Source organism: Salmo salar, chromosome ssa12, assembly GCF_905237065.1.
Source record: "Salmo salar chromosome ssa12, Ssal_v3.1, whole genome shotgun sequence".
In the NCBI taxonomy this organism is placed as follows: Eukaryota; Metazoa; Chordata; class Actinopteri; order Salmoniformes; family Salmonidae; genus Salmo; species Salmo salar.
Genome location: NC_059453.1, coordinates 7,921,466 through 8,065,644, shown reverse-complemented (window position 1 = coordinate 8,065,644; position 144,179 = coordinate 7,921,466). Strand labels below are relative to the sequence as shown.

General features: G+C 41.6%; 8 protein-coding genes and 1 pseudogene across 11 annotated transcripts in view; all 9 read right to left on the bottom strand.

Moving 5' to 3' along the window:
• LOC106564078 (zinc finger protein 501-like) overlaps positions 1 to 909 on the bottom strand; it is a 5,557-nt gene extending 4,648 nt beyond the window's left edge. Inside the window, exon 1 of the mRNA XM_014130067.2 lies at positions 271 to 909. Within this exon, the coding sequence (XP_013985542.2) occupies positions 271 to 574 (304 nt within the window). The 5' untranslated portion in view covers positions 575 to 909. The remainder of the gene's footprint in view (positions 1 to 270) is intronic.
• A 6,277-nt stretch (positions 910 to 7,186) lies between these two features.
• On the bottom strand, positions 7,187 to 13,519 carry LOC106564080 (gastrula zinc finger protein XlCGF7.1-like). 2 transcript variants are annotated; one of them, XM_014130069.2, is made up of 2 exons: positions 12,975 to 13,519; positions 7,187 to 8,137 (listed from the first exon to the last, which is right to left on the bottom strand). In XM_014130069.2, exons 1-2 carry the CDS (start codon positions 13,264 to 13,266, stop codon positions 7,545 to 7,547), a joined length of 885 nt encoding a protein of 294 aa, XP_013985544.2. In that variant the 5' UTR covers positions 13,267 to 13,519; the 3' UTR covers positions 7,187 to 7,544. The 2 variants fall into 2 exon arrangements, with proteins under 2 accessions (XP_013985544.2, XP_013985545.2); XM_014130070.2 differs by lacking the exon at positions 7,187 to 8,137 and adding an exon at positions 11,462 to 11,575.
• A 3,716-nt stretch (positions 13,520 to 17,235) lies between these two features.
• LOC106564079 (zinc finger protein 501-like) lies at positions 17,236 to 22,306 on the bottom strand. The gene is made up of 2 exons (XM_014130068.2): positions 21,646 to 22,306; positions 17,236 to 18,192 (listed from the first exon to the last, which is right to left on the bottom strand). Exons 1-2 carry the CDS (start codon positions 22,043 to 22,045, stop codon positions 17,417 to 17,419), a joined length of 1,176 nt encoding a protein of 391 aa, XP_013985543.1. The 5' UTR covers positions 22,046 to 22,306; the 3' UTR covers positions 17,236 to 17,416.
• Positions 22,307 to 31,857: 9,551 nt separating this feature from the next.
• Positions 31,858 to 44,073, bottom strand: LOC123725392 (zinc finger protein 239-like). The gene is made up of 2 exons (XM_045690602.1): positions 43,487 to 44,073; positions 31,858 to 32,947 (listed from the first exon to the last, which is right to left on the bottom strand). The coding sequence occupies exons 1-2, from the start codon at positions 43,845 to 43,847 to the stop codon at positions 32,358 to 32,360; spliced, it is 951 nt and encodes a 316-aa protein (XP_045546558.1). The 5' UTR covers positions 43,848 to 44,073; the 3' UTR covers positions 31,858 to 32,357.
• Positions 44,074 to 50,774: 6,701 nt separating this feature from the next.
• Positions 50,775 to 55,366, bottom strand: LOC106564084 (gastrula zinc finger protein XlCGF57.1-like; annotated as a pseudogene).
• Positions 55,367 to 61,828: 6,462 nt separating this feature from the next.
• On the bottom strand, positions 61,829 to 66,391 carry LOC123725390 (zinc finger protein 239-like). Its single transcript, XM_045690598.1, has 3 exons — positions 66,229 to 66,391; positions 65,295 to 65,997; positions 61,829 to 62,958 (listed from the first exon to the last, which is right to left on the bottom strand). Exons 2-3 carry the CDS (start codon positions 65,698 to 65,700, stop codon positions 62,210 to 62,212), a joined length of 1,155 nt encoding a protein of 384 aa, XP_045546554.1. The 5' UTR covers positions 65,701 to 65,997; positions 66,229 to 66,391; the 3' UTR covers positions 61,829 to 62,209.
• Positions 66,392 to 69,518: 3,127 nt separating this feature from the next.
• On the bottom strand, positions 69,519 to 92,364 carry LOC106564042 (zinc finger and SCAN domain-containing protein 12-like). 2 transcript variants are annotated; one of them, XM_014130020.2, is made up of 2 exons: positions 91,478 to 92,364; positions 69,519 to 71,205 (listed from the first exon to the last, which is right to left on the bottom strand). In XM_014130020.2, exons 1-2 carry the CDS (start codon positions 92,112 to 92,114, stop codon positions 70,673 to 70,675), a joined length of 1,170 nt encoding a protein of 389 aa, XP_013985495.2. In that variant the 5' UTR covers positions 92,115 to 92,364; the 3' UTR covers positions 69,519 to 70,672. The 2 variants fall into 2 exon arrangements, with proteins under 2 accessions (XP_013985495.2, XP_013985494.2); XM_014130019.2 differs by lacking the exon at positions 69,519 to 71,205 and adding an exon at positions 83,530 to 84,886.
• Positions 92,365 to 101,660: 9,296 nt separating this feature from the next.
• On the bottom strand, positions 101,661 to 115,588 carry LOC106564049 (zinc finger protein 501). The gene is made up of 2 exons (XM_014130028.2): positions 115,097 to 115,588; positions 101,661 to 102,691 (listed from the first exon to the last, which is right to left on the bottom strand). The coding sequence occupies exons 1-2, from the start codon at positions 115,323 to 115,325 to the stop codon at positions 101,925 to 101,927; spliced, it is 996 nt and encodes a 331-aa protein (XP_013985503.1). The 5' UTR covers positions 115,326 to 115,588; the 3' UTR covers positions 101,661 to 101,924.
• Positions 115,589 to 124,410: 8,822 nt separating this feature from the next.
• Positions 124,411 to 133,267, bottom strand: LOC106564041 (zinc finger protein 14-like). Of its 2 annotated transcripts, none has more exons than XM_045690588.1 (2): positions 132,236 to 133,267; positions 124,411 to 127,430 (listed from the first exon to the last, which is right to left on the bottom strand). In XM_045690588.1, the coding sequence occupies exons 1-2, from the start codon at positions 132,534 to 132,536 to the stop codon at positions 124,930 to 124,932; spliced, it is 2,802 nt and encodes a 933-aa protein (XP_045546544.1). In that variant the 5' UTR covers positions 132,537 to 133,267; the 3' UTR covers positions 124,411 to 124,929. The 2 variants fall into 2 exon arrangements, with proteins under 2 accessions (XP_045546544.1, XP_045546545.1); XM_045690589.1 differs by having other exon boundaries at positions 124,411 to 127,427; positions 132,236 to 133,266.
• Between the last annotated feature and the right edge of the window lie 10,912 nt (positions 133,268 to 144,179).

Sequence of the window (144,179 nt, the reverse complement as noted above, 5' to 3'; positions counted from 1 at the left end):
GTTCAACTGTCATACCCCATCAGAACCCACTATATACAATCAAAACAAGGTTAAAACTATCATTTTAGATGGTCAGTCTTTGCATCCATAGTTCTGTCTATGAATTTGAGAGTGGTTACATTTCATCAGCCCGATCCCTCAGATTGTTATAGAAACAAGGGGTGGGGATCCCACTTTGATATTGTTTCAACTGCAGATTTCCCCTTCAAAACCACTCATTTGGATCAACAACTGCAGCGCTTGTGCCCATGTTTTTAAGATAGTACTCACTGGTGTTAATCAGATCTCCAGTCTGCTCTTCTTCCTCCTCCAACGTGACAGTAATCTCCCCCTCCTCTTCTTTCACTGTGACAGTCATCGCCTCTTCCTCCCCTTTCACTCCGAAAACGTCATCCTCTTCCTTCACAGTAACATCCTCCTCTTTCACTCTGAAAGCTTCTTCTTCTTCTTCTTCTTTCAATGTAACAGCTTCATCTTTTTTAACTGTGACAGCCTCCTCTCCCTCCTCCTCTTTCACGAGAGCTTCTTTCTCTGTCCAGCAGACCTGCTCTTCTTTAGCAAGGGACAAACTCATAGTCGAATATGTTAGCTAGCTAGTTAGCATTAGCGAATAGCCCAGTAACGTTACTAGGCTAAGTTAATAAGTAATCTGACCGACAACGTAAATATGACATTTTATGAAGTATAGTAAATAAGCAGATAGTGTGTTTAAAACACGGCGGTTAATATACACCAACAATTGTCAATGAGCTCCAATGTTTCGGTTTTATGTTGGCTAGCTAGCTGTGAAGATGGCTGAATCAGTAGCAGTGTTGTAGCTGTTGTTGAAGAAGCGTCCCGCACCGTCCATTAGATTATACGTCACGCAAGAGGCACCAGCTGAAAGACCCAATTGCCATCTGCTGACTCACGTGGGTAATGCAATTGAACAAAAATAATATTCTTGCAATTAATTAAACACTTGGCAGGTTTTCATTTACCCAGGATAATTCGAAAAGCAATGTCCCAAAAAGAAAATCATTGCGACTTGTGTAACAGAACCGGCAGGAGAAATCTTCAAAAGATACCATTTTAGTCTCAGTTAAGCAGGGCTGGAATTGTCTTTTGTATAACTTTCTTCATTGCAACAAAAAAGTGATGGATGATGGAAAATGTGCAGTTGGGGCTGTAACACAGGGTTATAAACTGTATGTTTCATCTAGTATAACACCCAGCATTCGGCTCAGAGTTACACCCAGCATTCGGTTACCCAGCATTCGGCTCAGAGTTACACCCAGCATTCGGCTGGTTACCCAGCATCCGGCTCAGAGTTACACCCAGCATTCGGCTCAGAGTTACACCCAGCATTCGGCTCAGAGTTACACCCAGCATTCGGCTCAGAGTTACACCCAGCATTCGGCTCAGAGTTACACCCAGCATTCGGCTCAGAGTTACACCCAGCATTCGGCTCAGAGTTACAGTGCCTTCAGAAAATATTTATACCCCTTGACTTTGTGACGACCCTCCCACTCTGTCTGCCGTATTCTCTCTCTTTGTTCTTGTTTCTTTATTAGGATGCCGGTGGGCGGAGTTGGAAGGGTCGTCAGCTAAATGGGAAACACCTGGGCTCGGGTGTGTCCCAGGATAAAGGCACCTCTTCCACAGTCATTGGGGAGACTCTCTCCACGTTTTCTCCCAAACACAATCCGTTCAAAATCCCGGATGAGCCTCCACTTGTTACGAACCGGCTCAGAGTTCGCAACAAAAGGGAGACAACGTGGAGACAAGGAGTATCAAAATATATATTTATTAAATAAAGTAACTAAGTAATTAACAATGGTGTGTGTAATCAGTAATCAGTAGTGTAAGTGAGTGTTTTGCATACCTGAATGTAATAATGCAGGGTGTTGAAAAGTGCCAAAGCAAATAACCAAAAAGCCACAAAAACTACACAACCAAAATCAACAAAGTGTCTGCGTGGAGAGAGTCTCCCCAATGACTGTGGAAGAGGTGCCTTTATCCTGGGACAACCAGTTAATTGACAGGTGTGACAAGTTTTGATAAAATCAGAAACATCTCTCTTCAATCTAGGCCAAAAAAATGTCTTAATATGCGATTGTAGGTTTTCCTCACACCCATATGTCCAGCAACGTCGTTGTGAGAAGTGGTCAACACCAACTCACGAAGCTTAACTGGTACCACAACCTGGCTAATCGCCTCCCCCAGAAAACAACTACCATGAGACATCCACTTTCTCATCAGGACATCCTCTTGGAGAAAAGATCCATGTGCGACCTAGTTACTGCGTCGGTAAATGAGAATACCACAAAGAAGTCTCTTACTGTTTTCCCTGTTATCCCGTTATCTGTACCCCGCTCCGATCTAATCGATGCGCAACGGACTGACCCCACATTAGAGGAGTTGCGTGACCAAATTGTGCCTGTGGAACAGTTGGGAGATGTCGCACATGGATCTTTTCTCCAAGAGGATGTCCTTATGAGAAAGTGGATGTCTCATGGTAGTTGTTTTCTGGGGGAGGTGATTAGTCAGGTTGTGGTACCAGTTAAGCTTCGTGAGTTGGTGTTGACCACTTCTCACAACGACGTTGCTGGACATATGGGTGTGAGGAAAACCTACAATCGCATATTAAGACATTTCTTTTGGCCTAGATTGAAGAGAGATGTTTCTGATTTTATCAAAACTTGTCACACCTGTCAATTAACTGGTTGTCCCAGGATAAAGGCACCTCTTCCACAGTCATTGGGGAGACTCTCTCCACGCAGACACTTTGTTGATTTTGGTTGTGTAGTTTTTGTGGCTTTTTGGTTATTTGCTTTGGCACCTTTCAACACCCTGCATTATTACATTCAGGTATGCAAAACACTCACTTACACTACTGATTACTGATTACACACACCATTGTTAATTACTTAGTTACTTTATTTAATAAATATATATTTTGATACTCCTTGTCTCCACGTTGTCTCCCTTTTGTTGCGAACTCTGAGCCGGTTCGTAACAACTTATTTCACATTTTGTTGTGTTTAAGCCTGAATTCAACATGGATTAAATAAATACAAATTCTCATTCATCTAAACACAATACCCCATAATGACAAATTGATGTGATATGTTTGCAAATTTATTGAAAATGCAATATAGAAATATCTCATTTACATAAGTATTCACACCACTGATTCAATGCATGCCAGAATCACCTTTGGCAGTGATTACAGCTGTGAGTCTTTCTGGATACATCTCTAAGAGCTTTGCACACCAGGATTGTACAATATTTGCACATTATTATTCCATAAAATTCTTCAAGCTCTGTCAAGTTGCTTGTTGGCTTTGTGTTTTAGGTTATATACTTTGGGTGGTGTATCCATACACCCAGTCACTACAAAGATACCGACGTCCTTCCCAATTCAGTTGCCAGAGAAGCAGGAAACTGCTCAGGAATTTCACCATGAAGCCAATGGTGACTTTAAGACAGTTACAGAGTTTAATGGCTGTGATAGGAGAAAAGTGAGGATGGATCAACAACATTGAAGTTACTCCACAATACTAACCTGACAGAGTGAAAAGAAGGAAGCTTGTACAGAATACAAATATTAATCAAAAAGTTTGCAAAAAGGCACTAAAGTAAAACTGCAAAACATGTGTAAAAAAAAAGTACTTTATGTCCTGAATACAAAGTGTTATGTTTGGGGAAATTAACAAAACACATCCCCGAGTACCATTCTTCATATTGTCAAGCATGGTGGTGGCTGCATCATATTATGGGCATGCTTGTCATCGACAATGAATATGGAGGGTTTTTTTAAATAAAAATAAACAGAAATAAAAATGTTTCTAAAAATATGTGTTCACTTTGTCATTATGATGTGTTGTGTGTAGATGGGTGAAACAAAAATCAATTGAATTCAGGCTGTAGCAAAACAAAATGTGGAACAAGTCAAGGGGTTTGAATACTGTCTGAAGGCACTGTATAATAAGGATGCATTTGATCCAACAACGTCTTGTTGTTGGTTCCCACTCTTTGTAGCTGGAACAATACAGTACATCATACAGTATTCAAGTGTAGAACTTCAGTAGAATGCCCCTTTGACCATTTTAACCTTCTGACCCTTAAACCTAAACTGGCTGGTAAATCATGTGTTCACAGTGGATTTACAAGTTGATGTGACAAAAAATCTTAACTTGAACTTGATTGATCGACTCCCCCAGCCCTCCTGCAGCAATTGACATCATTTGTATATCCTTTATATTTATTTTATTTGGACTTTTATTTAACTAGTCAAGTCAGTTAAGAACAAATTCTTATTTACATTGACGGCCTTCTTTTGGGTTTCTGCACATCAGTGTTGTGGCAGTAAATCAGTCACCAAAGATATGAGATGAAAGGCACCGTTCCTGTTACGTGCAGGACTATGTAAATAAATAGTTCAAATGTAAAAAAATATCATGCTCCATGGTGTCAAATAATCACTATTGATTAAAAGTCATCTATCAAGTAAACCCTATAATTATAATAAAACACTGCACTTCATCCATTTTCTCAACCTGTAGTCTGAACATGTGGGAAACATGGTGGAAGAAGCTAGATCATTTGACATTTAAAGAGGCATTCCAAAGGATTGGAAACTACCTCGTTATTTTATAAACTACCTGTTTTGGACTCAACGTGTCAATGTATGGCTCATAGACCTACATGCATTATAACCCACCTGTAGTCCTCTCCCAGCTGGGAAAGGCACAGAATCCTTACATTTTTACCTGCCATCGTTCATGTCATTTACTGAGTGTGCGGATTGTTTGGCGACATGCGCTTACCATTAGTCAAATGAGACACTCGTGTTTGTTTGAGTCAGACGCTTAGTATTTTGAGAATTACTTTCACCAAACAACCCAGTCTCATAACGTTGGCTGTTCATTAATGTGTAATTATTCCGTGATTAAACTAATCACGGAATAGAAATTAACTAGGAAGTCGGGGCACCACGGGAAAATTTGGTTTAAAGAGTTACAATTTCCCGAATTGAACTCTTTTCAGATATTATCATATCTTATCGATTAGTCACTTATTTATGTATTATTACCTCAGTCATATTCAAAGTTGCGCAAAGCCTTGGATATCTGCATGAACCCTAGCGTAAATTATGAATCAGCGATATTCAAATTGGCATAATTATTTATTTACTAACTAACTAAATAATCACACAGAATTACATAAACACACACAGGATAGGTTGTACATTGGTTACTCACATGATACACTGAATAGTCCCTATGGGACTAAACCGATATGACAGCTTGGTAGACAAAGGAAAGGGGTGAGTACAGATAAAGAGTGGGAAAAACAAAGTGGACCCATGTACATACAGTTAATAACCACGCTCATGGAAATGCTAACCCTTTTGCACATGAACAGCCGCTCATTCGAAAATAAATTGCAATTTACATATTTACAAGTGTATAGCTTTGTTGTCACTCTCTGTGATCGCCGATCCGTCTGCTGGATAGTCAGTCGACAGAAAGTCTCTGGTTTGTCCACCAGAGATCAAAGTATTTTGTAGTTGTAGCTTGTTATAATGGATACGTCAGGCGTATCAATGGTTGTTCGATAGTGAAAAGTTGTCTAGAATGGATCTTTCAGAGTACCATTCGTCGTTCAATCAGTCGCGTTTACCAGACTAAAGTACTCAAACAGCTGCAGACCGAATTACTAGTGTTCAGTTTTGTAGAGATTTTCTTCTTAACCATTTGTAACTTATGGACTGCGTCCCTACGTCCTCTGGTCTGTATTTAAATTGCCAACCATGTCACTACCGTTCCATGCTCTCTGTTCTCAATGGTTGATTACTCAGGTCACAGCTAGAACCACTTCACACACCGGCAGCAACCCGGGATGTTTTGGTCGAATGTAAATTTCGTCCGAAGTGGGTTTTATACTGGAGTAGAGAAGGGGGCGTTCCATGACACCAATGTAAATGTCTGTGCTCACAGGGGGGCGTGGCCACTGCCTGATCATAAGTTACTATGGCAAACAATTCTCATTTAGAACACTAAAACACTAAAATACTTTCAAAAGTATTCTTATGCTTAATCATTTATTTTATACAACATTCAGATGCAAACCCCATAGTTGAGAAGTATTTACAAACAAACATACAGTAATGTGGGCCTCCTGTCTTTCATGAGGTCACCAAATGAAACAAATTCGACACGGTCATTCGATTTCCCACCGACCATTCGAACTGTCCGGATTTACAGAAATATGGTTTCATCATTCAACCTTTTGATGTTAAAGTTTGGCCAAGTCTCTCTCTGTGTCCCGCAGTCACATATTCCAATTCCAATTCTACAGACCCAGAAGCAGAGTATTTAAGACCGTCATAAAACTGTGGAGAGAGAGCGAGCGAGGGGGGGCACGTCATGACACCATGATTTCCTTTGTTTGATCAAAATGATCCAGAAGAATAAGACCCAACGTTGCCATGATAACCCCGATAGCAGGGCATCACTGCCTGGTATGGCAACTGCTCGGCCTCCGACCGCAAGGCACTACATTGATTAGTGCGTATGGCCAATATATCACTGGGGCCAAGCTTCCTGCCACCCAGGACCTCTATACCAGGCGGTGTCAGAGGAAGGCCCAAAAATTGTCAAAGACTCCAGGCACCCTAGTCATAGACTGTTCTCTCTGCTAGCTAACTTAACTACCTAGCCAGCTTATCTAGCTAGCTTAACTACCTAGCCAGCTAGCTAGTTTAATTACCTAGCTAAACTGCCTGTGTTTATGTGAAATCTCTCTTTCCACACTGGGAGCAGATGTAAGGCAACTCCCCAGTGTGTGGTCCATGGTCTTTCAGGTTCCCTAACTAGGTAAATATCTTTCCACACTGGGAGCAGTGGAAAAGCTTCTCTCTTTCAAGGCTTCAGCAGAGTGTGTTAGCGCATGCTTTTTCAGGTATCTTGACTGGGTGAAACTCTTTCCACACTGGGAGCAGTGGAAAAGCTATTTTCCTGTGTGTGTCATCTCATGTGTTTTCAGTCTCCTTAACCTGGTAAAACCCTTTCCACAATGAGAGCATTGGAATGGATTTTCTCCTGTGTGTATTCTTGTGTGCTCTTTCAGATGCGATGACTGAATAAATCTCTTTCCACACTGGGAACATTGGAAAGGCCTCTCTACAGTGTGTGTTCTCTCATGTTTTTTCAGGTCCCCTGGTGAGAAGAATGTATTTTCACACTGGGAGCATTGATATGGTTTCTCTTCGGTGTGCGTTCTTTCATGCACTTTTAGATACCCTGATCGTCCGAAACCTTTCCCACAATGTGAGCATTGATAAGGCTTCTCCTCCCCTGTATGTATTCTCTCATGCGTTTTCAGGCCCCTTAACGTAACAAAACCCTTTCCACACTGGGAGCAGGTGTGAGGCTTTTCTTCTGTGTGTGTCCACTGATGTGTTTTTAAAGTCCATAACTGAGTAAAACTATTTCCACACAGGGAGCAGTGGAAAGGCTTCTCTCCTTTGTGTATTCTCTTATGTTTGATCAGGCCCCCTAACTGAGTAAAACTCTTTCACACAAGGAGCAGTGGAAAGGCTTCTCTCCTGTATGTGTCCTCTCATGAGTTTTCAGGTTCCCTATCCAGGTAAAATTCTTTCCACAATGGGAGCACTGGAAGGGCTTTTCTCCAGAGTTTATTCTTTCATGTTCTTTCTGGCTCCCTAACTGGGCAAAACTCTTTCCACAATGGGAGCAGAGGAAGGGCTTTTCTCCTGTGTGCAATTTCTTATGCATTTTGAGGTGCCATGATTGGGTAAAACTCTTTCCACAATCGGAGCAGTCGTGAGGCTTCTCTCCTGTGTGCCTTCTCTCATGCATGTTCAAGTGCCATAAACGGGTAAAACTCTTTCCACACTGGGAGCAGTGGAAAGGCTTTTCTCCTGTGTGTGTCCTTTCATGTCTTTTCAGGCTATATAACCTGGTAAAACTATGTCCACAATGGGAGCAGTGGAAGGGCTTTTCTCCTGTGTGTGTCCTCTCATGTCTTTTCACGTGCAATAACCGGGTAAAACTATTTCCACACTGGGAGCAGTGGTGTCGTCTTGCTGATGTCTCTGGCTCTGGTTCCTCTGAGTCTGGTCTTTCTCCTGCCAAAGACAAACCCAGAGTGTTTATTTAAATAGAGACCTCAATTAAACCTCCATATAATACAACTGTCTTGCTATGAAGTTTAATCTAAATCAGATCCCACAATAACCTGGGGCCAGTAAAAAAATATGATTTAAAAAAACAAAATGATGTAGAGTTCCAACTCGAATCTTGCCGTCATGGAATGTCATGTTTTTAGGCTGAACAGAGCTCTATAATAGATAAAGGACTACAGTATTTAAATCAATGTCATAGGCTGCATTTGATCCATTGATAATAATGTTTTGTTGGTGGCCCACTCTTTGATGGTAAACATCTTACATTGTGGCTTTAAAGGGATATTGTGAGATTCTGGCAACTAGCATTAGTGCAATGACTGAAAGTCATATCCTGGTTAGAATTGGCTACTGAAAGTACCTCTAACGTCCTTCACATCATCCGCTGAGACATAAAAATTATATCCACGAGTTCATCTGACTCTGGGAAAGTAGATAAAAATGCCTGAATCTCACAGTATCCCTTTAACAATTCCTATACTGGACAAAAATATAAATAGGAAAACTTGTTTTTTATGAAGCTGAACATGACAGAATGGACATTTTTGTAAAATCATATATTTATTTTTATACAAATTATACTTCTCAAAAGGCAACAAATTGGTGGTATGGCCCAGTAGGCAATGTAACCAATCATAGCCCTCCATTTACTTGTATCATTAAACATCTTGCAAATCACCAGCAGAAGGTGAACTTTTTGAATCCATTTTCACATTCATTCTGTTGGTAAAGCTGTTGGTAAAGAATTGAATCATAACTGTAAAAGTAGCAGAGATCCCACTCTAACATTGATATGCCCATAGAGTATATTATGTTCAACAATATATTTTTTTTAAATGTGCTAAGTGTGTTTCTATATTTCAATATTCATAAATAACACTACTCATATTCTAGTAAAGCTTCATATTACAACTTTTTTTCTTTGTATCACCTACAGATGAAACATTATGGAGTCTTAAAGGAGGCCTAGGTAAGGCCAAAATGTCACAAATATTGTAACTTCAAGTAATTATTTCTCAATTATGCTTTAAGATACAAATGTCAAATTTATGTCAACAATCCTTCCTCCAAATGACCCTTCTATGGATTAAATGTGGTGAAAATTACAGAGTAAGAGGCCAGGTCTCAAAAAAGACCACAATCAGAGTAGGAGGCTAGAAATGTAATGTCATGTGTACTAGGTAAAGTATATTATTTAAAACAATATGTCAAACATTTTACAAAATCAAAAAGGGTACTTCTGAGCCTACTAATATGTTGAATAAATGAATGTGAAAAATTAATTGCATTTCTGAATCTAGACATACTCCATATTTTAAGGCTCACTATAAGGAGAATAATGACAACAAGATGTTGTCTGTATCATGTCTGGTTTACAGATCATAGGTCTGACAGTATAATGACAACAAGATGTTGTCTGTATCATGTCTGGTTTACAGATCATAGGTCTGACAGTATAATGACAACAAGATGTTGTCTGTATCATGTCTGGTTTACAGATCATAGGTCTGACAGTATAATGACACCAAGATGTTGTCTGTATCATGTCTGGTTTACAGATCATAGGTCTGACAGTATAATGACACCAAGATGATGTCTGTATCATGTCTGGTTTACAGATCATAGGTCTGACAGTATAATGACACCAAGATGTTGTCTGTATCATGTCTGGTTTACAGATCATAGGTCTGACAGTATAATGACACCAAGATGTTGTCTGTATCATGTCTGGTTTACAGATCATAGGTCTGACAGTATAATGACACCAAGATGTTGTCTGTATCATGTCTGGTTTACAGATCATAGGTCTGACAGTATAATGACACCAAGATGTTGTCTGTATCATGTCTGGTTTACAGATCATAGGTCTGACAGTATAATGACACCAAGATGTTGTCTGTATCATGTCTGGTTTACAGATCATAGGTCTGACAGTATAATGACAACAAGATGTTGTCTGTATCATGTCTGGTTTACAGATCATAGGTCTGACAGTATAATGACACAAAGATGTTGTCTGTATCATGTCTGGTTTACAGATCATAGGTCTGACAGTATAATGACACCAAGATGTTGTCTGTATCATGTCTGGTTTACAGATCATAGGTCTGACAGTATAATGACACAAAGATGTTGTCTGTATCATGTCTGGTTTACAGATCATAGGTCTGACAGTATAATGACACCAAGATGTTGTCTGTATCATGTCTGGTTTACAGATCATAGGTCTGACAGTATAATGACACCAAGATGATGTCTGTATCATGTCTGGTTTACAGATCATAGGTCTGACAGTATAATGACACAAAGATGATGTCTGTATCATGTCTGGTTTACAGATCATAGGTCTGACAGTATAATGACACCAAGATGTTGTCTGTATCATGTCTGGTTTACAGATCATAGGTCTGACAGTATAATGACAACAAGATGTTGTCTGTATCATGTCTGGTTTACAGATCATAGGTCTGACAGTATAATGACACAAAGATGTTGTCTGTATCATGTCTGGTTTACAGATCATAGGTCTGACAGTATAATGACACCAAGATGTTGTCTGTATCATGTCTGGTTTACAGATCATAGGTCTGACAGTATAATGACAACAAGATGTTGTCTGTATCATGTCTGGTTTACAGATCATAGGTCTGACAGTATAATGACACCAAGATGTTGTCTGTATCATGTCTGGTTTACAGATCATAGGTCTGACAGTATAATGACAACAAGATGTTGTCTGTATCATGTCTGGTTTACAGATCATAGGTCTGACAGTATAATGACACCAAGATGTTGTCTGTATCATGTCTGGTTTACAGATCATAGGTCTGACAGTATAATGACAACAAGATGATGTCTGTATCATGTCTGGTTTACAGATCATAGGTCTGACAGTATAATGACACAAAGATGTTGTCTGTATCATGTCTGGTTTACAGATCATAGGTCTGACAGTATAATGATACCAAGATGATGTCTGTATCATGTCTGGTTTACAGATCATAGGTCTGACAGTATAATGACAACAAGATGATGTCTGTATCATGTACGGTTCACAGATTTTGGCTAAATGTATAGAATTGAAAGAAAGTGTGCTTTAAAACTGCTATGTTTTCTTTGCACCCCATGACAACATGCGTAGTTTGAAACCTGCAAAATTCTCTCCACCAAACAAGAGGGGTGTGAACAGTTTGTGTCAAGAACAGTGCTTGTGCCCATAGAAAGACATGGAGTGTGCACGGGATGTTCCCCAATACTGGAAGCCCCCCTGCAGTTCATCAGCCGCACAGACACCCTCTTCAGACCCCACATTAAGGCATTACCGGGAGAGGCACGACCTGGGGACTCGGGGAGAGGGGAGGGGTGTGGGAGAGATGGGTCCTGAAAACCACAAAATTAAAGACAATCAATTTAGGGTGGGAAAAACTCTCCTGCCTGACAAGGAATTTAAAATTCTCAAAAGTCTTTACAGTCTTTCCCTTGAATCCTCTCATTCTCTGGACCTCCTGCTATAAATGCATTAGAGAAGAATCCTTGAATCCTCTCATTCTCTGGACCTCCTGCTATAAATGCATTAGAGAAGAATCCTTGAATCCTCTCATTCTCTGGACCTCCTGCTATAAATGCATTAGAGAAGAATCCTTGAATCCTCTCATTCTCTGGACCTCCTGCTATAAATGCATTAGAGAAGAATTCTTGAATCCTCTCATTCTCTGGACCTCCTGCTATAAATGCATTGGAGGAGAAAGTCCAAGAGGAGGAACCTGTATTTACCAAGTACATTTACATACAGTGAGCTCCAACAGTATTGGGACAGTGACACATGCTGTTGTTGTTTTGTCTTTGTAGTCCAGCACTTCGGATTTGAAACGATACAATGACTATGAGGTTAAAGTGCAGACTGTCTTGTCTAATTTGAGGGTATTTTCATCCATATTGGGTGAAACGTTTAGAAATTACACAACTTTTTGTACAATCTCCCCCTGATTTTAGGGGACCAAAAGTATTGGGACAAGTTCACTTTTATGTGTATTAAAGTAGTAAAAGGTATTTTGTCCCATATTCCGAGCACACAATGATTACATCAAGCGTATGACTCAACAAACTTGTTGGATGCATTTTCTGTTTTGGTAGTGTTCCAGATACTTTTGTGCCAAATATAAATGAATGGTAAATAGTGTATTGTATCATTTTGAAGTCACTTTTATAGAAAATAAGAATAGAATATGTTTCTAAACACTTCTACATTAATGTGGATGCCACCATGATTACGGATAATCCTGAATGAATGGTGAATAATGACGAGTGAGAAAGTTACCGAGGCTAAAAAAATATCAACCAAAAAACACATAGTTCGTTTTCATGAATTTATACGATAAGCTTATATTCTATACTCACACCACCCTCTCTCTGCGTCGTCACCACCACCACCAAACTGTCTGGGACTCATGGGTGCCACGCTACTCTTCCTGTATCTTTCTGATGTGCTCTTTCAATGTAGAGCTCTGGGAGGGCCAGAAAATAGCATATTGCCTCGTTTTTGGCTCTGTAAAGGGAAGAGTTTGACTATCGGTGAAAACAGAGGGTGTAGCTTGCTCTCTACCGTCATATGATTTCAGACATATTCCTCATCATCCTAGGATCTTCCGTCGGAGAGCAATTGACGAGCGAACTCTGAATACAAACGACACTAAAATGGAGGTCACCAGAATGCCTATATAAAACCACACATCGGTTCAACAACTGTATAGTTTGTGCCCGTTTTTAAGACAGTACTCACTGGTTTTAATCGGATCTTCAGTCTCCTCCTCTTTCACTTCAAACGGTTGCTCCTCTTCTTTCACTGTGACAGCCTCCTCTTCCTCTTTCACTGTGACAGCCTCTATCCCCTCTTCCTTTTTCACAACAAACGGTATTTTCTCTTCTTTCACTTTAACATCCTGTTCTTCTTTCAACGTGATAGCCTCCATTTCATATTTTTTCATTCTGAATGCTTCTTCCTCTCCTTTCACTGTAATATCATAATCTTCCTCTTTTACGACAACGTTCAGCCTAAGAGCTTCTTTCTCCATCCAGCAGACCTCTTCAATAGCAGGGGGGGGAATAACTTTGTGAGTTCATGGTCGGGGATGTTAGCTAGCTAGCATTATCGACTACCCTGGTGCTAGGCTCCGAAGCGAATTAAGTTTAAATCAACTAGTACATACGTTAACAGAGCTGTGTTTAAAACACTGGGATTCGTGTAGTTACACAACAACGGTATTCAGAGCTTCAATGTTTCGAATTCATGTTGGCTAGCAAGCTACGGAGGTGGTTGAATCAGTAGCCGTGTTGTTGTTGAAGAAACATCCGGTGCCGTCCACAGGATTATACGTCACGCAAGAAGCGCCACCTAAAAGACTCACATTGCCATCTGTTGACTGGAGTGGGTAACACAGTTTAGAAGAAATATTCACTACCTTATTTATTCTGGCAAACAATGTCTGAATGACATAACAAATAATTCCAAATAAGCAAATATGTTTTCTCTTTTTTTACAGCCAATATATTCCTCTAAATCCTGGATATGAATATGTACATACTGAATATATGCTGAATATATACTGAATATATACTGAATACATCAAATCAAATCAAACTTTATTTGTCACATGCGCCGAATACAACAAGTGTAGACATTACCGCAAAATGCTTATTTACAAGCCCTTAACCAACAGTGCAGTTCAAGAAGATTTAAGAAAATATTTACCAAATAAACTAAAGTAAAAAATTATAAAAAGTAACACAATACAATAACAGTAACGAGGCTATATACCGGGGGTCAATGTGCTGGGGTACAGGTTAGTCGAGGTAATTTGTACATGTAGGTAGGGGTGAAGTGACTATGCATAGATAATAAACAGTGAGTAGCAGCAGTGTACAAAACAAATGGAGGGGGAGGGTGTCAATGTAAATAGTCCAGTGGCCATTTAAGTAATTGTTCAGCAGTCTTATGGCTTTGAGGTTGAAGCTGTTAAGGAGCCTTTTGGTCCTAGACTTGGCGCTCCGGTACCACTTGCCGTGTGGTGGCAGGAAGCTCGGCCCCAGTGATGTACTGGGCCATACGCACTACCCTCTGTATTTTTTTTTTATTTAACTAGGCAAGTCAGTTAAGAACAAATTCTTATTTACAATGACAGCCTACCGGGGAACAGTGGGTTAACTGCCTTGTTCAGGGGCAGAATGACCGATTTTTACCTTGTCATCTCGGGGATTCAATCTCGCAACCTTTCGGTTACTGGGCCAATGCTCTAACCACTAGGCTACCTACCGCCTTACGGTCAGATGCCGAGCAGTTGCCATACCAGGCGGTGATGCAACCAGTCAGGATGATCTCGATGGTGCAGCTGTAGAACTTTTTGAGGATCTGGGGACCCATGACAAATCTTTTCAGTCTCTTGAGGGGGAAGGGTGTTGTCGTGCCCTCTCGCCGGCTGTCTTGGTGTGTTTGGACCATGATAGTTCGTTGGTGATGTGGACACCAAGGAACTTGAAACTCTTGACCCGCTCCACTACAGCCCCGTTGATGTTAATGCAGGCCTGTTTGGCCCACGTTTTCCTGTAGTCCACATCAGCTCCTTTGTCTTGCTCACATTGAGGGAGAGGTTGTTGTCCTGGCACCACACTGCCAGGTCTCTGACCTCCTCCCTATAGGCTGTCTCATCGTTGTCAGTGATCAGGCCTACCACTGTTGTGTCGTCAGCAAACTTAATGATGGTGTTGGAGTTGTGTTTGGCCACTCAGTCATGCGAGAACAGGGCATACAGGAGGGGACTACGTACACACCCCTGAGTGGCCCCAGTGTTGAGGATCAGCGTGGCAGACGTGTTGTTGCCTACCCTTACCACCTGGGGGCAGCCCGTCAGGAAGTCCAGGATACAGTTGCAGAGGGAGGTGTTTAGCCCCAGGGTCCTTAGCTGAGTGATGAGCTTCATGGGCACTATGGTGTTGAACGCTGAGCTGTAGTCAATGAACAGCATTCTCACATAGCTGTTCCTTTTCTGGGATTTTTTATTTCAGCTCATGAAACATGGGACACTTTACATGTTGCATTATATTTTTGTTCAGTGTAGATCTTCCAGCAAGGCAATTACCCCAAGCACACATCAAAATCCACAAATAAATTATTAATTGTCCACAAAAATCAACATTTTTCAATGGCAATCTCAGTCTCTGGACTTGAACCCAATTGAAAACCTGTGGTTTGAATTGAAGAGGGCAGTCCGTAAGCTCAGACTGAAGCATATCAAGGATCTGGAAAGATTCTGTATGGAAGAATGGTCTTAGAACCAATGTGAACTCTAATGTCATAAAACCTTTCAGACAAAATGCTCTGTACTGTTATCCTTGCAAGTGGAGGGTGCTGGATTATTGAAAACAAGGGCTACCAATAATTGCTTTATTACTTGTTAAACAACTTGTAGTGCGTGTCATCAGAAGGGGCCACCGTCGCAATGTAAACAACAGCCAAATGCAAACAATGGAGCAAATAGCCTGATTAACTGTAGAGGAATGACACAGGAAGATAAACAAAGAAATAACATGCACACACAAACACAAATGGCTAAAGTTTGAAACATATAATTTAATCACAGGTTGTTTATATGGAAACTGACATAATCTATATTCAAACTGACGTGACATTTCTGTAAAAAAAATAAATACAACAATAAAAACACTGTACAATTCGATTTCAGGTGACATGAACCAAAACACATTCCCAATCAAATACAAAGTGTATATAAAAGTCTACACCTCCTTCTACTTTCCCCACAGTTTGTTGTCAGGGCCTCAGAGTTTCATGCATTTAAATAAGGACTCTGAGATAGGTCTCTACCAACTTTAAACGTGTAGATTTGGCAATATAGTTCCTTGGGCTAGTGTTGATGGACAGCAATCTTCAAGTCATGCCACACATTGTTGATTGTATTTAGGTCGGTGCTCTGACTGGGCCACTCAAGGACCTTAACCTTTTTATTCCTGAGCCACTACACTGTATCTTTGACTGTGTGCTTCGTCTAGTTGTCATGCTGAAAGGTGAACATCACATTTTCAGCTTTCTTGCCGAGGTCAGCAGGTTTTGCTCAATTACTTTTCTGTACATTTCTGCTCCCTTCTATCCCCATAACATGATGCTGCCAACACCATGCTTCACAGTAGGGATGGTGTTCTTTCAGTGATGGGTCGTGTTGTGTTTGCGCCAAATGTAACATGTTGCAATTAGGACAAAAAGTTTAATTTGGCAACAGTTCATTTTTTAGATATAATAGTATAATAGATAAAAGTAACAAGTAATTAAAGAGAATTCCAGGCTATAAGGCAACAAAAGGTAAATCATTTGAAAGGCGTTGCAGACTCTCTATAGGTACTATACGTATAAGACAATGGACTCTGTGTTTTCTGTTGGACTCACAGGGCTACATTTATTCTATATGCTATTTTCTCCATTGTTTATATTTGTGTTGGTGGCTCACTCTGACATTTATATCTTACAGAGTGTGACTTTAAGGGATTAATATGTTCACATTTAACAGTGTGACTTTAAGGGAAAACTATGTTCACATCTAACAGAGAGTGACTTTAAGGGAGTTCTATGTTCAGAGATTATGGCTTTAAAAGGGCAATCTGCAGTTGCTACAGCCATTGTTGGACTGATACATTAATGATGTACCTATTGATTCTTGAAGAATATAACTGATTTGTAAAGCTGGCATCCTATGGACTTATACATTAATATGTCTCTATTGATTCTTGACGAATATAACTGAGTTGTAAAGGTGGCATACAATGACGGCGCCACGTTGAAAGTCACGGGGGGGGAGACTCCATATGCCCCTTTAAAGCCACACTCTATCAGATACAAATGTCTTAGTGAGCCACCAAAGCAAATATCAACAATGTAGAAAATAGCATATAGCACTTGATTATGTGTAGTGCTGGAGGAATAACACACACAGATATAAACAGAATAGAGATATACACAGAAAGAAAACACAGCCAGAGCTTGAAAATGATAATTTAATCACAGAGCATCTACATTCAAACATACAAACTCTACTTTCAAGCTGACATACTCCATATTCAGTTCATGTGTTTATTAATTAAATAAACAATGTAAAAATGTATTTTGGAACGAGCTTTATACAATTTGGTTTCATGTGGCATAAACAAAAGCACAATTTCTCAGTCAAAAATATGAGACAAGTGTGGGAGCAGTATGTGTGTTCTCTCATGAACTTTAAGTCCATTTGATGTGTTATATTCCTTTCCACACTGTGAGCAGTGGTAAGGCTTCTCCCCTGTGTGTGTTACCTCATGATCTTTCAGGTGCCTTAACTGGGTAAATATCTTTCCACACTGGGAGCATTCATAACGTTTCTCTCCGCTGTGGATTCTTTCATGCTTTTTCAGTTGCTGAAACAAGGTAAATTTAACTCCACAGTGGGAGCAGTGAAAATTCTTCTCCCGTGTATGTCTTTTCTCATGCCTTTTCAGGTACTGTAAATTCCCAAAACTCTTTTCACAATGTGAACAGCGGAAAATCTTTTCTACGGAATGTGTTTGCTCATGGTTTTTCAGGGACCCTGATGTGGAAAAACTCTTTCCACACTGGGAGCAGGGGTAAGGCTTCTCTCCTGTGTGTGTCCTCTCATGTGATTTCAGGTCCCATAGCCGGGGGAAACTCTTTTCACAGTGGGAGCATTGGTAGGGCTTCTCTCCTGTATGTTTTCTTACATGATCTTTCAGGGTCCCTAAAGAGGTAAATCTATTTCCACATTGAGAGCAGTGGTAAGGCTTCTCTCCTGTGTGCATTCTTTCGTGTGATTTCAGGCTTCCTAACCTAGAAAACCTCTTTCCACACTGGGAGCAGTGGTGTCGTCTTGCTGGTTTAGACGTCTCTGGGTCTGGTTCCCCTGAAGGACTCTTCCCGCTGTCAGAATGAAAGTCTACACTCTCTCCTGCCAAAGACAGACAGTATTTAGTAAACAGAGAGACCTGGGCCCATATTCACAAAGCGGATCTTTCCATACAATCTCATTCATTGTTATATAAAAGTGAATAGTGACGCTAGTTCAGCACGCTTTGTGGATACGAGCACTGAATGAAACCTCTACATTATCAAACTGTCTTCTCTGAGGTTGAATCCAGACTAGATCCTTCAATAACCTGAGGTCATTTAAAAAAAACATTTAATCCAGAATAATCAAATGAGGAATATGATCCTGCATGGTGTTAATTCTGTCCACTGAAAAGGCAAGATTTCAACCAAATGTCATGAAATCAGATATGAGTTGGTAGTAATTAAAGGATATATGATGCAGTATCATAGAGATTTCAATTAGATCAGTCTGTCTTACCTTATAGCTAAAATATGAAGGAGCTAACAACACCATTGAGATTTTAAAAACAAATGACACAGAACTTCAAACCTGTTTGTAAGACTTCAAATATGATCAAAATCAAACCTTTTGTCTTGATCAATGACCAAGATATGTCTGTCTCATGGTAGGGTGGAGTATGACTGGCAGAAAGGGTCAACTTTGATCTGATTCTAGACATATCACTCACATCATCCTATGACCTTCATTGAATAGGTATTGACGAGTGAACTCCAAATATCAAACCAATATCTAATGCAGGGGTCTCCAGCAGGTCTTAGCTCGCCAAACAATTCCGAAAGTAAATGCAATTTTTCATGTGTTCCACCGCAAACAGTCATAAACAAATCTCACAAGTACCTACAAAGCATTACATGGGTTTGCTCCTACCCATCTTTCCGATTTGGTCTTGCCGTACATACCTACACGTACGCTACAGTCACAAGACGCAGGCCTCCTTAATGTCCCTAGAATTTCTAAGCAAACAGCTGGAGGCAGGGTTTCTCCAATAGAGCTCCATTTTTATGGAATGATCTGCCAACCCATGTGAGAGATGCAGACTCGGTCTCAACTTTTAAGTCTTTATTGAAGACTCATCTCTTCAGTAGGTCCTATGATTGAGTGTAGTCTGGCCCAGGAGTGTGAAGGTGAACGGAAAGGCACTGGAGCAATGAACCACCCTTGCTGTCTCTGCCTGGCCGGTTCCCCTCTCTCCACTGGGATTCTCTGCCTCTAACCCTATTACAGGGGCTGAGTCACTGGCTTGCTTTGTGTTCTTCCATGCCGTCCCTAGGAGGGGTGCGTCACTTGAGTCACTGACGTGGTCTTCCTGTCTGGGTTGTGCCGTGGCGGAGATCTTTGTGGCCTATACTCGGCCTTGTCTCAGGATGGTAAGTTGGTGGTTGAAGATATCCCTCTAGTGGTGTGGGGGCTGTGCTTTGGCAAAGTGGGTGGGGTTATATCCTGCCTGTTTGGCCCTGTCCGGGGGTATCGTTGGACAGGGCCACAGTGTCTCCCGACCCCTCCTGTCTCAGCCTCCAGTATTTATGCTGCAGTAGTTTATGTGTCGGGGGCTAGGGTCAGTCTGTTATATCTGGAGTATTTCTCCTGTCTTATCCGGTGTCCTGTGTGAATTTAAGTATGCTCTCTCTAATTCTCTCTTTCTCTCAGAGGACCTGAACCCTAGGACCGTGCCTCAGGACTACCTGGCCTGATGACTTCTTGCTGTCCCCAGTCCACCTGGCCGTGCTGCTGCTCCAGTTTCAACTGTTCTGCCTGCGGCTATGGAACCCTGACCTGTTCACCGGACGTGCTACCTGTCCCAGACCTGCTGTTTTCAACACTCTAGAGACAGCAGGAGCGGTAGAGATCTTCTGAATGAAAAGCCAACTGAGGTGCTGACCTGTTGCACCCTCTACAACTACTGTGATTATTATTATTATTATTTGACCCTGCTGGTCATCTATGAACATTTGAACATCTTGGCCATGTTCTATTATAATCTCCACCTGGTACAGCCAGAAGAGGACTGGGCACCCCTCATAGCCTGGTTCCTCTCTAGGTTTCTTCCTAGGTTCTGGCCTTTCTAGGGAGTTTTTCCTAGCCACCGTGCTTCTACACCTGCATTGCTTGCTGTTTGGGGTTTTAGGCTGGGTTTCTGTACAGCACTTTGTGACATCAGCTGATGTAAGAAGGGCTTTATAAATAAATTTGATTTGATTGATTGAAGTATCAGACACCGCAAGCTCCCAGATACTATCTAAACAACACAACATTGACATTATCCCCACCCCTGGTTAGACGCTATTGGCTTTAAAAGCCAAACCTTACACAATATCTGCCAATTAATTTACAGCAATATTGCCCCTGTCTGTCTGTGTGGTGTGCGTGTTTGTCAATCACTCTGTCTGAAGCCAGTTGATGTCATAACCGTCTTGTGGGTTGATGAAAACTTTCCCCAAAATCTTGTCAATTAAATGTTAACTGCAAAGTAGGCTTACCTGGCAGAGGTATATCACGAGGAAGTCTATCATTTGTATCCATTATTTGTTATTTGCCTAACGTTGTCATGAAATGAGCAGCAGCAGTACAGAACCACCGCTAGACCGGCTCAATAGATGGTACATTCCTCACTCACTCGACAGGCAATTAAAGGGCCAGATGAACAATTAAAGGGGATGTCAGTTTTCTTCCAGACCTAAAAAAAGTATTCTAACGTGATTTAACCATTGACATATTCTCAGAACATCCAGTTTCGTTGTTTCTCTATAAAACAATTGTAATTTTGAATGAAAAAGCGAAATCTAAAACTAGAAAAGTAAAACAGAGAAAACATAATTTGTGAAAGTAAAAAACAAAATCACAGATTTTATAGGGCCCCCCTTAGAGTTGTTTATTAACCATTATTTTACCAGGTATATTGACAGAAAACATAGTGCACTACAATCTCTTGTACACTAAGGACCTGGGGGAAGAGTTGGCAACATAGTGTACAAGAGAAAGTAGTGTACTTAAAAGTAGTGACCACACACCGCTCCTGGACAGGAGAATGGAAGTTTCCCCGGTGTTTTTGACCACACACCGCTCCTGGACAGGAGAATGGAAGTTTCCCCGGTGTTTTTGACCACACACCGCTCCTGGACAGGAGAATGGAAGTTTCCCCGGTGTTTTTGACCACACACCGCTCCTGGACAGGAGAATGGAAGTTTCCCCGGTGTTTTTGACCACACACCGCTCCTGGACAGGAGAATGGAAGTTTCCCTGGTGTTTTTGAACACACACCGCTCCTGGACAGGAGAATGGAAGTTTCCCCGGTGTTTTTGACCACACACCGCTCCTGGACAGGAGAATGGAAGTTTCCCCAGTGTTTTTGACCACACACCGCTCCTGGACAGGAGAATGGAAGTTTCCCCGGTGTTTTTGACCACACACCGCTCCTGGACAGGAGAATGGAAGTTTCCCCAGTGTTTTTACCCACGTGAGAAGAAGAATGTGCCTAATTGAAAGCTAGAAAAAAATTAAGACTGTACTCACTGGTGTTCATCAGATCTCCAGTCTCGTCTTCTTCCTCCTCCTCCTCCAATGTGACAGTAATCTCCCCCTCTTCCTTCATTTCAAAAAGTTGCTCCTCTTCTTTCAATGTGACAGTCACCTCCTCCTCCTCTTTCACTACAAACACGGCACCCTCCTCTTTCACTCTTAAAGCTTCTTCCTCTTCTTTCACTGTAACATACTCTTCTTTCAATGTTGAAGCTTCCTCTTCCTTCACTGTAACATCCTGTTCTTCATTTACTGTGATAGCTTCCTCCAATTCCTCTTCTTTTACAGTAAATTCTTCTTCTTCTTTCACGTAACTGTTCAGCCCTGGAGTTTCTTTCTCCGTCGAACAGACCTCATTTTCTTTAGCAGAGGAAGAGTAGCTTAGTGAGCTCATGGTCAGGGACGTGAGCTAGCTAGCTATTTAGCATTAGCCTAGCGCTGGACTAACTTAACAAGCCAGATAGCTGACAACGTAAACATGAACTTAAATGGATTAACTAGTACATACATATACAGTGTGTTTAAAACACTGTGATTAATATACACAAAATTAGTCTAAAGCGCTTCAATGTGTCATGTTTGCTAGCGAGTTAACGAGATGGTTGTTGAAGAAACCTCCCGTCCCGTCCACTAGATTTTACGTCACTCGAGAAACATCACCTGAAAGACTCACATCGCCATCTGCTGACTGGAGTTGGAAACGCAGTTTAACAAACAAAAATTATTCTGGCAAACAACGTCAAAACAAATAATTGTAAAAAAAATAACCAGACGTGTTCTCTCTTAGTTCTTACAGATAATAATTTGCTCTAGGCAGACGTGGAATCTGAATCGTATGGTGGCTAGTGGAGCGCGGGTCAGCTGATTGTTCACCCGCAATTGATAATGACTCATACGCAACCGCCCGACTCCATGTGAAAAAGTGTTAAATCTGAGGCACGTACACGACTCTAACCCGCTAATATGAGGAAATACACCGTAGACTACAGTCAGATAAAAAAAAAATTGACAGGGAGTGCATGATTTTTTGTTGTTGTCTGATTGAGATGTTTCTGCTTCTAATTCTCGACATTTTCGTAAGCTATTTGTTAGGCTAGTCAACTTGTCCATAATTAGATACATCAATTAAAATACAATCACATACACATATTTAGCAGATGTTATTGCGGGTGTAGCGAAATGCTTGTGTTCCTAGCTCCAACAGTATATTTGTATCTAACAATTCACACATCTAAAAGTAAAATAATAGAATTAAGAAATATATAAATATTAGGAAGAGCAATGTCAGAGTGGCATTGACTAAATACAGTAGAACAGAATACAGTACATACATATGAGATTAGTATTTTTTTTTTGTATTTTTTTTTTACCTTTATTTAACCAGGTAGGCTAGTTGAGAACAAGTTCTCATTTACAACTGCGACCTGGAGTAAAGCAGCATGTAAACATTATTAGAAGTGACTCGTGTTCCATTATTGAAGTGGCCAGTGATTAAATGTCTATGTATATAGGGAAACAGCCTCTAAGGGTTTGAGGAGCCAGGTGGTAGCTGTTTAACAGTCTGATGGCCTTGAGATAGAAGCTGTTTCAGTCTCTCGGTCCAGCTTTGATGCACTTGTGCTGACCTCGCCTTCTGGATGTTAGCAGGGTGAACAGGCAGTGGCTCGGGTGATTGATGTCCTTGATGATATTTGTGTCCTTCCTGTGACATCGGGTGCTGTAGGTGTCCTGGATGGCAGGTAGTATGACGCCCGGTGATGCGTTGGGCAGACTGTACCACCCTCTGGAGAGCCCTGCAGTTGCGGGTGGTGCCATTGCCATACCAGGTGGTGATGCAGCCCGACAGGATGCTCTCAATTGTGTCTCTGTAATAGTGTCTGAGGGTCTTAGTGCCCAAGCCACATTATTTCAGCCTCCTGAGGTTGAAAAGGTGCTGTTGCGCATTCTTCACCACACTGTCTGTCAGGGTGGACCATTTCAGATTGTCAGCGATGTGTACGCAGAGGAACTGGAAGCTTTCCACCTTCTCCACTGCTGTCCCGTCAATGTGGATAGGGGGCTGCTCCCTCTGCTGTTTCCTGAAGTCCACGATCAGCTCCTTCATTTTGTTGACGTTGAGGGAGAGGTTATTTTCCTGACACCACACTCCGAGGGCCCTCACCTCCTCCCTGTAGGGCGGTCTCATCACTGTTGGTAATCAGGCCTACTGCTGTTGTGTCGCCTGCAAACTTGATGATTGAGTTGGAGGCGTGCATGGCCACGCAGTCATGGGTGAACAGGGAGTACAGGAGGGGGCTGAGCATGCACCCTTGTGAGTCCCCTGTGTTGAGGATCAGCAAAGTGGAGGTGTTGTTTCCTACCTTCACCACCTGGGGGCGGCCTGTCAGGAAGTCCAAAACCTAGTAGCACAGGGCGGGGTTCAGACCCAGGGCCTGTCAGGAAGTCCAGAACCTAGTTGCACAGGGCGGGTTCAGACCCAGGGCCTTGAGCTTAATTATGAGCTTGGAGGGTACTATGGTGTAGAATGCTGAGCTATAGTCAATGAACAGCATTCTGATGTAGGTATTCCTCTTGTCCAGATCAGTGGTGGTTCTAGACCATTTCAACTGGGGGGGGGGGGGGCAAGCTGGGGCCAGTTACATTAGACGTTATTGTTGTCATATCGTTTCTGCATGTGGTACGATACTGTTGTGTTCCGCCTAAAGCCGTCCCTCTAGAAAATGTGTGGGTTAATTTGGTGTTCCGCGTTGCCACTGTCTAATAATGGATGTAAAAAAAGAACGATAGCAAAAATTTGTTATGTAAAAATGATTTCATACTCCACAATTAGGGGGGCCACAAGGGGGTCCAAAATTGTTGTCACAGGGGCACTCTAACTGCTCATTCGCATTCTCTCAAGATGCCGAAAGAAATAAATCATATTTCTCCACTCCTATTCCCAAATTCTGCCTACATTTGGTGTATCATTTTACTGCACGACATGCTTGATTCTGCAGGAGGTAATATTAAGGCTGTGTGAGAGGTTATAGATCTACAGTCTATAATTTAACACATCTGAACAGAAGGCTACAGTTCCCTTGATGTGCCGTAGCTCTTTTTGAAGTCCCCATCTTGTGACTGTCGAATTTGAATATTACCTCACAATCACCACACTGCTATCATCCTCTTTTATCACTTCACCCAGCCTGGTCTCATAGACTAAACGTAACATAATAAATGTAAATCCGAGACTATCAAATTTGGTCTTATAACACGAATGTCTAGAAACCCAAAGGTTGCGAGTTCGAATATCATCAGGGACCACTTTAGAATTTTAGCTAAATAGCAACTTTTCAACAACTTACTACTTTTTTTAGCTACTTTGGAATTACTTAGCATGTTAGCTAACCCTTCCCCTCAACCTAACCTTAACCTTACTCCTAAACTTATTAATACAAATGCCATATGGCTTCAGTTTATCGTAGGAGTTAATGTGCCACAAAAAATAATTAAAAAAAAAATGTATTAAAAGAAATCGGACCTGGGTTCCTATAAAGACATTTTTGAAGATGATTCCTACGTCTCTGTTGCACTAAACGTGTGACTGTATTTTGGGTCACCGTATATCCCACTTTGATGCATTGAAGATGCATTAGATTGTATCCATTAAGCTTCACATGTTGGCCCAGTTGATCAAGAAGGAATAGCGTTATGTCCAGGAGGCCCGATAATTCTCTGCAAGGTATGTCTGAGATTCCCATAGATTGGAAAGCTGCCGCGGTCATCCCCCTCTTCAAAGGGGGAGACACTCTAGACCCAAACTGCTACAGACCTATATCTATTCTACCCTGCCTTTCCAAGGTCTTTGAAAGCCAAGTTAACAAACAGATTACCGACCATTTCGAATCTCACCGTACCTTCTCCGCTATGCAATCTGGTTTCAGAGCTGGTCATGGGTGCACGTCAGCCACGCTCAAGGTCCTAAACGATATCATAACCGCCATCGATAAGAGACATTACTGTGCAGCCGTATTCATGGACCTGGCTAAGGCTTTCGACTCTGTCAATCACAACATTCTTATTGGCAGACTCAACAGCCTTGGTTTCTCAAATGATTGCCTCGCCTGGTTCACCAACTACTTCTCAGATAGAGTTCAGTATGTCAAATCAGAGGGCCTGTTGTCCGGACCTCTGGCAGTCTCTATGGGGGTGCCACAGGTTTCAATTCTCGGGCCGACTCTCTTCTCTGTATACATCAATGATGTCGCTCTCGCTGCTGGTGATTCTTTGATCCACCTCTACGCAGACGACACCATTCTGTATACCTCTGGCCCTTCATTGGACACTGTGTTAACTAACCTCCAGATGAGCTTCAATGTCTTCCGTGGCCTCCAACTGCTCTTAAATGCAAGTAAAACTAAATGCATGCTCTTCAACCGATTGCTGCCCGCACCTGCCCGCCCGTCTAACATCACTACTCTGGACGGTTCTGACTTAGAATATGTGGACAACTACAAATACCTAGGTGTCTGGTTAGGCTGTAAACTCTCCTTCCAGACTCACATCAAACATCTCCAATCCAAAATTAAATCTAGAATCGGCTTCCTATTTCGCAACAAAGCATCCTTCACTTATGCTGCCAAACATACCCTCGTAAAACTGACCATCCTACTGATCCTCGACTTCGGCGATGTCTTTTACAAAATAGCCTCCAACACTCTACTCAACAAATTGGATGCAGTCTATCACAGTGCCATCCGTTTTGTCACCAAAGCCCCATATACTACCCACCACTGCGACCTGTATAATCTTGTTGGCTGGCCCTCGCTCCATACTCGTCGCCAAACCCACTGGCTCCAGGTCATCTACAAGTCTCTGCTAGGTAAAGCCTCGCCTTATCTCAGCTCACTGGTCACCATAGCAGCACCCACCCATAGCACGCGCTCCAGCAGGTATATCTCACTTGTCAACCACAAAGCCAATTCCTCCTTTGGCCGCCTCTCCTTCCAGTTCTCTGCTGCCAATGACTGGAACGAACTGCAAAAATCTCTGAAGCTGGAGACTCTTACCTCCCTCACTAGCTTTAAGCACCAGCTGTCAGAGCAGCTCACAGATCACTGCACCTGTACATAGCTCATCTGTAAATAGCCCATCCAATCTACCTCACCCCCATACTGTATTTATTTATTTATCTTGCTCCTTTGCACCCCAGTATCTCAACTTGCACATTCATCTTCTGCACATCGTACCATTCCAGTGTTTAATTGCTATATTGTAATTACTTTTCCACCATGGCCTATTTATTGCCTTACCTCTCTTATCCTACCTCATTTGCACATGCTTTATATAGATTTGTTCTACTGTATTATTGATTGTATGTTTGTTTACTCCATGTGTAACTGTGTGTTGTTGTATGTGTCGAACTGCTTTGCTTTATCTTGGCCAGGGCGCAGTTGCAAATGAGAACTTGTTCTCAACTAGCCTACCTGGTTATATAAAGGTGAAATAAATAAAAAATAATAAAATAAAACTGTCAACTAATGACAACACCATCCATATTGCTCAATGAAACTAATATCTCCCAGTGCCTCAAACCGATGAGAAAATAAAAGTTGATCAACTCAAACAAACCCGGCCATAATGTCAACCTGTGCATGAGAGGAAGCCAAGCTTGCCATGTAGCCTATGTTAACATTTCAGCGAAATGAAGGCATAGGCTATTTTTCATAATAACTTGCAACCAGATTATTTCGTAATAACGACAGCTTTCTCGTATTAACAATATTTTTTTCTTCTAATAATGTTATCATTCTCGTAATAGCGAGATAATGTATTATTTCGTTATAACGATTTACCGAATTATTTCAGAACAACGTGATCTTCTCTCATAATAATGATACAAATCTGAGTGGCAGCAATACGCCAGTATAAAAAAAGTTTTAATTCTCCATTTTAGAAAACAACCCCTTTCTAAAATGTCCCGTTCAGAAGAATAAACAGTCATTAAACATTTCCAAACCGCGTTACCCAACCTAGTCAGCAGATGGCAATGTGACGCTTCTTGCGTGACGTGTAATCTAGGGGTCTGGACGCTTCAACAACACGGCTACTGATTCAGCCACCTCTGTAGTTTTGGGGGAATTGTGAGGAACACGAAAGTGTGATGACGTGAGGGCATAAGAATGGCGCTAATATCTTCGTCTCCTGTGTACACACCTTCGTCTCATGAGTACATACCTTGGTCTCCTGAATACAAACCAAGTAAACTTAAAAGTCTACATGCTCTCTTGAGAACATTAATGATCACGAAATGGAGTCAGTAGGAGGGAGATTTTTGGAAAGAGTGGATTCCTGCTTTTTGGCCCCCCATACACTGTGTCAAGCTGGGCAAAGGACAAACTAGGAATGGTTACATCTGTGAAAGTTTCAAGAAGTGGAATTGTTTAGATTTTTCCCACTTCCTCTGCCCAGAGGAAGTGGGCGCTTCGTGTCACGCCACTTGGGTCTCAACCTGTGTTGTGCTTTGCTCTCCGGAGCAGGACGCCGCTCAAAGGGGTGATCATTGGAGTAGCGTTGAGTGTAGAGGTGGCCAGGAGTAGGAACGGTTAGTGAAATGCAGTGGGATAACATGCTGACCAAACCGGCTTTTCCCACCAGATGCGTTCAGTGCATTCCGAAAGTATTCAGAACCCTTGACCTTTTCCACATTTTGTTACGTTACAGCCTTATTCTAAAATGTATTCAATTGTATTTTCCCCCTCAATCTACACACAATACCCCATATTGACAAAGCAAAAACAGGTTTATATACATTTTTGCAAATGTATAAAGAAAACTGCCCTGAAATATCACATTTACATAAGTATTCAGACCTTTTACTCAATACTTTGTTTGAGGCACCTTTGGGAGCAATTACAGCCTAGAGTTTTATTGGGTATGACGCTACAAGCTTGGCACACCTGTATTTGTGGAGTTTCTCCCATTCTTCTCTGCAGACCCTCTCAAGCTCTGTCAGGTTGGATGGGGAGCATCCCTGCACAGCTATTTTCAGGTCTCTCCAGAGATGTTCGATCGGGTTCAAGTCTGGGCTCTGGCTGGGCCACTCAAGGACATTCAGAGACTTGTCCCGAAGCCAATCCTGCATTGTCTTGGCTGTGTGCTTAGGGTCGTTGTCCTAAGCAGTCTGAGGTTTTCATCAAGAAGCTTTCTGTACTTTGCTCCGTCCATCTTTCCCTCGATCCTGACTAGTCTCCTTGTCACTGAAAAACCTCCCCACCGCATGATGCTGCCACCCATGCTTTACCGTAGGGATGGTTCCAGGTTTCCTCCAGACGTGACGCTTGGCATTCAGGCCAAAGAGTTCAATCTTGGTTTCATCAAATCAAATGTTATTGCAAGATACAAATGGTTAGCAGATGTTATTACGAGTGCAGCAAAATGCTTGTGCTTCTAGTTCCGACGGTGCAGCAATATCTAACAAGTAATTTAACAATTCCAGAACAACTACCCAATACACACAAATCTAAGTAAAGGGATGGAATAAGAATATATCCATATAAATATATGGATGAGCAATGACCGAGCGGCATAGGCAAGATGCAATAGATGGTATAAAATAAAGTTCAAGTCAGAAGTTTACATACTTAGGTTGGAGTCATTAAAACTCGTTTTTCAACCACTCCACAAATTTCTTGTTCACAAACCATAGTTTTGGCTAGTCGGTTGACATATTCTTTGTGCATGACACAAGTAATTTTGCCAACAATTGTTTACAGATTATTTTACTTATAATTCACTGTATTACAATTATAGTGGGTCAGAAGTTTACATACACTAAGTTGACTGTGCCTTTAAACAGCTTGGAAAATTCCAGAAAATTATGGCTTTAGAAGCTTCTGATTGACTCAAATTATGTTAATTAGTCTATTGGAGGTGTACCTGTGGATGTATTTCAAGGCCTACCTTCAAACTCAGTACCTCTTTGCTTGACATCATGGAAAAATCTAAATAAATCAGCCAAGACCTCAGAAAAAAAATTGTAGACCTCCACAAGTCTGGTTCATTCTTGGGAACAATTTCCAAATGCCTGAAGGTACCACGTTCATTTGCACAAACAATAGTACGCAAGTATAAACACCATGGGACCACACAGCCGTCATATTGCTCAGGAAGGAGAGTCGTTCTGTCTCCTAGAGATGAACGTACTTTGGTGTGAAAAGTGCAAATCAATCACAGAACAACAGCAAAGGACCTTGTGAAGATGTCCTCTGGTCTGATGAAACAAAAATAGAACAATTTGGCCATAATGATCATCATTATACTTGGAGGAAAAGGGGGAGGCTTGCAAGCCGAAGAACACCATCCCAACCGTGAAGCACGGGGGTGGCAGCATCATGTTGTGGGGGTGCTTTGCTGCAGGAGGGACTGGTGCACTTCACAAAATAGATGGCATCATGAGGAAAGAAAATTGTGTGGATATATTGAAGCAACATCTCAAGACATCAGTCAGGAAGTTAAAGCTTGGTCGCAAATGGGTCTTCCATATGGACAATGACCCCAAGCATACTTCCAAAGTTGTGGCAAAATGGCTTAAGGACAACAAAGTCAAGGTATTGGAGTGGCCATCTCAAAGCCCTGACCCCAGTCCTATAGAAAATTTGTGGGCAGAACTCATAAAGCGTGTGCGAGCAAGGAGGCCTACAAACCTGACTCAATTACACCATCTCTGTCAGGAGGAATGGGCCAAAATTCACCCAACTTATTGTGGGAAGTTTGTGGAAAGCTACCCGAAACATTTCACCCAAGTTAACCAATTTAAAGGCAATGCTACCAAATACTAATTGAGTGTATGTAAACTTCTGACCCACTGGGAATGTGATGAAAGAAATAAAAGCTGAAATAAATCATTCTCTCTACTATTATTCTGACATTTCACATTCTAACAATAAAGTGGTGATCCTAACTGACCTAAGACAGGGATTTTCTACGAGGATTAAATGTCAGGAATTGTGAAAAACGGAGTTTAAATGTATTTGGTTAAGGTGTATGTAAAGTTCCAACTTCAATTGTACATATGGGATGAGTAATGCAAGATATGTAAACATTAAAGTGGACAATGATTTAGTCTGTATGTAGGCTGCAGCCTCTTATTGTTTTAACTTTATTTTATTTCACCTTTATTTAACCAGGTGAGAACAAGTTCTCATTTACAACTGGGATATAGCAAAGCAGTACGGCAAAAACAACACAGAGTTACACCTGGGATAAACAAACGTACAGTCAATAACACAATAGAAAAATCTATATACAGTGTGTGCAAATGTAGTAAGATTAGGGAGGTAAGGCAAAAAAATAGGCCAATTCTCCCGATTGCTCAGTTTGTCCGGGCGGCCAGCTCTAGGATGTCTTGGTGGTTCCAAATTTATTCCATTTAAGAATGATGGAGGCCACTGGGTTCCTGGGGACCTTCAATGCTTTAGAAATTTTTTGGTACCTTTCCCCAGATCTGTGCCTCGACACAATCCTGTCTCGGAGCTCTACGGACAATTCCTTCGACCTCATGGCTTGGTTTCTGCTCTGACATGCACTGACAACTGTGGGACCTTATATAGACAGGTGTGTGCCTTTACAAATCATGTCCAATCAATTGAATTTGCCACAGGTGGACTCCAATCAAGTTGTAGAAACATCTCAAGGATGATCAATGGAAACAGGACGCACCTGAGCTCAATTTCGAGTCTCATGGCAAAGGGTCTGAATACTTATGTAAATAAGGTATTTCTGTTTTTTATTTGTAATACATTTGCAAACCTGTCTAATAACTTGTTTTTGCTTTGTCATTATGGGGTATTGTGATGTCATTATGAGGTATAATGTGTAGATTGATGAGGAAAACATTTATTTAATCCATTTTAGAATAAGGCTAACGTAACAAAATGTGGAAAAAGTCAAGGGGTCTGAAAACTTTCCGAACGCACTGTATAAACAAAAGTTGTAATGCATTTGGCCAGAACTGTATATCATTCATTTAAAGTTTGAAAATGGATGTAGCAATCACAGATTGCCCCTTTAAAGCCACACTCTGATGTGAACATATTAATCCCTTAAAGTCACACTCTGTAAGATACAAATGTCAGAGTGAGCCACCAACGCAAATATAAACAATGGAGAAAATACCACATAGCACACGATTATGACGCAGATACGACGCAGATACAAAAACACACAGAGTTTGAAAACTATAATTTAATCAGTATCTACATTCAAACTAACATACTCCATCTTCAGTTCAGGTGTTTAAATAAAAAAACAAAATGTATTTGTGCTTTATATCATTTGATTTCAAGTGCCATAAACAAAAGCACAATTTCTCAGTCAAAAATATGAGACAAGTGTGGGAGCAGTATGTGTGTTCTCTCATGAACTTTAAGTCCATGTGATGTTTTATATTCCTTTCCATTTCACTGGGAGCAGTGAAAAGTCTTCTCTTGTGTATGTCTTTTCTCATCCCTTTTCAGGTACTCTAAATTCGTAAAACTCCTTTTGCAATGTGAACAGTGGAAAGGCTTTTCTACGGAATGTGTTTGCTCATGGTTTTTCAGGGACCCTGATGTGGTTAAACTCTTTCCACACTGGGAGCAGTGTTAGGGCATCTCTCCTGTATGTTTTCATACATAATCTTTCAGGGTCCTTGAAGTGGTAAATCTCTTTTCACATTGAGATCAATGTTAAGGCTTTTCTGCTGTGTGTATTTTCTCATGCTTTTTCCATTGCCCTGACCAGCGAAAACCCTTTCCACACTGGGAGCATTGGTAGGGCTTCTCTCCTGTGTGTATTCTCTTATGAGTTTGCAGATGCCCTAACTGAGAAAATCTCGTTCCACACAGAGAGCATTGATAGGGCTTCTCTCCTGTGTGTGTCCTCTCATGTGATTTCATATTTCTGTATGCAGAAAATCTTTTTCCACACTGGGAGCACTGGTAGGGCTTCTCTCCTGTGTGTATTCTATTATGAGTTTGCAGATGCCCTAACTGAGAAAATCTTGTTCCACACTGGGAGCATTGATAGGGCTTCTCTCCTGTGTGTGTCCTCTCATGTGATTTCATATCCCTGGATGCAGAAAATCTTTTTCCACACTGGGAGCACTGGTAGGGCTTCTCTCCTGTGTGTATTCTTTCATGTGATTTCAGGCTTCCTAACCTAGAAAAACTCTTTCCACACTGGGAGCAGTGGTGTCTTCTTGCTGGTTTGGACGTCTCTGGGTCTTGTTCCCCTGAAGGACTCTTCCCGCTGTCAGTGTGAGAGTCTAGACTCTCTCCTGCCAAAGACAGACAGTATTTAGTAAACAGAGAGACCTGGGCCCATATTCACAAAGCGGATCTTTCCATACAATCTCATTCATTGTTATATAAAAGTGAATAGTGACGCTAGTTCAGCACGCTTTGTGGATACGAGCACTGAATGAAACCTCTACATTATCAAACTGTCTTCTCTGAGGTTGAATCCAGACTAGATCCTTCAATAACCTGAGTTCATTTAAAAAAAAACCATTTAATCCAGAATAATCAAATGAGCAATATGATCCTGCATGGTGTTAATTCTGTCCACTGAAAAGGCAAGATTTCAACCAAATGTCATGAAATCAGATATGAGTTGGTTGTAATTAAAGGATATATGATGCGGTGTCATAGAGATTTCAATCAGATCAGTCTGTCTTACCTTATAGCTAAAATATGAAGGACCTAATAACACCATAGAGATTTCAAGCTTCAATCCTGTTTGTAAGATATCAAATAATGAAATTAGCAGCAGCAGTACAGAAACATCACTAGACCTGCACATTCCTCACTCGCATACAGGAAGTTAAAGGGCCAGATTCACAATTTAAGGGGAATTACACTCAAAAATAAATATGTTCCTTTTCTTCCAGACCCCCCCCCAAAAAAAAGTATTCTAATGTGATTTAACTATTGACAGACTCAGAACATACAATTACGTTGTTTCTCTATTAACAATTGTAATTTAGAGATACAAAAATAATAATAAAATAACCAGAAAAATAAAACAGAAAACATTATTTAGGAAAATAGAAAACAAAAACCATTGTTATATAATTATTATTTTACCAGGTATAGTGACAGAAAACAGTGTACAAGATAAAGTTGTGCACTAAGGACTTGGGGAAGAGTTGACAACATAGTGTACTACTTTCTCTTGTACATTAAGAACCTGGGGAAGAGTTGACAACATAGTGTACTACTTTCTCTTGTACACTAAGAACCTGGGGAAGAGTTGACAACATAGTGTACTACTTTCTCTTGTACATTAAGAACCTGGGGAAGAGTTGACAACATAGTGCACTACTTTCTCTTGTACATTAAGAACCTGGGGAAGAGTTGAGAACATAGTGTACTACTTTCTCTTGTACACTAAGAACCTGGGGAAGAGTTGACAACATAGTGTACTACTTTCTCTTGTACATTAAGAACCTGGGGAAGAGTTGACAACATAGTGTACTACTTTCCCTTGTACATTAAGAACCTGGGGAAGAGTTGACAACATAGTGTACTACTTTCCCTTGTACATTAAGAACCTGGGGAAGAGTTGACAACATAGTGTACTACTTTCTCTTGTACATTAAGAAGATGTTTTTTCTACTTGCACGAACGCCAACCCTGATGTCCTTGCCGTGTCTGAATCCTGGCTTAGGAAGGCCACCAAAAATTGGTGAGATTTCCATCCCCAACTACAACATTGTCCGTCAAGATAGAACTGCCAAAGGGGGAGGAGTTGCAATCTACTGCAAAGATAGCCTGCGAAGTTCTGTCACACTTTCCAGGTGTATGCCCAAACAGTTCGAGCTTCTAATTAAAAGAATGTCTCTCTCCAGAAATAAGTCTCACTGTTGCCGCCTGTTATAGACCCCCCTCAGCACCCAGCTGTGCCCTGGACACCATATGTGAATTGATTGCCCCCCATCCAATAGTCCCCGCAATATGCAACTTTTCAGGGAAGTCAGGAACCAATACACAGTCAGTTAGGAAAGCAAAGGCTAGCTTTTTCAAACAGAAATTTTAATCCTGTAGCTCTAACGCCAAAAAGTTCTGGGACAGTGTAAAGTTCATGGAGAAGAAGAGCACCTCCTCACAGCTGCCCACTGCACTAAGGCTAGGAAACACTGTCACCACCGATAAATCCACGATAATCGAGAATTTCAAGAAGCATTTCTCTACGGCTGGCCATGATTTCCTCCTGGCTACCCCAACCCCGGGCAACAGCTCCGCACCCCCCACAGCGACTTGCCCAAGCCTCCCCAGTTTCTCCTTCACCCAAATCCAGATAGCTGATGTTCTGAAAGAGCTGCAAAACCTGGACCCGTACAAATCAGCTGGGTTAGACAATCTGGACCCTCTCTTTCTAAAATTATCCGCCCCCATTGTTGCAACCCCTATTACCAGTCTGTTCAACCTCTCTTTTGAATTGTCTGAGATTCTAAAAGATTGGAAAGCTGTCGCGGTCATACCCCTCTTCAAAGGGGGTAACACTCTAGACCCAAAGTGTACAGCACTTTGAGATATCAGCTGATGTAAGAAGGGTTATATAAATAAATGATTTGATTTGAAACTGTTACAGACCTATATCTATCTTAGCCTGCCTATCTAAAGTCTTCGAAAGCTAAGTTAACAAGCAGATCACTGACCATTTAGAATCCCACCGTACCTTCGCCGCTGTGTAATCCAGTTTCCGAGCTGGTCATGGGTGCACCTCAGCCACGCTCAAGGTATTAAACGATATCATAACTGCCATCGATAAAAGACCTTACTGTGCAGCCATCTTCATCGACCTGGCCAAGGCTTTTGACTCTGTTAATCGCCGTATTGTTATCGGCAGACTCAACAGCCTTGGTTTCTCAAATGACTGCCTCACCAACTACTTCTCAGATAGAGTTCAGTGTGTCAAATCGGAGGGCCTGTTGTCCGGACCTCTGGCAGTCTCTAAGGGGGTACCACAGGGTTCAATTCTCGGGCCGACTCTTTTCTCTGTATATATCAATGATGTCGCTCTTGCTGCGGGTGATTCCTTGATCCACCTCTACGCAGACGACACCATTCTGTATACATTTGGCCCTTCTTTGGACACTGTGTTAACAAACCTCCAAAGAAGCTTCAATGCCATACAACACTCCTTCCGTGGCCTCCAACTGCTCTTAAACGCTAGTAAAACTAAATGTATGCTCTTCAACCGATCGCTGCCCGCACCCGCCTGCCCGACTAGCATCACTACTCTGGACGGTTCTTAGAATATGTGGACAACTACAAATACCTAGGTGTCTGGCTAGACTGTAAACTCTCCTTCCAAACTCTTATTAAGCATCTCCAGTCCGAAATTAAATATAGAATCAACTTCCTATTTCGGAACAAAGCCTTCTTCACTCATGCTGCCAAACATACCCTCGTAAAATGGACTATCCTACCGATCCTTGACTTCGGCGATGTCATTTACAAAATAGCCTCCAACACTCTACTCAGCAAACTGGATGCAGTCTATCACAGTGCCATCCGTTTTGTCACCAAAGCCCCATATACCACCCACCACTGCGACCTGTAAGCTCTCGTCGGCTGGCCCCCGCTACATATTCGTCACCAGACCCACTGGCTCCAGGTCATCTATAAGTCTATGCTAGGTAAAGCTCCGCCTTATCTCAGCTCACTGGTCACCATAACAACACCCACCCATAGAACATGCTCCAGCAGGTATATCTCACTGGTCATCCCCAAAGCCAACACCTTCTTTGGCCGCCTTTCCTTCCAGTTCTCTGCTGCCAATGACTGGAACTAATTGCAAAAATCGCTGAAGTTTAAGACTTATATCTCCCTCACTAACTTTAAGCATCAGCTATCTGAGCAGCTTACCGCTGTCGCTGAAGCTGTACACAGCCCATCTGTAAATAGCCCATCCAACTACCTACCTCATCCCCATATTGTTTTATTTACTTTTTTTTGCTCTTTTGCACACCAGTATTTCTACTTGCACATCATCATCTGCACATTTATCAGTCCGGTGTTAATTTGCTAAATTGTAATTACTTCGCTACTATTGGCCTATTTATTGCCTTACCTCCTTACTCCATTTGCACACACTGTATATAGATTTTTCTATTGTGTTATTGACTGTACTTTTGTTTATCCCACGTGTAACTAACTCTGTTGTTTTTTTGTCGCACTGCTTTGCTTTATCTTGGCCAGGTCGCAGTTGTAAATGAGAACTTGTTCTCAACTGGCCTACCTGGTTAAATAAAGGTAAAAAATATATATACATACATACATACATACATATACACATATATATATATATATATATATATATATATATTTTTTTTTTTTAAACGCACATATAAAATCAGAAACATGGACAGCCACATATTTAGCTTACGTTGATTGGACTAAATTGTTTTTGGTATCTTTTAGTTGTCACTGTAGTAGACTAACCATAAGTGATTTGATGATGTTAAAATGTTGAAGTTGAAATCGTGCTGGAATAGTGGAGGCAGCTCTTGTTTTCTTTGCGACTTGCATTAACTCTTTGTGGTTCTAAATCAATAGTTGTTTGACCATGCTGTAGGTCACGTAACTGTTTGTTACATGCAATAAGCTTTGTGGACTTCACAGGACAGAGGTTGCTCTCCGGGTTTTGTGGTGAAACAAAGGTGTGGTTGAATTTTATTCTGCAACTGTGTCTTCTTATTGTCTCTGCCTTTAAGCCTATATATCACAGTCCCGAGGCATATGAACTAACAGGATATAGAGCAAACAATTATCACAAAATAGGTTGTTTTTTATATGATGAAGGATCTATTGACACTCTAGAAAACCTAAACATTGATGACTGCTTCTGGGCAGTCACTTCTACCAATCTATACATGGAGTCTGCTAAAGGTACCAATCTATACATGGAGTCTGCTAAAGGTACCAATCTATACATGGAGTCTGCTAAAGGTACCAATCTATACATGGAGTCTGCTAAAGGTACCAATCTATACATGGAGTCTGCTAAAGGTACCAATCTATACATGGAGTCTGCTAAAGGTACCAATCTATACATGGAGTCTGCTAAAGGTACCAATCTATACATGGAGTCTGCTAAAGGTACCAATCTATACATGGAGTCTGCTAAAGGTACCAATCTATACATGGAGTCTGCTAAAGGTAACAATCTATACATGGAGTCTGCTAAAGGTACCAATCTATACATGGAGTCTGCTAAAGGTACCAATCTATACATGGAGTCTGCTAAAGGTAACAATCTATACATGGAGTCTGCTAAAGGTACCAATCTATACATGGAGTCTGCTAAAGGTACCAATCTATACATGGAGTCTGCTAAAGGTACCAATCTATACATGGAGTCTGCTAAAGGTAACAATCTATACATGGAGTCTGCTAAAGGTACCAATCTATACATGGAGTCTGCTAAAGGTACCAATCTATACATGGAGTCTGCTAAAGGTACCAATCTATACATGGAGTCTGCTAAAGGTACCAATCTATACATGGAGTCTGCTAAAGGTAACAATCTATACATGGAGTCTGCTAAAGGTACCAATCTATACATGGAGTCTGCTAAAGGTACCAATCTACACATGGAGTCTGCTAAAGGTACCAATCTATACATGGAGTCTGCTAAAGGTAACAATCTATACATGGAGTCTGCTAAAGGTACCAATCTACACATGGAGTCTGCTAAAGGTACCAATCTATACATGGAGTCTGCTAAAGGTACCAATCTATACATGGAGTCTGCTAAAGGTAACAATCTATACATGGAGTCTGCTAAAGGTAACAATCTATACATGGAGTCTGCTAAAGGTACCAATCTATACATGGAGTCTGCTAAAGGTAACAATCTATACATGGAGTCTGCTAAAGGTACCAATCTACACATGGAGTCTGCTAAAGGTAACAATCTACACATGGAGTCTGCTAAAGGTAACAATCTATACATGGAGTCTGCTAAAGGTACCAATCTATACATGGAGCCTGCTAAAGGTACCAATCTATACATGGAGTCTGCTAAAGGTACCAATCTATACATGGAGTCTGCTAAAGGTACCAATCTATACATGGAGCCTGCTAAAGGTACCAATCTATACATGGAGTCTGCTAAAGGTACCAATCTATACATGGAGCCTGCTAAAGGTACCAATCTATACATGGAGTCTGCTAAAGGTACCAATCTATACATGGAGTCTGCTAAAGGTAACAATCTATACATGGAGTCTGCTAAAGGTAACAATCTATACATGGAGTCTGCTAAAGGTACCAATCTATACATGGAGTCTGCTAAAGGTAACAATCTACACATGGAGTCTGCTAAAGGTAACAATCTATACATGGAGCCTGCTAAAGGTACCAATCTATACATGGAGTCTGCTAAAGGTACCAATCTATACATGGAGTCTGCTAAAGGTACCAATCTATACATGGAGTCTGCTAAAGGTACCAATCTATACATGGAGTCTGCTAAAGGTACCAATCTATACATGGAGTCTGCTAAAGGTACCAATCTATACATGGAGCCTGCTAAAGGTACCAATCTATACATGGAGTCTGCTAAAGGTACCAATCTATACATGGAGTCTGCTAAAGGTACCAATCTATACATGGAGTCTGCTAAAGGTACCAATCTATACATGGAGTCTGCTAAAGGTACCAATCTACACATGGAGTCTGCTAAAGGTACCAATCTACACATGGAGTCTGCTAAAGGTACCAATCTATACATGGAGTCTGCTAAAGGTACCAATCTATACATGGAGTCTGCTAAAGGTACCAATCTATACATGGAGTCTGCTAAAGGTACCAATCTATACATGGAGCCTGCTAAAGGTACCAATCTATACATGGAGTCTGCTAAAGGTACCAATCTATACATGGAGTCTGCTAAAGGTACCAATCTATACATGGAGTCTGCTAAAGGTACCAATCTATACATGGAGTCTGCTAAAGGTACCAATCTATACATGGAGTCTGCTAAAGGTACCAATCTATACATGGAGTCTGCTAAAGGTACCAATCTATACATGGAGTCTGCTAAAGGTACCAATCTATACATGGAGTCTGCTAAAGGTACCAATCTATACATGGAGTCTGCTAAAAGTACCAATCTATACATGGAGTCTGCTAAAGGTACCAATCTATACATGGAGTCTGCTAAAGGTACCAATCTATACATGGAGTCTGCTAAAGGTAACAATCTATACATGGAGTCTGCTAAAGGTACCAATCTATACATGGAGTCTGCTAAAGGTACCAATCTATACATGGAGTCTGCTAAAGGTACCAATCTATACATGGAGTCTGCTAAAGGTACCAATCTATACATGGAGTCTGCTAAAGGTACCAATCTATACATGGAGTCTGCTAAAGGTACCAATCTATACATGGAGTCTGCTAAAGGTACCAATCTATACATGGAGTCTGCTAAAGGTACCAATCTATACATGGAGTCTGCTAAAGGTACCAATCTATACATGGAGTCTGCTAAAGGTAACAATCTATACATGGAGTCTGCTAAAGGTACCAATCTATACATGGAGTCTGCTAAAGGTAACAATCTATACATGGAGTCTGCTAAAGGTACCAATCTATACATGGAGTCTGCTAAAGGTAACAATCTATACATGGAGTCTGCTAAAGGTAACAATCTATACATGGAGCCTGCTAAAGGTACCAATCTATACATGGAGTCTGCTAAAAGTACCAATCTATACATGGAGTCTGCTAAAGGTACCAATCTATACATGGAGCCTGCTAAAGGTAACAATCTATACATGGAGCCTGCTAAAGGTACCAATCTATACATGGAGTCTGCTAAAGGTACCAATCTATACATGGAGTCTGCTAAAGGTAACAATCTATACATGGAGCCTGCTAAAGGTACCAATCTATACATGGAGTCTGCTAAAGGTAACAATCTATACATGGAGTCTGCTAAAGGTAACAATCTATACATGGAGCCTGCTAAAGGTACCAATCTATACATGGAGTCTGCTAAAAGTACCAATCTATACATGGAGCCTGCTAAAGGTACCAATCTATACATGGAGCCTGCTAAAGGTAACAATCTATACATGGAGCCTGCTAAAGGTACCAATCTATACATGGAGTCTGCTAAAGGTACCAATCTATACATGGAGCCTGCTAAAGGTAACAATTAGGGAAGCACGATATATCGGTAAGCATATCGGAATCGGCCGGTATTAGCTAAAAATGCCAAAATCGGCATCGGCCCGATGTCTAGTTTAAAGGCGATGTGCAAAACCGATGTCTTAGCTGACGTGCCATACCTATATAACGTAGGTACATGACGTAATGACAGCATGAAAAATACAGCGTTACATGTACAACACAGCATTCCTAACCTCACCTACAATGTCTGATGTGTGGATCTATTTCAGTTTCAAAGGAAGATAACAAAAAGGCCATATGAAACATTTGTGCTGCTATTATTTCCTGAGGGGAGTTATTGCCTGAGGGGAGTGAAATTGTTCAATACCACAAACCTAATTACTCATTTGAAAGTGCATCACCCCCAGACGTTCAGCAACTACTGAGAACAAAAGCAGAAAAAAAACTAAGTGCACACTTCCAACAACTAAACAAGTTCAAGTCGAGCAGTCATTCGAAAGAGTAAGAACATTTCAGTGAGACAACTCAAAGACGAAATCCATTAACGCCAAGATAAAGGAATTCATTGCCCTTGACAATCAACCGTTCTCTGTCGTGGGTGATGTTGGCTTTCGCCGACTGGTCGAGCACCGGTACACACTACCAAGTAGGAGCTATTTTTCAGATGTTGCCCTACCGGAGCTAATAGCTTCAATTAGCTTCACGACTTCCATTTGGACCAGCGATGTCAGCCCCATGAGCATGCTGAGTCTGACAGCACAGTGGATCGACGAGGATTTCGTACTGAGGAAAGCCGTATTGCTCAAGAATGTGCTGGTTCTCATACCGCTGCTGCCATTTCAATGGCATTTGAGAACATGTTTGAAACTAACACACTCCTAGCTCCATTCGAACAACTGACTCGAGAAACAAGCTCATCAACTGTGTGTGCAGATACCCTCTCATGGCCTGCTCAACAAAACCCCACGGTCTGTGTCGGCAGTTAACTTGGAAAAGTACTCTACTAGAAGCTGTGAACAAGCGATTCGGTGGAATTCTCTCTAAGCCTCTTTACTGTGTCGCCACCATGCTCGATGCTAGGTACAAGGACTGCTACTTCGATGCAGACAAGAAACAGGGTTTACGAGAAATGTTACATACACAGCTGGAAAAGATGGAAATGGACACAGTGACGGTGCGCACCGAGGAAGAGAAGCAGAGCGGAGATCGTTGTGGGCTATATTGTTGTCTTAGGACGGTAAGTTGGTGGTTGGAGACATCCCTCTAGTGGTGTGGGGGCTGTGCTTTGGCAAAGTGGGTGGGGTTATATCCTGCCTGTTTGGCCCTGTCCGGGGGTATCATCGGATGGGGCCACAGTGTCTTCTGATCCCTCCTGTCTCAGCCTCCAGTATCTATGCTGCAGTAGTTTATGTGTTGGTCTAGGGTCAGTCTGTTACATCTGGAGTATTTCTCTTGTCTTATCCGGTGGCCTGTGTGAATTTAAATATGCTCTCTCTCTTTCTCTCTTTCTGTCTTTCTCTCGGAGGACCTGAGCCCTAGGACCATGCCTCAGGACTACCTGGCATGATGGCTCCTTGCTGTCCCCAGTCCACCTGGCCGTGCTGCTACTCCAGTTTCAACTGTTCTGCCTGCGGCTATGGAACCCTGACCTGTTCACCGGACGTGCTTGTTGCACCCTCGACAACTACTATGATTATTATTATTTGACCATGCTGGTCATTCATGAACATTTTAACATCTTGACCATGTTCTGTTATAATATCCACCCTGCACAGCCAGAAGAGGACTGGCCACCCCTCATAGCCTGGTTCCTCTCTAGGTTTCTTCCTAGGTTTTTGGCCTTTCTAAGGAGTTTTTCCTAGGGAGTTTTTCCTAGGGAGTTTTTCCTAGCCACCGTGCTTCTTTTACATGCATTGCTTGCTGTTTGGGGTTTTAGGCTGGGTTTCTGTACAGCACTTTGAGATATCAGCTGATGTACGAAGGGCTATATAAATACATTTGATTTGAAGAGAAGCCACGGACAAACAGAGCTGAAACTTCACTGCTTGACATGTATGATGAAATCCTGGTTGAGAATTAAATGACTGAACAACGAAACAGCACAGCAAGTCAGTGAAATAATTAGTTTTTGATTGTTTTACTGGTAAAGTGGACATACGTAAATGCCAACAAAATAACGTTTTGGTCAGTGTGTGTGTGTTTCAACTATTTAACTGTATTAGAATGCTGAAAAGGCAGATACAATTTTAAATATCGATTATCGGTATCAGTTTTTTTGGCAAGGAAAATATTGGATATCGGTATCGACCAAAAATGACATATCGGTGCATCCCTAGTTGTAATATGGATTCCTCCCCCCGGCTTCCCCAGTGGTTTTACCCACACACCGCTCCTGAACAGAAGGGCAGCTTCCCCAGTGGTTTTACCCACGTGAGAAGAACAATGTGCCTAATTGAAAGCTTGAAACAAAAAAATGAGTAGCTTGGGACATGTTTCATTTTTAAAAAGTAGTTCTCACGCTAGAAAAGATTGGAGACCCCTGATCTAACGTTAAAACACATTTACGGTGGTAAATTATTCAAGTGTAGAACATCAGTAGAATGCCCATTTAAAACCCCACATTGGTTCAACAGCAGAGGTTGTGCCCCTGTTTTTAAGACAGTACTCACTGGTGGTAATCTGATCTACATTCTCCTCCTCCTCCAATGTGACAGTAATCTCCCCCTCTTCCTTCATTTCAAAAAGTTGCTCCTCTTCTTTCACTGTGACAGTCACCTCCTCCTCCTCTTTCACTACAAACACGGCACCCTCCTCTTTCTGTTCATCCCCCTCTTTCACCCCGAAAGCTTCTTCCTCTTCTTTCACTGTAACATCCTGTTCTTCATTTACTGTGATAGCTTCCTCCACGTCCTCTTCTTTTACAGTAAATTCTTCTTCTTCTTTCACGTAACTGTTCAGCCCTGGAGCTTCTTTCTCCGTCCAGCAGACGTCATTTTCTTTAGCAGGTGGAGAGTAGTTTAGTGAGCTCATTGTCAGGGATGTGAGCTAGCTAGCTATTTAGCATTAGCTAATAGCCTAGTGCTGGGCTAACTTAACAAGCTAGATAGCTGCCAACGTAAATATGAAATTAAATGGATTAACTAGTAAAAAAATATACAGTGTGTTTAAAACACGGAGGTTCATATACAAATGGTATAAAGAGCTTCAATGTTTCGGTTGTATGTTTGCTAGTAAGCTACCGAGGCTGTTGAAGAAACCCTACCTGTTGTTGAAGAATAATCCCGTCCACTAGATTATACGTCACGCAAGAAGCATTACCTTAAAGACTCACATCGCCATCTGTTGACTGGAGTGGGAAACGCAGATTGCCCAAGAAGACTAAATAAACCCTTGCTCACCAGAATAATGTCATACATCGACAATGCGTCAATCTAGTCATCAGTTTGGTCGGTTTTAAGGAAACAGAAAGCTGTGAAAACGACCCAACATGTTTCTGATGAGATTGAAGATCTTCTAGATACACATTTTATGTGCTTGAAATACTATCAGCTTTTATGATGCCGATAAAGATAGCACCTCTACAGGTGGTATCTAACTGCTCATTCGCATTCTCTCAAGATGCTGAAAGAAAGAAATCATATTTCTCCACTCCTGTTCCCGAGTAAGAATTTAGCCTACATTTGGTGTATCATTTTACTGCACAACATGCTTAATAAAAAACAAAAATGTTTACTACATGATTCCATGTGTTATTTCATAGTTTTGATGTCTTCACTAATATTCTACAATGTAGAAAATAGTACAAATAAAGAAAAACCCTGGAATGAGTAAGTGTGTCCAAACTTTTGACTGTTACTGTATATATTTGTTATATGTAATTTTAGGGGTCTTAAAATTCAAAATCAAATAGCTAAATGATTCATTGTGTGGCGGAAGAAGCTTTCAGGGTGAAGGAGCGGAAAAATCACAGACGATACATGTGGTAGTTGTAGCAGCAGAGAAATATTTGGTGTGAGAGATTTTAGTGCTATAGGAATATTTTAGATCTATATAGGAAGTTTAAGAGAAAGTGTTCCACCATCCCAGGCCAAAGTAGTGACATGGAGTGGTGGGTTTTCGGGGATAGTGTATAGGTCAGTGGAGGCTGCTGAGAGGAGGACAGCTCATAATAATAGTTGGAATGGAGGGAAGGGAATGGCATCAAACACATGGAAACCATATGTTTGATGTATTTGATACCATTCCACTGATTCTGCTCCAGCTATTACCACGAGCCTGTCCTCCCCAATTAAGGTGCCACCAGCCTCTTGTGGAACAAGATGGTGGTGCAATTTAAGTTGTCCCTTTGGGGGGGGGGTGATCAAAATATGCAATCTGCACTCCGACCGGCAAAAGGCAGCAATAGACAATACAGCGTCTAGTCTGCCGGAAAGCCACACAAAATAAGAAGAAGCGACCTCAGTAGCTTGCTAGCCAACATAAGACCTAAACATTGGAGCATTTTGTGTGTATTAACATCAGTGTTTTAAACAGTGTGGAAAGAGTTTTACCCAGTTAGGGACCCTGAGAACATACTGCTCCTACATGGTGTAACAATAAGCAGCTGGGTCTATACTGCTCCTACATGGTGTAACAGTAAGCAGCTGGGTCTATACTGCTCCTACATGGTGTAACAATAAGCAGCTGGGTCTATACTGCTCCTACATGGTGTAACAGTAAGCAGCTGGGTCTATACTGCTCCTACATGGTGTAACAATAAGCAGCTGGGTCTATACTGCTCCTACATGGTGTAACAATAAGCAGCTGGGTCTAGACTGCTCCTACATGGTGTAACAATAACTAGCTGGGTCTATTCTGCTCCTACATGGTGTAACAACAAGCAGCTGGGTCTATACTGCTCCTACAGTGAGGGAAAAAAGTATTTGATCCCCTGCTGATTTTGTATGTTTGCCCACTGACAAAGAAATGATCAGTCTATAATTTTAATGGTAGGTTTATTTGAACAGTGAGAGACAGAATAACAACAAAAGAATCCAGAAAAATGCATTTAAAAAATGTTATAAATTGATTTGCATTTGAATGAGGGAAATAAGTATTTGACCCCCTCTCAATCAGAAAGATTTCTGGCTCCCAGGTGTCTTTTATACAGGTAACGAGCTGAGATTAGGAGCACACTCTTAAAGGGAGTGCTCCTAATCTCAGTTTGTTACCTGTATAAAAGACACCTGTCCACAGAAGCAATCAATCAATCAGATTCCAAACTCTCCACCATGGCAAAGACCAAAGAGCTCTCCAAGGATGTCAGGGACAATATGGTAGACCTACACAAGGCTGGAATGGGCTACAAGACCATTGCCAAGCAGCTTGGTGAGAAGGTGACAACAGTTGGTGTGATTATTCGCAAATGGAAGAAACACAAAAGAACTGTCAATCTTCCTCGGCCTGGGGCTCCATGCAAGATCTCACCTCGTGGAGTTGCAATGATCATGACAACAGTGAGGAATCAGCCCAGAACTACACGGGAGGATCTTGCCAATGATCTCAAGGCAGCTGGGACCATAGTCACCAAGAAAACAATTGTTAACACACTACGCCGTGAAGGACTGAAATCCTGCAGTGCCCGCAAGGTCCCCCTGCTCAAGAAAGCACATATACATGCCCATCTGAAGTTTGCCAATGAACATCTGAATGATTCAGAGGACAACTGGGTGAAAGTGTTGTGTCAGATGAGACCAAAATGGAGCTCTTTGGCATCAACTCAACTCGCCGTGTTTGGAGGAGGAGAATGCTGCCTATGACCCCAAGAACACCATCCCCACCGTCAAACATGGAGGTGGAAACATTATGGTTTGGGGGTGTTTTTCTGCTAAGGGGACAGAACAACTTCACCGCATCAAAGGGACGATGGACGGGGCCATGTACCATCAAATCTTGGGTGAGAACCTCCTTCCCTCAGCCAGGGCATTGAAAATGGGTCGTGGATGGGTATTCCAGCATGACAATGACCCAAAACACACGGCCAAGGCAACAAAGGAGTGGCTCAAGAAGAAGCACATTAAGGTCCTGGAGTGGCCTCTCCAGACCTTAATCCCATAGAAACTCTGTGGAGGGAGCTGAAGGTTCGAGTTGCCAAACGTCAGCCTCGAAACCTTAATGACTTGGAGAAGATCTGCAAAGAGGAGTGGGACAAAATCCCTCCTGAGATGTATGCAAACCTGGTGGCCAACTACAAGAAATGTCTGACCTCTGTGATTGCCAACAAGGGTTTTGCCACCAAGTACTAAGTCATGTTTTGCAGAGGGGTCAAATACTTATTTCCCTCATTAAAATGCAAATCAATTTATAACATTTTTGACATGCGTTTTTCTGGATTTTTTGTTGTTATTCTGTCTCTCACTGGTCAAATAAACCTACCATTAAAATTATAGACTGATAATTTCTTTGTCAGTGGGCAAACGTACAAAATCAGCAGGGGATCAAATCCTTTTTCCCTTCACTGTACATGGTGTAACAATAAGCAGCTGGGTCTATTCTGCTTCTACATGGTGTAACAATAAGCAGCTGGGTCTATACTGCTCCTACATGGTGTAACAAGAAGCAGCTGGGTCTATACTGCTCCTACATGGTGTAACAAGAAGCAGCTGGGTCTATACTGCTCCTACATGGTGTAACAATAAGCAGCTGGGTCTATACTGCTCCTACATGGTGTAAGAATAAGCAGCTGGGTCTATACTGCTCCTACATGGTGTAACAATAAGCAGCTGGGTCTATACTGCTCCTACATGGTGTAACAATAAGCAGCTGGGTCTATACTGCTCCTACATGGTGTAACAATAAGCAGCTGGGTCTATACTGCTCCTACATGGTGTAACAATAAGCAGCTGGGTCTATACTGCTCCTACATGGTGTAACAATAAGCAGCTGGGTCTATACTGCTCCTACATGGTGTAACAATAACCAGCTGGGTCTATACTGCTCCTACATGGTGTAACAATAAGCAGCTGGGTCTATACTGCTCCTACATGGTGTAACAATAAGCAGCTGGGTCTATACTGCTCCTACATGGTGTAACAATAAGCAGCTGGGTCTAGACTGCTCCTACATGGTGTAACAATAAGCAGCTGGGTCTAGACTGCTCCTACATGGTGTAACAATAAGCAGCTGGGTCTATACTGCTCCTACATGGTGTAACAATAAGTAGCTGGGTCTATACTGCTCCTACATGGTGTAACAATAAGCAGCTGGGTCTATACTGCTCCTACAAAAACAATAAATAGATGTAGATGTATAATGAACGTTCAGTAGTGACTAACACAGTTAAACAAATATTCATTTACACTTTTACTCAGATATAAATGTTGCAAAGTCATTACATTTTCACCTTGATGTCTGCTACACAAATTAACTCAATGAAATGCAACTAAATTCAAGAGTTTTCATGGTTAAAATCAAGAAATGCACAAGGGTAGAATCAAGAAATGCATTTTATTCATCTGGAAAAAAGTATTTACATTTTGAAATACCAATATCCAAATCCTACAATGAACATCTAAGGGTTAATACATGAACACAATCAATCAAACCTCATAATTAAAATAATGTCTTGAGAAGAAAAAACAACAAATTGTAGGCATATTTTTCAGTAAGCTTTCATACATACAAATTGAGTTAATACGTCATAAAGCAAAAACACAAATTCTTAGTAAAAAATATCAAATATACAGTTGAAGTTGGAAGTTTACATACACCTTAGCCAAATACATTTAAACTCAGTTTTTCACAATTCCTGACATTTAATCCTAGTAAAACTTCCCTGTCTTAGGTCAGTTAGGATCACCACTTTATTTTAAGAATGTGAAATGCCAGAATAATAGTAGAGAGAATGATTTATTTCAGCTTTAATTTATTTCACCACATTCCCAGTGGGTCAGAAGTTTACATACACTCAATTAGTATTTGGTAGCATTGCCTTTAAATTGTTTAACTTGGGTCAAATGTTTCGAGTAGCCTTCCACAAGCTTCCCACAATAAGTTGGGTGAATTTTGGCCCATTCCTCCTAACAGAGCTGGTGTAACTGGGTCAGGTTTGTAGGCTTCCTTGATCGCACACGCTTTTTCAGTTCTGCCCACAATTTTCTATAGGATTGAGGTCAGGGCTTTGTGAAGGCCTCTCCAATACCTTGACTTTGTTGTCCTTAACCTCTCTGGGCTAGGTGGGACGAAATTGCCACAACTTTGGAAGTATGCTTAGGGTCATTGTCCATTTGGAAAACCCATTTGCAACCAAGCTTTAACTTCCTGACTGATGTCTTGAGATGTTGCTTCAATATATCCACATAATTTTCTTTCCTCATGATGCCATCTACTTTGTGAAGTGCACCAGTTCTCCCTGCAGCAAAGCACCCCCACAACATGATGCTGCCACCCCCGTGCTTCAGGGTTGGGATGGTGTTCTTTGGCTTGCAAGCCTCCCCCTTTTTCCTCCAAACATAACGTTGGTCATTAGGGCCAAACAGTTCTATTTTTGTTTCATCAGACCAGAGGACATTTCTCCAAAAAGTACGATCTTTGTCCCCATGTGCAATTGCAAACCGTAGTCTGACTTTTTTATGGCGGTTTTGGAGCAGTGGCTTCTTCCTTGCTGAGCGACCTTTCAGGTTATTTCGATATAGGACTCGTTTTCCTGTGGATATAGATACTTTTGTACCTGTTTCCTCCAGCATCTTCACAAGGTCCTTTGCTGTTGTTCTGGGATTGATTTGCATTTTTCGCAACAAAGTACATTCATCTCTAGGAGACAGAACGTGTCTCCTTCCTGAGCGGTATAACGGCTGCATGGTCCCATGGTGTTTATACTTGCGTACTATTGTTTGTGCAGATGAACGTGGTACCTTCAGGCATTTGGAAATTGCTCCCAAGGATGAACCAGACTTGTGGAGGTCTACAATTTTTTTTCTGAGATTTTCTCATGATGTCAAGCTTAGAGGCACTGAGTTTGAAGGTAGACCTTGAAATACATCCACAGGTACACCTCCAATTGACTCAAATGATGTCAACTAGCCTATCAGAAGCTTCTAAAGCCATGACATCATTTTCTGAAATTTTCCAAGCTGTTTAAAGGCACAGTCAACTTAGTGTATGTAAACTTCTGACTCACTGGAATTGTGATACAGTGAATTATAAGTGAAATAATCTATCTGTAAACAATTGTTGGAAAAATTACTTTTGTCATGCACAAAGTAGATGTCCTAACCGACTTTCCAAATCTATAGTTTGTTAAGAAATTTGTGGAGTGGTTGAAAAATGAGTTTTAATGACTACAACCTAAGTGTATGTAAACTTCTGACTTCAACTGTATACAGTACCAGTCAAAAGTGTGGACACACCTACTCATTCAAACCCTACTCAAGGGTTTTTCTTTATTTTTACTATTTTCTACATTGTAGAATAATAGTGAAGACATCAAAACTATGAAATAACACATATGGAATCATGTAGTCACCAAAAAAGTGTTAAACAAATCAAAATATATTTTATATTTGAGATTCTTCAAAGTAGCCACGCTTTGCCTTGATGACAGCTTTGCACACTCTTGGCATTCTCTCAACCAGCTTTTTCCCTCATCAATCTACACACACAAAAAAATATGACATTTACATAAGTATTCAGACCCTTTACTCAGTACTTTGTTGAAGTACATTTGGCAGCGATTACAGCCTCAAGTCTTCTTGTGTGTGACGCTACAAGTTTGGCACTCCTGTATTTGGGGAGTTTCTCCTATTCTTCACAGCAGATCCTCTCAAGCTCTGCCAGTAAAAATAAAGAAAATCCTTGAATGAGTAGGTGTGTCCAAACTTTTGACTGGTACTGTATGTCAAAACACAGCCTCTCTATTCTCTCATGTGATTGCAGGTCCTCTGACTGGGAAAATGTCTTTCCACAATGAGAACATTGGAAAGGCTTCTATCCTGTGTGTGTTCCTTCATGCCTTTTCAGGTTCACTAACTGGGTAAAACTCTTTCCACATTGGGAGCATTGGAAAGGCTTCTCTCCTGTGTGTGTCATCTCATGCTTTTTCAGTGTCCCTAAATAGGTAAAACTCTTCCCACACAGGGAGCAGTGGAAAGGCTTCTCTCCTGTGTGTATTCTCTCATGCATTTTCAAGTTCCCTAAGCAGGCAAAACTTTTTCCACACTGGGAGCATTGGAAAGGCTTATCTCCTGTGTGTGTCCGCTCATGTGATTTCAGGTCCCCTTGCTGGGTAAAGCTCTTTCCACAGTCTAAGCAGTGGTAAGGCTTCTCCCCTGTGTGTGTTCTCAAATGCCTATTCAGGTTCCCTAACCGGGTAAAACTCTTTCCACACTGAGAACATTGGAAAGCCCTTTCTGCTAAGTGTGTTTTCTCATGTGATTTCAGGTCCCGTGATGAGAAAAATGTATTTCCACACTGGGAGCATTGATATGGCTTCTCTCCAGTGTGTGTTCTTTCATGCCTTTTCAGGTTCACTAACTGGGTAAAACGCTTACCGCACAAGGAGCAGTGGAAAGGCTTCTCTCCGGTGTGTGTTCCTTCATGCCTTTTCAGGTTCACTAACTGGGTAAAACTCTTTCCACATTGGGAGCATTGGAAAGGCTTCTCTCCTGTGTGTGTCAACTCATGCTTTTTTAGTGTCACTAAATAGGTAAAACTGTTCCCACACAGGGAGCAGTGGAAAGGCTTCTCTCCTGTGTGTATTCTCTCATGCATTTTCAAGTTCCCTAACCAGGTAAAACTCTTTCCACACAGGGAGCAGTGGAAAGGCTTCTCCCCTGTGTGTGTTCTCAAATGCATATTCAGATTCCCTGACCGGGTAAATCTCTTTCCACACTGAGAGCATTGGAAAGGCCTTTCTCCTAAGTGTGTTCTCTCATGTGATTTAAGGACCCCTGATGAGTAAAAGAAAAAATCGCACTGGGAGCATTGATATGGCATCTCTCCAGTGTGTGTTCTTGCATGCACTTTTAGATGGCCTGAGTGTCTAAAACCCTTTCCACACTGGGAGCAGTAGAAAAGGTTCTCTCCTGTGTGTGTTTTCTTATGTTCTATCAGGTGCCCTAACCTGATAAATCTCTTTCCACACTGGGAGCAGTGGTGTGGTCTTACTGGTTTGGATGTCTTTGTGGCTGCTTCTTCTGAAGGACTCTTCCCACTGTGAGAGTCTGGTCTCTCTTCTGTCAAAGACAAACATAGTATTTGGTTAAAAAGAGAGCTGAATGAAACCTCCACATGATACAATTCAACTAGCCAGCTAACTAGCCAGCTAAAACTCACTTTGCTAACTATCTAGTAAGCTAGCAATGACCCGTGCTGGTTTGTTTCCAGGGAAAAAGAATTAGAACATGTTGCTATGGTGAATCCATTGACACGTGTCACTAACCATAGTTTAGTGATTTAACCTTACATGAACTAATCCAGGTTTAAAATTAAGTGGTGCAACACATCTCTGATTAATTATAAATCTAGATTTACAAACTTTAGATTAGGTTGCTCTGGATAATAGTATCTCCTAAAATGTAAAAATGTATATGAGGAAACTTTGTACAGTTGGCTAGAAATAGTGGCGAGTAGACCTATGGTACTTTTTTCTCCAACACACGTAGGCCTACCTAGCGAAATTAGCTAACATTAGCCCCTTTTCAGCATTGTTTTTAAAAACACTCCTGAGTCAATTTCCACAGCCCAGCGGAAAACGAATTAGCATTAAAAAAAAATCCACATAAAAATCTGTTTAAACTATATACTGTATCTTAATAGTGTTTAATCGCAATGGCTGCTGACAAAACATGAAAGGCTAAATAGATTTATTGACCACGTCAAATTGGCTACCTAAGCTAATAACAGATCATGTCAATATGGATAGCTAGCTAGCTAATAACAGATTATGTCATTATGGCTAGTTAACAAGCTAATAACAGCTTACGTCAATATGGCTAGTTAACTAGCTAACTTTCAGGGGATAAACTAGATGGCTATATTTGCTTGCCATCTATAGTGGTGATGACAGTTGGTCCGACTGACAACTTTACCAGGAGGACTTGCCGATGTCAAACTCTTTCCAAAAGCCTAATCTCTGATGAAGCAAGCTAAATGTCACGTTGTTTGCTTAGCTAATGGATCTGGCTACCCTCACATATCTGAAAATACATGATCCATTGATGTTTACTGATCATGAAAAGCATGCCGTTACTGCTGTTTAACTCTGATAGAGATACATGTGGAATAATCAGAAATGTGTAGTTCTGACTAGGCGCTTAAGAGGTGATGATATTAAAACCAAATAGTTATAACATTTATTTACCAATCCCCTGAATACGGCACGTAGTTGTCAAGGGTTTTAGTGGAGCTGAGGTCTCCTTACCTCCCAGCAGCCAAATTGAACACTCGGCACCATATTGTGACGTTTTATTGATAACGACCTATTAAATTACTAGAGAGGCTATTTCATAAACCCTCAAAGTTCCATATTTCTATTGACTCAGTCTGTCTTACCTTATAGGCCTAACTCAATATTAAGGACCTAACAACACCATAGATGTTTTAAAAACAAATAATATAGAGCTTCAAATCATGTTTGTTTTAAAAATAATAATAATGTTTTCATGGGATGTTGAGTTTTGAGACTGAACAAAGCACTACAAAAATAGATATTCAGAGATGTTTTGGCTTAAATGTGAAAAATATATCCTAAATAGGAGAATTAGATCCATTGTTAATGTTTGTGAATTGCCCCTAGCTCTGGATCATGACTCAGTTCCAATAGATTGCAGATAAGAGTAATTTGATCATGACTCAGTTCCATTACATTACACATAAGAGCCATTTGATCATGACTCAGTTCCATTACATTACACATAAGAGCCATTTGATCATGACTCAGTTCCATTACATTACACATAAGAGTAATTGAGTTTTGTTAAGAGCCCTGATGCTCACACTAACACACATTGGTTTTGGTAGAAATAAGGACCATATCTTTCATATCAGCAAGAAATAATAAATTAAAAACAACTAAAAGGTTCAATAGAAACACACCTTTATAGGGTTTGTGTTCCCACACGGCCATATCATACCATGTTACAGCAGCGTGTTTACAGAAAACAGACGGAAGACAGCGTGGACTACATGCTCTAGTTAGCTATATGCATCTCCGAACACCAGTGTGTAAACGGGAAGACTGAAGCCACAAACGTAACCGGTTAAAACAGTAAGTGTGTATTTCACATTTGTGAAATTATTTTTGATGTGATGATATGAAAGTCGAGAGACTTGTGTTTCTAGAACCGTACCGCAATTGAGAATCGATTCACGTTTCAATTGAGTATTTGGTTCTTTTTGGCTTCCAGAGCCAATTTGCCTGGATAACAGAACATGTCCTTGGACTGTAAGGAGTAACAGACTGCTTTAGTTCATTATAGGGCTAGGTTGCCCCCAGTCTTTCTAGCTTTAACAATGCCTACAGAATAAAATTATTAAAGTGTATAACTTCAGTAGAATACCCCTCTAAAACCACACAGCTGCAGAATTTGTGCCCCTGTTTTTAAGACAGTACTCACTGGTGTTCATCAGATCTCCAGTCTCCTCCTTCTCTTCCACTCTCAAAGCTTCCTCCTCCTCCTCTTTCACTAAAACATCCTCTTCCACCCTGAAAGCTCCGTCCTCTTCTTTCACTATAACATCATCTTCTTCATTCAATGTGGTATCTTTCTCCTCTTCTTCATTCAATGTGATAGCTTTCTCCTCTTCTTCATTCAATGTGGTAGCTTTCTCCTCTTCTTCATTCAATGTGATAGCTTTCTCCTCTTCTTCATTCAATGTGATAGCTTTCTCCTCTTCTTCATTCAATGTGATAGCTTTCTCCTCCTCTTCTTTCAATGTGATAGCTTTCTCCTCCTCTTCTTTCACTGAAACAGCCTCTTCCTCTTTCACCCTGAAAGCTTCTTCCTCTTCTTTCACTGTAACATCATCTTCCTCTTTCAATGTCATAGCTTTCTCCTCCTCTTCTTCTTTCATTCCAAAAGCTTCTTTATCTTCTTTTTTGACAGTCATCTCCTCCTCCTCCTTCACTGTGATATCCTCCTCTTCCTCTTTCACGACAATGTTCAGTCCCAGAGCTTCTTTCTCGGGCCAGCAGACCTCTTCTTTAGCAGGGGGGAAGTAGCTTATTGAGCTCATGGTCTGGGATGTTAGCTAGCTAATAAGCATTAGGGAAAGGGAACGGGGGATACCTAGTCAGTTGTACAACTGAATGACTTCAACTGAAATGTGTCTTCTGCGCCCGGGGAACAGTGGGTTAACTGTCTTGCTCAGGGGCAGAACTGCGATTAGCCTATAGTGCTCGGCTATCTTAACCAGAGCTGACTAACAACGTCAATATGAAATGAATCAGCTTTATACGCAGACAGTGTGTTTAAAACGCTGAGGTTAATACCTATATAATGGTCCAAAGAGCTCCAATGTTTTGGTTTTATGTTTGCTGGTAAGCTACGGAGGTTGTTGAATCAGTAGCCATGTTGTTGTTTTTTGAAAAGTAAGCGCCCGGTCCACTAGGTTATACGTCACGCAAGAAGCATCACTTGAAATACACCCATCGCCCTCTGCTGACTGGAGTGAGTAACGCAGTTTAAGAAAATATTCACTACATTGTTTATTCCGGCAAATAATGTCATAAGAAGTCATTTCAAAACAACCAGATGACATGTGTTCTCTTACTTCTTACAGATATGCTTTCCACTAGACATATTTAGACCTGAGGGGTACAACAAAGCAGAATCAATGAGTTAGCCAGCAGTAATTGTAAATAAGAATTTGTTCTGAATTGGTAATACTTTCCTCTATGCAGATTTAGACCTGAAAGGGATTCAACAAAGCAAGATCAATGAGATAATTAGCTAACTTGCCTAATTATTATGGGGATATGTTTTAATATATTTTTCAAAATAAACTTGAAATTTCCATGGTCTCTAACTGAATAACCAAAACAACCAAAAACGCATATCTAAGTTTAGTATTGTTTTTTTTTTTTATAAATCAGAAATTCAATAGTAACTTCTGGTTCTTTATTAAAGTCAGCTGGATAACTTATTGATCCTGCTTAGTAGCATACTCATTTGAATATGGAATTGGACAATATTGATCTGTCTTTTTTTCACCTCTACATGAAACCATGTGTGTATTAGGTAGTTGTTGTGGAAACCATGTGTGTATTAGGTAGTTGTTGTGGAAACCATGTGTGTATTAGGTAGTTGTTGTGGAAACCATGTGTGTATTAGGTAGTTGTTGTGGAACTGTTAGATTACTTGTTTGATATTGCTGCCGCTGTCGGAACTAGAAGCACAAGCATTTCCTCTACACTCGCATTAACATCTGCTAACCATGTGTATGTGACCAATAACATTTAATTTGATGTTGTCCCTTTAAAGCCACACTCTGTGGTCCTCTGTAGCTCAGCTGATAGAGCATGGCACTTCCAACGCCAGGACAGTGGGTCCCATTCCCAATATGTCAAATGTATTCACACATGACCGGAAGTCACTTTAGATAAAAGAGTCTTTATTATATTATTATATTATGAGATCCAAATGGAAACAATAGAGGAAGAGGCATCAGATGCAGAACGCTCTTGATTATCTGTTGTGCTGGAGGAACAAACCATTAACACACACTCTTGATTATCTGTAGTGCTGGAGGAACAAACCATTAATACACGCACACACACACACACACACACACACACACACACACACACACACACACACACACACACACACACACACACACACACACACACACACACACAGAGAGAAAATTTACAAAGCCAGAGTTTGAAAATTATCATTTAATCACAGAGCGTATATATTGAAAGTGACATACTCCATATTCAAACTGACGTCCTCCATATTCAAACTGACGTACTTCATATTCAAACTGACGTACTCCATATTCAAACTGAGGTCCTCCATATTCAAACTGACGTCCTCCATATTCAAACTGACGTCCTCCATATTCAAACTGACGTCCTCCATATTCAAACTGACGTCCTCCATATTCAAACTGACCTACTCCATATTCAAACTGACGTACTCCATATTCAAACTGACATCCATATTAAATTCATATTTTAAGTTACAAATGTATCTTTGAGTACACCTTGTACAATTTCATTTCAAACAAAAATACATTCTCAGTCAAAAATAGACAAGTGTTGGAGCACTGTGTGTGTGTTAATTCAAGTTTACAGTGCATTCCAAAAGTATTCACACCCATTGACTTTTTCCACGTTTTGTTGTGTTACAGCCTGAATTGAAAATGAATTAAATGTAGATTTTGTGTCATTGAACTACACACAATAACCCAGAATGTCAAAGTGGAATTATGTTTTTTTAAATGTTTACGAATTAATAAATTATGAAGAGCAGAAATGTCTTGAGTCCATAAGTATTCAAACCCTTTGTTATGGCAAGCCTAAATAAGTTCAGGAGTAACTAGTTAGATAATAAGTTGCATGGACTCCGTGTACAATAATAGTGTTTAACATGATTTTTGAATGGCTACCTCATCTCTGTACCCCACACATACAATTATCTGTAAGGTCCCTCAGTCGAGCATCGAATTTCAAACACAGATTCAACCACAAAGACCAGGGAGGTTTTCCAATGCCTCGCATAGAAGGGCACCTACTGGTAGTTGGGTAAATATTAAAAAGCAGACATTGAATATACCTTTGAGCCTTGTGAAGTTGTTAATTATATTTTGTAGAGTGTATTAATACACCCAGTCACCACAAAGATACAGACGTCCTTCCTAACTCAACTGCCAGAGAGAAAGAAAACCACTCAGGGATTTCACCATGAGGCCAATGGTGACTTTAAAACAGTTAGAGTTTAATGGCTGTGATAGGAGAAAACAGAGGATGGATCAACAACATTGTAGTTACTCACAATACTAACCTAAATGACAGAGTGAAAAGAAGGAAGCTTGTACAGAATACAAATATTCCAAAACATGCATCCTGTTTGCAATAAGGCACTAAAGTAATACTGCAACAAAAAAAAGGAAAATAAATTAACATTTTGTCCTGAATAAGAAGCATTATGTTTGTGGCAAATCCAATACAACACATCACTGAGTACCACTCTCCATATTTTCAAGTATTGTGGTGGCTGTATCATGTTATGGGTATGCTTGTTATCGGCAAGGACTAGGGAGTTTTTTAGGATACAAAAGAAAAGAAATAGAGCTAAGCACAGGCAAAATCCCAGAGGAAAACCTGGTTCAGTCTGCTTTCCAGCAGACACTGGGAGCCAAATCCACCTTTCAGCAGGATAATAACAGCCAAATATACACTGGAGTTACTTACCAAGACAACATTGAATGTTCCTGAGTGGCCTAGTTACAGTTTAAACTTAAATCGGCCTGAAAATCTATGGCAAGACTTGACAGAGCTTGAATAATAAATAAAAAAATAATGGGCAAATAATGTACAATCCAGGTTTGCAAAGCTCTTAGATACTTACCCAGAAAAACTGAAAGCTGTAATCACTGCCAAAGGTGATTCTAACATTTATTGATTAAGGGGGTTGAATACTTATCTAATCAAGAAATGTATTTTATTGAAAAAACAACAATTAAACAATTAAATCACTTTTTATGCCACTTTGTAACACAACAAAATGTGGAAAAAGTCAAGGGGTGTGAATACTTTGAGGACACTGTATGTGATATGCAAAATCTCTTTCCACACTCTTCCCTAGTGATATTTCAGGTTCCCTGACTGGGTAAATATATTTTGGGAGAAAGATATTTTTCTCTGCTGTGTGGATTCTTTCAAGGCTTCTCTCCTGTGTGTGTCATCTCATGTGTTTTCAGGCTCCATAACTCCATAATTATTTCCTGGGAACATTGGAAAGTCTTCTCTCCTGTGTTTATTCTCTTATGTGATTTCAGGCCCCCCTTAATGGTTAAACTCTTTTCACACTGGGAGTAGTGGTTTCGTCTAGCTGGTTTGGATGTCTCTGGCTGGGGTTTCACTGAGTCTGATCTTTCTCCTGCCAAAGACAAACAGTGTTTGTTTAGACAGAAAGACCTGAATGAAAACTCTACATGATCCCTCCCGTAAACATTTGCATTTGATGTGTTTTCTGAGTGAGGGGAATGCTGTAAATCAAGAGGCATGCTGTAAAGCAAAGCCCTAACACTGTAAGACCATATTTTATATATTAGCTGGTCATGTTGGCAATAGAATAAGTTGTCAATAGTGGCCTACCTGATTACGATTTCATAATGGAATTTTTGTTGGGATTGCGTAAACAACAGATATTGTGTGTTTCTGGGGACGTAGGGCTGTGTTCCAAACAGAAAACTACAAGTGTACTCCCTTCAGTTCCTCAACAGCACAACTAGGAGAGCTCCAAAAAGCACTTCATAGTTGAAGGCTCTTTCCTTGAGTCATAAAAGTGCAATAGAATGACTTAGGAACTGTGCACAGAGAGGTGTGTGGCCACTTGGAGGCACCAGGTAGACCTCTCACTCAAACCCTTGCAGTCTATTTTTTTTAACATTGCACCTACCCCAAAATGTTCATGAATATTCTTATGTTACTGACGGGTATCCACAGTATTTTCAGATGTTGTTATTGACAAATGCTGCAAAAACTACAGTAAATGTAAAAGGCACACGAAATCACCAGTGTTGATTCCTCACCACTGTAATGTTTGGATTCAGTCTTGTGTCAGGTGAAGCGTTGAGTCCTCACCACTGTAATGTTTGGATTCAGTCTTATGTCAGGTGAAGGGTTGAGTCCTCACCACTGTAATGTTTGGATTCAGTCTTGTGTCAGGTGAAGCGTTGAGTCCTCACCACTGTAATGTTTGGATTCAGTCTTGTGTCAGGTGAAGCGTTGAGTCCTCACCACTGTAATGTTTGGATTCAGTCTTGTGTCAGGTGAAGGGTTGAGTCCTCACCACTGTAATGTTTGGATTCAGTCTTGTGTCAGGTGAAGGGTTGAGTCCTCACCACTGTAATGTTTGGATTCAGTCTTGTGTCAGGTGAAGGGTTGAGTCCTCACCACTGTAATGTTTGGATTCAGTCTTGTGTCAGGTAAAGGGTTGAGTCCTCACCACTGTAATGTTTGGATTCAGTCTTGTGTCAGGTGAAGCGTTGAGTCCTCACCACTGTAATGTTTGGATTCAGTCTTGTGTCAGGTGAAGGGTTGAGTCCTCACCACTGTAATGTTTGGATTCAGTCTTGTGTCAGGTGAAGGGTTGAGTCCTCACCACTGTAATGTTTGGATTCAGTCTTATGTCAGGTGAAGGGTTGAGTCCTCACCACTGTAATGTTTGGATTCAGTCTTATGTCAGGTGAAGGGTTGAGTCCTCACCACTGTAATGTTTGGATTCAGTCTTGTGTCAGGTGAAGGGTTGAGTCCTCACCACTGTAATGTTTGGATTCAGTCTTGTGTCAGGTGAAGCGTTGAGTCCTCACCACTGTAATGTTTGGATTCAGTCTTGTGTCAGGTGAAGCGTCGAGTCCTCACCTTTGGTCTGATAATTTCCCCATGTTCTCCAAATTGTTGTCTTTTAATTGCTACCATGGGCATATGCTTATTATATTTCTTCTGTTAGAAACATTTCCATCTGGCCCAATCTACACAGGACAATTTCCACCAGTCTAAAGGGTTGAACCAACTTTGTATTTTTCCCCAGAACAATCACATGATGTCATTTCATCTTGTTTATAAAAAAAAAAAAAAAAAAACATTATGTAAAAGTACGATGTCAAAAATGCCTATCTTCTCCCTTGGATTGAACTGTAGCCTAGTTGCATAACGTAGAGTACTAACCTGTGGTCCACGGTGGTACTGCAGGTGATCAGCTAATGTTATTTTAATTTGATTTTTTTACCAGTTGGGAGTGTACAAAACATTAAGGATCCCCCCCCCCCCCCCCTTCAGAACAGACTCAATTCGTCGGGGCATGAACTTTACAAGGTGTCAAAAGCATTCCACAGGGGTGCTGGCACATGTTGACTCCAATGCTTCCCACAGTTGTGTCAAGTTGGGTGGATGTCCTTTGGTTGGTGGACCATTCTTGATACACATGAGAAACTGTTGAACGTGGAAAAACCAAGCAGCGTTGCAGTTCTTGACACAAACCGGTGCGCTTGGCACCTACTACCATACCCTGTTCATAGGCCCTTAAATCTTTTGCCTTGCCCATTAACCCTTTCAATGGCACACATTCACAATCCATGTCTCAATTGTCTCAAGGCTTAAAAATCCTTCTTTAACCTGTCTCCTCCCCTTCATCTACCCCGATTTAAGTGGATTTAACAAGTGACATCAATAAGGGATCATAGCTTTCACCTGGATTCACCTGGTCAGTCTATGTCATGGAAAGGGCAGGTGTCCTTAATGTTTTGTCCACTCAGTGTACGTCTGCCCAAAGTGTGATACATCAGGCAGATGTAGTATTGAGGGCGTTTGCACATAGGCAAGATGGCTTACATATGTATTTAGAATGCCTACATTCTACATTCTACAGTTCTACATCATTTACAAGTTGGCCAGGCATCAACAATTATTTTCTATTTTTAACTTTTACCCCTTTGGTCGCAAATGTTGTGATATCCAGTTGGTAGTTACAGTCTTGTCTCATCGCTGCAACTCCCGTACGGACGGGAGCGAGGCGAAGGTCGAGAGCCATGCGTCCTCCGAAACACGACCCTGCCAAACCGCACTGCTTCGTGACACACTGCTCGCTTTAACCCGGAAGCCAGCCGCACCAACGTGTCGGAGGAAACACTATCCCGCTGCCGACCGAAGTCAGCGTGCACTGCGCCCGGCCCGCCACAAGGAGTCGCTAGAGCACGATGGGACAAGGAAATCCCAGCCGGAAATCTCCATCTCCTCTTCCCCCTCCATCTATCTCCATCTCCTATATCCCCTCTACCCCTCCATCTCCTCTACCCCCTCCATCTATCTCCTCTATCTCGTGTTGTAGTATACCCCTCTGTAGGGCTCCAGGAATGACACACAAAGAGAGTGAGTTTAAAATGGGCAATTTAATCACAGAGCATCTACATTCTTTCTGACATACTCCATATTCAGGTCATGTGTTGAAATAAAAACACACATTTATTTTTGAGTCTGCTTTTTAGAATTTGATTTCATATCTCTTTCCACACTGAGAGCATTGATAATGTTTCTCTCAAGTGTGGACTTACATGCTCTTTCAGTTGCTTTAACCAGGTAAGTTTAAATCCACAGCGAGAGCAGTGGTAAAGCTTCTCTCCAGAGTGTATTTTTCAGGCTCCCTAACCAGATAAAACTCTTGCAACACTGGGAGCGGTGATGAAGCTCATTCTGTGTGTGTCCTCTCATGTCTTTTCATGTCCCCTAACCGGGTATAACTCTTTACACACTGAGAGCATTGGAAATGCTTCTCTCCTGAGTGTGTCCTCTTGTGTGATTTTAGGCACCATGATGAGGAAAATCTCATTTCACATTGGGAGCAGTGGTAAGGTTTCTCCCCTGTATGTATTCTCTCATGCCTTTTCATGCTCCCAAATTCTCTAAAACTCTTTTCACACTGGGAACATTGGAAAGGTTTTTCACCTTTGTGTGTCCTCTCATGCCTTTTTAAGTTCGCTAGCTGGGTAAATATCTTTTCACAGTATGAGCAGTGGTAGGGCTTCTCCCCTGTGTGTGTTCTCAAATGCCTTTTCAGGTTCCCTAACTGGATAAAACTTTTTCCACACTGGGAACATTGGTAGGGCCTCTCGGCAGAGTGTGTTCTTTTATGCTTTAGCAAGTCCCCTGATGAGAAAAAAGTATTTTCACAGTGGGAACAGTGGTAAGGTTTCTCTCTTGTGTGTGATCTCTCATGTATTTTCAGGCTCCCTAATTGGGTAAAACTCTTTCCACACTGGGAACATTGGAAAGGCTTTTCTCCTGTGTGTATTCGTTCATGTTCTTTTAGGTAACATAACCACTTAAAACTCTTTACACAGTGGGAACACTGGTGTGGTCTCACTGGTTTGGGCGTCTCTAGGTCTTGTTCCCCTGAAGGACTCTTCCTGCTGTCAGAGTGACAGTGTGGTCTCTCTCCTGCCAAGGACAAACAGTGTATTTAGGTAAATAGTAAACAGGGACCTGAATAAAACCTGCACATGATAAAACTGTCTTCCTCTGAGGTTTAATCCAGACTAGATCCCTCAATAACCTGAGGTCAGTATTTTAGGTTGTTTATTCCAAATCCAAATGATAATTTGTTGTTTTGATTCTGTCCTCTTCATCATTTCAAAAGAAACTGAAAGTCAAGATCTCAACCAAATGTCACGAAATCAGACAATAGTTGTAATAATAAAGGACATAAAATGTGGAGAGATTTCAAATCAGAACAGTCTAACATTTTAGTAATTTAGCTCTTATCCAGAGAGACTCACAGGAGCCAATAGGGTGACTTGTCTCCCTATACCTTATAGCTGAAATATTAAGGACCTAATAAAGGACTACGTGTCTCCCTATACCTTATAGCTGAAATATTAAGGACCTAATAAAGGACTGTGTCTCCCTATACCTTATAGCTGAAATATTAAGGACCTAATAAAGGACTACGTGTCTCCCTATACCTTATAGCTGAAATATTAAGGACCTAATAAAGGACTACGTGTCTCCCTATACCTTATAGCTGAAATATTAAGGACCTAATAAAGGACTACGTGTCTCCCTATACCTTATAGCTGAAATATTAAGGACCTAATAAAGGACTACGTGTCTCCCTTATAGCTGAAATATTAATGACCTAATAAAGGACTACGTGTCTCCCTTATAGCTGAAATATTAATGACCTAATAAAGGACTACGTGTCTCCCTATACCTTATAGCTGAAATATTAAGGACCTAATAAAGGACTACGTGTCTCCCTTATAGCTGAAATATTAAGGACCTAATAAAGGACTACGTGTCTCCCTATACCTTATAGCTGAAATATTAAGGACCTAATAAAGGACTACGTGTCTCCCTATACTTTATAGTATAACTAATGGGGATCCCTAATAACCCCCAGGAAGAGTAACTGCTGCCTTGGAAGGAACTAATGGATATCCATAATAAACCCCAGGAAGAGTAGCTGCTGCCTTGGCAGGAACTAATGGGGATCCCTAATAACCCCCAGGAAGAGTAGCTGCTGCCTTGGAAGGAACTAATGGGTATCCATAATAAACCCCAGGAAGAGTAGCTGCTGCCTTGGAAGGAACTAATGGGGATCCCTAATAACCCCCAGGAAGAGTAGCCGCTGCCTTGGCAGGAACTAATGGGGATCCATAATAAACCCCAGGAAGAGTAGCTGCTGCCTTGGCAGGAACTAATGGGGATCCCTAATAACCCCCAGGAAGAGTAACTGCTGCCTTGGAAGGAACTAATGGGTATCCATAATAAACCCCAGGAAGAGTAGCTGCTGCCTTGGCAGGAACTAATGGGGATCCATAATAAACCCCAGGAAGAGTAGCTGCTGCCTTGGCAGGAACTAATGGGGATCCATAATAAACCCCAGGAAGAGTAGCCGCTGCCTTGGCAGGAACTAATGGGGATCCATAATAAACCCCAGGAAGAGTAGCTGCTGCCTTGGCAGGAACTAATGGGGATCCATAATAAACCCCAGGAAGAGTAGCTGCTGCCTTGGCAGGAACTAATGGGGATCCATAATAACCCCCAGGAAGAGTAACTGCTGCCTTGGAAGGAACTAATGGGGATCCATAATAAACCCCAGGAAGAGTAGCTGCTGCCTTGGCAGGAACTAATGGGGATCCATAATGAACCCCAGGAAGAGTAGCTGCTGCCTTGGCAGGAACTAATGGGGATCCATAATAAACCCCAGGAAGAGTAGCTGCTGCCTTGGCAGGAACTAATGGGGATCCATAATAAACCCCAGGAAGAGTAGCCGCTGCCTTGGCAGGAACTAATGGGGATCCATAATAAACCCCAGGAAGAGTAGCCGCTGCCTGGGCAGCAGTTAATGGGGATCCCCAATTAAATACAAATACATAACAGCACTTACAGTTGACCAGGGAAGCTCTAGCAGGGCAGACATTTTTCGAACTGACTTGTTGGAAAGGTGCCATCCTATGACGGTGCCATGTTGAAAGTCACTGAGCTCTTCAATAAGGCCATTCTACTCCCAATGTTTGTCTATGAAGATTGCATGGCGGTTTGCTCGATTTTATTCACCTGTCAGCAACAGGTGTGGCTGAAATAGCTGAATCCACTAATTTGAAGGGGTGTCCACATACTTTTGTATACATAGTATATTATTAAACATACTTTAGAAACATGGGTATTTTGTAGACACACTTCCTCTCTGCTTACCTCATGTCAAAATAAAAGTCCCCCACAAGTTATTCCTTTTTTGTGCACACCTGCAGGACAAAATAAGCTATACTTACTGGTGTTAATCAGATCTTGATCCGTCTCCACCTCCTCTTTCACTCCCAAAACGTCTTCCTCCTCCAGTTTTATTGAGATCGCCTCCTCTTCCTCTTTCACTCTAGAAGGTTCTTCCTCTTCTTTCACTATAACATCCTCCTCCTCTTCCTTTTTTATTCTGAAATCTTCTACCTCCCCCTCTTCCACTGTGAGAGCCTCTATCTCCTCTTCCACTCCAAATGTTTTTTTATTTTCTTTGACTGTAACATGATCTTCCTCCTTTATCGTTCTGAAAGCTTCTTCCTCTCCTTTTACTGTAATATCCTCCTCTTCCTCTTTCACGACAATGTTCAGCCCCAGAGCTTCTTTCTCCGCCCAGCACACATTATCTTCTTTAGCAGGGGAGGAGTAGTTTAGTGAGCTCATGGTTGGGGTTGTCAGCTAGCTAGCTAGTTTGCATTAGCGACTAGCTTAGTGCTAGGCTGAGTAACAATTTCAACAAATTGAACAAGCAAATTACTTTTAAGTTAACTAGTATATACGTTAACAGGATTGTGTTTAAAAAGAACTTCAATGTTTCGGTTTTATGTTGGCTAGCAAGCTGCCGAAGGGGTTGAATCGGTAGCTTTGTTGTTGTTGTTGTTGTTGAAGATGTGTCCCGTCCACTAGATTATACGTCACCCAAGAAGCGCCACCTGAAAGACTCACATCGCCTGCTGCTGACTGTTGTGGGTAACGGAGTTTAGAAACAAACGCAAACAATGTCATAAAAATGTACAGACAATATTTTCCTATACACAGACTTAGACCTGAATATGAATATGTACATTATGAACTAGAATAGTAATTGATACAAAAAAAAACGTAGTTAAGCCAATGTTGACAATATAATGTCAATTTGCTTCCATGAGAGTGCAGCACTAATTACATAGGTCCATTAGCTTAAACACTTACTGTTGTGAAGGGTTATGGCACCCCTACATACATGACTCTAATTGTCTCCAATTACCAAAGGCCACACTCCTTCCCTCCACACCTGTTCCCACTCCCTTAATCACATCTCCTCTACATTTATCACTCCTGTTTCCCCATATAAGCGTTCTGATTCTTCCAGAGCACTAGTAATCCGTCATGCTTGGTGTTGCCATAGTAATCTGTCATGCTTGGTGTTGCCATAGTAATCTGTCATGCTTGGTGTTGCCATAGTAATCCGTCATGCTTGGTGTTGCCATAGTAATGGTTAATGCTTGGTGTTGCCATAGTATTGGGTCATGCTTGATTATGCCATAGTAATGTGTCATACCCCATAATGATGAAGGAAAAACAGGTTTTTAGACATATTTTAAAACAACATAAATACCTTATTTACATAAGTATTCAGACCCTTTGCTATGAGACTCACAATTGAGCTCAGGTGCATCCTGTTTCCACTGATCATCCTTGAGATGTTTCTACAACTTGATTGGATTCCACCTGTGGAAAATTGAATTGATTGGACATGATTTGGAAAGACACCCCCGTCTATATACGGTCCGTAATTGACAGTTCAGCAAAAACCAAGCCATGAGGTCGAGGGGATTGTCCGTAGGATTGTGTCGAAGCACAGATGTGGGGAAGGGTACCAAAACATTTCTGCAGCATTGAAGGTCCTTAAGAACACAGTGGCCTCCATCACTTTTAAATGGAAGAAGTTTGGAACCACCAAGACTTCCTAGTGCTGGCCGCCCGGACAAACTGAGCAATCAAGGGAGAATAGCCTTGGTCTGGGAGGTGACCAAGAACCCCATGGTCACTCTGACAGAGCTCCAGAGTTCTTCTGTGAAGATGGGAGAACCTTCCAGAAGGACAACCATCTCTGCAGCACTCCACCAATCAGGCCTTTATGGTAGAGTGGCCAGACAGAAGCCACTCCTCAGTAAAAGGCACATGAAAGCCCGCTTAGAGTTTGCCAAAAGGCACCTAAAGGACTCTCAGACCATGAAAAACAAGATTCTCTGGTCTGATAAAACCAAGATTGAAGACTTTGGCATGAATACCAAGTGTCACGTCTGGAGGAAACCTGGCACCATCCCTACGATGAAGCATGGTGGTGGCAGCATCATGCTGTGGGGATGTTTTTCAACGGCAAGAACTGGGAGACTAGTCAGGATCGAGGGAAAGATGAACAGAGCAAAGTACAGAGAGATCCTTAATGAAAACCTGCTCCAGAGTGCTCAGGACCTCAGACTGGGGCGAAGGTTCACCTTCCAACAGGACAACAACCCTAAGCACACAGCCAAGACAACACAGGAGTGGGTTCAGGACAAGTCTTTGAATGTCCTTGAGTGACCCAGCCAGAGTCCAGACTTCAACCCAATCTAACATCTCTGGAGAGACCTAAAAATAGCTGGAAAGCGACACTCACCACCCAACCTGACAGAGCTTGAGAGGATCTGCAAAGAATAATGGGAGAAACTCCCCAAATACAGGTGTGCCAAGATTGTAGCGTCATACCCAAGAAGACTCAAGACTGTAATCTATGTCAAAGGTGCTTCAACCAAGTACTGAGTAAAGGGTCTGAATACTTATGTAAATGTGATATTTCATTTTTTTATTTCTAAAAACCTGTTTTTGCTTTGTCGTTATGGGGTATAGTGTGTAGAAACAAGACATGTTTGTCCTCTACAAATAGAAGACAAATTGTGAAAGCTACTTTTATGTCTGTTATAGATTATGGGGATATTCTCCATATGCATGCTACGGCATCCACACTTAAACTGCTGGATGCTACTTATCATTGCGCACTTAGGTTTATTACAGGTGCTAGCTACAGAACTCACCACTGTGTTTTATATCAAAATGTGGGTTGGACGTCTCCCGGGTGGCGCAGTGGTCTAAGGCCATCAGGTGCCATCAGAGATTCTGGGTTCGAGCCCAGGCTCTGTCACAGCCGGCTGCGACCGGGAGGTCCATGGGGCGACGCACAATTGGCCCAGCGTCGTCCAGGTTAGGGAGGGTTTGGCCGGCAGGGATATCCTTGTCTCATCGCGCACTAGCGACTCCTGTGGCGGGCCGGGCGCAGTGCACGCTGACCAGGTCGCTAGGTGTACAGTGTTTCCTCCGACACATTTGTACGGCTGGCTTCTGGGTTGGATGTGCATTGTGTCAAGAAGCAGTGCGGCTCGGTTGGGTTGTGTTTCGGAGGACGCATGGCTCTCGACCTTCGCCTCTCCCAAGTCCGTGCGGGAGTTGCAGCGATGGGACAGACTAACTATCACAAAATTGGGGAGAAAAAAGGGGTTAATTTTTTTTTTGATATATAAATGTGGGTTGGACTTCGCTGTCCATGAGACGAGAACAACATGTTCTCGTGATTGTCTATAAAGCACTTCTGAATAAACGTATTTATCTCTCATCAACATTAGAATTATAATTCATAAAACCAGGTCTCAAGCATGGATTACACTTGAGGCCCCTGTGATCTCCACAGAGTTGGGTATGGCTGCCTTTTCCTGTTACGCTCCTTGCTTATGGAATAGCTTGCAGACTAAACTTAAACTTGAGTCTCTTGTCCCCCTTGCCCATTTTAAACATTTATTGGAGAATTTTTATTTTGTATTGCTTGTAACTGCTTCGGGTAATGCAAGTTCTTGTGCTATTAGGGGAATAACCTATGTGTAAATGTAACAATCTGCAGCTGTATTTTTTGTGTGTTATCTGTGATGTTTTTGTTTGTCTTGTGTAATTTCTTAATCATTGTACCTAAACTGAATGTGTAAACATGTATACGCAGGGCCCAGCTGTGATTACAGGGTGAAATAAGACCTGACATGTTAAGCTGTTTTTACATGAACAACTATTTTAAATACATCCAAATAATTCAAATATTTATTTGAAAGTACTGTACTTCAAATACTTAAAACAATATGTATTTGAAGTAATTGTAAATACATGCCAATACTTTCCAAGTGGTATTTTCAAATGCATTCCAATTTTCAATTACTTGTTTTTTCAAATAATGGTAATCTTAACACTTGTTTTGAAATGTATTGAAAAGTAATAGAAATACCTGAACTAGTATATGAACCAAAGGTCTGTTTGATATGATCATGTCTAAAGATAAAAAAAATAAAAACAAATGTAGTCCTATTTTTGAGTATGATTTCATATGTACAATTAGATTTTAAAGGGGCATAAACAGACATTCTCAGTCAAAACCAGGGTTGGGGTCAATTCCATTTCAATTCAGAAAGTAATTCCAATTGCAAAAATTATATACTTTATTGTCCATTTACATGGAAATGCATTTTGTGAAGTCAAACACGATACACTGTAATACATGCTGTATGAATAACACTGGAAAATCAGTACATCTGTCCTATGTTCCACTGTTCAGAGGCCTATATCTGTCCTATGTCCTACTGTTCAGCAGCCTCTACCTGTCCTATGTCCTACTGTTCAGCCTTCATCTGTCCTATGTCCTACTGTTCAGCAGCCTCTACCTGTCCTATGTCCTACTGTTCAGCAGCCTCTACCTGTCCTATGTCCTACTGTTCAGCCTTCATCTGTCCTATGTCCTACTGTTCAGCAGCCTCTACCTGTCCTATGTCCTACTGTTCAGCCTTCATATGTCCTATGTCCTACTGTTCAGCAGCCTCTACCTGTCCTATGTCCTACTGTTCAGCCTTCATCTGTCCTATGTCCTACTGTTCAGCAGCCTCTACCTGTCCTATGTCCTACTGTTCAGCCTTCATCTGTCCTACTGTTCAGCAGCCTCTACCTGTCCTATGTCCTACTGTTCAGCCTTCATCTGTCCTATGTCCTACTGTTCAGCAGCCTCTACCTGTCCTATGTCCTACTGTTCAGCCTTCATCTGTCCTATGTCCTACTGTTCAGCAGCCTGTATCGGTCCTATATCCTACTGTTCAGCCTCCATCTGTCCTATGTCCTACTGTTCAGCAGCCTCTACCTGTCCTATGTCCTACTGTTCAGCCTTCATCTGTCCTATGTCCTACTGTTCAGCAGCCTGTATCGGTCCTATATCCTACTGTTCAGCAGCCTCTACCTGTCCTATGTCCTACTGTTCAGCCTACATATGTCCTGCCGGAATGACGCTTTCCCTGCTCATTAAAATCTCTATGTATTCTCTCTCATGCTCTTTCAGGCCACTTAACTGAACAAAACCCTTTCCACACTGGGTGCAGATGTGAGGCTACTCTCCTGTGTGTGTCCTTAGATGTTTTTTTTAGGTGCACTAACTGAACAAAACCCTTTCCACACTGGGAGCAGAGGTGAGGCTTCTCTCCTTTGTGTGTCCTCTCATGCATTTTCAGGTTCCATAAATGGGTAAAACTTTTTCCACACAGGGAGCAGTGGAAAGGCTTCTCTCCTATGTGTCACCTCATGAGTTTTAAGTTCCCTAACCGGGTAAAACTTTTTCCACACTGAAAGCACTGAAAAGGCTGTGTTTCATCTCATGTGCTTTCAGGCTCCCTACCCAAGTAAAACCCTTTCCACACTGAGAGCATTGGAACGTTTTTTCTCCTGTGTGTATTCTCTGATGATCTTTCAGATGTGATGACTGAATAAATCTCTTTCCACACTGGGAGCTTTCAAATTGCCTCTCTAGAGAGTGTGTTCTCTCATGTGATTTCAGGTTCCCTGAAGAGAAAAATGTATTATCACACTGGGAGCAGTGATACGGCTTCTCTCCAGTGTGTTTTCTTTTATGCACTTTTAAATACCCAGAGTGTCCAAAACCCTTTCCACACTGGGAGCAGTGATAAGGCTTCTCCCCAGTGTGTGTTCTCTTATGTTCTTTCAGATGCCCTATGCGGATAAATCTCTTTCCACACTGGGAGCATTGGTGTGGTCCTGCTGGTTTGGACGTCTCTGGGTCTGGTTCCTCTGAAGGACTCTTCCTGCTGTCAGAGTGAGAGTCTGGTCTCTCTCCTGTCAAAGACAAACAGAGTATTTGGTTAAACAGAGAGACCTGAATAAAATCTTCACATGATAAAACTGTCTATGAAGTTTAATCCAGACTACAGTAGGTCCCTCATTATAAAAAGGTTAGTTTGGATCCTGGATGCTGATTGGTTGATAGCTCTTAGTTATTCACAATAATCCACTAGTAATACCTGTTAACAGTTCCATTTGAATTAAACCTACACATCCACTGTCCCACAGCCCAGCCAGGCAATTTATAAACTAATCTCCACTGAAAAAAAAACATATGGACATTTTAAACCCATGCTTCCAGCCTAACATTTGGTTTGCAATGGAGCAGATTTATATCAACTTCGCTATCTCAGACCTCCGCAACAATGTTGCAATTTTATAAATAATATAATAATAACCATTTTACAAATGCAACAAGGCCCTCAGCCCTGTGGATCACTATGAATAACACACTCTTAACGGCTGTTTCCTGGCGCTCCTCTCCACGTCACGCTTAACCCCTCACCCACGTCACGCGTAAGCCCTCACCCACGTCACGCGTAACCCCTCACCCACGTCACCCCTCACCCACGTCACGCGTAACCCCTCACCCACATAACCCCTCACCCATGTCACCCTCACCCACGTCACGCGTAACCCCTCACCCACGTCACGCGTAACCCCTCACCCACGTCACGCGTAACCCCTCACCCACGTAACGCGTAACCCCTCACCCACGTAACGCGTAACCTCTCAACCACGTCATGCGTAACCCCTTACCCATGTCATACTTAACTCCTTACACAAATCATGCTTAACCCTTTACACTCATGGGAATTGGCCTATATGGACAGGGCTAAACTGACAGGTTTCTTACAAAAGAAATATGGAATGCATAACCATGATAGCAATTAAAAAGGAACAGTTTGGAGATATGGGGAAAATTATTAGACTAAGGGTGAGGACAGCAATTCTCCTGAGAAGACTGACTGAATATTTCATGTGCATTTTACATTTACTGTACTTTTCGCTGCATTTGTTGATAACAAAATCTGAATTTGGGGTAGGTACAAGATAAAACAAAAATGACAGCGTTTGAGTGAGAGGTCTAACTGGTGTCTCCAAGTGGACACACACCTCTCTAAACTGGGCACAGTTCCTAAGTCATTTCAATGCACTTTTATCACTCAAAGAAGTCTTCCGCTATAAGGTGCTTTTTTGAGTTTTTCTAGTTGTGCCATTCAGGAACTAAAGCAAGCACACTTGTAATTGTTTTGTTTGGAACACAGCCCTGCATCCTGCCTTTACACAATTAAATAGAGGGTAAATGCTACAGAGGGTAGTGCCTACGGCCCAGCACATCACTGGGGCCGAGCTCCCTGCCATCCAGGACCTCTATACCAGGCGGTGTCAGAGGAAGGCCCTAAAAATTGTCAAAGACTCCAGCCACCCAAATCATAGACTGTTCTTTCTGTTACTGCACCCAAGCGGTACCGATGCACCATGTCTGGAACCAACAGGACCCTGAACAACTTCTACCCCCAAGCCATAAGACTGCTAAGTAGTTAAGTAGCTAACCAATAGCTACCTGGACTATCTGCATTGACTCTTTTGACTCATCACGCTGCTGTTACTGTTTATTATCTATCCTGTTGCCTAGTCACTTTATCCTTACCTACATGTACATATCTACCTCAATTACCTCGTACCCCTACACATGGACTCGGTACTCGTACCCCATGTATATAACTAAGTTATTACCTCGTACCCCTGCACATGGACTCGGTACTCGTACCCCATGTATATAACTAAGTTATTACCTCGTACCCCGTGTATATAACTAAGTTATTACCTCGTACCCCTGCACATGGACTCGGTACTCGTACCCCATGTATATAACTAAGTTATTACCTCGTACCCCTGCACATGGACTCGGTACTCGTACCCCATGTATATAACTAAGTTATTACCTCGTACCCCTGCACATGGACTCGGTACTCGTACCCCATGTATATAACTAAGTTATTACCTCGTACCCCTGCACATGGACTCGGTACTCGTACCCCATGTATATAACTAAGTTATTACCTCGTACCCCGTGTATATAACTAAGTTATTACCTCATACCCCTGCACATGGACTTGGTACTGGTACCCTTGTTCTATTGCCAACATGACAAGCTAAATGACTAAAATACGATCTTACAGTGTTCGGCTTTCACAAGGCAATTCAGAGAAGCAGATGGTAATGTTGGTGGGCATAGAATGGAGTCATGAGTGCATTCAGATGTGTTGTCTGCGGGAGATTTTCTTGAACATTCTGTAGAATTTCATTCATTCCTATGGAGGACTGCTCCTACTGGCGAGTGCCAATATGGCCGACCGGTAATGTTCATTCATTCTGTTCAGGACAACCCAGGGTATTAACACCATGTCGTCTTGTAACTGTACAATACACAAGTTTTATGATATGGACATTTTGAAGTGCGCATTTTGGACTCACGGGTGTTTTGGTTTACATTGTGTGGCATCAAAGCGGCATTTATTATAATCCTCAACGTCTCATCTTTCAAAATACATAGAGTACTCATAATGTACAGCATTTCCCTCACTCAAGACAACAAAACATTAGCAAAAGTTGTCCAATCAGCTGGAGGGATGGGGGCAACTTCTTGTCGCGCAGTGCTCCAGTTCAGAACGGCTGTCATTCTAAACCCATTCACAGAGCTGTGAAGCGGAGAGCCTGAGCTCCGACGTACGTCATGTATAGCATGTTACTGTACAGCCGCCGTCTTCCAATTTAGGAGATTATCAGTGTCCAAATCTGATTTTTTTTTTAATTGGTACACGGGTGCGAGTGTAAAGGGCTATGGACAGCCCTTAGTTGTGAGGTATTGACGATAATACAGGGGTTTGAGTGCCTGACTGCTTAAATTCAATCACCCGTGGCCAATAGAACAATAGAACATTTAAGCCTGATCAAAATGATCCTTCCCTGTCTTGATTCTCTCCTGTTCATTATTTGAAAAGAAACCGAAAGGCAAGATTTCAACCAAATGTCACAAAATAAGACAGGACTTTACAACAAAACTAAAACTAAAAAAAACTAATAACACCATTGAGATTTTCAAATCATGTTTTTTTTTGAAATCGTAATTTTCTTCTCATGAGATGTTGAGTATTGAGATCGAACAAAGCACTAGAGAAAGAGATATTCAGAGATGTCTGTTATTACGTGCATGTTAAACAACTTCAGCCTCCTCCTTGGGACTTTCCATTCCCTATCTTCGGTCTCTGCGTCTTCCTCGACTGCCTCAGCCTTGGCTGATCTGGCAGTGCATTTCCTCTCTGCAGTTTTTATATTCCAGGCCTTTTCTCTAATCTTGGCTTTCTCCTTCTCCTTGTAGAGACGCTGTTTTTCATTGTTTAACTTTTATTGGTGGCCCCCAGTCTTTGTAGCTTTAACAATTTCTACAGTACAAAATAAATTATTCAAGTGTAGAACTTCAGTAGAATGCCCCTCTAAAACCACACATTAGTTCAACAACTGCAGAATTTGTGCCCTAGTTTTTAAGACAATACTCACTGGTGTTAATCAGATCTCCAGTCTCCCCCTCTTCTTTCACCCCAAAAACGTCCTCTTCTTCCTTCGCTAAAACATCCTCTTCCTCTTCCACCCTGAAAGCTTCTTCCTCTTCTTTCACTGTAACATCATCTTCTTTCAATGTGATATCTTTCTCCTCCTCTTCTTCTTTTAATGTGATATCTTTCTCCTGTTCTTCTTTCATTCCGAAAGCTTTTTTATCGTCTTCTTTGACTGTGACAGTCATCTTCTCCTCTTCCACGACAATATTCAGTCCCAGAGATTATTTTTCCGTCCAGCAGACCTCTTTAGTAGGCGAGTCGTTTATTATTGAGCTCATGGTTGTGGATGTTTGCTAGCTAGCTAGCTCTTTTCGTCAAAGACGTTCATGAATTTATCACTGCCGAAGTGAAAGCCATCCTCTCTTGAGGAATGCTGCTTTTTAGTTAGCTTTGCAACAGTATAAACAATACATTTGGGATTGTTATTTTTCTCTTCAATTAAGTGGGAAAAATAGAACGATCGAGCAGCAGTGAGGGCTCTTCGATACTGTACGGTACTGTCTTTCCAAGGTAATCGGAATACTTTCAGTTTGGTGTAGCGCCACTTCCGTTCCAATTTTCTGGAAGCTTGCTTCAGAGCTCGGGTATTTTCTGAATACCAGGGAGCTAGTTTCTTATGAAAAATGTTTTTTTGTTTTTAAGGGTGCGAATGCATCTAGAGTATTACGCAAGGTTAAATTTAGTTAACCGACTGTTGAACTCTGACGTCCTTGGGTAGTTGGAGGGAGTCTGGAAGGGGATCTAGGAATCTTTGGGTTGTCCGAGAATGAATAGCACGGCTTTTGATGATCCTTGGTTGGGGTCTGAGCAGATTATTTGTTGCGATTGAAAACGTAATAAAATGGTGGTCCGATAGTCCAGGATTATGAGGAAAAACATTAAGATAATCAATATATACTGCTCAAAAAAATAAAGGGAACACTTAAACAACACAGTGTAACTCCAAGTCAATCACACTTCTGTGAAATCAAACTGTCCACTTAGGAAGCAACACTGATTGACAATACATTTTGCATGCTGTTGTGCAAATGGAATAGACAACAGGTGGAAATTATAGGCAATAAGCAAGACACCCCCAATAAAGGAGTGGTTCAGCAGGTGGTGACCACGGACCACTTCTCAGTTCCTATGCTTCCTGGCTGATGTTTTGGTCACTTTTGAATGCTGGCGGTGCTTTCACTCTAGTGGTAGCATGAGACGGAGTCTACAACCCACACAAGTGGCTCAGGTAGTGCAGCTCATCCAGGATGGCACATCAATGCGAGCTGTGGCAAGAAGGTTTGCTGTGTCTGTCAGCGTAGTGTCCAGAGCATGGAGGCGCTACCAGGAGACAGGCCAGTACATCAGGAGACGTGTAGGAGGCCATAGGAGGGCAACAACCCAGCAGCAGGACCGCTACCTCCGCCTTTGTGCAAGGAGGAGCAGGAGGAGCACTGCCAGAGCCCTGCAAAATGACCTCCAGCAGGCCACAAATGTGCATGTGTCTGCTCAAATGGTCAGAAACAGACTCCATGAGGGTGGTATGAGGGCCCGACGTCCACAGGTGGGGGTTGTGCTTACAGCCCAACACCGTGCAGGACGTTTGGCATTTGCCAGAGAACACCAAGATTGGCAAATTCGCCACTGGCGCCCTGTGCTCTTCACAGATGAAAGCAGGTTCACACTGAGCACGTGACAGACGTGACAGAGTCTGGAGACGCCGTGGAGAACGTTCTGCTGCCTGCAACATCCTCCAGCATGACCGGTTCGGCGGTGGGTCAGTCATGGTGTGGGGTGGCATTTCTTTGGGGGGCCGCACAGCCCTCCATGTGCTCGCCAGAGGTAGCCTGACTGCCATTAGGTACCGAGATGAGATCCTCAGACCCCTTGTGAAACCATATGCTGGTGCGGTTGGCCCCGGGTTCCTCCTAATGCAAGACAATGCTAGACCTCATGTGGCTGGAGTGTGTCAGCAGTTCCTGCAAGAGGAAGGCATTGATGCTATGGACTGGCCCGCCCGTTCCCTAGACCTGAATCCAATTGAGCACATCTGGGACATCATGTCTCGCTCCATCCACCAATGCCACGTTGCACCACAGACTGTCCAGGAGTTGGCGGATGCTTTAGTCCAGGTCTGGGAGGAGATCTCTCAGGAGACCATCCGCCACCTCATCAGGAGCATGCCCAGGCGTTGTAGGGAGGTCATACAGGCACGTGGAGGCCACACACACTACTGAGCCTCATTTTGACTTGTTTTAAGGACATTACATCAAAGTTGGATCAGCCTGTAGTGGTTTTCCACTTTAATTTTGAGTGTGACTCCAAATCCAGACCTCCATGGGTTGATAAATTGGATTTCCATTGATTATTTTTGTGTGATTTTGTTGTCAGCACATTCAACTATGTAAAGAAAAAAGTATTTAATAAGATTATTTCTTTCATTCAGATCTAGGATGTGTTGTTTAAGTGTTCCCTTTATTTTTTGAGCAGTGTATATTATTCCACGGGACAAAACTAGGTCCAGAGTATGACTGTGGCAGTGAGTAGGTCCGGAGACATGTTGGACAAAACCCACTGAGTCGATGATGGCTCCGAAAGCCTTTTGGAGTGGGAACTCCAAAACATTAGTACTCTCAAAACAAATGCGTTATGGAAAATTTTTTTATAATTGTTTAAAAATATATATTTGTATATTTTGCTCACATAATATAATTTAAAAGTATCAATTCAGGTGTCTGTACTTGAATAAATGTGTCAAAAACGAATGTAGACATTAATGAATGCAATTCTATAGCTTCCAAAATATTATTTTTTTACAACTGAGGCGTACCAAGATGGCTGCGCAGTGTCTGCAATACAGCGCCCCCTGTCAGTAATCCAGGGTTTCTACACATCATTGATCATAAGTAATTTCAAAATAACAACATATATATATCCTGTTGAGGGTAGGGGGCAGTATTTGCACGGCCGGATAAAAAACGTACCCGATTTAACTGGTTATTACTACTGCCCAGAAACTAGAATATGCATATAATTATTGGCTTTGGATAGAAAACACCCTAAACTTTCTAAAACTGTTTGAATGGTGTCTGTGAGTATAACAGAACTCGTATGGCAGGCAAAAACCTGAGAAGATTCTGTACAGGAAGTGCCCTCTCTGACCATTCCTTGGGCTTCTTGACTCTTTTTATTGAAAACTTAGGATCTTTGCTGTAACGTGACACTTCCTACGGCTCCCACAGGCTCTCAGAACCCGGGAAAAAGCTGAATGATGTCGAGGCAGCCCCTGGCTGAAAAACATTAGCGCCTTTGGTAAGTGGTCTATCAGAGGACAATGAGACTGAGGCGCGTGCACGAGGCGACCCCATGTTTTTATTTTCTCTCTCTTTGTACTAAAACACGGTTTCCCGGTCGGAATATTATCGCTTTTTTACGAGAAAAATGGCATAAAAATGTATTTTAAACAGCGGTTGACATGCTTCTAAGTACGGTAATGGAATATTTAGAATTTTTTTGTCACGAAACGCGTCGGGCGCGTCACCCTTCTTTACCCTTTCGGATAGTGTCTTGTACGCACGAACAAAACGCCGCTATTTGGATATAACTAGGATTATTTTGAACCAAACCAACATTTGTTATTGAAGTAGAAGTCCTGGGAGTGCATTCTGACGAAGAACAGCAAAGGTAATAACATTTTTCTTATAGTAAATCTGACTTTGGTGAGGGCTAAACTTGGTGGGTGTCTAAATAGCTAGCCCTGTGATGCCGGGCTATCTACTCAGAATATTGCAAAATGTGCTTTCACCGAAAAGCTATTTTAAAATCGGACATAGCGAGTGCATAAAGGAGTTCTGTATCTATAATTCTTAAAATAATTGTTATGTTTTTTGTGAACGTTTATCGTGAGTAATTTAGTAAATTCACCGGAAGTTTGCTAGTTCTGAACGTCACATGCTAATGTAAAAAGCTGGTTTTTGATATAAATATGAACTTGATTTGAACAAAACATGTATAACATAATGTCCTAGGATTGTCATCTGATGAAGATCATGAAAGGTTAGTGCTGCATTTAGCTGTGGTTTGGGTTTATGTGACATTATATGCTAGCTTGAAAAATGGGTGTCTGATTATTTCTGGCTGGGTACTCTGCTGACATAATCTAATGTTTTGCTTTCGTTGTAAAGCCTATATATATACAAAAGTAGGTAGACACCCCTTCAAATATATGGATTCGGCTATTTCAGCCACACCCCTTGCTGACAGGTGTATACAATCGAGCACACAGCCATGCAATCTCCATAGACAAACATTGACAGTAGAATTGCCTTACTGAAGAGCTCAGTGACTTTCAACAAGATACCGTCATAGGATGCCACCTTTTCCAACAAGTCAGTTCGTCAAATTTCTGCCCTGCTGGCCCGATCAACTGTAGGTGCTGTTATTGTGAGGTGGAAACGCCTAGGAGCAACAATGGCTCAGCCACAAAGTGGTAGGCCACACAAGCTCACAGAACGGGACTTCCGAGTGCTGAAGTGCGTAGCCCATAAAAATTGTCTGTCCTCGATTGCAACACTCTCTACTGAGTTCCAACCTGCCTCTGGGAGCAACATCAGCACAAGAACTGTTCGCCGGAAGCTTCATGAAATGGGTTTCCATGGCCGAGCAGCCGCACACAAGCCTAAGATCACCATTCGCAATGCCAAGCGTCGGCTGGAGTGGTGTAAAGCTCGCCGCCATTGGACTCTGGAGCAGTGGAAATATGTTCTCTGGAGTGTTGAATCACGCTTCACCATCTGGCAGTCCGACGAACAAATCTGTGTTTGTGGACGCCAGGGGAACGTTATCTGACCCAGTGCATAGTGCCAACTGTAAAGTTTGGTGGCGGAGGAATAATGGTCTGGGGCTGTTTTTCATGGTTCGGGAATAGGCCCCTTAGTTCCAGTGAAGGGAAATCTTAATGCTATAGCATACAAAGACATTCTTGACGATTCTGTGCTTCCAACTTCGTGGCAACAGTTTGGGAAAGGCCCTTTCCGGTTTCAGCATGACAAGCAGTCAGAATGATGACAGCAGACGCTTGCACTTTCTCTGGCATACAGGATATAGCCTAGCTTTTAAGAGGACGATTTGCAGGCAGAAACAAATAAATGGGTAATCGATATTTTATTGAAAACGTGAAGGCACAATGTGTGCTCACCATGGGTAGCCTGTGCACACATTTTCCTTTTCAATTCAGTTTTTTTTAACTGCACCGACTCCAGTTGTTTGTTTCTCCTCCACTTATTTCCATTAGCAATGTTTATTTACAGACACTGTAGTAAACTATTGTCTAATCATATTTAAGTTCATTCCCTTGGAAAGATAACTGCCATGTGATTTTTTTCGCAGCCTACAGATGACCGGGCCTACACAATCACCCCGACCTCAACCCAATTGAGATGGTTTGGGATGAGTTGGACCACAGATTGAAGGAAAAGCAGCCTACAAGTGCTCAGCATATGTGGGAACTCCTTCAAGACTGTTGGAAAAGCATTCCAGGTGAAGCTGGTTGAGAGAATGCCAAGAGTGTGCAAAGCTGTCATCAAGGCAAAGGGTGGCTACTTTGAAGAATCTCAAATATAAAATATATTAGGATTTGTTTAAAACTTTTTTGGTTACTACATGATTCCATACGTGTTATTTCATAGTTTTGCCCTGAAGCAAGGATATGCATATTCTTGGTACCATTTGAAAGGAAACACTTTGAAGTTTGTGGAAATGTGAATAGAATGTAGGAGAATATAACACAATAGATCTGGTATAAGAAAATACAAAAGGGAAAAAAAAGAAATCTACCACCATCTTTGAAATGCAAAAGAAAGGTCCCAGTTCTAGCCATCACTCTGGTTGTAATTCCGATGGTGTCCACAAGATGGCATCAGTGTATGTGCAACGTTTGAGATGGATAACTTGAAGTATGAGCGAACTACATGACATTTAGTGTGAAGTCACCCAGGTACATTTGGGCAAATCGTAACGGAGACATTTGCATTCATATTATATTTTTCTGCAAGAACATCGTCAAATCTGTATACTTGGACTTTGATTGAGCTTTTCTAGTATTAGTAGCCATATTATAACTTCAACATTTGCAAAACAACCAGTTTTCATAACTCTATATTCTTATCATTTTTGTCCAAAAGGAAAAGGCATGCTGTCGCACAAGGTTAATCATTGGCTATCTAGCTAGCTTTGTTTGACCCCGATTGGTGCTTATTTGATAAAGATACAGTCGATCAAATTAAGACTGGCCGCGTCATCGGCGTGCCATGAAGGCATCGCTCTCTGACCAAATATGGTGTTCTATAGGATATACTACACCACTAATGATATAGTTAAGTCTGGTTATGTTCTAGGATCTCTGAGGAATACATACGAACGTGATTTGACTGGTTGAAACAACGTTTAGGGTTAGATTTTCACAGAATTTCTATCTTTGCAAATTGAACGAGTGGAAATACAAAATCGATCGTGCATGCTATATGGACATTTTTAGGATATGAAAAAGGATTTTACCTAACAAAACAACACTTCATGTTATCTCTGGGACCCTTTGGATGTTAAATCAGAGCAAGATTTCAGAATGTAAGTACACATTTCACCTTCAGAGGTGAATTGATCAAAACTATCGCAGTGAAAAAAGTGTTTTGTTGTTAGGAGCTCTCCTCAAACAATAGCATGGCATTTTTTTGCAGTAATAGCTACTGCAAATTGGACAGTGCAGTTATATTAACAAGAATTTAAGCTTTCAGCCGACATAAGACACTTATATGTACCGACATTTGTCATTTCTCTCAAATCTGCGATCGTGACACAAGGCGCTGCATGATTTACAACTGTCCCGTTAACGGGACAGCTATCCGTAAGAAGTTTTAATAACAACTTATTATTTATAGTGACGGCCTACCAAAAGGCAAAAAGCCTTCTGCGGGGATGGGGGCTGGGATTAAAAACAAATTAAATAAAAATATAGGACAAAACACATCACGACAAGAGAGACACCACAAAACTACATAAAGAGAGACCTAAGACAACAACATAGCAAGGCAGCAGCACATGACAACACAGCATGGTAGCAACACCACATGACAGCATGGTAGCGGCACAAAACATGGTACAAACATTATTGGGCACAGACAACAGCACAAAGGGCAAGAAGGTAGAGACAACAATAGATCACACGAAGCAGCCACAACTGTCAGTAAGAGTGTCCATGATTGAGTCCTTGAATGAAGAGATGGCGATAAAACTGTCCAGTTTGAGTGTTTGTTGCAGCTTGTTCCAGTCGCTAGCTGCATCGAACTGAAAAGAGGTCAACACAGAAATGTGTATGCTTTGGGGACCTTCAACAGAATGTGACTGGCAGAACGGGTGTTGTATGTGGAGGATGAGGGCTGCAGTAGGTTTGTCAGATAGGGGGGAGGGGGGAGTGAGGCCTAAGAGGGTTTTTATAAATAAGCATCAACCAGTGGGTCTTGCGCCAGGTATACAGAGATGACCAGTTTACAGAGGAGAATAGAGTGCAGTGATGTGTCCTATAAGGAGCATGGTGGCAAATCTGATGGCCGAATGGTAAAAAACATCTAGCTGCTTGAGAGCGCCCTTACCTGCCAATCTATAAATTATGTCTCTGTAATCTAGCATGGGTAGGATGGTCATCTGAATCAGGCTTAGTTTGGCAGCTGGGGTGAAAGAGGAGCGATTACAATAGAGGAAACCAAGTCGAGATTTAACCTTAGCCTGCAGCTTTGATATGTGCTGAAAGGAGGACAGTGTACCGTCTAGTCATACTCCCAAGTACTTGTATGAGGTGACTACGTCAAGCTCTAAACCCTCAGAGGTAGTAATAACACCGGAGGGGAGAGGGGCATTCTTCTTACCAAACCACATGACCTTTGTTTTGGAGGTGTTCAGAACAAGGTTAAGGGCAGAGAAAGCTTGTTGGACACTAAGATAGCTTTGTTGTAGAGTGTTTAACACAAAATCCGGGGAGGGGCCAGCTGAGTATAAGACTGTATCATCTGCATATAAATGGATGACAGAGCTTCCTACTGCCTGAGCTTTGTTGTTGATGTAAATTGAGAAGAGTGTGGGGCCTAGGATCGAGCCTTGGGGTACTCCCTTGGTGACAGGCAGTGGCAGAGACAGCAAATGTTCTGACTTTATACACTGCACGCTTTGAGAGAGGTAGTTAGCAAACCAGGCCAAAGAGCCCTCAGAGACACCAATACTCCTTACCTGGCCCACAAGAATGGAATGGTCTACTGTATCAAAAGCTTTGGCCAAGTCAACAGAAATAGCAGCACAACATTGCTTAGAATCAAGGGCAATGGTGACATCATTTATAACCTTTAAAGTTGCAGTAACACATCCATAACCTGAGCGGAAAACAGATTGCATGTAGATGTATATAATGAACAGACTAGGTCTATACTGCTCCTACATGGTATATCAATACATCATGTAGATGTATATAATGAACAGACTAGGTCTATACTGCTCCTACATGGTATATCAATACATCATGTAGATGTATATAATGAACAGACTAGGTCTATACTGCTCCTACATGGTGTAACAATACATCATGTAGATGTATATAATGAACAGACTAGGTCTATACTGCTCCTACATGGTATAACAATACATCATGTAGATGTATATAATTATCTATTGGTGTTCCACATTTTATTTTTTTCAAACACAATATTTTGCATTAATCAAATCCTTTTTACAATCAGCACCTGAGTTTTCTCTGACATGGTGGAATAATACTAATGGGAATATTTATGAGGTAGTGAATGTTTTACATGTCAACAACTTAATGTTATCAGAACAACGTCATCACATTTTCATACACCTTTAGCTTGATGAATGGTACAAGAATGTATGCAATGAAACAACTAAATTCAAGAGATTAAGGTTAAAACAAAGAAATGCAACTTCCAATAATCTACTTAATTATTTAGATTTTGAAATATCCAAATCATAAAATGAACATCTAAGGATTGATACTATCCAATCAATCAAAGCTCCTAATCAAAACAAAATGTTAAAATCAGATTTTATATATGATCATGGTCTCAATAAAAAATGAAAAGTAGACCTATTCTTTTTTTGAAAGCTTTCATACATACAATTTGGTTTTGTGTGGCATAAACAAGAACACATTCTCAATCAAAAACATAAGTCAGAACACAGCCTCTCTATTCTCTCATGTGATTGCAGGTCCTCTGACTGGGAAAATGTCTTTCCACATTGAGAGCAGTGGTATGTCTTCTCCTCCTGTGTATGTATTATTTTGTGCTTATTCAGATGCCTTAACCGGGTAAAACTCTTTTCACACTGGGAGCAGTGATAGGTGTTATCCTCTCCTGTGTGTGTCCTCTCATGCTGGTTTAGGTTTCCTAACTGGGTAAAACTCTTTCCACACAAGGAGCACTGGTAGGGCTTTTCACGCGTGTGTATCCACTCATGCTTTTTCAGGCTCCCCCACCGGGTAAAACTCTTTTCACAATGGGAACAGTGGTAAGGCTTCTCTCCTGTGTGTGCCCTCTCATGCGTTCTTAGGTGCCCTAACCGGGTAAAACTCTTTCCACAGTGGGAACAGTGATAAAGCTTCTCTCCTATGTGTGCCCTCTCATGCGTTCTCAGGTGCCATAAACTGATAAATATTTTTCTACACTGGGAGCAGTGGTAGGGCTTCTCTCCTGAGTGTGTTTTGGGGTGTTTTTTCAGGCTCCCTGAATGGGTAAAACTCTTTCCACATTGGGAACAGTGATGAGGCTTCACTCCAGAGTGTATTCTCTCATGTCGTTTCAGGCTGTCTATCTGGCAAAACCTCTTCCCAAAGTCTGAGCAGTGGTAAGGCTTTTCTCCTGTGTGTGTTCTCCCATGCTCTTTTAGTGTCCATAACCGCTTAAAACTCTTTCCACAATGGGAGGTGTGGTGTCGTCCCGCTGGTTTGGGCAACTCTGGGTCTGGTTCCCCTGAAGGACTCTTCCCGCTGTCAGAGTGAGAGTCTGGCCTCTCTCCTGCCAAATACAAACAGAGTATTTGTTTAAACAGCCCTAACTGAAATCGCCACATGATTAAACTGAGGTTTAATCCAGACTAGATCCCTCATAAAAATTGTACATTTGGATCTTGAATGCTGAATGGTTGATAGCTGTTAATCACGATGATCCACAGGTAATGCCTGTTGAACAGTTCCATTCTACACATCCACTGTCCCATCAGCCCAGCCAGGCAATTCATAAACTAATCTCCACTCTGAAAAAATATTTTGACATTATTACCCCTTAGCTTCCAGTATTCTAACATTTGGTTTGTATAAACTAGGGACGTGACAAATGTTTTTAGCTGATAGGACTGGAATCCGGTGAGGTCATCTGATGCAACAGCCAAGAGCGTGCAAAGCTGTCATCAAGGCAAAGCGTGTCTACTTTGAAGAACCTAAAATATAAAATATATTTTGATTTGTTTAACACTTTTTTGGTTACAATATTATTCTATAATAATACCCCCTCCTGTACTACCTGTTCACCCATGACTGCGCGGCCACGCACGTCTCCAACTCAAATCATCATGTTTGCTGACGACACAACAGTGGTAGACCTGATTACCAGCAACAATGAGACAGCCTAAAGGGAGGAGGTGAGGGCCCTGGCGGAGTGGTGCCAGGAATATAACCTCTACCTCAACGTCAACAAAACTAAGGAGCTGATCGTTGACTTCAGGAGACAGCAGAGAGAACATGCCCCCATCCATATCGACGGGCCATAGTCGAGGGTGAAAAGTTAAGTTCCTTTGCTTGCACATCACCGACAACCTAAAATGGTTCATTCACAAAGACAGTGTGGTGAAGGCGAAAAAGCACCTCTTCAACCTCAGGAGGCTAAAGACCCTAAAACCCTGACAAACTTCTACAGATGCACCATCGAGAGCATCCTGTTGGGCTGTATCACAGCCTGGTACGGCAATTGCACCGTTTGCAACTGCAGTGCTCTCCAGAGGGTGGTGCGGGCATTTTTGGACACCGATCATGGCCGATTACATTGCACTCCACGAGGAGACTGCGTGGCAGGCTGACTACCTGTTATGCGAGTGCAGCAAGGAGCCAAGGTAAGGTGCTAGCTAGTATTAAACTTATTTTATAAAAAACAATCAATCTTAACATAATCACTAGTTAACTACACATGGTTGATGATATTACTAGTTTATCTAGCTTGTCCTGCGTTGCATATAATCGATGCGGTGCCTGTTAATTTATCATTGAATCATAGCCTACTTTGCCAAACGGGTGATTTAACAAGCGCATTCGCGAAAAAAGCACTGTTGTTGCACCACTGTGTACCTAACCATAAACATCAACGCCTTTCTTAAAATCAATACACAAGTATATATTTTTAAACCTGCATATTTAGTTAATATTGCCTGCTAACATGAATTTCTTTTAACTAGGGAAATTGTGTCACTTCTCTTGCGTTCTGTGCAACAGAGTCAGGGTATATGCAGCAGTTTGGACCGCCTGGCTCGTTGCGAACTGTGAAGACTATTTCTTCCTAACAAAGACAGCCGACTTCGCCAAACGGGGGATGATTTAACAAAAGCGCATTTGCGAAAAAAGCACAATCGTTGCACGACTGTACCTAACCATAAACATCAATGCCTTTCTTAAAATCAATACACAGAAGAATATATTTTTAAACCTGCATATTTAGTTAAAAGAAATTCATGTTAGCAGGCAATATTAAACTAGGGAAATTGTGTCACTTCTCTTGCGTTCATTGCACACAGAGTCGGGTATATGCAACAGTTTGGGCCGCCTGGCTCGTTGCGAACTAATCTGCCAGAATTTGACGTAATTATGACATAACATTGAAGGTTGTGCAATGTAACAGCAATATTTAGACTTATGGATGCCACCCGTTAGATAAAATACGGAACGGTTCCGTATTTCACTGAAAGAATAAATGTTTTATTTTCGAAATGATCATTTCCGGATTTGACCATATTAATGAGCTATGGCTCGTATTTCTGTGTGTTATTATGTTAATTAAGTCTATGATTTGATATTTGATAGAGCAGTCTGACTGAGCTGTGGTAGGCAGCAGCAGGCTCGTAAACATTCATTCAAACAGCCCTTTCGTGCGTTTGCCAGCAGCTCTTCGCAATGCTTCAAGCATTGTACTGTTTATGACTTCAAGCTAGATAGCGGGGTGCGCGCTAATAGCGTTTCAAACGTCACTCGCTCTGAGACTTGGAGTAGTTGTTCCCCTTGCTCTGCAGGGGCCGCGGCTTTTGTGGAGCGATGGGTAATGATGCTTCGAGGGTGGCTGTTGTCGATGTGTTCCTGGTTCGAGCCCAGGTAGGGGCGAGGAGAGGGACGGAAGCTATACTGTTACACTGGCAATACTAAAGTGCCTATAAGAAAATCCAATAGTCAAAGGTATATGAAATACAAATCGTATAGAGAAATAGTCCTATAATTCCTATAATAACTACAACCTAAAACTTCTTACCTGGGAATATTGAAGACTCATGTTAAAAGGAACCACCAGCTTTCATAAGTTCTCATGTTCTGAGCAAGGAACTTAAACGTTAGCTTTTTTACTTGGCACATATTGCACTTTTACTTTCTTCTCCAACACTTTGTTTTTGCATTATTTAAACCAAATTGAACATGTTTCATTATTTATTTGAGGCTAAATTGATTTTATTGATGTATTATATATTAAGTTAAAATAAGTGTTCATTCAGTATTGTTGTAATTGTCATTATTACAAAAAATGAATAAAATAAATTGTTCAATTTAAAAGAAAGATTTTTTTTTATTATAAAAAAAAAAAAAATAAAAAAAAAAAAAAAAAAAATCGGCCGATTAATCGATATCGGATTTTTTGGGTCCTCCAATAATCGGCATCGGCTTTGAAAAATCATAATCGGTCAACCTCTATTCTCTATAAGCATGCTGAAAGTTAATTTGTTTACAGAGAAATAGCATTGTATTTGGTCAAACACCATTTTTCCCCCAACAGTTGGCTAAGAGCTGGCAGCAAGCTTATAGGTCTGCTGTTAGAACCAGTAAAGGCCGCTTTACCACTCTCGGGGAGTGGAATTACTTCGGCTTCCCTCCAGGCCTGAGGACAAAGACTTTCCTCAAGGCTCAGATTAAAAATATGACAGATAGGAGTGGCTATAGAGTCAGCTACTGTCCTCAGTAGCAGTCCATTTAAGTTGTCAATGCCAGGAGGTTTGTCATTATTGAATGATAACAATTTTTCCACCTCCCCCACTAACTTTACAAAATTCAAACTTGGACTGCTTTTCTTTCATTATTTGTTTTTTATGCATGAATATAATTGCTCACTGTTTGTCGTGGGAATTTCCTGCCTAAGTTTGCCCACTCTGTCAATGAAATAATCATTAAAATAATTGGCAACATCAAATGGTTTTGTGATGAATTTGTCTTTCTGCCCATAATTTCATTTAAAGTAATCAAAAGTTTTTTTCCATCATTCTTTATATCATTGATCTTGGCCTCATAACGTTTATTATGTTTGTTGAGTTTAGTCATAATTTCTCAATTTGCAGTAAGTAAACTAGTCAGATGTACAGACTTATTAGCCACTCCTTTTGCCCCATCTCTTTCAACCATACAGTTTTTCAATTCCTCATCAATCCATATACATCTACATGATGTATTGTTACACCATGTAGAAGAAGTATAGACCTAGTCTGTTCAATATACATCTACATAATGTGTTGTTGCACCATGTAGGAGCAGTATAGACCTAGTCTGTTCATTATATACATCTACATGATGATGTATTGTTACACCATGTAGGAGCAGTATAGACCTAGTCTGTTCATTATATACATCTACATGATGTATTGTTACACCATGTAGGAGCAGTATAGACCTAGTCTGTTCATTATATACATCTACATGATGTATTGTTACACCATGTAGGAGCAGTATAGACCTAGTCTGTTCATTATATACATCTACATGATGTATTGTTACACCATGCAGGAGCAGTATAGACCTAGTCTGTTCATTATATACATCTACATGATGTATTGTTACACCATGTAGGAGCAGTATAGACCTAGTCTGTTCATTATATACATCTACATGATGTATTGTTACACCATGTAGGAGCAGTATAGACCTAGTCTGTTCATTATATACATCTACATGATGTATTGTTACACCATGTAGGAGCAGTATAGACCTAGTCTGTTCATTATATACATCTACATGATGTATTGTTACACCATGTAGGAGCAGTATAGACCTAGTCTGTTCATTATATACATCTACATGATGTATTGTTACACCATGTAGGAGCAGTATAGACCTAGTCTGTTCATTATATACATCTACATGATGTATTGTTACACCATGTAGGAGCAGTATAGACCTAGTCTGTTCATTATATACATCTACATGATGTATTGTTACACCATGTAGGAGCAGTATAGACCTAGTCTGTTCATTATATACATCTACATGATGTATTGATACACCATGCAGGAGCAGTATAGACCTAGTCTGTTCATTATATACATCTACATGATGTATTGTTACACCATGTAGGAGCAGTATAGACCTAGTCTGTTCATTATATATATCTACATGATGTATTGTTACACCATGTAGGAGCAGTATAGACCTAGTCTGTTCATTATATACATCTACATGATGTATTGTTACACCATGTAGGAGCAGTATAGACCTAGTCTGTTCATTATATACATCTACATGATGTATTGATACACCATGTAGGAGCAGTATAGACCAAGTCTGTTCATTATATATATCTACATGATGTATTGATACACCATGTAGGAGCAGTATAGACCTAGTCTGTTCATTATATATATCTACATGATGTATTGATACACCATGTAGGAGCAGTATAGACCTAGCTGTTCATTATATATATCTACATGATGTATTGTTACACCATGTAGGAGCACTTTAGACCTAGCTGCTCATTTTGGTATCTGTTTGACTGTTGACATTTCCATTCTATGCATCCACAGCCCAGGCAGGCAATTCATAAACTAATCTCCACTGGAAAAAAGTATCTTGACATTTTTACCCCATGCTTTTAGTCCAACATTTGGTTTGCAACATTTGTATAAACTATCTGCCTCTCCAACAATGTTGCAATTTAGAAATGCGATCTACACCCTGCCTTAGAGAATAAACATCACCGGATGAGAGCAACCTTTTCTGAGCCACTCGAAATCAATCATCATCATCACTATTATGGATACATTTAAAGAAATTTTAATAGAAAAAAAGTTCAACGAAATGGCATCTGGTTTGCTGTCATTCCAGCTTCAGAGTTTGATGTGATTGTGTTAACTAGCTAGCAATGGAGATGCACGTTAGCCAGCCTGCATAGCAACCATTTCTGTTTCGAACAACCAGTGTGCTTGGCTAGAAACTATGCCAATAGAAGGGACAACCAGTGCTTTTGTCTCTAAACCTCAGAAAATATAACTAAATACTGGCTTATTTCCGGACTACAGTGCATTCGGGAAAGTATTCAGACCCCTTCCCTTTTTCCACATTTTGTTACGTTACAGCCTTATTCTAAAATTGATTAAATTATTTATTTTCCTCATCAATCTACACACAATACCCCATAATGACAAAGTGAAAACAGGTTTAAGGCTGTAACATAATAAAATGTGGCAAAAGTCAAAGGGTCTGATTTACATTAGTCGACATTGACAGGAGCGCTCCAAACAAGACAATTAATAAATTGACCAAACTCATAAATATAATGAAATAATCCAAAACTTGCAAACGTGTCCACACCGACAATCGGTACACGACTGTAAATAATATTTTAAATGTATTAAACAGAAATTACCATAAACAAACATTGTAGATGAGAAATTATTGGTAATTGTAGGCTACTACTGGTGATTTGTGTAATGGGGAATTGATAGACACTAACAATCAAAGGGCAAAACAATTCAAATTAGTTAAATTCAGAATTGACCAAAGTTAGCTCGCTAACTATCTCGCTACGTAGTTTCCCATCAAATAGGGTACGACAGTTGAAATGTATTGGGCTTTAATACATTATAGTCTCCAAGAATCCATGGATATGCCTTTATTAGCCCAAACGTAGACCCCTTTTTATTAATTATTAGCCCAAACGTATACCACGGGAGGTGGTAGCATTTAACAATTTGATTTAATTATTTCCTGGGCACTGCTCGTTGATGTAAGGGACGACCTTTTAAAGAAACACTGCATACTGACTATGAATATTCATTCTGACATGGAACACGTGCTGCTACACGGATACAGATTTGGTCGCTATGGAATCCAACGCATTTGCTATGGAACGCCAGAGACCCAATCTTATTAATACATGAAATAATGAATAAAGGGGTCTAAGTTCGAGCAAGGCATATATATCATTACTTTAAAAATCCCCAAATGTATGGAACAATCACAGATTGCTCCTTTAACAATTCCTACAGTACTGAACAACATATTCAAGTGTAGAACTTCAGTAGAATGCCCCTTTAAAACCACACATTAGTTCAACAACTGCATAGTTTGTGCCCCTGTTTAAGACGGTACTCACTGGTGTTAATCGGATCTTCAGGCTCCTCCTCATCATCTCCGTCTTCTTTTACTCCCAAAACGTCTTTCTCTTTTGAGATATCCTCCTCTTCCACTCCAAAAGGTTCTTCCATTATAACATCCTCATTTTCATTTAATGTGATAGCCTCCTCTTCCTCTTTTACTCCAAAAGGTTCTTTCTCTTCTTTCACTGTAACATCCTCTTCTTTTTTCAATGTGATAGCTTCCTCTTCCTCCTTTTTAATTCTGAAAGCGTCTACCACCTCCTCTTCCATTATGACAGCCTCTACCCCCTCTTCCTTTTTCACCCCAAAAGGCTCGTTCACTTCTTGGACTGTAAAATCCTCTTCTTCCTCTTTTATTCTGAAAGCTTCTACCTCCTCTTCCACTGTGACAGCCTCTATCCCCTCTTCCTCTTTCACTCCAAAAGGTTCTTTCTCTTCTTTCACTGTAACATAATTTTCTTCTTTCAATGTGATAGCCTCCTCTTCTTCCGTTTTCACTCTGAAAGCTTCTTCCTCTTCTTTCACTGTAATATCCTCCTCTTCTTTTACGACAATGTTCAGACCCAGAGCTTCTTTCTCCATCCAGCAGAGCTTCTGTTCTGTAGCAGGGGGGGAATAACTTAGTGAACTCATGGTCGGGGATGTTTGTTAGCTAGCTAGTTAGTTAGCATTTGCGACTAGCCTGGTGCTGGTATACCTTTTTTGACAAATTGGTAAATTTTTACAAGCAAATTACTTTTACGTTAATACGTACACATAATTGTCTTTAAAACACGGATTAATATACACAAGAATGGTCTAAAGAGCTTCAATGTTTCGCTTTTATGTTGACTAGCAAGCTACCGAAATGGTGGAATAAGTGGCCTTGTTGGTCGTTGAAGAAGCGTCCAGTCCCGTCCACTAGATTATACGTCACGCAAGAAGTACCACATGAAACTCACATCGCCATCTGTTGACTGGAGTCCGTAACGCAGTTTCGACAAATATTCATGACATTGTTTATTCTAGCAAACAATTTAAAAATAAGTAATTTAAAAACAACCAGTTTGAAAAAGGATCTTGTCAAACATTTAAAAAAACAGTTTGTGTAGAGGGGGGTCATCTTAAAAGTAGAGAGCCTGTACCAATCCCAAAATCATCCCCTAAAACCTATGCCCTTGTGGACATCTGAGGGGGATTTGATTCGTATAAGATTGGCCCAGGCGCTCCACTTCTAAATTGACCCACTTTATGACCAAATGTTTTTTTTAATGGACCCTTGAAGCTGACCCTTTGTTTTAATCTGAGATTAATTGCTGCTCTGGAATGTCTCCCGTTGTCATATTTCAATAACACTGTTTTCTGAGTGTCATATTTCAAGAACACAGTAAAACATTTGCGATTGAAAGTCTGTCTCTATTATCATTCAGTAGGTCCTATAGCATTATATGGTCACTCCCAGTAAGGTCAATTTTGAGTGATTGATATCCCAGGCTTATATGCGCTGTGCTCAGGAGCCTGGGGACAAGGTGTCTGTGTATTGACCATGTTGAGTGGTTAATGTGTGGTCTATCTATGGTCAGAGGGAGCTGGGGTGCAGACGGTGAGAGGAGGTGGAGAGGACGGTCGGAGTGGAGAGAGTGAGGACGGTGGGAGTGGAGGTGGTGGAGGTGTTTGGGGTGGAGAGGACTGTGGGAGTGGAGGTGTTTGAGGTGGAGAGGACTGTGGGAGTGGAGAGAGTGAGGACAGTGGGAGTGGAGGTGGTGGAGAGGACTGTGGGCGTGTTTGGGGTGGAAAGGACAGTGGTGGAGGTATTTGGGGTGGAGAGGACGGTGGGAGTGGAGGTGTTTGTGGTGGAGAGGACTGTGGACTCAGCGGAGGACATCCCAGCCACTTGGCAGTGTTGGCACTGCTACTTCCTACCTGACAGGTAAGATGACATCACTGCTAATTATACAATCAATCAATCAATCAAACTAAATTACATGGTTATTATATATGGCCCTTTTTTATTTTATTTGTATTTTTTTTACATCAGTCGTTGTCACAAAGTGCTTTTACAGTAACCCGGCCAACACCAGAGAATCCCAGGACATACAGGGCACCACTGCTGCTGCCATCTCGTTTTCCCTGTGTGATGTCATATCCTGTTCCTGTTTAGGCACCTAGCCTGCCGAGTGCCGGTGGGCTCTTCCGTCAACATGAGGCTCCTGCTGCTCCCGCCCCTAATACACCCACACACAATTAGGAACGCTCCCCTATTTCCATGTTTGTGTGTATGAGTGTTGTGTGCCAGAGAAGAGGAGTCTGGTATGGGGGGGGGGGACATATTAGTGTTTCCCTACACCCTACCATTACCCCCTACTGTCACCTTAACCCCCTTACTGTTAAACCACAAAAGCGACATTGCTTTTGTTGAATAAACCTGGGTCAATGGAAACCGGCATACTGTCTTGCTGGAAGATCCACTTGTGGCTAAGTTTGACCAGGTATACTAATAGAAAACAAAATATCTTATACAATAAGGACCCAGGGAAGAGTTGCAGGGTAGAGGAGGACAGAAGAATGTGCCTATTTGAAAGATAGATTTTAAAAAAATCTAACTCATGACGTAATGCTAGAAAAGGTTGAAGACACCTGTTCTAGGGCAGAATGGTTGGAGACCCCTGCTCTAAGGCAGAAAGGTTGGAGACCCCTGCTCCAGGGCAGAAAGGTTGGAGACCCCTGCTCCAGGGCAGAAAGGTTGGAGACCCCTGCTCCAGGGCAGAAAGGTTGGAGACCCCTGCTCTAGGGCAGAATGGTTGGAGACCCCTGCTCTAGGGCAGAATGGTTGGAGACCCCTGCTCTAGGGCAGAATGGTTGGAGACCCCTGCTCTAGGGCAGAAAGGTTGGAGACCCCTGCTCTAGGGCAGAATGGTTGGAGACCCCTGCTCTAGGGCAGAATGGTTGGAGACCCCTGCTCTAGGGCAGAATGGTTGGAGACCCCTGCTCTAGGGCAGAATGGTTGGAGACCCCTGCTCTAGGGCAGAATGGTTGGAGACCCCTGCTCTAAGGCAGAATGGTTGGAGACCCCTGCTCTAGGGCAGAATGGTTGGAGACCCCTGCTCTAGGGCAGAATGGTTGGAGACCCCTGCTCCAGGGCAGAATGGTTGGAGACCCCTGCTCCAGGGCAGAATGGTTGGAGACCCCTGAAGAATGGGTCTCGGGTCTCTGGTTGGCTTTTAGTGTATTGATGTGTATAGTTGTTGTAAACACAGGGCTGATCTATAAAAAGAGATCTTGGTCTGTAAATGCTAAAGAAATAAAAATGTGTATAGTTGTTGTATCCACAGGGCTAATCTTAGAGACCTTGTCTGTAAATGCTAAAGAAATAAAAAAGTATTGATGTGTATAGTTTTTGTAACTACAGGGCCATCTATAAAATATACCTTGGTCTCAGCATGACTAAAGTTTAAATAAAAATAAAAAATACAACAACAAATCAGTGTCCTCAGTCCTGGTACCTTCAGTCTGGCGTCAGACCAGATATAAGAACATTCCAGAACATTCAGTATCAAGTCAAGTGACCATTAGCCCATACACAATTAAAGTGTCACACTTAAGATCAGTGGAAATAATGTGTATTACAGACAGGGATGCATAGAAATAAGCTAAGCATTGTGTTAATTACTTTAACTTTATATAAACTGCATTCATCTTAAATGTCCCCAATACAGCTTGTTTTTGTTTTCTGTTGCAAAACATTTCACTATGGTGTGCACTAATGAATATGACCCTGAATTGAATCTCCCCATGATAAAATTGTCTTCCTGTGAGGTTGAATCCAAATCAGATCCCTCGATCTGAGGTCAAGTTTATTACTATGACAAAGACAAACTGTGCGACTGTCACGCCCTGATCCGTTTCACCAGTCTTTGTGATTGTCTCCACCCCCCTCCAGGTGTTGCCCATCTTCCCCATTATCCCGTGTATTTATACCTGTGTTCTCTGTTTGTCTGTTACCAGTTCTTTTTGTTTCTTCAAGCCTACCAGCGGTTTTCCCTCTGCTCCTGTCACTATTGTTCCTGTTTTCACCTTTCTGCCCGCCCTGACCCTGCCGGCACCTTTGCCCCACTACTCTGGATTATCGACCCCTGCCTGCCTTGACCTGTCATTTGCCTGCCCTTGTTGCTGAAATAAACATTGTTACTTTGACAGTCTGCATTTGGGTCTTACCTTAAACGTGATAGCGACAGCTAAAAGGGGTAGCTTAGTGAGCTCATGATGGAATGTGAGCTAGCTAGCTAGCATTTGCGTCTGCTCATTTATACAGCCAGCTAGCTAACAAACAACGTAAATGTGAAATTAAATGGGGTAACTAGTATATACACGATGGAAGTGTGTTAAACACAGTGGCTAATATATACGGAAAGCGTTCTAAAGAGGTACAATGTTTTGGTCATGTTGACTAGCTGTTCTTGTTGAAGTATTGAAATTCCCACAAAATAATGTTAACGTTCTCGGAACTATTTGAGAACATTCCCAATGTCAAACCATTCAGAGAACGTGACCAAACATTTAATTAAATATAATCATGTTTGAACTTTTAGGAAACGTTCTGTTACAGTAATGAAATACCAAGAAAATTATTTCGTCAAGTTCCTTAAATACGCAGAGAATATTCCAAAGCCAATCAACTATACTGCACCATTCCCAGAACGTTGTGGAAAGTTTGAATGCAAAATAACCTTAAGATGGCCACGCTCTTAGAAACATATTGTTCTCAGAACTTTGTTTTATCTTGGAAATGTCCATTGTTATCCACACAGATTCCAGGATGGTAAGAGGTAACAGAAAGCATTGTAATCCAGGTGAGGTGTAACAGCTTCCAATCAATCAAATGTATTTATAAGCCCTTTTTACATCAGCCGATATTACAAAGTGCTGTACAGAAACCCAGCCTAAAACCCCAAACAGCAAGCAATGCAGATGTAGATGTAGAAGCACGGTATCCAAGTGATAAAGTTGGCAAAAAGGGCAAATCCCAAAGTAAAAAAAAAAGCATAAAAATAGCAGTTTGTCAAAGTAAAATCTGTCTGACTCTAGCTAATGTTACCTGACCATCGCTCCAGCTAGCTAGCCTTCACCAGGCTAGTTAAGGGCCATGGGCCACCAACAAGTGACATTAGTTAGACAGGGATCTTATATTAAAAGCCACCAAGCATTGAGCTAAAGCTAGCAAGAAAAAAGAAAAAAAGAAACATAACTTCTGTCAGTTGAAAGATAATGCTGGGCTTACCTGTGATGTTGTACAAAACGATTTATGTCAATAATTCATTTTGTGGAAATCCATGTCAATGGTCTTTCATACATGAAGGGAACTCACGTGCGCCAGCTGTGTGGTTAGTGAGAAAGTGCATATTGCAAATGTACGCTCCCTTACTAGACGTCCGACTACGTCCGATAAATCCGCGGACGGCGTCGGGCCGCTCACAGGGGCCGGATCTTCCAGGAAGTCATCGAACGGAGTCTCTCGGACCTTCCGTTTCCGTTTAATAAAATGTTCACATTTTGGTCATTTCTTTGCAGTTCCGGATTATTCCACGGGAGGGCGAATGGAATCACATTGCAAACGTAACGTATATCACCGATCACGACGCAGCTTTTTCTCCTAAACGGAAAAGAATTCGAAGACGAAACTCGGTCAGCGTGGGTTTGGCATAATGGGCAGTTGGCCCCGAACAGGATGGAGTCGAGGCCTCGACGCTTTTCGAGTTAAGGCTATTTTTCTGGGATTGAAAGTCAAACAGGAAAATAGAGTGCTGATTTGACCACTTCACATCAAACTACATGAGCCTACGGTGTCAGGAGAAAAATAACCATGCATTTACCAATGTTCATTTCAGAGAAATTGTACAATGGCACATTGGTGATATTCAACAATAGGAGTTTTTTTTCTCAAAAAAGTTACAGATCCAGTTGCAGCGTGTTCAGATGAGTCCGTTAAGGCGGGTTTCGGAGCTCTGTGAGATTTCTGTGATTTTCTGAAACAACACACACTTGTTCAACCCTCTGTAAATAAGTCAGTTCTTAACAGAAAGACCTAAAACTCAATATTCTATAAGAGCCCAACGTTCAGCTTCCTGTGTCAACCAGAAGTGCCTTAAAATGGTGTTATAGGGGCTGTTTTGAAGGGTTAAAAAGGTCAGATCTTTCCACAACTTCATATGTGTGACTAGGCAACCCTCGTGAACTGTAAATGAGTCATTTATCGCATCAGATGTCAAAGAAAAGCTCTCTCACACACACACACAGCAAGGACGGAGTGACACAGTGCGGTGCTTAAAGACACAAAGAGCCTGCAATGGCATTACCATTATCTCTAGGCTGTGCCGAGTTCAATGAGAAGCCCCGCTTGACCGTAGCTCGCTCGGTCTGAGCGCAGCGACCATGAGAATACTAGGCCCACAATGATGCCTGCACCAATATGTCAAGTGCTTTTGGGTGACAGTGAGAGAACCGTTAGGGTTAGAAGCACAATTCAACCTCAGGAGCGTTCCTGAGGTCCTCCCAATCTGTGCAAGCCTAACCCTGTGGCATTAACCCTTCACAGTGAAAAGAAGGTGTTTAGATCAAAAAGTGTGCAATGACTTCTCTCCCCATAGGAATACATTGACTATTCTCCTAAATTCAACCTGAAGCCTATGTGGGTTATGAATGCCTTATGAACCTGTCTTCTATAACAATCCATCAGGCTACTGTGAGGTCTACCTGTGTCGATTCTAAGGTTCCTGTGACAACCGGAAGTTGTTAAAATCACCCTAGAGCTATTGTCATATAAGCAACCTGCCGATAGTGAAAATCACACAACTCAACCATGTGTCATTCAGTCAATTCTTAAGGTAGAGACTTCATATTCAGGATTCTGTTTATGTCTACCCCAAAGACAATGTGTGTTGAGTAAGAGCTTCCTGTGACAACCGGAAGTGGTTAAAAACAGCCTAGAGCTATTGTCATATGGCCAACCTGCAGATAGTGAAAATCACGCAACTCAACCATGTGTCATTCAGTCAATTCTTAAGGTAGAGGCTTCATATTCAGGATTCTGTTTATGTCTACCCCAAAGACAACGTGTGTCTATTCTTTTGCAAAAAACCCCCACACACACAGCTTGGCCATAGGGACATAGTGTGGGGCTTAGAGGCTTATACCGCTTTCAATAGTTACTTTCGTTCAAACGATTCAAGAACCGTCAGACCTAGAGCTCCGAAATTTTAGAAACCTGTTCTAGAGCTCAAGTCGATAGTGCACGGTGAATTGTGTGGCTCTAGAAGGTTCTCAGACCGAGAAACCGCCTCGTGCATTTGCAATATGTTCAATTCATTTTGAATATCACGGACATGGCGACATGTCGCAAGACTAGGTGCATTGAAACCGCCTCGGCCCATAGAGACGGACCCCAATGTCTCTGTCCGATAGCTCATTCAGGGACCCCGTAGTAATGCCCTGAAAAAGTGGATTTTCAGCACCAATTAAGCCCATTGTTCGGGCACCGAATGACCTATCGAGCCGAAACTTGGGATTCGGGGTCGCCTCACATAGGCCTACACATATTGTCAGAGCTGGACCCGCAGCTATAACGTAACTATGTGTTTTATGTTTTTTTATGGTTAAAATTGAAAGCACTGTGAATTATGGGCCTTCCCTGACATGTGATAGTTGGCTTCTATACGAGTTGGAAAAAGTGGATTTGGTGTCAGATGGTATCAGTTTGGTGTCAGAATGACATCTAATTAACTGATGGACGCTGACTGCTGGGTGATGAGCAATGGAGAGGAACCACAGTCACTGCCCGGCCATCCCGAGTTCATCGGGCCAGTCAATTATGCATTTCTGCAGTATTTTTGAGCATGCCTAAATTCGTGATGCTAAATGCCCATTGAATCATATTGCAAACGTAACGCGCAATATTGCAAACGTAACGTGCATTTGCAATATGATTCAACAGCAAAAAATATCAAAGTTGACATGATGAAATCAACACAATGAGCGATAGAGAGGAACCACAGTCACTGCACGGCCATCCCCAGTTCATTGGGACAGTCAATTATGCAATTCTGCAGTGTTTTTGAGCATGCCAAATTCGTGATGTTAAGGCCCATTGAAACATATTGCAAATGCGCATCCGTGCACATGGTGACCCGAAATGGGTTACCAGGATTCATTTTTTAGAATGGTTTTAAATGCCTTTAGGGAGGTGCAAGGGGTCCACGGAGCACCCCCCCATCAGTGCCCATCCAGTATGGGGCGCCCCTAGTCATTTTTGACATTTTCAAAAAAATCCCTAAAATACGACAGTCCCACTTCTCATGTCACCATCAAGCCATGGAGAGGAACCACAGTCACTGCACGGCCATCCCCAGTTCATCAGGACAGTCAGTTATGCATTTCTGCAGTGTTTTTGAGCATGCCAAATTCGTGATGTAAAGGCCCATTGAAACATATTGCAAACGTAACGCGCAATATTGCAAATGTAACGCACATTTGCAATATGATTCAACAGCCAAAAATATCACCAAAGTTGACATGATGAAATCAACACAACGAGCAATGGAGAGGAACCACAGTCACTGCACGGCCATCCCGAGATCATCGGGCCAGTCAATTATGCATTCTGAGCATGTCAAATTCGTTAAAAATGTTAAAAGCAACAGAGTCCCACTTCTCCCTCATCATACATGACAAGTAGACCATCTGCGTTGATTCATGGCTTAACATAGGGCTATATATCATTTGGGCAGTATAAATGCCATTTGGACCATGGTTCACTGACTTTTGGGTTTGGAAACCGACTTCCTATGATCGTACATGGCAAACGGACAAACATTCTGATTTGGCACATTCAATACTTTCATACACGTATAATTGACAAAAAAAAGAATTGGACATTTCATTTGCACATTTCTAATGGCATTTTGCAAGAAAAAGAAAAAAATGTCACTTTTGACTTCCTATGAAATCGTATTCCAAATGCACAAAACATATGCCTAGCCAGAAACCCTATGAATATATGCACAAAACATATGCCTTATGCACAAGCAAATGTCACTTTTGACATCCTATGAAATCATATTCCAAATGCACAAAACATATGCCTTATGCACAAGCAAAAACAACCCAAAAAATTGTCAATAAAATATGTCAAAAGTATGTCCATACAGCTCTTATACATGTGTAATTGACATAAAAATCGAAGAAAAAAATAATCGAAAAACGGTCCAGAAACCACTTTTTTAAGGGGTGATAAGTTTTCAAAAAAAAAAATCATTTTATCAAAATCTGACCCTTGGGTGTTGACTTGGGTATCATTTGCTGTATGAAAATCCACGTTGGAGTGCGCACGCCATCTAAAGGAATTTTGGGGTGTTACAATTGGACCGCTTTCGGTGGTATTTACAATCGTGTGTATGATTCGTGCTATGCCAATATGTTCCCATGTTATTTTGTCCAAATCAGGGTTTTCCCTTACATAGATAAACTGACTTGCAAAGTAATTTGACTAAGTTTCTGATAAGGGCTGGGTTTAGTTCATTTGTAACCATCTACAAACATACTCCACGTGTGAGCTTATTACTTCCTGTTTATAACCTGTTGCTACAGTGGATTACTTCTGTCTGCAATGCTGGATGGGCTGATGGTGAAACGGGGAGAAAGAATATATATATATATATATATTTGATCTGAGTTCGGTAGCGATTAGCAAAGCCACTCTGACTGCCACACAAGTGCTGCGAACTTGCTTTCATGTTGGGGGTTGTTGTTGGACGGCCCACGTGTCCCAGAGCCTGTGGGCTGTGCCAGAGACTGGGGGGGAATGTGAGGTGTGCTCACTCAATTCATTCATATTTTTTTTTAAAGGAGCTAAACATCTCAATTCATCCATATTTATAAAAGGAGACATATGTTGCTGTTCAGAAGTTGGAACTAGAGGTACATTTCCACTGTAGAACTGCAATGACAAACATTTTGTGACAATTGTCTTCGTTTGTGGCACTAATTGTTTTCTTGGTCTGTTATCTTTACAGGACCATACTATTCCCTTAAAGCCTGTACATATTGAATGCAAATGTAAACAATAGAGCAACCGCGTCACTGGTAAATGGCACTTGACAGTGCTCGAGTAATGGCACACACAGATGAACACAACACACAGAGCCGGAGTTGAAAAATTACCATGTAATCGCACAGAGCATACACATTCAAACTGACATATTGGTAGTCTACAATCAAACCAATGTATTTCATATTCAATGTCTTGAGATTTAAAAATACAAACTACACTTTCATCAAATGGGATAAAAAGTATATAAAACGGTTCATTCTGAACATCAGTGAACTACATCACTAGACACAGGTTTCTTCATTATTCATAAAAAAAAACAAAAAAACATTTACCAGGCAAGTTAATTAAGAAAAAAATCTTATTTACAATGACTTCTCTCCTGTGTGTAAAGGCTTCTCTACTGTGTGTGTTCTGTTATGTGATTTCAGGTAATCTAACCGGGTAAAACTCTTTCCGCACAGGGAGCAGTGGTAAGGCTTCTCTCCAGTGTGTATTCTCTTATGTTTTTTCAGACAACTTGATTGAGAAAATCTCTTTCCACAAACAGAGCATTGATAAGGCTTCTCCCCTGTGTGTGTTCTTGTGTGGGATTTCAGGTGGGTTGACTGGGTAAAACTCTTTCCGCACAGGGAGCAGAGGAAAAGCTTCTCTCCAGGTTTTTCTCCTGTATGTATTTTTTCATGCTCTTTCAGGTACTTTGCTAAGGAAAATCTCTTTCCACACTGAGAGCAATGGTAGGGCTTTTCTTCTGTGTGCGTCCTCTCATGCTGTTTTAGGATCCCTAACTTGGTAAACCGCTTTTCACACTGAGAGCAGTGGAAAGGTTTTTCTCCCGTGTGTACTATTTTATGTTCTTTCAGGTGTGCTAACCGGGTAAAAGCCTTTTCACACTGAGAGCATTGGTAAGGCTTCTCGCCTGTGTGTATTATTTGATGTTGTTTTAGATTCTGTAACCAGGTAAAACACTGTCCACACTGGGAGCATTTGTGAGGCTTCTCTCCTGTATGTATCCTCTCATGTTTCTTTAGGTCCCCTAACTGGTTAAAGCTCTTTCCACAGTAGGAACAGTGATTTCGTCTTGCTGGTTCGGACGTCTCTGGCTCTGGTTCCTCTGAGTCTGGTCTCTCTCCTGCCAAAGACAGAGTGTTTATTTAAAGTGGAACTGACAGCATTTTAACTAATTTGCAGATATGAAACAAACAGACAATCATAAATCAGTCAAAATTATAAAATTCCCAGTTTATGCTACAAAACCAACTTTAAGAGGTTTTTAAAAATAGATTATATATATATGACTCAACATTCTATGACGTACACTAAGGCATTGTTGGCAGAACAGATGGATACAGTTCAATGCATGAATAATATAATTCACCAATACATTTCTTAGTAGTCCCAAAAATATTGCTCTCAGGTTGTAAATCACAGCTGGCCTGGTACATTGTTTGCTGCCTCCATTCGGGATGCACTGTTTCAGTTTCAATGACTCAATATTTTGGACGAAAACAGACGCATGTAACTAAGGCTGGGAATGTCAATACAATCAGACTAGCAAGGGCAATGATCACAAGTCAGTCATAATGTGGCTAATAGGCTAGCGTTTCTATTTAGTTAGCAAGCTAAAAACATGGAGCTAGCTAATAGGAGGATGTCATTGGTGGAGTGGGTGAGTGACTGACTTTTCCCCCTCATTTAGTTTTTGTGGCTACACAGCTAGAGATGCAGGAGTCATTTGGTTAGCTAGCAAGAACTCTCGTCTGAGTGTACCAGAGCGCAGAATAACTGATGAATTTACAAACGCGAAACACCTGTTGAAATAAATAAATAAATAAATATATATATTAACCTTTATTTAACTAGGCAAGTCAGTTAAGAACAAATTCTTATTTACAATTATGGCCTACATCGGCCAAACCCGGACGATGCTGGGCCAATTGTGCGCCGCCCTATGAGACTCCCAATCTTGCCGATGTCAGTAAACATTGTTAAAAGTTACACTGGGGTTGATATCCTTGCCCTGTTTTTTACTGCAGTTATTCGCCCCCTTGATTGCTGAATCATTAACCTGACAATGATTTCTGGTACTATCCCCAAGGTTTGGAAGGCGGTCCATGTACTCCCCCTAACCTGATGATGATGATATCTGGTACTATCCCCAAGCTTTGGAAGGTGGGCCATGTACTCCCCTTAACCTGACGAAGATATCTGATACTATCCCCAAGGTTTGGAAGGTGGGCCATGTACTCCCCTTAACCTGACGAAGATACAGTGCCTTGTGAAAGTATTCGGCCCCCTTGAACTTTGACCTTTTGCCACATTTCAGGCTTCAAACATAAAGATATAAAACTGTAATTTTTTGTGAAGAATCAACAACAAGTGGGACACAATTATGAAGTGGAAGGAAGAATTGGCCGTGCAAAATTATTCAGCCCCTTTACTTTCAGTGCAGCAAACTCTCTCCAGAAGTTCAGTGAGGATCTCTGAATGATCCAATGCTGACCTAAATGACTAATGATGATAAATAGAATCCACCTGTGTGTAATCAAGTCTCCGTATAAATGCACCTGCTCTGTGATAGTCTCAGAGGTCCGTTTAAAGCGCAGAGAGCATCATGAAGAACAAGGAACACACCAGGCAGGTCCGAGATACTGTTGTGGAGAAGTTTAAAGCTGGATTTGGATACAAAAATATTTCCCAAGCTTTAAACATCCGAAGGAGCACTGTGCAAGCGATAATATTGAAATGGAAGCAGTATCAGACCACTGCAAATCTACGAAGACCCGGCCGTCCCTCTAAACTTTCAGCTCATACAAGGAGAAGACTGATCAGAGATGCAGCCAAGAGGCCCATGATCACTCTGGATGAACTGCAGAGATCTACAGCTGAGGTGGGAGACTCTGTCCATAGGACAACAATCAGTCGTATACTGCACAAATCTGGCCTTTATGGAAGAGTGGCAAGAAGAAAGCTATTTCTTAAAGATGTCGTTTAAAGTTTGCCACTAGCCACCTGGGAGACACACCAAACATGTGGAAGAAGGTGCTCTGGTCAGATGAAACCAAAATCGAACTTTTTGGCAACAATGCAAAACGTTATGTTTGGCGTAAAAGCAACACAGCGCATCACCCTGAACACACCATCCCCACTGTCAAACATGGTGGTGGCAGCATCATGGTTTGGGCCTGCTTTTCTTCAGCAGGGGCAGGGAAGATGGTTAAAATTGATGGGAAGATGGATGGAGCCAAATACAGGACCATTCTGGAAGAAAACCTGATGGAGTCTGCAAAAGACCTGAGACTGGGACGGAGATTTGTCTTCCAACAAGACAATGATCCAAAACATAAAGCAAAATCTACAATGGAATGGTTCACAAATAAACATATCCAGGTGTTAGAATGGCCAAGTCAAAGTCCAGACCTGAATCCAATCGAGAATCTGTGGAAAGAACTGAAAACTGCTGTTCACAAACGCTCTCCATCCAACCTCACTGAGCTCGAGCTGTTTTGCAAGGAGGAATGGGCAAAAATGTCAGTCTCTCGATGTGCAAAACTGATAGAGACATACCCCAAGCGACTTACAGCTGTAATCGCAGCAAAAGGTGGCGCTACAAAGTATTAACTTAAGGGGGCTGAATAATTTTGCACGGCCAATTTTTCAGTTTCTTATTTGTTAAAAAAGTTTGAAATATCCAATAAATTTCATTCCACTTCATGATTGTGTCCCACTTGTTGTTGATTCTTCACAAAAAATTACAGTTTTATATCTTTATGTTTGAAGCCTGAAATGTGGCAAAAGGTCAAAAAGTTCAAGGGGGCCGAATACGTTTCGCAAGGCACTGTATCTGATACTATCCCCAAGATTCTTTGCACATGACAAAAGCCTATGGAATTTTTTTTGGCTTCTAAATTCTGTTTGTGTGCCAAAAGTGAAGAGCAAATGTTTCTTAGTGAAGAAGAAAAACCCATTGAGAACCACATCTATTATTTATACTACATTATATTAAAGTTAAAATGACAGAGGTTTGTTTCTTGTGTTCTATCAATTATTATCTGGAATAGCCTGCCATAGAAACTGAGGGGAGATGAAACTTCTAAAACTTAAAAAAAGATCTTCAAAACATTTTTAGATTTGCTTTTCCTCAAGGTGCTTTTCAGTTGATGTGATTCTTAGTTTTTTTAATGTTTATCTTGTGTAGTACATTTTTCAGCTTTTATCATTCATACTTTTTTTTCTCCTGTAAAGCACATTGCGTTGCATTCCATGTCTGAAATGTGCTGTACAAATAAAGCTTGATTTGATCAAAACCCTTTCCATGTTTTACCCACAGAAATAGAATGAATAGAACAGACATGGCCATTCAAGTCAATGATGTCATAATGAGTAAACTGGCAGCCATTGCAAGTGTATCATTGCAGGTAGTAAAAGCAGGAAGTTTTCCCTTCAATCTGTGCTGTGATTTGTTGAGTTAAATTGTGTGATTTGTTGAGCCTTCCACTCTCCCCACGTAAAGCCAGGGCAGGCCTGCTCCCCTCCCCCGGCTAAAGCGTCACAATACCAGGCAGCTGTTGTTAGTGTACCCATAAGTTGACCAGTGAAATTGCCAGGTTTGGAGGTTCCGAGTCCCTTCTACTCATTCTCGTTTGATGGTTTGACCTGTGTCTCTGACTGCCTGGCTGTGACTGAGATTACCGTAGTTAATATTTTGTCATTTTTACCCCCTTTTTCGTGATTACGATCTTGTCTCATTGCTGCAACTCCCAAACAGTCTCGTCCTCCCAAAACATGAGGGACTGTGGGACTGGAATAGAACGCCAGGCTGTAGTGACACCGCAACACCGCGATGCAGTGCCTTAGACCGCTGCGCCACTCGGGAGGCCCCCAACACTGTCATTTTTTAACACAGCAGTCACCCTATTTCCTGTAGTCTCAAAATGACAAAAAAAAAATTTCTTAATGTAATAAAGTTATTTTTATAATTCAAATGGAACACACTTTGTTAACATTAAAATAAGTTGACTAGGTATACCTGGGTGCACACATAGGGCTGTTGCGGTGACCAAATTACTGCCATACCGGTGTACAGCAATGCCGTCTGGGGTACGCGCACCCCCAGGGGTACAGCAATGCCGTCTGGGTATCAAGAAAGCCCAAATGTGCCGCAACAGCCCTAGTCAACTTATTTTAATGACAATATGTTGTTAACAAAGTGTGTTCCATTTGAATTATAAAAATAACAGTCCATTTAGTAAGGCGTCCATAGAGACACATATCAGCTCTACTGGTAGTACTGCTACTACCAGCAGTACTACACCTGCTACTACCAGCAGTACTACACCTGCTACTACCAGCAGTACTACACCTGCTACTACCAGCAGTACTACACCTGCTACTACCAGCAGTACTACACCTGCACCTGTCGACGACACAAGTTGTTCTGCTTCCACGAGCACATCCAATAATTCAGTAATTCTACATGTGTTGTTAGCCCAGCTAGCATGGACACTGACAGTTGTGAATCTGATGCAGCCGAAGAGCTACTGCCCCCTTACCCGGGAAAGCACGGAACAACAGACAGGGACGTTGGACCATCGAAGAGGCGCAAATATAATAACTACATTGATTTGGAATTTCACTTATATTGGGAGTAGTGCGTTTTCCTGGGTACTATCTTCACTCTTGCACAGACTTTTAGAAACAAAACAAGACAATTAGAAAAATAAGCCACAGGAGTCTTTTGAGCGAGAATTAAGACGACTTTCGAGTAGTAAGACTTTGGATGGATGAGTCAGACATGGCGGGCCTGGCACAGCTACTGATATATGTCCGTTAGGTTTATGGGGGGTCAATTAAGGAAGATATCCTCTTCTGAAAACCACTGGAAACCAGGACAACAGGAGAGGATATTTTTAAAGTAATGGACTTCGGTGGTCAAGATGTGTTGGTATCTGTACTGATTGCGCAAAAGCCATGACTGGGAGACATAGTGGAGTGGTAATGCGCGCGCAAGCAGTTGCTGCCGACGCCACTTGGGTACACTGCAGCATCCAACAAGAGGCTCTTGCTTACAAAGGAATGTCTGACAGCTTGAAAGACGTTTTGGACACTAGAGTGAAAATGGTTAACTTTGATAATAAGGATCCGCCCCCTATTTTCAATTTTCGCCTAAAATGACATACCCAAATCTAACGTCCTGTAGCTCAGGCATTGAAGCAAGGATATATATATTCTTGATACCATTTGAAAGGAAACACTTAAGTGTGTGGAAATGTGAAATGAATGTAGGAGAATATAACACATTAGATTTTGTAAAAGAAGATACAAAGAAAAAAAATACCGTTTTTTGTACCATCATCTTTGAAATGCAAGAGAAAGGCCATAATGTATTATTCTAGCCCAGGCCACAAGATAGCAACAGTGTATGTGCAAAGTTTTAGACTGATCCAATGAACCATCGCATTTCTGTAAAAAATAAATGTATCAAGAAAGCCCAAATGTGCCTAATTGGTTTATTAATAACTTTAAGTTCATAACAGTGCACTCTCCTCAAACAATAGCATGGTATTACTTCACAATTGGACAGATCAGTTAGCTTACATTTTTGTGAATCTTTCTGCCAATATCAGATGTGTGTGTGTCCTGGGAAATGTTCTTGTTACTTACAACCTCATGCTAAATCGCATTAGCCTACGTTAGCTCAAACGTCTCGTGGGGGACACACCAATCCTGAAGAAGTAAAAGCAAGGCCCCTGAACTCTCGTGTATTTTCTGCGCTATGCAATGATATGGCAGCGACCATGTAACGCTTTTACAACATACAGAAGTACGCTGTTATCAAGGGGCAAAGTATCGACACGTTTGAGGGATGAGCTTAAAGTTCTGTACTGATCATAAATTTTCCCTTGTCTGACCGCTTGCATGTTGACGAGTTTCTCACACGACTGGTTTATCTGGGTGATGTTCTGAATAATCTGAATCTAGGATTACAGAGACTCTCCGCAACTATATTCAATGTGCTGGACAAAATTTGAGGCTATAATTCAGAAGTTGGAGCTCTTCTCTGTCTGCATTAACAAGGACAACACACAGGTCTTTCCATCATTGTATGATTTTTGTGTGTGCAAATGAACTCAAGCTTACGGACAAATGTCAAATGTGCTATAGCGAAGCACCTGAGTGAGTTCGGTGCGCAATTACGCAGGTACTTTCCCGAAACGGATGACACAAACAACTGGATTCATTATCCCGTTCATGCCCTGCCTCCAGTCCACTTACCGATATCTGAACAAGACAGCCTCATCGAAATTGCAACAAGCGGTTCTGTGAAAATTTTACTTAAATCAGAAGCCACTGCCAGATTTTTGGATTGGGCTGCGCTCAGAGTATCCTGCCTTGGAAATCGAGCTGTTAAAGACACTGATGCCCTTTGCAACCACGTACCTATGTGAGAGTGGATTCTCAGCCCTCACTAGCATGAAAACTAAATACAGGCACAAACTGTGCGTGGAAAATTCTTGGACCTGTAACCAAAAGGTTGCAAGATCGAATCCCCGAACAGACAAGGTAAAAATCTGTCGTTCTGCCCCTGCCCCCTCATGTAGCCTAGCCGATAGGCCTATATCTTTTAATAAGGTTTGTATCACAACTAAAGTGGCCAAATAACACATTAATCCGCTTTACAAAGGGTGTAGAGCGTAACTGGCATTAATAAGCAGCGCCATTATTAAAAAGAGTTTTTATAATAAAAGCATTACATGCATGCATTTGCGGTCACTTTTGATAATGGTGTTTTCCGCTAATGGAACATGTGTGCTTATAGCCTACTACCATGTGCGCATTGCTGCGCTTATAATGTGAAGAAATAGCCTAATAGTTCATCAACATTTTAAGCTAAAAGTTCTGATCTGTTTTGCGTCACCCACGTCGCATACATTTTTTTGTTGTTGATGCTAGTGCTTGTATTAATTTGGGATCTATCGCATCCCTGTCCCAGGCTGCAGAGAATAGGTCAACTTTTATACTATGGGGGATAGTAGATAAATACATCCCTCACTGAGGGGGCGTGTGTTTGGGCATGTTTTGCACTGGGTGAAAATTGACTGCAATCGTTTTGGAACCCCAAAGTGAGGTCGGCTCAAAACAAAGTGACATAGAGCATGTGGAGCAATGAGTGGGATTTGTTTTTTTCTCTCCACATGCCTTCCCAAAGAAAACTAGTTAGAAAAGAAGTTGTATGTTTCTGGATGATGTACCATGCTGCCTTGTTGACAGATTACTGTTCTATTTGAGAAGGTCGTTCCTCCCTGCTTTCGACCTGATGACATGACTGGCCTTTACAGCACTTTGTGACATCAGCTGATTGATTGATGACATGACTGGCCTTTGATTATGCTGAGCCACGGTGCACCAGACAAACACGATCCATTGCTTTAAGCCACACCCGCACCCTGGCACACCCACCAAACAGAGCAAACATACCTCAAAGTCTGTTCAAGAACGTTTTGGTAAACTTGTCATTCAGCACAAACCGTTCCCCAACGTAACAAACGTTAAAGCGAACTGAACGCACCCCTTGTCTATTCAATGTGGGAGGTGTAACTATTTTGGAGCTGACAAATCCAAAAGTAGCTCCCAATGTCATAGAGTAGTACAGTATAATACCCATAAAACCTAGCGGTCAAACAAGGAAATGGTTCCACTTGTTTTTCCATCATTCATTTTTCCCATAAGGGATTTTAGAAACACTAAGGCTTACCCTGGAGTGATGTTTTGACAAGATGGCTTTTATCAATACATTCGCCTGTATTTACCCCCTAAAAATGTTATGCTAATTAGCTGCTAATGTGGCTATCACAAATAACTACAAATTAGGGATGCACGATATATCGGTGAACATATCGGAATCAGACGATATTATCTAAAAATGCCAACATCAGCCCGATGTCTAGTTTAACGCCGATGTGCAAAACCAATGTCAAAGCTGACGTCCATACCGATATAACGTAGGCACATGATGTAATGACGACACATAAAATGTTGAGCTATACGTGCAACACAGCATTCCTAACCTAGCCCACAATGTCTGCTGTGTGGATCGAGCAGTCAACAAGTCGAGCAGTCATTTGAAAGAGTAACAAAATTCCAGCGAGACAACTCAAAGGCGAAATCCATTAAAGCCAAGATAATGGAATTCATTGCCCTCGACAAGCAACTGTTCTCTGTCGTGGGTGATGTTGGCTTTCGCCAACTGGTCGAGCACTGGTACACACTACCAAGTGCGCTATTTTTCAGATGTTGCCCTACCGGAGTTACACAGTAATAGCATCACTGCTATTAGCTTCATGACATACATACCATGGAACGCCGTTTGGGTCTTTGCGTGTCAAAAAGGATACAGTAGCACTGTCAAAGCTGTACATAAAAATCTGCATACAAGCAAACACCGGCCACAAACGATGTGTTTACAATACCGAGTTGGTAATAAAGCATCATTGTTTGACCGCAACTTCTGGGGTAGCCAGCTTTAGCTTTGTACCTAGCTTGCACCAATACAACCAGCCTGAAAACAATGACCAGTAGAAACTGCAGTCATTTTCATTATTCTTAGCAATGATTTAGGAATCCTTGTGAGTAAGTATTAGCTAGATAGCCACTTGTTGTTCGACTACTGAAACTGAACTTCAGTTCATGAAAATAAATAGCTAGCCAGCTACTTAAAACCTCTTACTGACCCCTTCAGGATAGGGGGCAGTATTTTCATATTCGGATGAAATACGTGCCCATTTAAACTGCCTCGTACTCAAACTCAGAAGCTAGGATATGCATATTATTATTAGATTTGGATAGAAAACACTCTGAAGTTTCTAAAACTGTTTGAATGATGTCTGTGAGTATAACAGAACTCATATGGCAGGCAAAAACCTGACAAAAATCCTACCAGGAAGTGGAAATCTGATGCGTGGACTCTTTACAAGTCATTGCCTATCGAACACACAGTGACATGGTAATCATTGTGCACTTCCTAAGGCTTCCACTAGATGTCAACAGTCTTTAGAAAGTTGTTTGAGGCGTCTACGATGAACAGAGACCGAATGAGAAGGCTGGGAAGTTGTAGACCCAGGGAAGGACATCAGTTCATTGGCGCGCATTCATGTGAGGAGGTAGCTCTGTTCCAAAACGTTTTTCAAGACACTGAAACCGTCCGGTTAGAATATTACTGAATTTTTCGCATTCTAAAGGCCCTAAAGATTGATGCTTTACAACGTTTGACGTTTCAACGAACGTAAATAGATTTTTTAAAACTTTTCGTTCCGCTTCCTACATTTGGAGTAGCTGAACTGAACGCGCGAACAACAAGGAGCTATTTGGACATAAATTATGGAGTTTATCGAACAGAACAACATTTATTGTCGACCTGGGATTCCTGGAAGTGCCTTCTGATGAAGATCATCAAAGGTAAGTGAATATTTCTAATGCTATTTAATATTTTAGATGACTCCAAAATGGCAGCTCTGTATTGCCTAGTGTATTTTTCTGAGCGCAGTACTCAGATTATTGCAAAGTGTGCTTTCCCAGTAAAGTTATTTTGAAATCTGTCAAGGTGGTTGCATAAAGGAGATGTTCATCTATAATTCTTTGAATGACAGTTTAATATTTTAGCAACGTTTATGACGAGTATTTTTGTAAATTGTAGTGCTGATTCACCGGCAGTATTGGAGGCAAAATATTTTCTGAACGTCACGTGCCAATGTAAAATGCTGTTTTTATATATAAATATGAACTTTATCGAACAAAAAATGCATGCATTGTGTAACATGATGTCCTAGGAGTGTCATCTGATGAAGATCGTCAAAGGTTAGTGCCTCATTTAGCTGTGTTTTGGGTTTTTGTGATGCATGTAGTAGCTTTGAAAATGGCTGTGTGGTTATTTGTGTCGATGTACTCTCCTAACATAATGTAATGTTTTGCTTTCGCTGTAAAGCCTTTTTGAAATCGGAGAACGTGGTTCGATTCAGGAGAAGTGTATCTATAAAATGGTGTAACATAGTCCTATGTTTGAGAAATTGAAATGATTAGATTTGTGGTTTTGAATGTGGCGCTCTGATTTTTCACAAACTCGGTGTCAGTAAGAACTTTTAACCCTGTTGCCCAAAGCTAAAGTTATAAGCAGACAGCTAGCTTCATCTGGCTAGTGAGGCTCGACCAGACTGGGTTATGTGTTGTGAAGCTAGCCACAATAAGGATTAGGCACAACAGTGGAATTTGCGGTTAGCCTTCAAAATAAAAGTATGTCATTGACAGTGATGCAAATGACTATAAAATATTTGAATTAGGCCAAACTTTTATTTTGAAGGGTAACTGCATAGTCCACTATAGTGTCTAATCCTTATTGTGGCTAGCTTCACATAGATGGGTGCGACCACCATTAATCAAATAAGAACTGTCTTATAGATTAGGGTTATTTTAGATGACACCTTGCTATGTAGTTAGCTAGCTAACTATAGCTACTGAAACAGATTGTCGTTTTGCTATGTTTTTGGGGAAGAACATTGTTTGCCTCCATGAGCTAGTTAGCTTTTTTAAATGACCAGCACTATAGGTGCACGAGACACCTTCACCAGCATCATAGCATATGTATCGATGAATCGTTGTGACATATGAAATTCGAGTGATCATGTAATCAATGTGTAATAACTACGTAAAAAATGAATGAACGCGTTAAATTATTATGTGACGTGCAGTCATATTCAGGTGCTGATTGGTCAACAAGCTTAATTGACACGTCAAATCGTGTTAAATAGTATATTTCTTGACACCGAAGACCCAAACGGCGTTCCATAGAAATCCTGGTGGAGAATGAAACGACTGAACAAATGAACAACCAAACAGCACAGTAAGTGAAAGAAATAGGTTTTGATTATGCTTTACTGGTAATGGGGACATACGTAAAATTCCAACAAAATAACTTCTTGGTCAGTGTGGTGTGTGTGTGTAACCTTTATTTAACTAGGCAAGTCAGTTAAGAACAAATACTTATTTACAATGATGGCCTACCCCGGACGACGGTGGGCCAATTATGTGCTGCCCTATGGGCAAAAAAATGTTGTATCGGTGCATCACTACTACACGTCCCGCTGATCAGGACGCGACTGCCAAATCTAGGCAAAAGTAAAAATCTCTGGATTAACTAGCTAATGTTAGCTAAATTTAGTCATGAATACTTTGCCTAAATGTCTTTAAATTGACAATTCTGTGACACAATAGATGTTTGCAAAGGTGTCAACTAGAGACGACCCTTACAAAAAAAAGATTGCATTTTTGAAACTGTAGTGAAAGTGCAGTTATACTGCGCTGTAACTGCAGTTACACTGCAAAATTACTGCAGTAAAAAAACATGTTTTTGATGCAGTAGAACCGAGAAACTGAAAAACAGCTTCTATCTCAAGGCCATCAGACTGTTAAACAGCCATCACTAGCACAGATGCGCTGCTGCCTACATACAGACTTGAAATCATTGGCCACTGTAATAAATGGATCACTAGTCACTTTAATAATTCCACATCCAATGTTTACATATCTGGCATTACTCATCTCATATGTATATACTGTATTCTATACTGTCTATTGCATCTTAGCCAATGCGCTCTGACATCGCTCATCCATATATTAATATATTCTTGGTCCATTCGTTTACTTAGATTTGTGTGTATTAGGTATTTGTTGTGGAATTGTTATTTATCGCTGCACTGTCAGAACTAGAAGCACAGGCATGTCGCTACACTTGCAATAACATCTGCTAACCATGTGCATGTGACCAATACATTTTTTTCGTAAGTGGACGTGCAGGATATTTCAGGGATTTGTAGTCTTGCATAACGTCGATAAGCATTTCCGAATTTGAGAGTAAATAAAGCTGAATATATTGATAAGTCACCTTGTCCGAGATAACTTTAAACTGTCATCAAAACGTCACGCCAGGGTAAATCTACACAATACACAGCCCTTATTTTAAGCATTTCTAAAATTCCCCATGGGAAAAATGTATGGCGGAAAAACGAATGGAAGCATTCCCTGTTTGATCGCTAGGTTTTATGGGTAATATGACACCTCCACTGTGGGGCCCTATACTTATCGTGGACATCGCCATTGTATGCACTGAGTCTCGTTAGTAGAAATGCCATACAGCCATGTTAGAAGTTTGAAAACGGAAATGTGTGTTGTAATTTACACGTCAGTTAGGATGATAGCTTGTTTTAAAAAAGTCGTAAACAAACACTGTATAGTTTTAGAACCTGCTTAAACTATTATTCTTATCATTTGGATGGTCAGTCCTTGTATTCATAGCTATTTTATGGAATTTGACAGTTATTACATATCGGTGTCTCCAGCACCCAACCTTTAGCTGTTCACCATAACGAGTGCCATGGCGGCCATTTTGTTGTTGTTTGAATCACGGATTTCCACTTCGAAAATCCACATCAGTTCAACAAATTGGCAGAGTTTGTGCTCCTGTTTTTAAGATAGTAACATTACTCACGGCTGTTAATCAGATCTCCAGTCTCATACTCTTCTTCCTCGTCCTCCTCTTTCATTGTGACAGTAATCTCTTCCTCATCTTTCACTCTGGAAGTTTCTTCATCGCCTTTCACTGTGACATCCTTCTCTTCCTCTTCTTCTTTCACGACAATATTAAGCCACAGACCCTGTTTCTCAGTCCAGCAGACATCCTCTTCTTTTGCATGGGGAGAGTAGTTTAGTGAGCTCATGGTCCGGAATGTTATTAAGATAGCCAACTTAGATAGTTAGCATAAGCGACTAGCCTAATGCTAATTTAACCAGTTACCTACAATATGAAGCGGGGGATGGGTAACTAGTAGACACGACAGACGTGTGATTAATGTACACCGAAAACGTCTAAATAGCTCCAATGTTTCAGCTATGTTGGTTAGCAAGCTATCTAAGCGACTGATTAGCTGTCGTTGTAGAAGCGGTGTCCCGTCCACTAGATTATACGTCACACTGTGCAGCTTCGCCTGTAAAACTCATATCGCCATCTGCTGACTGGAGTAGATAATGCAGTTAACGGAAATATTTATTTTATTTTCAGAAAATACGTTTATTTTTCATTTATTTCATTTGCGTTTACACAGGCAACCCAATTCTGCATCCCCCCCCCCACACTAATTGGTCTTTTGATCTTTTCAAATCAGATACTTTTCAGATCAAAATACCAATGAGTGAAAAAAAGTCTGAACGCAGCCAATTTCTCCTACATGGTGTAACAATACATTATGTAGATGTATAGTACAGGTCAAAAGTTTGGACATACCTACTCATTCAAGGGTCTTTCTTTATTTTTACTGTTTTCTACATTTTAGAATAATAGTGAAGACATCAAAATTATGAAATAACACATATGGAATCATGTAGTAAGCAAAAAAGTCTATATCAAAATATATTTGAGATTCTTCAAAGTAGCCACCCTTTGCCTTAATGACAGTTTTGCACACTCTTGGCATTCTCTAAACCAGCTTCATGGGGAATGCTTTTCCAAGAGCCTTGAAGGATTTCCCACATATGCTGAGCACTTGATGGCTGCTTTTCCTTCACTCTGCGGTCCAACTCATCCCAAACCATCTCAATTGGGTTGAGGTCGGGTAATTGTGGAGGCCAGGTCATCTGATGCCGCATTCCAACACTCTCCTTCTTGGTCAAATAGCCCTTACACAGCATGGAGGTGTGTTTTGGGTCATTGTCCTGTTGAAAAACAAATGATAATCCCACTAAGCTCAAACCAGATGGGATGGCATATCACTGCAGAATGCTGAGGTAGCAATGCTGGTTAACTGTGCCTTAAATTCGAAATAAATCACTGACAATGTCACCTGCAAAGCACGCCCACACCATCACACCTCCTCCATGCTTCACAGTGGGAACCACACATGTGGAGATCATCCGTTCACCTACTATGCGTCTCATAAAGACACGGCTGTTGGAACCAAAAATCTCAAATTTGGACTCATCAGACCAAAGGACAGATTTCCACTGGTCTAATGTCAATTGCTCGTGTTTCTTCGCCCAAGCAAGTCTCTTCATCTTATTGGTGTCCTTTAGTCATGTTTTTTTTGCAGCAATTCGACCATGAAGGCCTGATTCATACAGTCTCCTCTGAACAGTTGATGTTAAGATGTGTCTGTTCCTTGAACTCTGTGAAGCATTTATTTGGGCTACAACAGAGGTAACTCTGGGTCCTTTCCTGTGGCGGTCCTCATGAAAGCCAGTTTCATCATAGAGCTTGATGGTTTTTGCGACTGCACTTGAAAAAAAGTTGCCTGACCTTCATGTCATAAAGTAATGATGGACTTTCGTTTCTCTTTGCTAATTTGAGCTGTTCTTGCCATTATATTATGGACTTGGTCTTTTACCAAATAGGGCTATCTTCTGTGTACCACCCCTACCTTGTCACAACACAACTGATTGTCTCAAATGCATTAAGAAGGAAAGAAATTCCACAAATTAACTTTTAACAAGGCACACCTGTTAATAATTGAAAGGCATTCCAGGAGACTACGTCATGAAGCTGGTTGAGAGAATGCCAAGAGTGTGCAAAGCTGTAATCAAGGCAAAGGGTGGCTACTAAGAATCTCAAATCTAAAATATATTTTGATTTGTTTAACACTTTTTTGGTTACTACATGTTTTGTATGTGTTATTTTATAGTTTTGATATCTTCACTATTATTCTACAATGTAGAAAATAGTAAAAAATATAGAAAAAACCTTGAATGAGTAGGTGGGTTCAAACTTTTGACTGGTACTGTATATAATGAACACACTAGGTCTTTACTGCTCCTACATGGTGTAACAATACATCATGTAGATGTATATAATGAACAGACTAGGTCTATACTGCTCCTAGATGGTGTAACAATACATCAGGTAGATGTATATAATGAACAGACTAGGTCTATACTGCTCCTACATGGTGTAACAATACATCATGTAGATGTCTATAATGAACAGACTAGGTCTATACTGCTCCTACATGGTGTAACAATACATCATGTAGATGTCTATAATGAACAGACTAGGTCTATACTGCTCCTACATGGTGTAACAATACATCATGTAGATGTATATATAAAGTAACGTCCACTAGTGGCATTCCACATACTATTCAGACAAAAATGTATTGGATTAATCCAATCTTTTTTACAAATCCGCACAGGTTTTCTCTGACATGGTGGAATGATACTGATGGAAACATTCATGAGGTAGTAAATGTTTTTAATGTCAACAACGTATCAATGTTATCCTCAGAACAACGCCATCACATTTTCATACACGTCTGGCTTGATGACTAGTACACAAATTAACCCAATTAAACAACTACATTCGAGAGGTTTTCAAGGTTAAAATGAACATGTTTAAATATCTTGTATTCAATCAATCAAATCCATAATCAAAATAAATTACACAATTTAAAAGAGGGCTGAACATACTGATTTTGAGACTAACCTGGATAAATAACACTAGGAAAGGTTTATCATTGAGACTAACTAAGGTATTAGAAATTCATCAAAACACAATCATGTTGAAGTAAAGATCCAACAGGGCCTAAAATTTACTTTTTGGGGTCCACCAGCGACTGTGGCAGGTAGATAGAAAAATATATATACAAACCACTCAGATTTTTTACCAGGCCAAAATTGGCTTAAACTACACCAACAAAACACAGAAAAACGGATGAACATGCTTTGTAATGTTTCTAAAAGAATAAATGTATTATTAGTAAGAAGTAATGTGGTATATTGTTAAATAAAATAAAAAGTGACCTGAGTACAATTAGTCATCGTGCTATTGCTGGTATACAGTGCATTCAGAATGTATTCAGACCCTTTCACTTTTTCCACATTTTATAGCCTTGTTATAAATTCGATAAAACGATCTGTTTAATAAAATGAGAAAACAGATACCACAAGCAGCCAGGTCTGTAACAATGCTCCCTAAAAGCACGACTTCCATACGGAAGTGACTTTTTCGTAAGAGAGCATTTTCGCTATCCCTAACCCTTTTCCTAACCTTAACCTAATTCTCTTAACCTGCAACATGAATTATCCTAACCTCCTGCATAAGTTCTCCAAACCTGGGGCCTCATTTATAAAACGGACTTACGATCAATTTTGATCTTAAGTATGACTTACGCAGAAAACCACGTATAAGTAGTTATTTATAAAAGTAGTTATTTATAAAACTTTACTTTGACGTGGAAATGATCTTATCTCTACGCAAAGTCTAGACTTTACGTAAATTATTTACCTGCTGGTTATGTAGTGGTATTGGAGTTTGGGACACAAATGCATCCAAGCCTGTGGTGAACTTTGCATTAGCTTTATGAACAATTTGTGAGGAATTATCAATTAAATGTGTGAGGAATTAATTGCCAGACGCAAAGTGTTTTGAATTAAAAACAGAATGCGATGTTCTATAAATAGTGTGTCAAATTAGAAAAAAGTAACCATGGCTGTTTTTGCGTTATTGGAAGACGTTGAAAACCGAGCTTTTAGAAGGGAGAGAGTTTTCAGAGACCGGAATGACTTTTTTTGCGCATGACGATCCATGGTTTATAAATCGCTATCGTCTCCCAATAAATGTTCTGTTAGATTTGTGCGCGGATTTAGCACTTAATCTGGAAAGGAAGACACGCTGTAATCATGCCATTCCCTTATCTGTCAAAGTACTGTCCACTCTGGGATTCCTCACTACTGGGACATTCTAGAGCGAAATGAGTGACAGGTCGCAGGTCGGGGTATATCACAGCCATCATTCAGCCGCATCCTGCCACAAGTGATCGAGGCGATTCTACACGTATTGTCCACGAGATACATTAGTTTCCCATACAGTCGACTAACAGGCAAAGCCGAGTTTGTCCGCTCATTTAATTTCTCAGGGGTCATAGGTGCAGTTGACTGCAAGCATATTGCCTTACGCGCACCGTCTGTCGATGAACATGCATATGTTAACAGGAACAATTTCCATTCATTGAATGTTCAGATCATCTGCCCGTATGCAACTACTAAATGTATGCTCCAAGTGGCCAGGGTCAACGCACGACTCATTCATTACGCGTCACAGAGTAGGCCTGCGTCTAGAAGCTGGTGAGAGTGGAGTCGGGTGGCTTCTCTTGAGTTCTTCCCCCGTTCTGGGTTTGCAGGACTAAGGCGGTCAACATGCGAACTGTAGACGTGGACGTAGATGGACCCTCTACACCTGTGGCCAAACATTCCCCCTCCCTCCTGGCCCCCGTGGGTCTGCAACGCTTGGGAAACGGGGCCTCACGGACTTCATCCCGGCGCACGGATGCAGACGTGGAAGGACCCTCGACAACTGTGGGCAAACCTTCCCCCTCACTCCTGGCACCTGCTGATTTGGGAGCCTTTCGCACTTTATCCCTGGGTGGAGGGCGCACGGGCTGCAACGCAGCTTCCCCCGTTTCTATGTAAATAAAATAATAAAATAAATCAGTGCATGTCTTTGTATATTAAGTTACCGACAACCAAGTTTCACATTCTTTTAATTACTTACTGTGATCCAGTGATGCAGTCATGGGGGTTTCGTGCGCCGACTTCACCGTTTCCGTGCACAATCAAGTCCCCAAGTGGAAGAAACCTATTGATTTTGTGACCACTTGACCTTTCCTCTAGCGCCACCATCAGGTACAGTTATTTAAAGCTTTGAATGGGTTGATTGGGTTCTGGAGGTGTGTGGTTACAGAAATTGCGCAGGGTTGGTGTGGCCTGTGACGGTGGGGCCCAATGTGATATCTTTTCACGGGGCCCAAAATCCCTGGCGGTGCCCCTGAGTCCACCTAATAATACGTGTTGCCTGTCTTCAATCTACTCTACCATCACCGTGATATCATCTTCCAAAAAGTTAGCTTTTCTCTTTTGGTCCTTTTTGGGCTATTCCTGACTAAACCGTCATTTGTACTAGCATTCTATACGGGGAAATCGCTGAAATAGCCTTCCCTGTGGCTCAGTTGGTAGAGCATGGTGTTTGCAACGCCAGCATGGTGTGTGCAACGCCAGGGTTGTGGGTTCGATTCCCACAGGGGGCCAGTAAAAAAAAAAAAAATGCATGAAATGAAATGTATGCATTCACTACTGTAAGTTGCTCTGGATAAGAGCGTCTGCTAAATGACTAAAATGTAAAATGTAAGGAATGTTCAGGTGCCATCAATTCTAAGTTAATTTGAGATTTATAGATCACAGGTACGTTAAGTTATAAATGGGCTTCTTAGAACCTGCGTAAGCAAGGTTTTCTTATGCTCGGTATCTTTTATGAATTGAATGTAAGCACACCGTCGGGAAATGATCTTACAACTAAGTTCAAGTATAAATCTAAGTTGTTTTAATTTATTCATGAGGCCCCTGCTACGAAAAAGTGACTTCCAGTCATAGCTATATGGTATTTTTATGGAGTCTAGTAACAGTGCATAGATGTATGTAATGAACATCCACTAACACAGTTAAAAATAATGGCTAACACTGTCACAAAAATGTATTTTATTTTTCAGATTGTCGTGTCTTTGGCATCATTAAAACTGAAGACTTATTTATTAAATTACTCTGTAATTATTACGTGATCAAACCGATTAATCATGTAACTGTAATTAACTAGGAAGTCGGGGCACCAAGGAAAATATTCAGGTTACAAAGTTATAATTTTCCTAATATAACTTTCAGATATTTTAATATCTGATCAATTAGTCTTCAATTTAATGAATTATTATTTACCTCACCTTAGTCTCATTCCAAACGTCGTAAATTGTTGGTTATCTGCACGAACCCAGTCTTCACTATGAGTCATCCATACATCAATTGTCTTAAAATCATTTATTTACTAACTAGGTAATTCACAGAAATGCATAACAAACAGTAGATATGGTTACAAGGAAATGATAGGAGAATGTGCCCTAGTGGGCTAAACCGGCATGGCGGCTTGTTAGACAAAAGGGGAGTGTGGGGTCAGCTGAGGAGGCACGACAGAGTTGATAATTCTAACAATTAAATGCTAATCCTTTGCACCTGAAGCTCACTAATTCGGAATAATTGCAATCAATATATATATTTACACTCAGTGTGTCATCGGGATCTCTGTTGAAAAGTTAGTTTCTGTTGGAGAGTTTGTCCGCTCTCTCTCACTGTCGTGGTTAGAATGGATAGTTCTGAGTGACATTCATTCATGTCGTTATAGGATAGATGTTTCGGCGGTTGTCGGTCTTCGCGTTCAATGATACCAAATTCCTAGCTGCAGACTAGTAATTAATATCAAAGACTTGTTCTTATACTGTCGGTATCGATAGTCTAAGAGTTTAACCACGTGGTATGGTTAAAAGTTCAGCAAGAGAAATGCTTGGAGAGAAATGCAACGTTTAGCCATCTCGTAATTGAGGTAAGCTTGGTCTCCTCTCAAACCTTGGCCCTCTCGTTATCGAGGTAAGCTGGTCTGAAGTGGGAAAACCCAGGTGGGGGTTTTATTCGGAAGAGCAGAAAAGGGCCTGTCCCATGACGCCAGACCATAACTGTGCTCATGGGCAGTCCTCTGATTTAGTTCAACTCCAAAGGGAATTGGAGTTTCCTTCATTAAACAGTCCAAAATCACATTACACAATTTCACAAACAGTTCCATCCCCACTCACTCATTTTATACATCAATTAGATGTAAGCCTCATAGCTGAGGCTATTGTATAAACAGCGTTATGGTAATGTGGCCGTATTGTCTCTCATGAGTTTCACAAAATTGTACCAAACGGACCAGTTCGTGGCTGGATTCTTCACTGATCTTTTATACCTTCTCCAGAACATAAATGTTGTTCGGTTCTCCAGTTCTGTGAGGTGGAAGAAATTCCTTTGTTCTCTCTATGAAACTCACTCTCTCTCTCTATACTGTGGCCATGAGGAGAGGATCTACTCCAGGAATTTACGACCTCTCTTACAGAGCCTGGTGTCAGGATTATAGAGAGGGAGAGGGTGATGGTGCTCGCTGTACGCAAAGAGGGCAACGTCATGACAAGATAATATGTTGCATTAATCAAATTCTTTTAGTTATCTGACATGGTGGAATAATGCTAATGTGAACATTCATGTGGTGGTGAATGTTTTAAATGTCAACATCTTATCAATATCATCAGAACAACATCATTACATTTTTATACTCCTTTAACTTGAAGACTAGTACGGGAACTAACTCAATGACACAATTCAAGAGGTTTCAAGGTTAGAATCAAGAAATGCACATTCTACTGATATACAGTGCCTTCGGAGAGTATTCAGACCCCTTGACCTTTCCACATTTTGTTACATTACAGCCTTATTCTAAAATTGATTGAAATAGTTTTTCCCCCTCATGAATCTACACACAATATCCCATAATGACAAAGCAAAAATGCTTTTAGATTTTTTGTTGTTGCTAATATATATATATATATATATATATATATATATATATATATATATATATAAAAAAACTGAAATATCACATTGACATAAGTATTCAGACCCTTTACTCAGTACTTTGTTGAAGCACTTTTGGCAGCAATTACAGCCTCAAGTCTTCTTGGGTGTGATGCTACAAGCTTGTCACACCTGTATTTGGGGAGTTTTTCCCATTCTTCTCTGCAGATCTTCTCAAGCTATGTCAGGTTGGATGGGGAGCGTCACTGCACAGCTATTTTCAGGTCTCTCCTGAGATGTTCAATCGGGTTTAAGTCCGGCCTCTTCACCCCAGTCTGAGGTCCTGAGCGCTCTGGGGCAGGTTTTCATCAAGGATCTTTCTGTACTTTGTTCCGTTCATCTTTACCTCGAACCTGTCTAGTCTCCCACTCCTTGCTGCTGAAAAACATCCCCGCTGCTGAAAAACATCCCCATAGCATGATGCTGCCACCACCATGCTTCAGCGTAAGGATGGTGCCAGGTTTCCTCCAAATGTGATGGTTGGCATTCAGGCCAAAGAGTTCAATCTTGGTTTCATCAGACCAGAGAATCTTGTTCTCATGGTCTGAGTCTTTAGGTGCATTTTGGCAAACTCCATGCAGGATTTAATGTGCCTTTTACTGAGGAGTGGCTTCCGTCTGGCCACTCTACCATAAAGGTCTGATTGGTGGAGTGTTGCAGAGATGGTTGTCTTTCTAGAAGTTTCTCCCATCTCCACAGAGGAACTATAGAGCTCTGTCAGAATGACCATCAGGTTCTTGGTCACCTCCCTGACCAAGGCCCTTCTCCCTTGATTGCCGAATTTGGCCGGGCGGCCAGCTTTAGAAAGAGTCTTGGTGGTTCCAAACTTCTTCCACTGAAGAATGATGGAGGCCACTGTGATCTTGGTGACCTTCAATGATGCAGACATGTTTTGGTACCCTTCCCCAGATCTGTGCCTTGGCACAATCCTGTCTTGGATCTCTACGGACAATTCCTTCGACCTCATGGCTTGGTTTTTGCTCTGACATGCATTGTCAACTGTGGGACATTATATAGACAGTGTGTGCCTTTCCAAATCATGTCCAATCAATTGAATTTACCACAGGTGGACTCCAATCATGTTCTAGAAACATCTCAAGGATGATCAATGGAAACAGGATGCATCTGAGCTCAATTTTGAGTCTCATAACAAAGGGTCTGAATATTTATGTAAAAAAGGTATTTATGTTTTTATTTTTAATAAAATTACTACAAATTCCAAAAACCTGTTTTTGCTTTGTCATTATGGGGTATTGTGTGTAGATTTCTGAAGAATGTGTTTTATTTAATACATTTTCGAATAAGTCTGTAACATAACAAAATGTCAAATGGTCTGAATACTTTTCGAAGGCACTGTAATTTAATCATTTACATTTTGCAAAATCCAAATCATGTAACCAATGAAATTCAATTTGCAACATCCCAAAACATATATCCAATCAAATGTCTTTACTAATATCCAAATCATTTCAAATCCAAGAGGTTTCAAGGTTACAATGAAGAAATGCACATTCTATCATTCTATTAATCTATTTAATCATTTACATTTTGAAATACCAATATCCAACACTAAACTTGTATTCAATCAATCAAAATTCATAATCTAAATACACATACAAAAATATATATTCTGATTTTAGATGTGATCATGACTTGAGAAGAATAAAGAAAAACAAAGGTAGGCCTATTTTAGAGGAAGCTTTCATACATACAATACGATTTGATGTTGCATAAACCAAAACACAAATTATTAGTCAAAAATATAAGTCAGAACCACAGCCTCGCTATTCTCTCATGTGATTTCAGGTCCTCTGACCGGGAAAATGTCCTTCCACAATGACATTATTGGAAAGGCTTCTATCCTGTGTGTGTTCCTTCATGCCTTTTCATGTTTGCTAACTGGGTAAAACTCTTTCCACATTGGGAGCATTGGAAAGGCTTATCTCCTGTGTGTGTCCTCTCATGCTTTTTCAGTGTCCCTAACTCTGTAAAACTCTTTCCACACAGGGAGCATTGGAAAGGCTTCTCTCCTGTGTGTAATCTCTCATGCATTTTCAATGTCCCTGACCGGGCAAAAAAAATTCCACAATGGGAGCATTGGAAAGGCTTCTCTCCTGTGTGCATTCTCTCATGCATTTTCAAGTTCCCTAACCGGGGAAAACTTTTTCCACACTGAGAGCATTGGGAAGGCCTTTCTACTAAGTGTGTTCTCTCATGTGCTTTCAGGTCCCCTAATGAGGAAAATGTATTTTCACACTGGGGGCATTGATATGGCTTCTCTCCAGTGTGTGTTCCTTCATGCCTTTTCATGTTCGCTAACTGGGTAAAACTCTTTTCACATTGGGAGCATTGGAAAGGCTTCTCTCCTGTGTGTGTCCTCTCGTGCTTTTTCAGTGTCCCTAACTCAGCAAAACTCTTTCCACACAGGAAGCAGTGGAAAGGCTTCTCTCCTGTGTGTATTCTCTCATGCATTTTCAAGTTCCCTAACCGGGGAAAACCTTTTCCACACAGGGAGCATTGGAAAGGCTTATCTCCTGTGTGTGTCAGCTCATGTGTTTTCAGGTCCCCAATCTGGGTAAATCTTTTTCCACAGTCTGAGCAGTGGTGGGGCTTCTCCCCTGTGTGCATTCTCTCATGTGTTTGTAGATTCCTTAACTGGGTAAAACTCTTTCCACAGTGGGAGCATTGGAAAGGCCTATCTACAGAGTGTGTTCTCTCATGTTTTTTCAGGTCCCCTGATGAGAAAAATCTCATTTCACACTGGGAGCATTTATATGGCTTCTCTCCAGTGTGTATTCTTTCATGGACTTTCAAGTTCCCTGCGTGTCTAAACCCCTTTCCACACTGGGAGCAGTGGAAAGGCTTCTCTCCTGTGTGTGTCATTTCATGCGTTTTCAAGTTCCCTAACTGGGTAAAACTTTTTCCACACTGGGAGCAGTGGAAAGGTTTATCTCCTGTGTGTGTGCGCTCATGTGATTTCAGATTCCCTAACCAGGTAAAACTCTTTCCACACTGAAAGCATTGGAAAGGCCTCTCTACTAAGTGTGTTGTCTCATGTGTTTTCAGGTCCCCCGATGAGGAAAATGCATTTTCACACTGGGAACATTGATATGGTTTCTCTCCAGTGTGTGTTCCTTCATGCCTTTTCATGTTTGCTAACTGGGTAAAACTCTTTTCACATTGGGAACATTGGAAAGGCTTCTCACCTGTGTGTGTCCTCTCATGCTTTTTCAGTGTCCCTAACTCTGTAAAACTCTTTCCACACAGGAAGCAGTGGAAAGGCTTCTCTCCAGTGTGTATTCTCTCATGCATTTTCAAGTTCCCTAACCGGGGAAAACTTTTTCCACACTGGGCGCATTGGAAAGGCTTATCTCCTGTGTGTGTCAGTTCATGTGATTTCAGGTCCCCAATCTGGGTAAATCTCTTTCCACAGTCTGAGCAATGGTAGGGCTTCTCCCCTGTGTGCGTTCTCTCATGCTTTTTTAGATTCTCTAACTGGGTAAAACTCTTTCCACACTGAGAGCATTGGAAAGGCCTCTTTATAGAGTGTGTTCTCTCATGTTTTTTCAGGTCCCCGGATGAGGAAAATGTTATTTCACACTGTGAGCATTTATATGGCTTCTCTCCAGTGTGTCGTCTTTCATGCACTTTCAGGTTCCCTGCATGTCTAAAACCCTTTCCACACTGGGAACAGTGGAAAGGTTTCTCTCCTGTGTGTGTCATCTCATGTGTTTTCAAGTTCCCTAACTGGGTAAAACTTTTTTCACACTGGGAGCAGTTGAAAGGCTTATCTCCTGTGTGTGTCCGCTCATGTAATTTCAGATTCCCTAACCAGGTAAAACACTTTCCACAGTCTGAGCAGCAGAAGGGCTTCTCCCCTGTGTGTGTTCTCTCATGCGTTTGTAGACTCCCTAACAGGGTAAAGCTCTTTCCACACTGAGAGCATTGGAAAGGCCTCTCTACTAAGTGTGTTCTCTCATGTTTTTTCAATTCCCCTGATGAGGAAAATTTATTTTCACACTGGGAGCATTGACATGGCTTCTCTCCAGTGTGTGTTCCTTCATGCCTTTTCATGTTCGCTAACTGGGTAAATCTCTTTCCACATTGGGAGCACTGGAAAGGCTTCTCTCCTGTGTGTGTCCTCTCATGCTTTTTTAGTGTCCCTAACTCGGTAAAACTCTTTCCACACTGGGAGCAATTGAAAGGCTTATCTCCTGTGTGTGTGCGCTTATGTGATTTCAGATTCCCTAACCAGGTAAAACTCTTTCCACACTGGGAGCAGTGGTGTGGTTTTGCTGGTTTGGTCTTCTCTGAGTCTGAAGGACTCTTCCTGTTGTGAGAGTCTGGTCTTTCACCTGCTGAAGGCAAAAAGAGTATGTGGTTAAACAGAGAGATCTAAATGAAACCTCTACATGATACAACTGTCTTTCTACAAGGTTTCATCTGGACTAGATCCCTCAATAAAATGCATAATCTTCAAGACCCTGGTGCTTGGTTACGGAGCAGTAAAGGGAACTGCTCCTCCGTTCCTTCATTCTATGATGGATGCAAGAGATTAGCTGAACAACTTCTGTATTGTTTTATTAAACAAAGATGTGCACAGGGAGACCGCAGAGACTAAATGACTCTTCTACATGGTTGTAACACTGTGCCACCCTCCTGGAGGGAGGGCAGACCTAAATACTCTGGCCTTAACTGTTCCTTGTTTCATCCTTCCCTGGGTTAAAACATTAAATCAAGGCTGACTTGTGGGTTGAATAGACTTTACATTTGAATCACTTCAGGACACCCATGGGTTGATGTACCAATCACTAAGACCTGCTTTATGGTGACCTCTGACCTTATAGAGGGTACTTAGAGGTCAAATTCCAATAGGAAATTATCATCAGAAGAGTGTTCTTTCAGAGGAGCTCCAAATGGAAACTATTGGTTGTGTGGAAAAAGGGCTTACAATAGCATTCCATGGAACTGGGGAGGGACATGTACTGTAGGGTTTGTGGTGACAGCTATGAGAACCGTTCAGAATAATGAGAGGGATCTGAAGGCTTTGTTTAAAGACTACAGACCTCCTGGAATGATGAGAGATAAGAGATCTCTGGCAGGCATCACTCACATTCAGGCACATGCCTCCAGGTTCTTTGGGGGTGTTTTTTTCCTGGGTATGGAGTTGCATGTGAGTTAAATCAAATTTGAGACATCTCTAGCCGCAGAGAAAATTGGCAATGCTACTCGAAATGCCCTGGAAGAATTAAATGGGGAAATGAAAGAATTGCGTAAGTTAGCTCTGCAAAACAGAGAGGTCCTTGACTATATTATGGCAGGTCAAGGGGGCACATATGCAATCATTGATCAATGTTGTACTTTTGTCCCAGATCACTCTTCTAATGTGACTGATCTTGCTGAATACATTGCCACTGTTGCTAAAAATAATTATCCAAAACCAGATTGGACGCTTGCAACTTGGTTTGAATCCCTGCTTGGAAATTGTGGATCCCAAATTGCCCAGTGGGCTGCAGTGTGTGTTTTTTGTTTAGTTTGTTTAATTGTGTTATTAACATGCTTTAAGGTGATTTGTGCCTCTCTGGCTTGTAAGATTTCAGCAGCTATCATGTTTTCTGCTCCTACAGAGAACAGTGAAACTATTGAGCTGCCAACTCTGGATGAGAGTCCCATTTCCCCCTGTAGATGCAGACGATGATTAATGGTTGAAGGTTGTTTTCTTTGGTTGAGGGTGAGGTCATCTAAACCCTTAAACCCGTTTTACATTATGTGGGACACTGAGCTGATGAGCACCAACCATTTGAAGGTCTTAGCAGAATTGTTAAACAACAGGGTTTTAGGTTTATGTCCCAGGGACAGTTAGTGAAAAACACAGGTCAATCCAACCTGACTGTGGAAAGAGGTATGGAAACAATGGATAACATTGAGAGAGTTATTCACCTCTGAATCTACAGATGCCTTGTGTATGTATGTGTGTATTCTTTGTCATATACTCACTCACATTGGTTAGAACTTTCTGATTGTAGGTTTTTAGCTTGATTTAACTTGTCTAGTTAAATAACGGTTAAATGTTTTGTTTATTTATTATAATATCATGTTCTAGAAACTCCTTTTGATAGAAGCTAAAATCTAAATGCTTACTTTAACATGTAATTATTGTTATCACACAAGTGACAAAAGGATGGAATGTAACAGATTAAATTTACTTTGTGCATCTTATCTTTGGTGTCATAAACAATCCTTGGTTCCTGTCTGTGTCTGGCCAAGAGATGAGGGGGAGGGGCCCCTCCAGAGGAACATCTGTCAGAACGCCCAGAATATGTTCTTTATGTTAAGATAGACGGAGCCAGTCACATGTGAACCGATCCAATGAATCATGTTTATGTAGGTTTAGATATCAGTATATAAGGCTCTATGTAAGGAAGGCCCTTTCACAGCTCACTTCAGACCGGTACTTACGCATCTAAGTTTGACTGTGACCTCTCCAGCTCGCTGACAATAAAAAGTGATTCATTTAATATTGACTTTTAGTGTCCTATATAAGAATGTCCACAACAATCCCTAGTGTGAAGCATGGTGGTGGTGCCATCATGCTGTGGGGATGTTGTTCAGCGGCAGGGACTGGGAAACTAGTCAGGATCGAGGGAAAGATGAACGGAGCAAAGTACAGAGAGATCCTTGATAAGGACCTCAGACTGTTCACCTTCCAACAGGACAACGACCCTAAGCACACAGCCAAGACAACGCAGGAGTGGCTTCGGGACAAGTCTCTGAATGTCCTTGAGTGGCCCAGCCAGAGCCCAGACTTGAAACCGATTGAACATCTCTGGAGAGACCTGAAATAGCTGTGCAGCGATGCTCCCCATCTAACCTGACAGAGCTTGAGAGGATCTGCAGAGGTTGAGCAGACCGCTATAATCTGGCTCTCATGGAATGTCATGTTTATAGGCTGTCCAGAGCTCTATAATAATAGATAATGTCATGTTTACAGGCTGATCAGAGCTCTATAATAATAGATAATGTCATGTTAATAGGCTGAACAGAGCTCAATAATAATAGATAATGTCATGTTTATAGGCTGAGCAGAGCTCTATAATAATAGATAATATCATGTTTACAGGCTGAACAGAGCTCTATAATAATAGATAATGAGGACTACATTATTTCAGTTAGGGCTGACCCCAATTAGTTGACTGGTCAATTGTTTGGTCATTAGGCTGTTGGTTGACCGAGATGGTTTTAGTCAAGCAGTAACACATGTATATTTGCGCCCATCTCAATGAACTAATCCATTGCGGAGGCCTAGACTAAAAGCAAATGTATGCTTGATCTGAAAATGTGGTTGGTGGCTCCATATGGAGGGTGTGACGCAATTATGAAGCCTCCGGAGGCATGCAGAGGCCAAATCGAGCTCTGTACCGCATCGCCATGGCTCTGTATAGCTCTGCATTGACATGATTGGTTGACGGTAGGTGGGGGCGGTACATCCTGTATAAACACAAACTCACTTCCTTCACAACAGCTCAGCACTGCTCCGCGAAGCAAAGAAGTATGAATGCCCTGACTTCTGCTGAGGTCGTATCACCGTAAAACTGCACGGTCAATACAGACGTTGGATTGACCATGTGCCCAGACGCACTTCTCTCTCCAGAACGCACTCTCTCCTGCCAATTTGTGCACATTGTTCCATAACTTCATTCTGTGAATAGTTTGAGTTTTAGTGCCTATCAATTCCCCATTACAAGTACCACCAGTAGACAATGTGCTGTTAATTCCTATCATTTCTAATCTACAAAATGTGTTACTCTGGTTGCAGTAATGTTTGAGAATGCATTCAATATTATTATTCCAGTCTTCCCGTTATCATTGTCAGACATTGTTTGCACGACCTATGAAACACTTGTGAGAAACAAGTTTTGGTTTATTTCATTTCATTTCTGAGTTTTGGCAATTTAGTCATTGTCTTTTGTTTGGAGCGCTCCTGTCAATGTTGAGTAAGGATGCGCATGCATAAAAGTAGGCCTATAGGCTACCTGGTAGAGGTCGACCGATTATGATTTTTAAACACCAATACCAATACCGATTATTGGAGGACCAAAAAGACCCGATGCCGATTATTTGTAGGGCCAAAAAGTGATACCGATTAATTGGCCGATTTTTATATATACATTTGGAATAATGACAACAATACTGAATGAACACTTTTATTTAAACTTAATATAATACATAAATAAAAACTATTTAGTCTCAAATAAATAATGAAACATGTTCAATTTGGTTTAAATAATACAACAACAGTGTTGGAGAAGAAAGTAAAAGTGCAATATGTGCCATGTAAAAAAGCTAACGTTTAAGTTCCTTGATCAGAACATATGAAAGCTGGTGGTTCAATATTCCCAGTTCTTCAATATTCCCAGTTAAGAAGTTTTAGGTTGTAGTTATTATAGGAATTATGATGCGTTGACTATTTATCTCTATACCATTTGTATTTCATATACCTTTGACTATTGGATGTTCTAATAGGCACTTATCTCGGGAGTTGATAGGCTTGAAGTCATAAACAGCGCTGTGCTTCAAGCATTGCTAAGAGCTGCCTGAAAAACGCAGTAAAGTGCTGTTTGAATGAATGCTTACGAGCCTACTGCTGCCTACCACCGCTCAGTCAGACTGCTCTATCAAATCATAGACTTATAATAAACACAGAAATACGAGCCTTTGGTCATTAATATGGTAAAATCAGGAAACTATCATTTCGAAAACAAAATGTTTATTCTTTCAGTGAAATATGGAACCTTTCCGTATTTCATCGAACAGGTGGCATCCCTAAGTCTAAATATTGCTGTTACATTGCACAACCTTCAATGTTATGTCGTAATTATGTAAAATTCTGGCAAATTAATTACGGTCTTTGTTAGGAAGAAATGGTCTTCACACAGTTCGCAACGAGCCAGGCGGTCCAAACTGCTGCATATACCCTGACTCTGCTTGCACTGATCGCAAGAGAAGTGACACAATTTCCCTAGTTAATATTACAGTGTAGTTGAACAATTCCTACAGTACTGAACAAAATATTCAAGTGTTGAACTTCAGTAGAATGCCCCATTTAAAACCACACATTGTTCAAACGACTGCAGAGTTTGTGTCACTGATAGATAGTACTCACGGGTGTTAATCAGATCTCCAACCTCCTCTTCCTCCTCCAATGTGACAGTAATCTCCCCCTCCTTCACATCAAAAACGTCTTCCTCTTCTTTCACTGTGATAGTCATCTCCTCCTCTTCCTCTTTCACGCCCAACACAGCATCGTCATTGTTATCTTCCTCCTCTTCCTTCACAGTAACATCCTCCTCCTCTTTCACAAAAACGTCTTCTTCTTTCACCGTAACAGCCTCATCTTCCTCATCTTTCTCTGTCCTGCAGACCTCTTCTTCTTCAACAGGGAGGGAGTAGCTTAGTGAGCTCATGGTCAAGGTTGTTAGCGAGGTAACGTTAGCTAAATATCATTAGCGACTAGGCTACTGCTAACTTAACCAGACAGCTAGTTGACTAATAAAAATGTAAATATGAAAATTAAGGGGTAACTAGTGGATACGACATACATGTATTTTTAACTCCCCGAAACGGTCTAAAAAACCGTCAATGTTCCGGTTGTATGTTGGCTAGCAAACTACCTAACAGTTAGCTGGTTGGATCAGTAGCCGTGTTGTTCTCGTTGAAGAAGCGTCCCGTCCACTAGAATAGACGTCACACTAGCAACAGCGCATGAAAGACGCATATCGCCATCTGTTGATTGGAGTTGGTAAAGCAGTAGAGGAAAATGTTTATTTTTCATTTAATTCATTAAAGAATAATATTACGTAAAGAAGTACAAAGGAAAACATGTGTTGATTGATTAGTTCAAAAAAATAACAAAAATGATGAGTGAGAAGTTAGAACATCTACTACACAATGTCTTATTCATTTTTACTCAGATAAACATATGTTACATGATCCTTTTTACAATCAGCACCTATATTCTCTGAAACGGTGGAATAATACTGATGGAACATTCATGAGGTAGTGACTGTTTTTAATGTCAACAGCTTTGATGACTAGTACTGTAGTGGCTAAAGGTTCCTAGATAAAAAAATAAATAATAATAAAAGCCAAAGAAATTCTAATCTAATTGTATTGGTCACATACACATGTTTAGCAGATGTTATTGCGAGTGTAGCGAAAATGCTTGTGCAACTAGTTCCGACAGTGCAGTAATATCTAACAATTCCACAACTACCCAATACACCCAAATCTAAGTAAAGGAATATATAAACTTCTTTCACCTTTATTTAACTAGGCAAATCAGTTAAGAACAAATTCTTATTTTCAATGACGACCAAGGAACAGTGGGTTGCCTTGTTCAGGGGCTTCAGGGGATTCGATCTTGCAACCTTTCGGTTACTAGTCCAACGCTCTAAGCACTAAGCTACCTGCCGCCCATAAATATATGGATCAGCAATGACAGAGCGGCATAGGCTAGATGCAATAGATGGTATAATATACAGTATATACATATGAGATGAGTAACGCAAGATATGTAAACATTATTAAAGTGGTATTATTTAAAGTGACATTTACAAATAAAGGTGCCAAATACAGGTTTAGTGCCAATGCTTTTCCATTGGTTAGATAAGAGGTTACTGTTGGGGTCAAATTATATTTTTTACTTACAGAATGAACCCAACAAGCACATTCGGGTCCTTGAAAGTTGTGGGAACATGTGTTTTTGGTTTCCCATCGAGAATGAAGCAATACATTTCCTGACCGGCCAGACAGAGAGTGACGCTTACCTAGCTGGCTATCCAACACTGGAACTCTTCCAAGGCAAGGTAAGCTTTTGGTTTTATACATTTATTGCAGCTGGTGTAGCTGCTAAACTGCTTGTAGTGGGTTTACTAACACATTCGTTCTAGTAGCTATGTTGACTTGACGTTAGCTAATATGGTGATAACGATGTAGACCGTGTGTAGCGGTTAGCTGCTATCCCAGCGGGCACACAAAGTCATTTTGACATCTTATTCTGGGTATATTCTGGTCACGACATCATCTTGTTTTATAAGTCTTTATTATGACCAAAAAAATACGCATTTTGCCTAACATCTTCCCAAATGACTCAAACCAGACGTCAGCTCTCATGGCATTCGTTATTTAAAACAAATCTTAAAATAGTGAATTTTCTTTGTCACATGCACAGATAAGACTCTACCAGTGTAGAGCACATGCACATTTGCCCTGCCTGTCTCTAAAGTGTCCTTTTGGGTGGTGGCATAATTTCACCCACGAATTGTTTTCTGTATAACATTTTTTGTCGTTTTTCTGAATCCATTGCTTGCAAGTCTTCATTAAATTCTCATCTATGCTTCAGAACCGAAAAGTTGCGCCGCGCGTCTTGATTATCAGTCAATATCCAAATCGTTAGCACTGGGACGCAAAGGCTAGCGCCATTATCCAGATTAGTGACCAGAAAGAACTTGTCCTAAAGTATGTACCGGACAGACCAACTGGTGATAAAGTATGCTCCAGACAGACCACAGTTACAGGAAAAGGGACCTCAGACTGGTGATAAAGTATGCTCCAGACAGACCACAGTTACAGGAAAAGGGACCTCAGACTGGTGCTAAAGTATGCTCCAGACAGACCACAGTCACAGGAAAAGGGACCTCAGACTGGTGCTAAAGTATGCTCCAGACAGACCACAGTCACAGGAAAAGGGACCTCAGACTGGTGATAAAGTATGCTCCAGACAGACCACAGTCACAGGAAAAGGGACCTCAGACTGGTGATAAAGTATGCTCCAGACAGACCACAGTTACAGGAAAAGGGACCTCAGACTGGTGATAAAGTATGCTCCAGACAGACCACAGTTACAGGAAAAGGGACCTCAGACTGGTGCTAAAGTATGCTCCAGACAGACCACAGTTACAGGAAAAGGGACCTCAGACTGGTGCTAAAGTATGCTCCAGACAGACCACAGTCACAGGAAAAGGGACCTCAGACTGGTGCTAAAGTATGCTCCAGACAGACCACAGTCACAGGAAAAGGGACCTCAGACTGGTGCTAAAGTATGCTCCAGACAGACCACAGTTACAGGAAAAGGGACCTCAGACTGGTGATAAAGTATGCTCCAGACAGACCACAGTCACAGGAAAAGGGACCTCAGACTGGTGCTAAAGTATGCTCCAGACAGACCACAGTTACAGGAAAAGGGACCTCAGACTGGTGCTAAAGTATGCTCCAGACAGACCGCAGTCACAGGAAAAGGGACCTCAGACTGGTGATAAAGTATGCTCCAGACAGACCACAGTTACAGGAAAAGGGACCTCAGACTGGTGCTAAAGTATGCTCCAGACAGACCACAGTTACAGGAAAAGGGACCTCAGACTGGTGATAAAGTATGCTCCAGACAGACCACAGTCACAGGAAAAGGGACCTCAGACTGGTGATAAAGTATGCTCCAGACAGACCACAGTTACAGGAAAAGGGACCTCAGACTGGTGATAAAGTATGCTCCAGACAGATGCGGTAATGGAGGACAGACACTAATTATTTCTTGTTTGGTTGTATTCATAATATAATCTCCCCCATCTCCCAGTTAATAAAATACGTTATTTGACCTAGAAATTGTATTTCTTTACTAATGCGATTTTTAGATACAAACTAAATGTTCAACAGTTAAAGCTAATGGGACCTGAGGATATTTTAGTTATTTTAAATATTGTGAATTAGCAGTGTAAAGTACTGTATAATATATATAGATTGATTTGCATCCATTGCTGTGGTGAGATGCTTGAGCACAGCATTACATTATTATTATTATTGGGAAGTTATAAACTGGTCATATTTTGGTTGGATAGGAGTTCTAAAGTCGTCAGAAATAAGATGGCTTATTAGCAAGGTACAGGCTTATTAGCAATACCTATAGTTAGAACCAAGGTACAGGCTTATTAGCAGTACCTAGGGTTAGAACCAAGGTACAGGCTTATTAGCAGTACCTAGGGTTAGAACCAAGGTACAGGCTTATTAGCAGTACCTAGTGTTAGAACCAAGGTACAGGCTTATTAGCAATACCTGTACCTTCACTGTAGCCAACGTGAGTTTAACATTTCAACGTGTTAACCCTCGCAAGGCTGCAGGCCCAGACGGCATTCCCGGCCGCGTCCTCAGAGCATGCGCAGACCAGCTGGCTGGTGTGTTTACAGACATATTCAATCAATCCTTATCCCAGTCTGCTGTCCCCACATGCTTCAAGAGGGCCACCATTGTTCCTGTTCCCAAGAAAGCTAAGGTAACTGAGCTAAATGACTACCGCCCTGTAGCACTCACTTCCGTCATCATGAAGTGCTTTGAGAGACTAGTCAAGGACCATATCACCTCCACCCTACCTGACACCCTAGACCCACTTCAATTTGCTTACCGTCCCAATAGCTCCACAGACGATGCAATCGCCATCACACTGCCCTAACCCATCTGGACAAGAGGAATATCTATGTAAGAATTCTGTTCATCGATTACAGCTCAGCATTTAACACCATAGTATCCTCCAAACTCATCATTAAGCTCGAGACCCTGGGTCTCGACCCTGCCCTGTGCAACTGGGTCCTGGACTTCCTGACGGGCCGCCCCCAGGTGGTGAGGGTAGGTAACAACATCTCCACCCCGCTGATCCTCAACACTGGGTCCCCACAAGGGTGCATTCTCAGCCCCCTCCTGTACTCCCTGTTCACCCACGACTGCGTGGCCATGCACGCCTCCAACTCAATCATCAAGTTTGCAGACGACACTGCAGTGGTAGGCTTGATTACCAACAACGACGAGACGGCCTACAGGGAGGAGGTGAGGCCCTCGGAGTGTGGTGTCAGGAAAGTAACCTCACACAATGTCAACAAAACAAAGGAGATGATCGTGGACTTCAGGAAACAGCAGAGGGAGCAGCCCCCTATCTACATTGACGGGACAGTAGTGGAGAGGGTGGAGAGTTTTAAGTTCCTCGGCGTACACATCACGGACAAACTGAAATGGTCCACCCACACAGACAGTATGGTAAAGAAGGCGCAGCAGTGCCTCTTCAACCTCAGGAGGCTGAAGAAATTCGGCTTGTCACCAAAAACGATATTACTGCATGGTCGGAACTAGAAGCACAAGCATTTCGCTACACTCGCATTAACATCTGCTAACCATGTGTATGTGACAAATACATTTGATTTGATACCTATAGTTAGAACCAAGGTACTGGCTTATTAGCAGTACCTGGGGTTAGAACCAAGGTACAGGCTTATTAGCAATTGTCCACTTCCCCAATCTTCTCGTGCAAACGCAGGGAGACAAAGATGCTCCCAACCACGTAAATTTCATCCAGAAGCTGATGGCTTAAAGCTTAATTTAACAGCCCATGTCTAATAGTTCATAGTGCACTTTTTGCATATGCAACCACTTTTGTTCTTCAGTAATGTTCGAAAGAAGTTGCAATTCATTCATGTTCTTAGTCTCATTTAATGGACATTTTATTTAACAACATGTTTCCTAAGTCGTAGACGAATATGTTTGTTACTATGCTGTACCACAGCGCCCGATAAAGGACGATATCCATCCGGACCTTTGCAACCGAGGTAATTTGGTATCCTCTTTCTCTTCCTCCTTTTTTTTTGACTCTGAAAGTTTCTTCCTCTTCTTCCATTGAAACGTCTTCTTCTTTCACTGTAACAGCCTCATCCTCGACTTCTTGTTTAACTGTGACAACCGTTTCCTCCTTCTCTTTCACGAGAGCTTCTTTCCACGTCCAGCAGACCCCGTCTTCTTTAGCGGGGGGGGGTAGCTTAGTGAACTCATGGTCGGGGACGTTAGCTAGCCTAGTGCAATTGCTAATTTAATTTAACCAGCCAGCAACCTGACTAACAACAACGTAAATATGGAAATAGTAGATACGACAGACGTGTGTTTAAAACACAATGACTAATATACACCAAAAACGTCTAAAGAGCTCCAATGTTTCGCTATGTTGGCTAAAAAGCTACGGAGGTGGCTGACAAGCTAGCTGTTTTTGTTATTGAAGAAGCGTCCCGTCCACTAGATTATACGTCACTCTTGTAGCGTCACTTGAAATACGCACTCTGCAATCTGCTGACTAGAGTGCGTAGCGCAGTTGGGAAAACGTTTATTCCATACAAAAAGCGTATTCTTAATCTATTTCATTAAATAATATTTTATGGAAACGTACATATAGAAACATGTGTTGTTTCTATACGTGAGAATTCAAAACAAACCAAACTACTGCACATCTGTAGTATAGTCCAACAAACAGATATTTAGTCAAACAAATAGATATCACAGGAAGAAGCTAGGTCTACACTGCTCCTACATGGTGTAACAATGCATAGATGTACAGTCAGGTCCACAATTATTGATAACACGGATATTACATTTTCAGTGGGGTCCAAAATTATATTGTATGCTCAAAATAATGGGGTCATTCTTTTATTTTCTACTAATACAATTGCTCAGATGAAGATTTTTTTTCAACAATTATTATTTTTTATCTAAAAAAGATAAGGGTCAAAATTATTGGCACCCCTGTTTTCAGTACCTCACCTGGCAAGGATAATGGCACTGAGCCAAAATGTTTTATGATATTGGAGAACACACTGGAAGGAATATTAGACCATTCCTCCACACCGAATCTGATTGGACAACACATCGGAAGGAATATTAGACCATTCCTACACTCCGAATCTGATTGGACAACGACTGGCGAGTCATAATGAGTGGAAGAGGAAAATCAGTGACAATCACTCCTACCCAACCTACAGGCATGTTCATATCAACTCCTACACAACCTCCAGGCAAGTTCATATCAACACCTCCTACCCAACCTCCAGGCATGTTCACATCAACACCTCCTACCCAACCTCCAGGCATGTTCATATCAACACCACCTACCCAACCTCCAGGCATGTTCATATCAACACCTCCTACCCAACCTCCAGGCATGTTCACATCAACACCTCCTACCCAACCTCCAGGCATGTTCACATCAACACCTCCTACCCAACCTCCAGGCATGTTCACATCAACACCTACCCAACCTCCAGGCATGTTCATATGAGGCCATTGTGATTTCAAACCATACTCCTCATTATTATGACCCTCGAGTTTCTTAGACCGATCAGTCCCTCTAATTCATGGCGTATTAACCCTCAGACTTTATCGGATGACAAGTTACAGGAATAAAAGTCTTGGTAGGCACAATGAGACCGTGACTCCACCTAGCAACAACACAACGTTTACATGCCATTCAAAATAACACCGCGTGTTTTTGTCATGCTCAGTAGCCAGATCGGTTTGTGTTTAGTCAACGTCTCTCTCATTTCTAGCCGTGTTAAACGGAAAAATATCAACTACAGCATTTCTATATTGTTAATCGAACTGCTTTGCTTTATCTTGGCCAGGTCGCAATTGTAAATGAGAACTTGTTCTCAACTTGCCTACCTGGTTAAATAAAGGTGATAAATAAATAAAATAAATAGAATATAATAATATAATACAATGGGTTCTATCAAGAAAATCATTGACAATAATAACTAATGAAATACAGTCTTACTCTTTTAAAGCAGTGTGTGTGTGTGTGTTAGTGAGTGTCTGAAAACTAGCCCTCAAATGCTTGCTTCCTCTGTCCTTGTTTCCTACACTCCTGTTTTGAAAGTGCATTTGTGCTTTGAACGGGAGGTGAGGAATGGAGGAAACATGGGGAGAATCTCAATTTCATTTCCTTGATTCCTCAGGTCCTCTCTCCTTGTCTCTTTCAAAAACCCATTGGATAAGAAGGTGAAAGGGGAGGGACGTCTGACCTTCTCATCCAATGGGTTTTCAAATAAAATGTATGTCACATGCGCGCGAATACAACAGGTTTTATTGTGAAATGGTTAATTACAAGCCTTTTCCCAACAATGCAGATTTATAAAGTAAGGAGAAAAAAAAGAAAAAAGTAACAATTTAAAAGGAATAACGAGGCTATATACAAGGAGTACCGGGTCAACGTGCTGAGGTACCAGGTAGTAACGAGGCTATATACAAGGAGTACCGGGTCAACGCGCTGAGGTACCAGGTAGTAACGAGGCTATATACAAGGAGTACCGGGTCAACGCGCTGAGGTACCAGGTAGTAACGAGGCTATATACAAGGAGTACCGGGTCAACGCGCTGAGGTACCAGGTAGTAACGAGGCTATATACAAGGAGTACCGGGTCAACGCGCTGAGGTACCAGGTAGTAACGAGGCTATATACAAGGAGTACCGGGTCAACGCGCTGAGGTACCAGGTAGTAACGAGGCTATATACAAGGAGTACCGGGTCAACGCGCTGAGGTACCAGGTAGTAACGAGGCTATATACAAGGAGTACCGGGTCAACGCGCTGAGGTACCAGGTAGTAACGAGGTATATACAAGGAGTACCGGGTCAACGCGCTGAGGTACCAGGTAGTAACGAGGCTATATACAAGGAGTACCGGGTCAACGCGCTGAGGTACCAGGTAGCAACGAGGCTATATACAAGGAGTACCGGGTCAACGCGCTGAGGTACCAGGTAGCAACGAGGCTATATACAAGGAGTACCGGGTCAACGCGCTGAGGTACCAGGTAGCAACGAGGCTATATACAAGGAGTACCGGGTCAACGCGCTGAGGTACCAGGTAGCAACGAGGCTATATACAAGGAGTACCGGGTCAACGCTGAGGTACCAGGTAGCAACGAGGCTATATACAAGGAGTACCGGGTCAACGCGCTGAGGTACCAGGTAGCAACGAGGCTATATACAAGGAGTACCGGGTCAACGCGCTGAGGTACCAGGTAGCAACGAGGCTATATACAAGGAGTACCGGGTCAACGCGCTGAGGTACCAGGTAGCAACGAGGCTATATACAAGGAGTACCGGGTCAACGCGCTGAGGTACCAGGTAGCAACGAGGCTATATACAAGGAGTACCGGGTCAACGCGCTGAGGTACCAGGTAGCAACGAGGCTATATACAAGGAGTACCGGGTCAACGCGCTGAGGTACCAGGTAGCAACGAGGCTATATACAAGGAGTACCGGGTCAACGCGCTGAGGTACCAGGTAGCAACGAGGCTATATACAAGGAGTACCGGGTCAACGCGCTGAGGTACCAGGTAGCAACGAGGCTATATACAAGGAGTACCGGGTCAACGCGCTGAGGTACCAGGTAGCAACGAGGCTATATACAAGGAGTACCGGGTCAACGCGCTGAGGTACCAGGTAGCAACGAGGCTATATACAAGGAGTACCGGGTCAACGCGCTGAGGTACCAGGTAGCAACGAGGCTATATACAAGGAGTACCGGGTCAACGCGCTGAGGTACCAGGTAGCAACGAGGCTATATACAAGGAGTACCGGGTCAACGCGCTTGAGGTACCAGGTAGCAACGAGGCTATATACAAGGAGTACCGGGTCAACGCGCTGAGGTACCAGGTAGCAACGAGGCTATATACAAGGAGTACCGGGTCAACGCGCTGAGGTACCAGGTAGCAACGAGGCTATATACAAGGAGTACCGGGTCAACGCGCTGAGGTACCAGGTAGCAACGAGGCTATATACAAGGAGTACCGGGTCAACGCGCTGAGGTACCAGGTAGCAACGAGGCTATATACAAGGAGTACCGGGTCAACGCGCTGAGGTACCAGGTAGCAACGAGGCTATATACAAGGAGTACCGGGTCAACGCGCTGAGGTACCAGGTAGCAACGAGGCTATATACAAGGAGTACCGGGTCAACGCGCTGAGGTACCAGGTAGCAACGAGGCTATATACAAGGAGTACCGGGTCAACGCGCTGAGGTACCAGGTAGCAACGAGGCTATATACAAGGAGTACCGGGTCAACGCTGAGGTACCAGGTAGCAACGAGGCTATATACAAGGAGTACCGGGTCAACGCGCTGAGGTACCAGGTAGCAACGAGGCTATATACAAGGAGTACCGGGTCAACGCGCTGAGGTACCAGGTAGCAACGAGGCTATATACAAGGAGTACCGGGTCAACGCGCTGAGGTACCAGGTAGCAACGAGGCTATATACAAGGAGTACCGGGTCAACGCGCTGAGGTACCAGGTAGCAACGAGGCTATATACAAGGAGTACCGGGTCAACGCGCTGAGGTACCAGGTAGCAACGAGGCTATATACAAGGAGTACCGGGTCAACGCGCTGAGGTACCAGGTAGCAACGAGGCTATATACAAGGAGTACCGGGTCAACGCGCTGAGGTACCAGGTAGCAACGAGGCTATATACAAGGAGTACCGGGTCAACGCGCTGAGGTACCAGGTAGCAACGAGGCTATATACAAGGAGTACCGGGTCAACGCGCTGAGGTACCAGGTAGCAACGAGGCTATATACAAGGAGTACCGGGTCAACGCGCTGAGGTACCAGGTAGCAACGAGGCTATATACAAGGAGTACCGGGTCAACGCGCTGAGGTACCAGGTAGCAACGAGGCTATAGACAAGGAGTACCGGGTCAACGCGCTGAGGTACCAGGTAGCAACGAGGCTATATACAAGGAGTACCGGGTCAACGCGCTGAGGTACCAGGTAGTAACGAGGCTATATACAAGGAGTACCGGGTCAACGCGCTGAGGTACCAGGTAGTAACGAGGCTATATACAAGGAGTACCGGGTCAACGCGCTGAGGTACCAGGTAGTAACGAGGCTATATACAAGGAGTACCGGGTCAACGCGCTGAGGTACCAGGTAGTAACGAGGCTATATACAAGGAGTACCGGGTCAACGCGCTGAGGTACCAGGTAGCAACGAGGCTATATACAAGGAGTACCGGGTCAACGCGCTGAGGTACCAGGTAGCAACGAGGCTATATACAAGGAGTACCGGGTCAACGCGCTGAGGTACCAGGTAGCAACGAGGCTATATACAAGGAGTACCGGGTCAACGCGCTGAGGTACCAGGTAGCAACGAGGCTATATACAAGGAGTACCGGGTCAACGGCTGAGGTACCAGGTAGCAACGAGGCTATATACAAGGAGTACCGGGTCAACGCGCTGAGGTACCAGGTAGTAACGAGGCTATATACAAGGAGTACCGGGTCAACGCGCTGAGGTACCAGGTAGTAACGAGGCTATATACAAGGAGTACCGGTACCGGGTCAACGTGCTGAGGTACCAGGTAGTAACGAGGCTATATACAAGGAGTACCGGTACCGGGTCAACGTGCTGAGGTACCAGGTAGTAACGAGGCTATATACAAGGAGTACCGGTACCGGGTCAACGTGCTGAGGTACCAGGTAGTAACGAGGCTATATACAAGGAGTACCGGGTCAACGTGCTGAGGTACCAGGTAGTAACGAGGCTATATACAAGGAGTACCGGGTCAACGTGCTGAGGTACCAGGTAGTAACGAGGCTATATACAAGGAGTACCGGGTCAACGTGCTGAGGTACCAGGTAGTAAAGAGGCTATATACAAGGAGTACCGGGTCAACGTGCTGAGGTACCAGGTAGTAACGAGGCTATATACAAGGAGTACCGGTACCGGGTCAACGTGCTGAGGTACCAGGTAGTAACGAGGCTATATACAAGGATTACCGGTACCGGGTCAACGTGCTGAGGTACCAGGTAGTAACGAGGCTATATACAAGGATTACCGGTACCGGGTCAACGTGCTGAGGTACCAGGTAGTAACGAGGCTATATACAAGGAGCGTACCGGGTCAACGCGCTGAGGTACCAGGTAGTAACGAGGCTATATACAAGGAGTACCGGGTCAACGCGCTGAGGTACCAGGTAGCAACGAGGCTATATACAAGGAGTACCGGGTCAACGCGCTGAGGTACCAGGTAGCAACGAGGCTATATACAAGGAGTACCGGGTCAACGCGCTGAGGTACCAGGTAGCAACGAGGCTATATACAAGGAGTACCGGGTCAACGCGCTGAGGTACCAGGTAGCAACGAGGCTATATACAAGGAGTACCGGGTCAACGCGCTGAGGTACCAGGTAGCAACGAGGCTATAGACAAGGAGTACCGGGTCAACGCGCTGAGGTACCAGGTAGCAACGAGGCTATAT

Excerpts from the sequence above, each read along its gene's own strand:
- LOC123725390 (XM_045690598.1), bottom strand. The coding sequence starts at position 65,700 with ATGAGCTCACTAAACTACTCCTCCCCTGCTAAAGAAGATAATGTGTGC. Across the intron at positions 62,959-65,294 it reads TCAAGATCTGATTAACACCA|GAGAGAGACCACACTGTCAC; the intron begins GTAAGTATAGCT and ends TGTCCTTGGCAG.
- LOC123725392 (XM_045690602.1), bottom strand. The coding sequence starts at position 43,847 with ATGAGCTCACTAAACTACTCTCCACCTGCTAAAGAAAATGACGTCTGC. Across the intron at positions 32,948-43,486 it reads TGTAGATCAGATTACCACCA|GAGAGAGTCTAGACTCTCAC; the intron begins GTGAGTACTGTC and ends TGTCTTTGGCAG.
- LOC106564080 (XM_014130069.2), bottom strand. The coding sequence starts at position 13,266 with ATGGAGAAAGAAGCTCTTAGGCTGAACGTTGTCGTAAAAGAGGAAGAT. Across the intron at positions 8,138-12,974 it reads TGAAGATCCGATTAAAACCA|GAGAAAGACCAGACTCAGAG; the intron begins GTGAGTACTGTC and ends TGTCTTTGGCAG.
- LOC106564042 (XM_014130019.2), bottom strand. The coding sequence starts at position 92,114 with ATGAGTTCACTAAGTTATTCCCCCCCTGCTACAGAACAGAAGCTCTGC. Across the intron at positions 84,887-91,477 it reads TGAAGATCCGATTAACACCA|GAGAGAGGCCAGACTCTCAC; the intron begins GTGAGTACCGTC and ends TGTATTTGGCAG.
- LOC106564049 (XM_014130028.2), bottom strand. The coding sequence starts at position 115,325 with ATGAGCTCACTAAACTACTCTCCCCATGCAAAAGAAGAGGATGTCTGC. Across the intron at positions 102,692-115,096 it reads TGGAGATCTGATTAACAGCC|GAGAGAGACCAGACTCAGAG; the intron begins GTGAGTAATGTT and ends TGTCTTTGGCAG.
- LOC106564079 (XM_014130068.2), bottom strand. The coding sequence starts at position 22,045 with ATGAGCTCACTAAGCTACTCTTCCTCTGCTAAAGAAAATGAGGTCTGT. Across the intron at positions 18,193-21,645 it reads TGGAGATCTGATGAACACCA|GAGAGAGTGTAGACTTTCAT; the intron begins GTGAGTACAGTC and ends TGTCTTTGGCAG.
- LOC106564041 (XM_045690588.1), bottom strand. The coding sequence starts at position 132,536 with ATGAGCTCACTAAGCTACTCCCTCCCTGTTGAAGAAGAAGAGGTCTGC. Across the intron at positions 127,431-132,235 it reads TGGAGATCTGATTAACACCC|CAGGTGAAAGACCAGACTCT; the intron begins GTGAGTACTATC and ends TTTTGCCTTCAG.